General features: G+C 41.0%; 3 protein-coding genes across 7 annotated transcripts; 2 read left to right on the top strand and 1 right to left on the bottom strand.

The window, feature by feature from the left end:
• The first annotated feature begins 45,944 nt into the window (after positions 1-45,944).
• Positions 45,945-50,524, top strand: cnih4 (cornichon family AMPA receptor auxiliary protein 4). Of its 3 annotated transcripts, none has more exons than XM_047356129.1 (5): positions 45,945-46,098; positions 47,058-47,126; positions 47,351-47,463; positions 49,982-50,122; positions 50,242-50,524. In XM_047356129.1, exons 1-5 carry the CDS (start codon positions 46,030-46,032, stop codon positions 50,267-50,269), a joined length of 420 nt encoding a protein of 139 aa, XP_047212085.1. In that variant the 5' UTR covers positions 45,945-46,029; the 3' UTR covers positions 50,270-50,524. The 3 variants fall into 3 exon arrangements, with proteins under 3 accessions (XP_047212085.1, XP_047212094.1, XP_047212103.1); XM_047356147.1 differs by having other exon boundaries at positions 45,995-46,089; positions 47,080-47,126; XM_047356138.1 differs by lacking the exon at positions 47,058-47,126 and having other exon boundaries at positions 45,972-46,089.
• A 33,835-nt stretch (positions 50,525-84,359) lies between these two features.
• preb (prolactin regulatory element binding) lies at positions 84,360-141,782 on the top strand. 3 transcript variants are annotated; one of them, XM_047361314.1, is made up of 11 exons: positions 84,459-84,576; positions 84,675-84,773; positions 101,885-102,052; positions 126,753-126,948; positions 130,197-130,447; positions 134,568-134,648; positions 134,740-134,867; positions 134,943-135,116; positions 140,767-140,839; positions 140,921-141,080; positions 141,173-141,782. In XM_047361314.1, the coding sequence occupies exons 3-11, from the start codon at positions 101,918-101,920 to the stop codon at positions 141,259-141,261; spliced, it is 1,287 nt and encodes a 428-aa protein (XP_047217270.1). In that variant the 5' UTR covers positions 84,459-84,576; positions 84,675-84,773; positions 101,885-101,917; the 3' UTR covers positions 141,262-141,782. The 3 variants fall into 3 exon arrangements, with proteins under 3 accessions (XP_047217272.1, XP_047217271.1, XP_047217270.1); XM_047361316.1 differs by lacking the exons at positions 84,459-84,576; positions 84,675-84,773 and adding an exon at positions 84,360-84,445; XM_047361315.1 differs by lacking the exon at positions 84,675-84,773 and having other exon boundaries at positions 84,440-84,576.
• Positions 110,221-122,856, bottom strand: LOC124865841 (syncytin-B-like). The gene is made up of 2 exons (XM_047361317.1): positions 122,567-122,856; positions 110,221-113,249 (listed from the first exon to the last, which is right to left on the bottom strand). Exon 2 carries the CDS (start codon positions 111,985-111,987, stop codon positions 110,896-110,898), a length of 1,092 nt encoding a protein of 363 aa, XP_047217273.1. The 5' UTR covers positions 111,988-113,249; positions 122,567-122,856; the 3' UTR covers positions 110,221-110,895.
• Positions 141,783-144,179: the final 2,397 nt, after the last annotated feature.

The following is a 144,179-nucleotide window of genomic DNA, read 5'->3' as shown; positions in this document are numbered from 1 at the left end:
GCCAAGTTCGTTTGTACAAACAAGGAATTTGACTCTGGTACACTTTGCTCTCTGTTTTTTTTTTTTTTTTTCGCATTAAAGAATATACACACAGCTCCCGAGACACCTCCGCAAAACCGCAGACGCCTTAATTCAACAAACAGTGACGTGTCTCAGGTCTGATCACCTGTTCAATAAACAGTGGATGTAGATTGTCTGAGACAATGGTCGACACTTTGGGCAGGGAAGGAGCACCGTCGCTTTAATTACTTCACGAATACAGTTGGTGTGAAGACTGTCTGAGACAATACGCAAGAAACAGCTGTGGATGTCTGGCTTAATTCAATAAACAGTGACATGTCTGAGTACTTTTTAACTTTTTTTTTTTTTTCAGTTTCTTGTGACGTTTAACATAGACCACACCTACAGGATACAACCTCCGCCTCCTACGTGGTATGAGAAGAAGACTTTGAATCAGAAGGACGAGGCAGCAGTTACAGGATGACGGTTTTCTCTAAATATTCAATAACTATTGCTCTAAGATGAAAAAAGTAAAGCTTAAGGTAACTAAAATTATCATCCATTTTATCAAATGTAGTCTTTCATGATTCCAAACAAAGTCTTTTAGCTGTAGAATCCATTTCTAATTTGGAAACAGCATACTGAGCACTCATAACTTTTTTTTCAATTCATTGGTTTCTCTGTTTTAGATCATCTCTACAAGTTGCTGGAGCAGATTAGATTACTCAAACATTTGAGCAGAGGAAGAATGGTTTTGTATCTACTTTTTTTCTTCCTTGTTTTTTAGATGTAAAAACATCCATCTAAATAACCCGTGTTAAAACAAAATTAATTTACAATTCTGTCAGGTTCTCTCTTTTTATCCAAATTTTGTGTGACGTGCCTGCATTAACCTGAGTGACCTTTTAAAGTGGATAAACTACATGTTTTGTTTTTAGATGTAAAAAACACCTAAAAACATACAATTAGAAAGATTTGCTTCATTGTAATGACAACATCCGGCTAATGACAACATCCGGTTAATGACAACATCCGATTAATGATGATATCCGGTTACGTCACAGGAAGGCCCACCACCGGAAGTCCCACCCTAGGATGTCCCAGCCACCGGAAGTCCCGCCCACCTGTCAAAATTTTCACACCTCGTTTGATTGAAGGATGTACATTTAGTCTCTGGCACTATATAAATAAAACTGAATTGAATTGAATTGAATATATTCACTCCTCTTCAGTTGTTCTTCGCGAAAACATTATTCAGATATTGCTCTTGTCCTGTAGTCATGCCACGCTGGTCTCACCAGCCTGGCCAAGTCTGTTTTTTGCCTGTTCTGCCTGCCTGTTCGTTGTTTTGTTCCTGCCTCTTTTTAGAGTGAGTTTTTGTTTTTTATTGAATTGTTTTTTCACTTACCATCACGCTGCCTGCTCGTCTGCATTCTGGGGTTCTATCTCGCAAACCATAACAGAATGTTTCCGCGCCAAACATGGACCTCGCGGATGAGCATCAGGTTAACTCCATGGACATCTTTACCTTCCTGTCTCGGGAGGCGGAGAAGACGTTGCGCCGGTCTGCAGGGCTGTCTGTGCCACAGTCGGTTTTTTATGGATCCAGGTTGGCGATTCCATGTCCGTGGACAGGTCCCCTTTGTCGTCGTTCTTCTCTCCCCTTCATTCGGCAGTGAGGCCCACGTCCTCCTCCCGCCGCAAGAAACGCCAACGTGCAGGGGTTCCCATCTGGTCGGCTGGCGAGGAGGTGGTTTCCCTGTCAGCAGACGTGAGAGCTGCAGGAAGTAAGCCCGCATCTTCATCTGTCACAGCACTGTCTCCCAGGCTCGCTGCAGCAAGTAAGCCCGCATCTTCACCTGCCACAGCACTGTCTCCCAGGCTCGCTGCAGCTCCGCCCATACAGTCTTCGCTCGCTCCAGCCCGGTGTTCTGGGGCAACACCTGACGAGCTGGAGCAGCGGTTAACGTCTCCAGAGCGCTGCTGCAGAGCAGCCCACGTCAGGTGTCCAGAGCGCTGCTGCAGAGCTGCCCATGTCAGGTCCACAGCCAGACTCCAATCCTGACACACCACAGCCTGGGATGACGCCTGACCCTAAGTCAGCCTCAACCCCCTCCACACTGCGCAGAGGACGTCGTAAGAGGGACGCCCCGGCTCAAGTCATCGGGGGCCCCGGTGACGCCTCGGCTCACGCCACTGAGGGTCCGGCTGACGCCTCAGCCTCTGCTCACGCCACCGAGGGTCTCGCTGATGCCTCAGCTCCTATTCCTAGTCTGCAGGGGTTCAGTGAGGAACTGGTCGTCGTTCTGGCCCTGCGACGAGGGGTTTGAGGAGGGAGCGCCGCCGGACCCTGTCTCTGGGTGGTTCAAGGAGCAGTTTGTCCGCATTCTGGCTTCTGAACCCAGAGACAAGGGGTTTGAGGAGGGAGCGCTGCCGGACCCTGTCTCTGAGTGGTTCAAGGAGCAGTTTGTCCTCTCTCTGGCTTCTGAACCCAGAGACGAGGGGTTCAAGGAGGGAGCGCCGCCGGACCCTGTCTCTGAGTGGTTCAAGGAGCAGTTTGTCCTTGTTCTGGTCTGTGAACCCACCTCCGAGGGTTCGCCTGGCTCTGCTTCAGCCTCCGAGGGTTCGCCTGGCTCTGCTTCAGCCTCCGAGGGTTCCACAGAGTTTCTGGGGGGTCCTCTACTCTGCTCGGTCGGCCTCCACATCTTTGTCGCAGGTCTCCACGCCTTCGCCGTCGACTGCCCAGAACTCTGTGTTGCAGGTCCTGGTTGCCCGCCTGAACTTTGTTTTTGTTTTTGGCTGCCTTATCAACATGGTAAACCAATGTTGTCAAAACCCACTTTATTCATTCCCTTGGATGACTTTATTTATCTGGTAAACTGCTAGATCTGTAATAGTACTGTCCTACTGAGAACCACTTTTATCTAAGGAAAGACTTTTGTGAGTCTGTGGAATGAGAGACGACTGGAAAATAAATGCAGATGTCTGTAAAAGTCTAGAAATATGGGTTTCCCAAACTAAATAAGTAAGAAAGAATGGGAGCTATTTTAAAAAGTAGCTTTTTAGTTATAGTAGTATATGAAAAAAGCAGTGGAGATAAGACTTTATCTCTGCTGAACTCTTGTCTTTAACAGAAACTTTCTTAATGGCATCGTTTGGATTTCTAAGTGATCACACAAGTTCAAGCTGCAGGTAGGGAAACAGTTGTGTTTTTCTTCACAGGTTAAGTTCCAAAAAGTGGGCAGGATTTGGTTGTAAGTACATCTTTGGTTTTAGGTCTAAGAAAAACATGTTTTATTGCACCTGAGCAAACTTTAAGATTTAGGATTAGAGAGTTTTCTGTGTGGTTATTAACAGGTTGAATTTAACAAAAGTCATGCCTTCCACTTTTATAAATAATTAATCTACTAAATCAACCTTTCACCTAAACTGTTTAACCACCTTTTCATCCTAATACAGGAAACAACTGATGGACATAAACAATATGTGGTGTTATCAACTCTAAAGGAAGTTAATATAAAAGTGTTGTTGACTTGTTTAAGAAAAAAGATGTTAGACAAATGAAACTGATGGATGTTCACTTTTACCTTATTGTGAGAACTGTTGGGAGGTCTTTAATCTGTATAGACCAAAGGTCATGTTACAATTATTCAATTTGACCTTACTCAGAGCCCACACGATTTTTTAGAAGTTCTTGGATCATGACCAACCTTAACTTGTTTGACCAAGACTTGGACCTTTACAAAAGTTTCCACCCACCCCCATTGCAGACCTTTCTCCCTGTTGCCTTCTGAGAAAAGGTTCAGCCGCTGCACATGCAGAACAACCAGATTCAGCAATAGCTTCATCCCTGACATAAGACTGATAAATTCCCAATAATCCCTCCTCCCATTCATACACTAGTCACTTTACATGGTCACTGTGAACTCTTTTACAACTCATCCAGCTGCTACAGATACTTGCACTATTCATGTTGCCCTACATATACTTTTCTCTCAGTGAATTAATTTTCTTATATTATCTGCTGTTGTTGCATATGCTCATATTTATACAGCTGTTGTCAAAATAAGGTGAGATCTTTCCATGTAATCCATGCAACATTCATTAACTGCTCACAGTTAAATCCATAAAAATTACAATAAATATCCTTTTGTGTAATTCATGCAACAACTATTAAAATACACAGTTGAAGCAGTAGAGAGTGAAACAAGCATATTCTCATATTCTGGGACTGAGAGACTGGAGAAGTCTGTGTGGAGTCACATATTAACTGTCTTATCTTTTGCAGAAGTATAAACAACAAGTGTAACCAAGGAAATGATGTATGATGATTTTCCATTTTCTACAAGCATTAAATAAAATGAGTAATATTTGATTATCAAGTTAAAACACATATGATTGAAATATGATTGACAACTGATAATTAAAATAAAAAAAGATTAAGGTTTTGAAATTCTCAATCAGCTATATATGAAAGAGATATGATGTTGATCAGTTGTGATGTATGAATAAAAAGAACGAAGTGATGGTTTTATAACTGTGTTTTAAAGTAAGCGCAGAAAGCTGAGAGTGGAATGTGTAATACTGTGTAATATTTAAGACTGAGCATATTAGGGAGAAAACTGTAGGACGACTAGGAGTGACGAGAGCTGGCTAGGGGCTGACAGCGAACCTTTTGAAGGCCAACAAACAACACAAAGAAGGGAGGACCAGAGACACAGCCCAGCTGATCGACTGCATTAAAAAAAAGTATCAACTCGTGTGCCCTGGAAGGACTGCGGCTCAAAATTAAGAATCTGATTTCATCTACGGCCTTTTTATCCAGACAACAGAAGTGAACAGCTGATTGCTCTAAGGTTCAGGGTTCTGGAAGTCCTGAATCAACCTAATTTGTACCTGAAATGCAGAAGAGGTCCAATTACCAAATTACATATTCATTTTAACTGGTTCTTGTGGATTGTCCAAGATACCTAAAGAATTGAACTGAAGGTGGACATAACTCACTTAGCTCTGACATAGGAAGCTGTTTGTATAGACGTTACCGAAATCACAAAACAAGAATTTCCTTTTAGAAGCATGTTCTAGCAATGAGAAACCACCGACCTTTGACATACATCAGGCCCTGGGGATCTCACCTGTTCATGAACCTATGTATTGACACTTCTGGAGGGTTGAGAGAGTTCTAATTACTTTATTGCTGGTGTCACACACTTTGTCAGGAAGTTGAATCAGAAGGCTGAGGGTGAGGTTGACTGGGAGTTCAGTTACAGAATAACTGTTTCAGTAAGTCCCTCAATAACTAATGCTCTAAGATGAAAAAAAAAAATGCTTCGGAAAAGCTACAGGTAACTAAAATTATCATTCCTTTTCCAAAATGGAGTCTCTCATGATTCCAAACAAGCACATCATCGCTAGAGTCAATTTATAACTTGGAAACAGTATACTGAGGGTTCGTAAAGTTTCTGTTAATTTCCTATCTGTCTTACCGCTTTCTCCTGCTTTTCCCCAAGCCCTTTACAAGTGGTCGGTGCAGATTGTCTCTTACTCAAACATTTTAGCAGGGGAGGGCCTTGGAGTTGAATTCTTTCTGATGTTGCTGCAGAAGTGGAAGGTTGTGCTCATTCTACCGATGTAGGGAAGCACAATCTTTATTTACTTTTTTTACTTTTAGGTCTTTCTATTTTGAACTGATAAACTGGCTCACATATTCAGCGAATAGGTCCTGCTGTAAAGCAAAATGAACTTACAGTTCTGTCAGGTTACACAGTTCATTTTATTAGGATTTCCTGTGACAGGGCAGAATTAAGTTGAGTATACCTTTTAAAGTATAAAGGTTGCATGTATTTTTTTAGATGTATTAATGTCTTAAAAAGCATACAATTCATTAATAACACCCTTAAACACACCCCTGTATTTTAATTGGCTCAAATAAATTATCGCCCCTAAGGACGACATCCGATCAAAATGCACGGTTACGCCCTTAGTTACAGCCACCTGTTGCACCCACCTGTGCCCCCCCCACATGACCCCATGACGTCCCTCAAGGTCAAAAGGTCACCTGTCAAAAACTTTGATTAAAGGTTGTAGTATTATCTCTGACGCTTAAAGCACTGTGAAGCTGCGGGAATGAGTGAGAGGAAAGCCGCGCCGTTACCAGTGATAAGAAGCTGATTCTGAACAAAAGTTGAGCGCGTTGTAGTGCATATTTAGTCAATGATATGTACACACAACAGTATATATTTGATCACTTATTTTTTGACATTTTAGGGGAAGATTAGCTTCCCTTACAGTCTTAGAGCAATCGTAACTGGTAGTTCCTCAAATAGAAACAGGAATTTTGGCAAACCTTTGACTTTGACAACATTTATCCTTCCTATTAGGGTCAGGGGCAGATTTTTACATTTTAGGAAATTGGTGTTCAACTTGCTTACATTAACACCAAGGTATTTAACACCAATGGGCAAATCAAGCTGTTAAAATCGCAAAGCTGCTGGATTTGTAGGAAAACAATTTTGTTTGTAATTTTTTTTACCGAGAAAATGAACTAAGATAGACATAATGCCAGGGGCCCTAGATGTAGCTGGGATTTACTTACCAACTACAGGTCCTTCTCAAAATATTAGCATATTGTGATAAAGTTCATTATTTTTCATAATGTCATGATGAAAATTTAACATTCATATATTTTAGATTCATTGCACACTAACTGAAATATTTCAGGTCTTTTATTGTCTTAATACGGATGATTTTGGCATACAGCTCATGAAAACCCAAAATTCCTATCTCACAAAATTAGCATATTTCATCCGACCAATAAAAGAAAAGTGTTTTTAATACAAAAAACGTCAACCTTCAAAATAATCATGTACAGTTATGCACTCAATACTTGGTCGGGAATCCTTTTGCAGAAATGACTGCTTCAATGCGGCGTGGCATGGAGGCAATCAGCCTGTGGCACTGCTGAGGTCTTATGGAGGCCCAGGATGCTTCGATAGCGGCCTTTAGCTCATCCAGAGTGTTGGGTCTTGAATCTCTCAACGTTCTCTTCACAATATCCCACAGATTCTCTATGGGGTTCAGGTCAGGAGAGTTGGCAGGCCAATTGAGCACAGTGATACCATGGTCAGTGAACCATTTACCAGTGGTTTTGGCACAGTGAGCAGGTGCCAGGTCGTGCTGAAAAATGAAATCTTCATCTCCATAAAGCTTTTCAGCAGATGGAAGCATGAAGTGCTCCAAAATCTCCTGATAGCTAGCTGCATTGACCCTGCCCTTGATAAAACACAGTGGACCAACACCAGCAGCTGACACGGCACCCCAGACCATCACTGACTGTGGGTACTTGACACTGGACCTCTGGCATTTTGGCATTTCCTTCTCCCCAGTCTTCCTCCAGACTCTGGCACCTTGATTTCCGAATGACATGCAGAATTTGCTTTCATCCAAAAAAAGTACTTTGGACCACTGAGCAACAGTCCAGTGCTGCTTCTCTGTAGCCCAGGTCAGGCGCTTCTGCCACTGTTTCTGGTTCAAAAGTGGCTTGTCCTGGGGAATGCGGCACCTGTAGCCCATTTCTTGTGCACCCCTGTGCACGGTGGCTCTGGATGTTTCTACTCCAGACTCAGTCCACTGCTTCCGCAGGTCCCCCAAGGTCTGGAATCGGCCCTTCTCCACAATCTTCCTCAGGGTCCTGTCACCTCTTCTCGTTGTGCAGCGTTTTCTGCCACACTTTTTTCTTCCCACAGACTTCCCACTGAGGTGCCTTGATACAGCACTCTGGGAACAGCCTATTCGTTCAGAAATTTCTTTCTGTGTCTTACCCTCTTGCTTGAGGGTGTCAATAGTGGCCTTCTGGACAGCAGTCAGGTCGGCAGTCTTACCCATGATTGGGGTTTTGAGTGATGAACCAGGCTGGGAGTTTTAAAGTCCTCAGGAATCTTTTGCAGGTGTTTAGAGTTAACTCGTTGATTCAGATGATTAGGTTCATAGCTCGTTTAGAGACCCTTTTAATGATATGCTAATTTTGTGAGATAGGAATTTTGGGTTTTCATGAGCTGTATGCCAAAATCATCCGTATTAAGACAATAAAAGACCTGAAATATTTCAGTTAGTGTGCAATGAATCTAAAATATATGAATGTTAAATTTTCATCATGACATTATGAAAAATAATGAACTTTATCACAATATGCTAATATTTTGAGTAGGACCTGTATTTCCCACACTCACCTGTCTGTCCACCCTCCAACGTCATCACCTCACTTCTGTTGTCAGGTTTAAACAACCTAAAATACTTATAACATCACAAAAAGAAGAGAAAGACAAAGAATTAGTTACTTTACTCGCTGCGAGGAGAACAGACAGGGATGTGCTTTCAGTTACAAATCTCCTACCGCTCTGAAAACCATCTGTCCGTACCTCTCTTTTTATTATCTTTAGGGGTTCCCTATTTACAATGAATGTCGATCTCTAAGGATGGGAAAAACAGCTGCATCGTATACAGGTCATAAACACCATTATCTTATCAAATTGCAAAGCACTAAAACCACTTCTGTTTGTTGTTTTGTACTGTCCACCAGGCCCTTACTCTCAATTTTTAGATCAGTTTTCAAACTTTTTATCTGATTTAGTGTTAAATACAGATAAGGTTATTATAGTGATGGATGTTGATACTGAAAGTGATAGCCTAAATATAGCCTTTAATGCTATCTTAGACTCAATTGGCTTTGCTCAAAACATTAACAAACCTACCCACCTTTGTCTTCATTTTCTGGACCTTGTGCTGACATATGGCATTGAGTGTAAAGACATAACAATATGTTCTCATAACCCTGTCTTGTCTGACCATTTTTTAATAACCTTTGAGTTTGATTTAACCGAGTACTCCACACCTGAAAGAAAATTTCATTATAGTAGATCATTATCAGACAATGCTGTAAGAACCTTTAAAGAATCTGTTCCACATTTGATTTCCTCATTATCACAGAAAAGTACAGTGGAGGGCAATAATTTTGTTTCTTCCCCTTCACAAATTGATTCTCTTGTTCATAGTGTTACTTCATCATTGTGTGGTGTATTAGACAATGCAGCCCCCTTGAAAAAGAAGGTAATTATTCATATGAGGCTAGCTTCCTGATTTAAATCAGAGCTACATACTTTAAAGCACAATGTTAGACAATTGGAAATTCATAGCTACCTGAACCACAACATGTATTGTTTTTCTAAATCAGGCGCCCCAATGTGGCCTTGGCAACGTCTGCTAACTGGCTATCGACAAAATATCTCCTGGATGTTATATAAACACGACACTCTTCCCCAGCACTCCCCTACCAGCTGTGTGCTGATAGGACTATGCGGCCGATTGATAAAACTTCCACCTCTCTTCTCAAGGACAATGGCGCTTCTATCACCCTTGCTAAATCTTTACTTGTGTGTGTTGCTTTCCCCTGCTGAGATTTTTTGTACTATTTCAGACAGAGTCTGAAATATGATTTTTTTCCCCTCCTATCTTACTTTACCTAAATGTGTGATTTCATTACTTTTCATAGATTTTCAGATTTCTCAGAAGGATTACCAGCAGAGGCCAATTATTATTAGTATTTCATTACTTTTTCATTGATTTTTAGTTTTATCAGAAGTATTACCAGCAAAAACAAAATATTATTAGTAATTTGGACTTTAGCTGCTCTTACACCAATGACCCAACTTTCTTAATTAGACTACAATGGACTGTTATTACTTAGTTCAACTTCAGTACCAGTAAAAGCAATATATCATTAGCACCTGAAAACCCTGGCGCAAGAGATGAAAACTGCTGGTTCTGCAACCAGCCAGGACATTTTGCGAGAGAATGTAATGAAAAGCAGGTGCATAACCCCAACTCCACCCACAATTGACAATTAAAGTCACTGCCCCCACATCCACCCCCAAAAGAAGAGAAGAATAATGTTGACATGGAGGAAGTGGACGTACAAGCAACAATAGAACTGATAGCATTTCATAAAACACAAGACTTGCCATATAAAAACATTCTAAGAAACAACAAAATGTACAACTGTTTGTGTGACACAGGGGCGTGTAGAACAGTACTGACTGAACCACCACCTAAAATAAAATATTGAGACACCGCAGTGTATGTTAGATCAGCTGCAGGCACATCCGAGGTGCACTATCTGAGCACACCGGTAACAATAGTAAAACCTGAAGCTGGACTTACTTGTCAGGCCCCATTCCTAATAAGTCAAAAGTGCCCAGTAAACCTGTTGGGGAGAGATTTTATGCAAAGGCTGCACATAAATATTGTGTCCACAGAAACAGGAATGAAAGCCATAGTGGAAGAAAAAGCCTTAATCCTGCAGGGAACCTCAGAACCACAATATTACTGGTCCCTAGATTTAGGGCCCACACCAACGGCTCGAGAGCTGCTGAGAAAAACAAGAGAAAAGCAAACTTTCCAACAAACTCAGTACATGCCAGATCCTGAACTTCATGTAACTACGAGGTACAAAAACACTCCAGGACCAGATTATAAGTATGACACTTTTTCACAGAGAAAATAATCAGACTGTTACCATACAGCACCTGTATGTTGACCCCAAAACAGGGAAATCCTCCACCTCAATCATACTGTCAGGAAAACAACTCCAACAGTTTAAAGGCAGTACACCTCATCTGTCATTAACTAAACCCGTGGGGGGTCAGTGGAAAGAATCAGAAAACTTCATACAGTGTGCTGAAAGAGGGAGATACGAATCATCAATAAGCCCTGACTGGAAAGTAGATCGTAATACAGGAATCTGGAAGCTCACTCTAGGGTGGACAGTCAAAGTCCATCCAAGGACACATTTAGATGAGGCAGAGTGACAAATACAGGGCTTAGCTGAGAGCAAAGAGAGCAACATGCAACCTGCCCTAGCTGCTGTCCCACCTGAACTGTGGTCCCAATCATCGACAGATGTAGGGCTTATAAAGGGATTTCCACCATATAAGGTTAAACTAATATCTGAAAAACAACCACTGGTCCGCCAATACCCTTTAAAACCAGAAACTGAAGAAGGTATCAAGCCAGTAATACAAGATATGTTGAAGTCAGGAATATTAAGAGGAGCACCTGGCTACATCCAGCACACCTATTTTTCCTGTGCAGAAAGCTAGCACAGGAAAGAGGAGAATGGTCCAAGACCTCCGACAAATAAATGATATTGTAGAGCATGTAGCTCCTGATGTCCCAAAACCCCACACATTGTTGCATTCCTTAACTCCAGATAAGAAATGTTTTTCTGTAGTGGATCTCAGCAATGCTTTTTTCACCGTGTTATTACACGAGGAATCACAGCATCTATTTGGCTTCCAATTTAAAGGTAAAAAATATACCTACACCGATTACCTCAAGGTTTCAGTGATAGCCCTCATGTCTATACAAGCATTGAGATACTCAATGAGGACCTGCATAATACCTGAGCACAGTCAAATCCTGCTATATGTGGATGATATCCTTATAGCCTCTGATACCAAAGAACACTGTGAAGAAGCCACAGTAATGGTTTTAAAACACCTCCACCAGACAGGACACAAAGCTTCTAGAAACAAACTGCAGTTTTGTAAGGAGGAAGTGATTTATTTGGGACATATGCTATCACAGCACGGCCGCTCCCTCCTAAGCAGCAGAAAAACAGCCATACAGGAAGCCCCAAAACTGCGAACTAAGCAACAAATTATGTCCTTTTTGGCACTGTGTAACATTTGTAGAGAATGGCTACCAGACTATGCAGCCATTGTCCAACCTTTGCAATCTATGATCTATGGCAAAGACATGACATTAAAAGACAAAATCACATGGACTAAGGAGGGAGAAGCAGCATTCACAGAGCTAAAAAATCTGCTTCGAACAACAGTCACCTTAGCTCTGCCAGATTATAGTCAACCATTTGCACTTTGTGTAGACGCCAGCCAGGGTTATATGAAAGCAGTATTAACCCAACCATTCGGATCCAAAGACAGGCCTTTAGCATTTTATTCTAAAAAGTTGGATCCGGTTGCAGCTGGATTTCCAGTCTGTCTGCAGGCCTGCACAGCAGCAGCAGAAGCTGTGAAACAGACAGCTGAAATTGTGCTGTGCCACCCACTTACACTGAAAGTTCCTCATTCCGTTTCACTTGTCTTGCTCCAAACCTCACTTCCCTTTCTGACACATGCAAGACATATCACACTGACATCGCTATTATTATCACAGCCAAACATAACTCTACAAAGGAGCGGCCCCCTAAATCCAAGCACTTTAATACCTACTGCAGAAGATGTTAAACCACATCCTTGCAATGCAAAAGTTGAAGAAGACACAAAACAAGACAAGACATTTCTCAAACCCTTATACCAGATTCACGTCTTGTTTTTGTAGATGGGTCAACATCAAAAGATGACTATGGAAGAAATAGAGTAGGTTATGCAGTGACTACTACCACAAAGGTGATAGAATCGCAAGCATTACCCCACACATGCTCTGCACAAACTGCTGAATTATATGCCGTCATAAGAGCATGTGAATTGCATGAAGGAAAAAGTTTAACAGCTCTATAAATCGCAGAGAGACCATCCTGGATCCACAAGAGCCACTGTAAGCCAATATTACCGTTACAGGAGCCAAACCAACAGACGGGGTAACAGGGGGCTGGAGACCCATAGTGCTCAGCATCTCAAACCGGTGAAGAAAACAACTGACCTGTGCCCAACTTAGCATGGCTTTTTGTAACATGTGGACAGGACTGATAAGCCTGAGCCTAATTCTGGTAGCAGGACTCTTTCTCTGTTTAAGGCAGGATCCACAGGATGCAACATCACACAAGAAGAGATGGACACCGAACGGCTCTCATCTTAGACCTCTAAAGAAAGGAGGAGGACATCTGTTTCTGCAGAACTATTTGTATCGTTATGTGTAAAAAGCAGCTAAAGCACAAAATAAAACAGACTGTTATGTATGTTCTATCATGCCAGTTCATTCCCAAGGCCCTACAGTAAATGTGAGAAAAATGAATTTCACAGAAGCAGCCTGTGCCTTCTCAGTAGGACCCTATCTGAGGAACTAATGTCCCGGATGAATTTAAGCTTTGGCCAAAAGGAGATAAAGTGACGCTATCTCTCCTTCCCTGGCTAGGTGTGGGCGAACTAATGCTGCGTACAGCTTACTATCCAGTTGATCATTATTTTACAACATGGTATGATACAAATTGAGAGGAGGCAGAGGGTTAACACAAAAGCTATCATTGCTACAAAAAAGATTTTTATCCACCCCATCCATCCTCCCTGAAGCATCCAATCAAACCGTGACGTAGTAGGTGTTAGACGGTCTTTAGCCATGACATTTTGCAAATCTCTTAAAGATCTAAGGCTTTTGTCATGTTGGCAGAGTGGATGTTGTCTGGGATATAAGTGCAACAGGTGCTATTTAACAATATACAAACACCTCCAGATGAGGCTGTTAATATGTCCAAGCCATACAGTGTTTTTTATTATCATGCCCCTCATAGCATTAATCTGTTTGTTCTGGGCGTCTTCTATTATTATGGAATTATTAAGAAACAATCCTAAACAGTAATTTAGAGTTTCTAGGTGCAGCATGACTTTACCTACCCCGAGCCAGGGAAGAAGGGACAGGATTACCTTGTTATTTGTGGACCAATATTTAAATTTGTCTGGTACATTGGTTCCCCATACGTTGTCATGTGGTTTTACATTTAATTATCTTTTCTGTCTTCTGGAAGAAGTAGAGATCATCAATGCTTCCCTAGTAATTACTATGGTGTGATCTGATGTAAAAACTGGTGCACAGATACCGTACCAGCTGGGGGGCAGAACAAAGTAGGCATTGTTCCCACATAACCAAGCTACCCCCTGTACCCAGTATGTCCCATTGTGAAACAGGTCAGTGTTCTGAAATGTTGTTTTACAATTTGTACTCGTGCCTGGATAAATAGAGTTATTCCCTTTACTTTTGTTATAACACTGAGCGTGTTGTTTTATACCGTTTAAGTGTGCATTAAAAGGTGGGACCTTGTCCTCTTCAGTGATATTTAAAGCATTCCAAAACTCAGAGTCACAGGTGCAGTTATGAGGGTTACACGTATAATTTAGAGTCTGGTTTTCCTGTGGAAACTATCCTGGAATAATGAAATATTGGCGAGATGCATATCCTAATTTTCCGAAAGAAGTGGCACAATTTGCTTGTGAATCATTCATAGCTTTCACATATATACACAGTTCATTCATACACGGTTGATTGTGGCCAACTCTAACCTAGTTTATATTTTAAACCCTTTTTATATGTAACTAATACTTAATATTAAGTTTTTATCCTATTTCATTATGGTGAAATATTAACCTGACGTCTTCCTATTTCATTATGGCGAAATATTAACCTGACGTCTTCCTATTTCATTACGGCGAAATATAACCTGACGTCTCACCTCTGAGTTGACATCAAACGCTGTTGAGGGACCTCCCGGGCATCACCTGGCGTCAAGTGTAGCTTGTAAACTGCCGGCCTAGTGAGAATTTACTCACCAGGACTTTCACCGTTCAGCCTGGCGGGCAGTTGGAGCGGCAGTGCTCCTCTCGGTGTCAGGCGACGTCCTCCGGGGTCCCGACAACTGCAATAGATAGACTAATTAGATAATCCTAGTCCGGCTCGAAGGACCAAGTTTAAATGTTAGGTGGTTGGAGTGAGTGGCCAACCCAAACCAACAGTCAGACTCAGAGGAACGACACAGAGACTCTTTAACTTTCTCACAGCGAGGGCAGCCACACACCAGAGTGTTAGCTACAAGTGTGATTAACTCATCTCCATTTTATTTATACAGTAGAGTGTACAGACATATCAGATGGATGTGTGACATTTACAAGTTTCAGTTGGGGAGTAGAACAGGGACAGTTGGTGCTACCTTCGGTTATTGCAAGACCAGCTGCACACAGACTAAGATAACAATTGAGTACAGCTAGACACTGGGTCACTTTTACATGTGACGGTTAGAATAGGGACAGAATCTTCCAGACACTGAATTACATCTGCATGTGACTGTTCGAATAGGGAAGAAATGCATGAGAGTGATAATTAGTGAACATTAATGTATACTTTCAACCTAACACTGGGGGTCTATGGGGCAGCCTTGGCTGCAGCGAAATGAGACGAGTCATTGGATAAATGCTGGACTTTGTCCCGCCTATCGGACGCTCAGTGTCTCTGGGGGTCTATGGGGCAGTGGGCTGGCCTCGGCTGGCCCGGACGCTCAACTTCTGCATAAAGATTGGATGATCTGTCTGAGGCTGAATCCCTTTTTGATTGTGTAGAGGTGTGTTTGAATAGATTAAAAGTGTTATTGTGTTTACCATTATAAGATGAATTCTGTGAATTCTTTCTTCAGTGCATAAGGAAACAGATTACATTAGGGAAAAAATTATTGGCAAGAGGTAAAGACTGATGAGTTTGGAAATCTTGTGATATTCTGACTCTGCCAGACCAGTGTGACATGGAATAATAAGAGCTTGCATTGTGTTTCAGTTGGGAAGGTTTTGATATCCCTAAAAGTCCTGCCAGGTCAATTTGACCTGAGAGTTGCAATCCAGATAAAGTCATGAGAGTGTTATTATAAAATGTCACGTACGCCAATCTGATGTTTTCCAGATGTTGGGCCGGAGTGTATTCTCAGAAAGAGTAGAGATAACAGTGTGAATGTGCCAAGGAATGTTATGTAACGGAGAATAATTATTTCAATTGGTTAAGAAGGCCCCAATACACACCAATGCTTTGTATCTGTATAAAAACCGCCCTGCAAAGACTGGAGGCAGGGTGACTTCTGGAATTTTTGATGAATATGATACTTTGCGCTTTTTGAAGAATAAAAGTACCCTCTCGGGAATATTGTTTGAAGGGAGAATATTTCTGAGTACTGTTTTAATTATTTTGGCTCAGAGATCCGACTGCATCGCTCCGAAAACTGACAGCAAAATGAGCAAATCAGCGATATTGAAATTGAGCTTCCCCTCCTTGAAAGACCAGCATCCGCCACTGGGAACTACCTTTATTTTTGGAAAACGTTGGACAAAGTGGTTCTTTTATATGGGGTGCAGGGCCCATTTGGGTCAGAAAATCTTTAGACCAGATTTTTAAAAACATCATTGAAGACCTTCAGTGAGTTCAATTAAATATAAGCCCCTTGTTCAGAGACGACCTGTAATGAAGAGGACCCCTGAGAAAATGGTCACAGGAAGCTGAAGAAGCCCTGCGAGGTTGCTTTGAGGCTACAGACTGGGACGCACTGTGCCTGCCACATGGAGATGACATCAATGCCATGACTGAGTGTGTGACAGACTATATAAACATCTGTATGGATAAAATCATCCCCACCAGAACGATGAGATGCTTCCTCAATACCAAACCCTGAATCCCAAGTGACCTGAAGGACCTGCTTAACAAGAAAAAATAGGGTGTGGATAGTTGTGGAGTTGAAGATGCCATCATACACCTGCTTCAACAAACCCACTACTGTCACCTGGACAACAGACTGGAGTGGAGATGCAACTGTGAAGCCGTCTACAAGAACGGACAGAGCAGACTGTACTTCTTGAGGAAGCTTATGTCCTTCAGTGTTTGAAGCAAGATGCTGCATATCTTCTATAAGTCTGTTGTGGAGAGTGTGATCTCTTCTGCCATCATCTGCTGGGGAAGCAGCATCAGAGCCAAGGACTTAAAAAAGAAGGCTGGTTCTGTTCTGGCGACTCCTCTGGAACCTCTGGAGATCATTGCAGAAAGAAGGATTCTTCATAAAATGAGGAACATCATGGAGAACCCTGAGCATCCTCTTTATGAGTCTGTTGTACAAAAACAGAGTGTCTTCAGTCAGAGGCTTCTTCAGATCTGCTGTAAGACAGACCGCTACAGGAGATGCTTCCTGCCTACAGTCATCAGCATCTACAACGGCTCTTTGAAAAAACCTGCAAAATGAGCTGCAACAACATTTAATTTCCCTTTGGGATTAATAAAGTATTTTTAAAGTGAATTTAACTGAATTATCAGGCTTCAAAGAATCAGTTGTTTGTTTGATTCTCCCTCTTTTACTTGATGTTTATTGGAAGTTGAGGCATTTGGTATCAGCTTAAAGTGGCACTTTAAATTTATTGCCTCTTGTCTAGGCCCATTGTGTAGCAATCATTTGTTTATTCCTTGTTCGCATCTGCCTTAGTCTTCCGTCTGACCGCTCTGCATCCCACTCTGTGTGCGTCCTATGAAGCCCTTTATGAGTCTGCCTACCTAAATTCCAAATAAGCTGCCTGCAACCTGCATTATGAAAACATCCAGCAGAGGGCAGCTGAGAATAGTACTTTATCTTAGCAAAAATTGGGAAAAACCAAAAAAGAGCCTTGCCAGTAACAAGAATGATTCTTCTTAGATAAACAGTTAGGGTAGCCTACCACAACCAACAAATTGGCACTTATGAATATTAATATTTTCATTCATATTTAGATTTATACATATATTTTATTTTAACAATAATGAACAATTCGAGTAATTTAAACTTTTCTGATATGTATAAAATTTTATATATACTTAAAAGATCAAAATTCTGGTGAAGAATATATTAGGACAACAATTAAAACCTTTAAAGTTTGTGGATTACAAAGAAAAGGGGAGAGACAATGTCTGATACTGCAACAAAAGTTGTGAATGAAACATCACAGGGGGCGGTGTTTGACCAACAGTTTGTGCCCTTGTCTAAACGCTGTATTAGTCTCACAGGTAAAGGCATGATGTTTTTATACAAACTTGTCAAGAACAGAGATCTGTTAAATGTAAACAGGCCAAAAGGTACATGAATCGGTTGAGTGATTTGATGCAATCAATGGACAATATAAGTTCTATTAATTCTGCCCTGAGTAAACTAATAATGGGTTTTGAAGAAGCCACGCAAATGCACGAGTCATTTTTGTCCTTAGATTTGCCAGAGGGTGAAATAGATAGGCAGACTAAATATTCTGAACAAAACGTGAGTGTATTTTCCAACTTTATTGAGGAAGTAAAGAGCTGGTGGTCTAAATCTAGTTTCCCATATAAACCATCAAATGAAGACAATGCAGTTGAAATCGAAAATATTATTGATGATATAAGGCCTGAAGACAATGCGTCAAACATCTCTAGTTTCAGAGGGAGCTTTAAAGCCGTCTCTAAACTATCCAAAACATCTTCTATTAATTCGGCGAAAATAAAAGCACAAGTGGAAAGGGCAGCATTAAAAGAACGTTTGGCTGCATTACAAAGCAAACATCTTTTTGAGCCAAAAGAGGAAAAGATACATTCGGCAAAGGAGCAACTTAGGAGGGAACAGGAGCAACTGGCACTAGAAACGAAAATAAAAGAAACTAATGCAAAACTGGAAGTTTTGGAGTTAATTTTAAAGTGTGGCTCCAAAGTATCAAATGGCATGAACTCTTATGATGAAAAGGCCACACCAATGTTAAATATACTGAACCCCAATGCTGACCATTTTGTACCTAACCAAGGTGAATCTAACCCCCCTCTGAACTCTCTAGTTGTCACTCTCAGACCAAAACATGCTAGAATACCGCAGCCACCACCAGCTGCAATTATGCCTAGTTTGACTACATCAGCATAAGTGGCACATAATGTACAGAGAGAACTTGGGACACATTCCACTCAGGAGCTTTTAAACATCATGCAACACTAAAATGAGATCACTATGTTGTTAGCTCAACAGAATTTAGCCTCTGTTTTACCTATGAGCAATATATCTGTGTTCGATGGTGACCCCTTGCACTTTAAATTCTTCTTGAGAGCATTTGAAAATTGTGTTGAGGATAAAACAACAAATTTTAGTGATTGCTTGTATTTCCTAGAGCAGTACACCAGGGGGCAGCCAAGAGACCCTGTGAGAAGCTGCCAGCATCTTCCCTCTGAATGTGGGTACACAAAATTTCCTCTGTTTACATTGATAACTGGCCTTTAATTAAACATGAGGATGTTAGCGCACTGTTGCATTTGGAGAGGATCTCAGATTAAATAAACCTAGTTAGACCTTCGGTCCAGGTTAATTTTGTGTCTGCAGACTTTAGACTTTTTTTCTTTTTTGTATACATAAACAGCAAGATCCAAAACATTTTCAAAAGGTAGATTGTGGCAGAATGTTGACAAAACTGCTTATTGATTGACAAAATAACATTCAAGCTAATGGAGCTGTTCCCCAGAACTCCTGCGTGTTCATTTGTTTTGGAAAAACTAAGTCATATGCTATACTGTTTTAGTAAAACTAAACAATAAAAGAAACATAGAGACTGCGCAGTTTCTTTGCCCGGCCGGGGAGAGGTTCCAGCTGCGTCACCACGAAGACTTCTGAACTTTTTCTCCCCAGAACAGGGTTTTTATTCAGCAGCAAGGCATATACATTTGCAAAGAAAAAACACACTTTTTATCGAGTCTCAGTTGAACTCTTACACCTGGCATTCAGCTGGCTGTTTGTCCTTCACACTGTTCGACCTTAACAACGTTTCCTGTTATTCTACTTTTGGCTGTTATCTGCAGACTTGTACAGAAATCTGCAGACATATACAGAAATATCTTCACTGTTGCAAGGCAGATTATAGCTAAGTCAAACACACTCAAAACAGGCTTGTTTTGAGCAAGCCACTAAGTTACACAATACATTTTATTTCACACATTATTAAACATAACTTGAGCATAGCAATGCAGACCCTATTAAGTATTTTAAATGTTTTCCAACAAAGCACACAATCACCATATCAAAGGCTCTACTTCTAGAGAATCACATAAACTTCTGGGGGCCGGTTTTGGCCCGCTGACCTTGAATTTGACACATGTAGGGTAGAATTACAATCTTCATCACAGCTCTCAGCGGAGACAAGCTTCTGCTGTGTGCAGAAGTTTTATCTTTGTTTTCAGGCAGCGGCATTTCCTGTGTCAAGGTCGTTTCACAGAGCTGGAATTTGTCACCTCCTCTTTTCACTTGTCCTTTACCGTGTCCTCTAAAACCACCTCTTCCTCTAAAACCACCTCTTCCTCTGAATAATTTGGGGCTACCTTGGTGTTCTGAACTGGGATGGGAGGCGGTCTATCCACTTTTTGTTTTCAGTTTTCAGTTAAGCTGAAAGTTCTCCCCTGTGCTTTCAACAGGCTTCAGTATTATGGCTATGTTAGTTAAAGGCTGCTCTTGCTGTTTTTTAATTTATCTTTTTGTTTTAATTTGTTAACCAAATGTGTGCACGCAGAGACAGAGAGGTGAAATTATAATCTTTCTGCCATTTACCAAGGCTTCCGGATGCAGCTTCCCATCTTTGGAGAAGGTATATATACTTATTTTATATTTTAATTAATAGTTCCTAATCAATAACCTTTTACTTATTCATTTTTTTTTTTTTTTTACTTTGACTATTTATTATTATCTTATTTATATTTTTATTTAACTACTTATTATTATCTCATTTATTTTCTGATTTAACTTATTATTATTATGTCATTTATTTTCAGAACATGAAATATGTATGTGCTTCCACCAGCAAACAGAATTTCTCACCGGACCCTCAACTCCTCCCAGAAAACAGGCTTCTAGATGAAAAACCTAGTTTTCATCAGGTTTTCCACGTAGGGTTCTAATCCCAGAGGTAAAAGAGGTTTTAGACTGTTGCTAGTAAAATGCCTAAAAATACAAATCAGAATTCCCTACAGCACAAGTTCAGTGGAGAGCAACTTTATGTTCACACCGCGAAGGTTTCGGGTTGGCTCACTGGCTGTATGATTCTGCAGAAACACACACATGCACCAACACACAGTTACTTATAGGCCTCAATCACCTAGACTAGGTTTTCCGTATTTTGCGCAACACTTCTTTCTAGAGTAAGGATTTTTCTATGGAGTCGGCAGCTTTTGAATCTTCTTAAGGGAAATTACGAGAGCCATCTAAACTCAAGACCCCTATTCCTTGGTGGCAGTTTTTGTGCTCCTTAAGGGAGCAATCAGGAGCCATCAAAACCTAAGCCGACATATATTTATCCTTTTTACTCTTTTTACCACGGACGCCAGGCCTCTCTGCCTGTGATTTTCCTACACCATGCCCATCTGCCTGCGTTTTACCTAGGTTTAACTTTTTACCTCGTGCGTTCAATCACACCTTCTGTTCGGGATCACATTGGTCCACAGTCTGGAGACGCACGGCCCACGGAGCGGTTACCCACACAGAATTCACTGTGGAGGATTTTAGTCCTGGAGGCTGCATGCACACCTAACCCTCAGTCAGGCACCAGGCTCCTCTGAACCAGGGAACACCTGTGATCCAGTTCAAAAGGACCACAAGAAATGTCAGAGTTAGACACACTGATAAACTCAGAGAAGGTATGCAATGAAGACACAAGCGAAGTTATCTTTGGCTGGCCAGGGAGAGACAGACCATTCTCTCAGAGGAGCTGCCCTGTGTCACACCCTTTTATTAAAGACAGAAAAAACACTCATGTGTTGTATCAGATACTGATACAACACACATCCACATCTGGCACTCAAGGACACAGAGATTGGCTGGGGTGCGAATAGTACTCTTCCCAGAACTCCCCCGCACACACACATGTTCCTGCTCAGTCTGCATAGAAACCACCCAAATGCAAATCCAAGAAAAGATGAAAATTCTGTTAATAGTTCATAAAAGTACTTCGAAGATCAATGTGAAAAGTATTCAAACTACTTCTATCAAAGTTCATCAAACTAAATAAATGGAAATGTCTTTTAATGATAAATCATTTAGGATAAAAAACCTTTTTAAACTAAGCAATGATAATTTATGTACAAATCTTCAGTTCTACACAAACATGTCAACTTTCTGCGATTCTTTTGGTGGCCAAATGGAGATGCAAGCAATGAACCACAAGAATACAGGACGAGAGAGCACTTATTTGGAGCTGTATCTTCACCGAGGAGAGGCATCTTATCTGTGATGAGCTCCCTTTATGATTCGTTTGGGTTTTTGTCCCCTTTTGTTATCCCACTTAAGTTGTTGTTGCAGGAGCTGTGCAGGAGTAACTTAAAGTGGGACAAGCCAATACCATCAACGCTCTCTAAACACTGGTCCAAGTGGCTTTCTGATCTCCAGCTTCAGAGTGGATTCAAAGTGGAGCGATGCATGAAGCCTCAGAACTTTGGGACACCTGTAAAGGCAGCACTCCATCATTTCTCAGATGCCAGTCAAGTTGGTTGTGGCATGGTTTCCTACTTGAGACCTGAAAATGCTGACAGTGTGCATATCTCATTTTTTGTAGGAAAAGCCAGAGTCGCACCTCTGAAACAAGTTACTAAAGACAACCCTGCTGATGAAGCATCTCATGGGCTGACAGCCTAGGAGTTTACGACACATGGAAAATGGCTCAAGGGCCCCAAGGTTCTGTCTCTACCTGCAAGTGAGTGGCCAACATTTGACATAGACTCGTCTTTAATTCCTGCTGATGATCCAGAGGGGAAGGAGCCAAGAGTGAATGTTACTTTCAAACATAGGGACACTCCCACAGATTACCTCATTCATTATTTTTCATCTTGGAGGAAGCTCAGAACATCAGTGGCCTGGCTCTTGGAGTTAAAAACATGTCTTTTGCTTCTGAGCCGAAAAAGGAAAAGACTCGTGGCCAGTAAACGTGACAAAGTGGACCAAGAACTACAAAGGTTTAAGTCCACATTTGGAAGGAGAGGCTGCAGATGGTCATGGCTTTCTGTATGGTTGCCGACAATGGTAGACAAATTAACTGAAACGCATCCCTCAGTATGGACATTGATTATCTTGTTTGACCTGTGTAAAGCCTAACTCCTGATGGTGCCAGAATGGCTATTTGATTTGGTTGTTAAAGGCTCAGGACAAATATCCATTACAGACCTAACTTCCTCTCCTTGATTCTCTCCATGCCACTCCATTCCTCTTCGCTGTCCAAGGTCTTTCTTTCTGTACTTGTCTCCCACAATGTCATTATATTTAAGAATGAGGTCACTATTTCTGTTAGTTGCTATTATTTTAATAAAGTTTTGTTTACTTTAGGTTTCATTAGTTCTGAAAAAAACTCACTCCTCATCAGTTTAGAAGTATTAATAAAATTGATGAACACAAAAATGAAGAGCATATTATATTTTATAATCTTAGTTTGTCTTACCCAGTTTTATAAACACACCTGTACAGTTTCAGTCATCTATAGTTCTTCCCTTTTTAATTACAATTTGTATTTATTTCAAGTAACTAAAGTTTATTTCAATTAACTCAAGTTTTCTCCATTTCAGTCCAGTCCAGTAATTCTGTTAAGGTACATTTCATCTTGTGTTAAATTTTGAGTCTAATTTGATCATTCTGAACCTGATTGGAAAAAGTCCAAACATCCGTTAAAATCCTTTTGTTTTACCATAAAGAACTGACCTAATATTATTATGGTAATGTTGAGGATCAGACTTGCTCTTGTAATCTTTAATTATTATCATGCACATATACCCTAATTTTTACATAACATAAAACAGACAAACAAAATGGACAAACATTGGCCACATAAAAGTTTAATTACTCTGTTAGTAAAAGAATTTCGGAAAATTGAAACAGGTCTATAAGCTTTCTTATGTTTATCAGTATTTCAATACAGGTAGAACCTTTGCTATCTTTATATGATTTTGGAAAAATTCTGAAAAACTTATTGAGGTAATAGTTTGGCAATGATCATTAGAACATCAGACCTTTACTATCGCTTTTAAAGTCCCTAAAAGATGCTCTTTAATGATTTTTTTACTGTATCTGGATCTTTTGAGTGCATAAACTTTGCATTTCCTAATGGAGGCTGCTTCCGGACACAGTTTCCCATTTTAAGATTTCTTTTTTTTTTTTATCTATTAAAAACTATTGTTTAGAACTGAGTTCTACTTCTATTAGTTTATATTAGCGCTATTTATTTGATTCTCTTTGCTTTATTATATATGCTTTTATCCTATTTACTCTAGTTTATTATTATTCAGACTCCGCTCTTTTTTTTTATATACAGGGGTTGGACAATGAAACTGAAACACCTGGTTTTAGACCACAATAATTTATTAGTATATTGTAGGGCCTCTTTTTGCGGCCAATACAGCGTCAATTCGTCTTGGGAGTGACATATACAAGTCCTGCACAGTGGTCAGAGGGATTTTAAGCCATTCTTCTTGCAGGATAGTGGCCAGGTCACTACGTGATACTGGTGGAGGAAAACGTTTCCTAACTCACTCCTCCAAAACACCCCAAAGTGGCTCAATAATATTTAGATCTGGTGACTGTGCAGGCCATGGGAGATGTTCAACTTCACTTTCATGTTCATCAAACCAATCTTTCACCAGTCTTGCTGTGTGCATTGGTGCACCGCCTTCAGGATACACTGTTTGAACCATTGGGCGCACATGGTCCTCAAGAATGGTTCGGTAGTCCTTGGAAATGACATGCCGATCTAGCTCAAGTATTGGGCCAAGGGAATGCCATGATATGACAGCGCAAACCATCACTGATCCACCCCATGCTTCACTCTGGGCATGCAACAATCTGGGTGGTACGCTTCTTTGGGGCTTCTCCACACCATAACTCTCCCAGATGTGGGGAAAACAGCAAAGGTGGACTCATCAGAGAACAATACATGTTTCACATTGTCCACAGCCCAAGATTTGCGCTCCATGCACAATTGAAACCGACATTTGGCATTGGCATGAGTGACCAAAGGTTTGGCTATAGCAGCCCGGCGTGTATATTGACCCTGTGGAGCTCCCGACGGACAGTTCTGGTGGAAACAGGAGAGTTGAGGTGCACATTTAATTCTGCCGTGATTTGGGCAGCCCTGTTTTATGTTTTTTGGATACAATCCGGCTTAGCACCCGAACATCCCTTTCAGACAGCTTCCTCTTGCGTCCACAGTTAATCCTGTTGGATGTGGTTCGTCCTTCTTGGTGGTATGCTGACATTATCCTGGATACCGTGGCTCTTGATACATCACAAAGACTTGCTGTCTTGGTCACAGATGCGCCAGCAAGACGTGCACCAACAATTTGTCCTCTTTTGAACTCTGGTATGTCACCCATAATGTTGTGTGCATTTCAATATTTGGAGCAAAACTGTGCTCTTACCCTGCTAATTGAACCTTCACACTCTGCTCTTACTGGTGCAATGTGCAATCAATGAAGACTGGCTACCAGGCTGGTCCAATTTAGCCATGAAACCTCCCACACTAAAATGACAGCTGTTTCAGTTTCATTGTCCAACCCCTGTACATCAGAACATTTAGATGTGTTGTTCAGGCTTCACAGATAAGCTCAGATTTCCCTCTTATTCGACTGAAGACATGAGCCTTGTCACTTATGTACTTCAAATGGTCCTCTTACTCACAGATAAATGTTTTTTTTTTTTTTTTTTTTTTTATGTTAGATGCTGTTTTTAAATGAGAGGTGCATGTTTGAGATGACGCATCCCAGTCCTGCTATTTTGTTAATGTATCAGATTTCAGCTGATATTCTATAATTAACGTCATCCTGTTGCTGCAAGCTTTCAGATGAAGAAGTCAGTTTTCAGCATTCAAAGTTTTATTGTTTATTGACATTCTTTGTCCTTGTAAGTGTGACTTCTATGCCAAGTGTTTAGCCCTTATTTCTCTGTATTCCGGGTGCAAATACTTAATGGAGTCTGCAATCAATGAAGACTGGCTACCAGGCTGGTCCAATTTAGCCATGAAACCTCCCACACTAAAATGACAGGTGTTTCAGTTTCATTGTCCAATACCTGTATATATATATAACAGAGGTGCATTTATTATACATATCTTGTACCATCAAATCAAAACAGAATTTCTCAAACGGGCCCCCAACATCTCCTGGAAAACAGGGTTCTTGATCAAACACCTAGTTTTGATCCGGTTTTCCGCTTTGAGTTCTACTCTCGGAGAGTGCAGGGGTTTTAGACTGAGATTTGATGGCATCTAATATCCAAATCAGAATTCCTTACGACAGCTCTCAGCTGTCAACAACTTTATGTTAACACCAGCAAGGTTTTGGGTTGTCTCACTGAGAGTGCCGTATGCTGTATAGGCCTAAATCACCTAGACTAGGTTTTCTATTTTTTATGCACTATTTCTTTTTAAACTCAGTATTTTTCCATGGAGTTGGTTGCTTTTGAATCTCCTTAGAGGAAATTACGAGTACCTCTAAACTCAAAACTCCTATTTATTTATTTTTTTCTTTTTTAAACTGCAGTTATGTTACCGGGTTGCGTATCTGTCTTTATACACTTAGTTGGATCTGTCTCATCTGTGCATTCGTTCACACTATCTGTCGAAACGCGCTGATCCACCTCCCGGTGCCCCTCGATCGATTTGGCGGTTACCAACTGTGGAGATATATTATGTGTGTGCATCATTATTATTACTATGTTCATAACCAGTGTGGGAAATAAAATGTGTAACATGTGTTAGTATAAGACATTGTGTATTGTGTGGTCTGCAAAAGTATTTCTCACAGGAGAGGTGAAGTGGAAAATTATTGAAGAACTGCAGGAGTGTGTGAAAAGTAGAGAGTACAACTGACTGACTTACTCCCTTCTCATATCAGTAGAAAACAGGGTGCGTGTGTACGTGACTACATGTGAGAAAATATTGTAAACAAGGGCGCTGCAAGAGGGGGAAGAAAAGACCAGGATGAACTATGGAGAAGTCCAGTCCTACCCCCAGGGTTGACCACAGCAGCTCTGGAAGAAGCACATGGACCGGGACATGCAGGAACTGCACAAATGATGAAGAGTCTTGAGCACTGGTGGCATCCATACCTGAAACAGACGGTATGTCATTGGATAAGCACATGTAGCACCTGCCAACAATTCAATGTGAGACCCACTCTGAAGCCTGCACCAGGTAAGTTCCCTGTGGACCCGGTAGCAGGTAAGGAAATCATCATAGACTACACAGACATGACTGAGAGAGTGAATGGGTTCAGATATCTTTTGGTGTGTGTGGATGCGTTCACCGGTTGGCCAGAGGCCTGGCCAGCAAAAAAGGAAGACAGCAAAACAGTGGTGAAGTGTCTGATTAATCACTACATTCCCAGGCACAGTTTTCCTGCGAAAATCAGGTCAGATAACGGCACACACTTCAAAAATGAAGAACTTAGAGAGGTTGAAAAGTTCTTGGGACTGAGACATTCCTTTGGAACAGTGTACCACCCCCAATCCCAAGGGAAGGTGGAAAGGAACCAGACAATCAAAACCAAATTGGCTAAAATCTGTGCACAGACCAAAATGAATTGGGTGACAGTATTACCTTTAGCTTTGATGTCAGTAAGGAGCTCAGTGAGCCAGAGACATGGGTTGACGCCCCATGAACTACAGACTGGAAGACCTTTTCCAGGCCCAAAAACCAGGTTACCTTTTCTGACTGAATGTGAACAATCTATGTCTCACTGTGATTACTATAGATCTCTCCACAGCTTGGTTACAACATTCTCAAAACAGGTGGCCGCCAAACCATCCGAGGCTCGAGCCACCACCTCAGACGCGGAGTGGATCCTTCTGAAAGTCATCAAACGGAAGTGGTCAGAGCCCAGGTGGACGGGTCCATTCCAGGTCACAGAGAGAACCTCACATGCGGTGAGGGTCAAGGGCAAAGGAGACACGTGGTATCATTGGAGCCAGTGTGCAGCAGCAGAGGCACCACAGAGATCGCTGTCAGAGGTCCGACAGAACCTGAGGGACAACACCAGCACACCAAAAGACCCTTCTCACCCAATTCAAGGGGCAGAATGATCCCCTATGGTGAGAAAGTGTTCATTTACACCTAAAGGTTAGTCTACACCTTAGGTGCACCGTCAGATCAGTGGTCCCACCAATAGGGGCAGAATAATCCCCTGGTGAGACCACTTAGCTCCAGGTCAGTCTACACCTGTGAGTGAAGACCAGAACATCACACAGAAGAGGCGGATGTGATTGAGCTTTCCTCTCTTTCACTGGTGGTCGTAGCTGCTCTCCCACCGAAGAACTGAATTGAACACTCTGAACTTTTCAAAAAAAGAAAAAAGAGGTCTTTTGTGTTTCACCATATTGTTAATCCTTATCTTCCTTTGCAGATACCTTTGAAAAGAATGGGAGGTAAAAATCTAGGACCCAGGCCCCTTAAGGGTTGGGTCACGGGAGGTATAGGTGTTTTATCATTTTTCATTGTCACATTGATTCTAGGTTTGTATTGTGAACTTCCATTCCAGACATGCTTTGACAGCAAAAAAACTGCGCAAATGTTCAAACGCGCAACCAATAAGGGAAAAGCGGACCGGTGCCTGGCTAAATACGAGGGGGTGGAGCTCAATTATATTTGTGGGGCCACCACAAATATAATTGAGCTACATGTGAGAAAATATTGTAAACAAGGGTGCTGCCCGTTTTTCGTGTGTGTTTTAATAAAAGAAATGAGCCCAGTCAAGAGAGTCGGAAGAAGTCTCGGGGTAGCCTACCTACATGAGCTTCTCTCACTGGGCCCAGGTATTTGAATGACATACAGCTGTCTCCGTGTGATTTATTCTAATGTGTTGTGAATTCCTCCAGGTTACGGTGAATAAACGAACGCGCAGAAGGCCCCTTTAAAGGGGAACTTCAACACAACACAGAATTCACTGTGCAGAATTTTTGTTCTCCAGACGTTTTGGAGGCTGCGCAGACTGGAAACCCCACACGCACCGCTGGGCCCTGGGTGGCAGATTTCTAGCGATCCGGCTCGAAGAACCAAGAAATGTTAGAGTTATAAAGCTGATAAATACAGACAAGTGTAATTAAAGACACAAGTGAACCAAGTAAGTTTGACTTGCAAGGGTGAGACAGTCCTCTGTCAGCACAGTGATTTCCTTCTCACAAAGGGAAAATCCTTGGACCAGCCTTTTATTTACAACTCACATTCCAACAAACAAAAAGCGGAATTTGGTTCAGCCAATTCTTACAGAGATTTCAACTTAACAGAGTAGTCATTCCCATATATGGTATAAGCATGTCATGTCCAGGGATTGATCCACTCCAGAACACATTCCTTAACTTTCCACAGACCCTTTTACACACTACAAAACAATCACAGGAATCACTTAACTAGAGTAGAACTTCAAACATAAACGTGGTTTAAACTAAGCAATGATAACTTATATACATTTTTCCAAAAAATATACTGCTAAATACTCTCTACTGCAAAGTAGACAGTTCACATGTTTTCATGTTTATAATCAACTACTTCTGAAAATGGGATACTCATATAGATTCATTCTCAAAAAAACCTGAACTCACCTTAAGGCTGGCTTAATGCAGTCTTGCTATAGCAAATTAGCATCAACCAGGCACCAGAAGCCCCACGATACTGCAAGGATAACCGGGTTTAGACATGTGACGGATGGATGTCTCCACACCAAACAAGTAGCTGCTGCTGCTGCTTCTTCTCATTCTTTTTCTTCAGTTTAGTGGCAGTTTTCTACCTGCAGTGGACAATGCCGGAAAAGGAGATGTAACAGACGACTGTAGCCCTTCAAGAAGGAAAAACAAGTGCACCCTAACTAAGGCTGTGACCTACAGTTGCATACTGTCATTCTATTGGCTGGAGCAGTTTCTAGGTGATGGTACCTTTCCAATCCAAGAGAGAACAAAAAATATCCACAAGAAGGGAAGACAGGCAATTACCAGTACATTCATGAGGATAAATTATCTGTGCAAAAAGCATTAAATCTGAGTACAGAAACAGATTTAAGGGAGAACAGAATATATTTGAAAGACACCCAAGGTTTTCAGTGCAAGCATTATGAAATATGTGCTCTTGAATTTTAGCAGTACATTTCTCCCAAACAAGATGTCCACAAAATGCAATGAAAAGCAAATAGCTCACCAAAACACTGCAGCGAGAGTTCTGATGAAAATTGAAAAGAGAGATCGTATCTCTCCTATTTTAGCTTTCCTTTATTGGCCAGAATATAATTAAAAGCTCTAAAATCCTTCTCACATATAAAGCTTCACACTGAGCCTGGTTGGGAACCAGCTAGAGGTTTCTTCCTGTTAAAGGGGAGTTTTCCTGTCCACTGTTTTTACAAACATGCTCAGTATGAGTGATTGCCGCAAAGTCAACGACACAATGCAAGTCCATAACGGCTTTTGATTCCCCATCCTGTGTCCATTGTTAAGCTAAAGTAAGTTACTGTCTTACCTCTCAATTGTGAGGTTTAAATCTGCAAGTTTTATTCCATTCATGTTTATAATAATTTCTACAATCAAATGCGCCGGTTATGTTGCATTCTTTAGTCTATAAGAGCTAACATTTTAGGGTTAGCTCAGCTTCTTTCCTGTCTTGGGGCTACTGTTAACCTGACCACAGTTGTGTTCTTTAAATTTTTATGTTAATGTCTTCCTTTTGGAGACTTTTTGGTGTTTTTTTCTTTTATTGTTTTTGGGGTATGTATGATTGTGGGTTCTGTCATGGCCCTTTATACCTTTATCAGTGTTGTGACTTTTAGTTGTATTGTATTTACATGAGAGACTAAATGGACATCCTTCAATCAAACGAGGTTTGAAAATGTTGACAGGTGGACTTCGGGTGACGGGACATCCTAGGGCGGGACTTCCGGTAGCGGGACTTCCGGTGGAGTAACCGGATGTTGTCATTAACCAAATGTTGTCATCACAAAGGGGCGAATCTTTCTAATTGTATGTTTTTTAGATGTTTTTACCTTAAAGAAAAACATGTAGTTTATCCACTTTAAAGGTACACTCAGGTTAATGCAGGCACGTCACACGAAATTCTGATAAAAAGAGAGCCTTACAGAATTGTAAATTAATTTTGTTTTAGCGCAGGGGTTATTTAGATGGATGTTTTTACATCTAAAAAAACAAGGAAGACAAAAAGTAGATACAGAACCTTTCTTCCTCTGCTCAAATGTTTGAGTAATCTAATCTGCACCAGCAACTTGTAGAGATGTTGTAAAACAGAGAAACAAATGAACTGAAAAAAATTGTTAAAAGTAAGCCAAACATGGAATTATCTATAATTTTATGAGTGCTCAGCATCCTGTTTCCAAATTAGAAATGGATTCTACAGCTAAAAGACTTTGTTTGGAATCATGAGAGACTCCATTTGGTAAAATGGATGATAATTTTGTTTACGTTTAAGTTTTTCTTTTTTCATCTTAGAGCAATAGTTATTGAGGATTTAGAGAAAACAGTTATCCTGTAACTGTTGCCTAGTCCTTCTGATTCAAAGGCTTCTCCTCATCCCAAGTGGGAGCCGGAGGTTGTATCCTGTAGGTGTGGTCTATGTTACACGTCACAAGAAACTGAAAAATAGAAAAAAAACAACTTAAAAAGTCATCAGAGATGTCACTGTTTATTGTGGACTGCCTCAGACAAAGTCTTCACACCGACTGTAGTCAAAGTAATTACGACAACCGTGCTCCTTCCTGGCCCAAAGTGTCAAGCATTGTCTCAGACAATCCACAAGAAACAGCTGTGGATGTGGTCATTAGGGGGGCAAATCTAGAATCAATGAATTAAAAACAGAGGGGCAAGCTTCAGTGTTTGTTTTAAACACTAGCAGAAAACGTTGCAATTTACTTGCAACATTTGCTGGAAAAGAACACTCATTGAGTTAAGAGAGTTTTTCATCAAACCGGGGAGAAAAGCAAGGCGTGAACAACCATCTACATCATCTACTTCCTCATCTGAGATACCTATCAGAATTCCTATCGTAACATATTCTGCAGATGATGATCCAACTTCACCAACAACAATGGATGAAAAACAAGCCTCAGGTCAGCTAAGATGTACGTCTCTTCTGTGTGAAACCCCAGTAACCATCTACAGGCATACGCGCCGTGAATTGGATGCCCTGAAGAAATAAACGTATTACCTATTGTTGAGAATTAAAATCATGTGCTTTCATGCTATTAGTTTAGTTTGCATGTGGGAACATTAAATTGAGATTTAACATGAGTGAGCCTTGAGGAGGAATCACAGGGTCACAGCAGGAGTCAGGATGGAACAAGAGTGAAACAGAGGTTAGGAAGTTCTCTACAACTGCAAGCAGTAAATGCTGGTTGTAGGGACAATAAAGCAATAAATGTCAACTTTTGAGCATGGTATAGATACCACAAGGGAGCTTGGCTGATTTACAACACCAGACTGCATAAGGGGACGGCACAGTCAGTAAACTTTGAACTAGATGGTATACAAATGTTCTGGCAACTGTGATGAGTCAGACATCTGGGTAGAGACAGCCATGCTTTGCTTAAACCTGCGATCTCTCTGTAAGGCTTACATAATTTTCTTTCTTTGTGTTATTCTGTATGTTTTCATTTTGCATTGGAAATCATTGGACTTATTATCTTCCAAATTAAACTTGTGTTAATCTTAATTTCTTGCTCTTCATTTGTTCTTTCTCACGACATCCGGACTGGGTGAGGTTGAGGCCGCAAGGATATCAGTGATAGCATTATTTTACCTCAACACTATGCAAGGCACAAAAGCCTCTGTTCGACACTCTGCAGGAAGAGTGGTCTTTGGAACCATATGGCCTGAGTGGTAGCTGGGGGTATATTTTCATGTATGAAAAAGGAGAGCTCTGCCTGTATCAATTGGATCAAGACGAGGTATTTAATGGATCATTGGCTCTGTGTACTCTCACCCACAGCGACTGGGCTGTGTTACGGCTGGCAATCCCACACCTTAAAGATAACCCTGAATCAGTCTCAGTGTACGAGAGGGAGGATGAAGATGAAAGTTCTCCTCGACCAGCAAAAAGGATGAGAATGTGTCCTCATCCTTCCGATGTTGAAAGAGCTGCGAGAGAACTTCTCTTTAGTGCAGTGTGGGGATCAAAAACCACAGCAAATGGTCGCTGGTCTTTTCAGGCAAGCAAACGCAAGAACAACCAGACGATCCCCTCAGATCTGTTTGTGTTGGAGGCATTCAATCAGAACTGCGGTGTATTCAAGACAGTACTGGCTCTACCGTATGATGCTTGGGCTGAGAAGGTGAATGAAATTGGACAGCTTCTTTCCAACCTTTTCCGAACCTCACGCTGCTGGATTGATGTCATGTCAGTGAAAAGAATGCTGACGTTCCCTGCTTGGGATCTAAAGCCCACCCTCTTTTGAGGACCCACCCTCTTTTGACGACCAACCCCCCTTTTTGAGGACCTTCCCCCCTTCCTGCACTATATATCAGGGTCTAACTGTGAGCTCACAGACTCTTCTTCACAACGGAGGGCAGCAAACCTTGAGAATGTATGGAGCGTACAGGAATACACCATACTGGGACCTCTAAATTTAGACAAGACAGAAGTTGTTGTCTTTGGACCAAAGTTTTTGGAAAAAAAAAACTGCTTAGTCAATCACTTAACCTGGATGGCATTAAATTGACGTCCGGTAATAAAAAGAAAAACATTGGTTTTATTTTTGACCAGGACATGTCATTTAAATCCCATATTAAACAGGTTTCTAGGATTTCCTTCTTTCACCTTCGAAATAGACAAAATTAGAAATATCCTATCCAGGAGTGATGCTGAAAAACTATTCCATGCATTTGTTACTTCAAGGCTGGACTATTGTCATTTCTTACTATCAGGATGTCCACAAAATGCAGTTAAAAGCCTTCAGCTGATCCAAAATGCTGCAGCAAGAGTTCTGATGAAAATTAAAAAGAGAGATCATATTTCTCCTATTTTAGCTTCCCTTCATTGGGTTCCTGTCAAATCCAGAATAGAATTTAAAATTCTCCTTCTCACATATAAAGCCCTTAATGATCAAGCTCCATCATACATCAGAGATCTGATTGTTCCATAGAAATTTCTAACAGAGCATTTCGTTCTCAGACTGCATGTTTACTGGTGGTTCCTAGAGTCTCTAAAAGTAGAATGGGAGGCAGATCCTTTAGTTATCAGGCTCCTCTCCTGTGGAACCAGCTCCCAGTTTTAGTTCATGAGTCAGACGCCCTGTCTATATATATACAGGGGTTGGACAATGAAACTGAAACACCTGGTTTTAGACCACAATAATTTATTACTATGGTGTAGGGCCTCCTTTTGCGGCCAATACAGCGTCAATTCGTCTTGGGAGTGACATATACAAGTCCTGCACCGTGGTCAGAGGGATTTTAAGCCATTCTTCTTGCAGGATAGTGGCCAGGTCACTACGTGATACTGGTGGAGGAAAACGTTTCCTGACTCGCTCCTCCAAAACATCCCAAAGTGGCTCAATAATATTTAGATTTGGTGACTGTGCAGGCCATGGGAGATGTTCAACTTCACTTTCATGTTCATCAAACCAATCTTTCACCAGTCTTGCTGTGTGTATTGGTGCATTGTCATCCTAATACATGGCACCGCCTTCAGGATACATTGTTTTAACTATTGGATGCACATGGTCCTCAAGAATGGTTCGGTAGTCCTTGGCAGTGACGCACCCATCTAGCACAGGTATTGGGCCAAGGGAATACCATGATATGGCAGCCCAAACCGTTACTCTGGGCATGCAACAGTCTGGGTGGTACGCTTCTTTGGGGCTTCTCCACACCGTAACTCTCCCGGATGTGGGGAAAACAGTAAAGGTGGACTCATCAGAGAACAATACATGTTTCACATTGTCCACAGCCCGAGATTTGCGCTCCTTGCACCATTGAAACCGACGTTTGGCATTGGCATGAGTGACCAAAGGTTTGGCTATAGCAGCCCGGCCGTGTATATTGACCCTGTGGAGCTCCCGACAGACAGTTCTGGTGGAAACAGGAGAGTTGAGGTGCACATTTAATTCTGCTGTGATTTGGGCAGCCGTGGTTTTATGTTTTTTGGATACAATCCGGGTTAGCACCTGAACATCCCTTTCAGACAGCTTCATCTTGCGTCCACAGTTAATCCTGTTGGATGTGGTTCGTCCTTCTTGGTGGTACGCTGACATTACCCTGGATACCGTGGCTCTTGATACATCACAAAGACTTGCTGTCTTGGTCACAGATGCGCCAGCAAGACGTGCACCAACAATTTGTCCTCTTTTGAACTCTGGTATGTCACCCATAATGTTGTGTGCATTTCAATATTTGGAGCAAAACTGTGCTCTTACCCTGCTAATTGAGCCTTCACACTCTGCTCTTACTGTTGCAATGTGCAATCAATGAAGAATGGCTACCAGGCTGGTCCAATTTAGCCAAGAAACCACCCACACTAAAATGACAGGTGTTTCAGTTTCATTGTCCAACCCCTTCATATATACAGTAAAGACCAAACGTTTGGACACACCTTCTCATTCAAAGAGTTTTCTTTGTTTTCATGACTATGAATATTGTAGCTTCACACTGAAGGCATCAAAACTATGAATTAACACATGTGGAATTATATACTGAACAATAAAGTGTGAAACAACTGAAAATATGTCTTATATTCTAGGTTCTTCAAAGTAGCCACCTTTTGGTCTGATTACTGCTCTGCACACTCTTGGCATTCTGTTGATGAGTTTCAAGAGGTAGTCACCTGAAATGGTTTTCACTTCACAAGTGTGCCCTGTCAGGTTTAATAAGTGGGATTTCAAGCCTTATAAATGGGGTTGGGACCATCAGTTGTGTATTGCAGGAGGTGGATACAGTACACAGCTGATAGTCCTACTGAATAGACTGTTAGAATTTGTATTATGGCAAGAAAAAAGCAGCTAAGTAAAGAAAAACGAGTGGCCATTATTACTTTAAGAAATGAAGGTCAGTCAGTCCGAACAATTGGGAAAACTATGAAAGTGTCCCCAAGTGCAGGTGCAAAAACCATCAAGTGCTACAAAGAAACTGGCTCACATGAGGACCACCCCAGGAAAGGAAGATCAAGAGTCACCTCTGCTGCGGACGATAAGTTCATCCGAGTCACCAGCCTCAGAAATCGCAGGTTAACAGCAGCTCAGATTAGAGAACAGGTCAATGCCACACAGAGTTCTAGCAGCTGACACATCTCTAGAACAACTATTAAGAGGAGACTGTGTGAATCAGGCCTTCATGGTAAAATAGCTGCTAGGAAACCACTGCTGAGGACAGGCAACAAGCAGAAGAGACCTTTTTTGGGCTAAAAGCATTGCAGGCCCTCGTAGCTCAGCGCAGCTTGGCCTGTGCCTGGAGTCCGGGAGCCTGGCATCGGTGCCTACACGTCACAGACGAGGCTGCCATTCGATTCCACATGTGGCCACGAGGTGGCAAAGTGAGCGACATGTCGGCCTGCTCAGATGCTTCTCTGCCTGCTCAGACGCTTTTCTCCTAAGGCCCCTGCTTGCTTGCATTCTTTTACTCCTAACTTTTTATCACTTAGCCAAAATTACGGAAATATTGGACTAAAACAACTTCTTACCAGCGACTCCCAAGGATTATTTTTTTTTATTTTTTATTTTTTTTTAAAGGATTTTGATGTTTTTATAATCGAACTCGAGAGCAGGACAAGTTGATGCCAGCTAATCAGCACAAAATGCCTTTCACCACAGAGGACTTCGACAAACTTTTACAGAAATTGGCTGTTTTGGAGATGAAAATCCATGGACTAGAAGTGAATGTGGAGGTGAATATGGGGTACAGCGATGGTTCAACTCTGCCTGTGATCCCAAAGAGTGACAGCCAGCTCAACAACTCAGCCGGCAAACAGAACACTGAGAATGGACCTACCGCCAGACCCCCCTGGCATGTTTTAGGGGCATGCCCAAAAAATCAAGGTGGACGACTCACTGGAAGATCTCAGCAATTAAATAAATCAGAATTGCCAGAATTACAGACAAATGCCCCCGTTTCCCCTGGGAAAAGGAGACTTTGACAGTGAGCTGCTGTCACAACAACTGATAGAAGTGAGACAGCTGGAAATAATGGAATTCCACTCCAAAACACATTTGCCCCACTACAGAACGAAAACCAGGAAAATGATCCATCTTCTGAGAACAATAAAAGGTTTGAGAACAACTTTCATTCTAAACAGTCTTCTCCAAAATTGGCAGAGAAAAAGCACCCCACCGGACCAAGAACCCCAATAGTGGGCAACACAGCTGTGGATGGGGAAACTTCTGCAACAAGAAAAACACAGAAGTTATGATTGGTACCAGTAACGTGGTGTCCGATATCTCAGAGAATATTCTTGCAATCTATGAAAAGCGCCCGTCTCTAGAAAACGTTATTATACACTGTGGAGCCATGGATGACGTGGCTAAGAAAAAATCAGGAGGATTGAAGAATGATTTCACTCGTCTTCTGAAAATTGTTAGAGGTCTCAATATCAAGCGGACCCTTTGCACCAATTTTCTGTGGAGATGAGGTTTTTTCGAGACTTTAGATGATTAGTAAGTGTTTGAAAAAAACATGTGCCACCACACCTGTGAACTTCATTGACAACTATAATATTTTTTGGGAAAAAAGACAACTCTTCAAGCAAGATGGTTTCTGTTTGAACAAGCAAGGAACCACACGTCTCACATCTAATCTCTTCTATTCAGTAAATAAGCCAGCAGCTTCGACCTTCAGCACAGAACATGGATTATCAACAACAATGATAAAGCTGCCTCCAACAGCTTCAGCAGAAACAATTAGCCAGTTGACTGAGAAAGAGAGTTCATCACAGAAGGTCTCCCTGTCGAAATCCACAGGAGAGGTGGACCCCCCCCCCCCAATATAACCCCCTCCCCCAAAACCAAAACCCAGACCCAGACTGACACCCCCGGTAAAACCCCCTCACCCCAGACCCCGACACAGACCACACAGAGCTCTCCCATCTCCCCACTGAGCCCGCTTTTTGCCATACTGGATTCTGATAACATGAAAGGAGCTCTTAAAATCGGGACCCAAATGGCTCTGACATCTTCTCCATTCAACACCCCCCGTGGCCGAGGCCCTGCTACCGAACCAACATCTTCTAAATGCCACAGAGCCCCACCTCCTCCTAAACTATCTCCTCCTAATCAGGACCTTCCAATCACTTCTCTGTGATACAGTCTGGGCCCCAGTGGTAACGCTATCAGAAATGAGCATGTTCAGAAAAAACTTGGGCCCCTGATAGGAGATAGTTGTAAAATCTCTGTGCTTATACATGACATTAAGAACAAAGCCAAAAGAATAAGAGACAGTAATAAACAATCAAAAATAGCCATAAACTGTCAGGTACAATCAGACACAGATTTAATATCAGCAACTAAGTCCTATAAACTGGCTTTACTGAACATTAGATCTCTGTCAGGAAAATCATTTTTAATCAATGACTTCATTACTGACCACGATCTTGATGTTATGTTTTTAACAGAAACATGGTTACATGAATTTAATGAAGCTCCCATTCTGATAGAGGCGACGCCTCCGAACTACAATTTTCTTTGTGAGAGCAGACAACAAAGAAAAGGTGGAGGGGTGGCCACTTTGTTTAAAGATTTATTAGAGTGTAAAAAATTATTCCTTGGCAAATTTGACTCTTTTGAATATTTGGCCCTCCGCGTAAAGAGCCCAGTCCGAACCATGTTCTTGAATATTTACAGGCCTCCTAAGTCCAAAACAAACTTTATCAATGATTTTAATGAGCTTTTACCTCTGATATGTGTTGATTATGACTGTTTAATTATTGTGGGAGACTTCAACATTCACATGGACAATCCTGAAGAAAGAAGTGCAATAGAACTATGTGACACTCTTAGAAATTTTGGTTTGACTCAACATGTTAAACAGCAAACGTGCAAACAGAGACATATTTTGGACTTGATCATCACTAAGGGTCTAAACATTTCCAAGGTGTCTGTAACTGATGTTGCTCTATCTGACCACTTTTCTGTTATTTTTGAAAGCATCATCTGCAATGACTCAGTTTGCCAAAGAGACATGATAAGAAAACGCATCTTTAAGGACGGTGCTGCTGAAACCTTTAACCAGATTTACTCTTCTACCTCCACTTTGCCCTATAACACTGTAGATGAGCTGGTGGATAACTTTCATTTTAAAATCTCGGACATCATTGATTCAATTGCTCCAATTAAAGTGAAAGTCGTTTCTGGGAAGAAATTGTCTCCGTGGAGAAGTGCTCGACCAGTCAGAAGTGAAAAAGGAGTGTCGAAAAGCTGAACGCAGGTGGAGAAAGACTGGACTCCAGGTTCACTATATGATCTATAAAGAAAGACTATACAGATATAACCTACAACTGAAAAATGCAAGGGAATCTTTCTTTTCTGAGATTATCAGCAAAAACATTAACAATGCTCGTGCATTATTTGCCACGGTCAACAGGTTAACAAACCCTCCTGTAACTGTAGCATCTGAACTCCACTCTACCAGGACCTGCAATGAATTTGCTAAATTCTTTACTGAAAAAACCCAAAAGATCAGAGAGGCAGTCAGCAAATCCACATCAACTCCAGTACCAAAGCTGTCTCCAACTAGAACTGATTTTGAAAACATTTCCCAATTTCACCAAATAAACTACAAAAACTTATAAGAAATCGTACAGCAACTAAGCTCTTCTTCCTTCTGTCTCGATGTTTTACCCACAGCTTTCCTTAAGAAAGCTTTGCCTGTAATAACATCTGTGTCATATTGTTTTAACAGATTTGACCCACATGCAGAAAGCAATTCAGGAGACAGAGTTTTACCGTAAACTGTTTATTTACAGTGCAGTGACGTGGGCAGGAAAACTGGAACCAGGAAACCAACTGTAAAAATAAACAAGCTGGTAAGCAGGGAATACTCAGGGTCAAAACTAAAGAATAATAATTCAGCTTTACTGGGTTGAAGGAATGATCCGCCAGAAGGTGAGGAGCGGAGAGAACAAATAGTTGTTTACCCATGAGGCAGATGATGGTGGATAATGGAGTGCCAGGATGATAAGATGGTCCAGGGCTTTTCAGAAGTAGGTGCAGTGGAAGGAGGAGGGTGGACAGGGTTCTTGAATGATATCCAAGGAGCGAAGAATTCAGGAGGCTGCCAACCAGTGAGGTCCAAGAGGTTTGAGTCTTTGTTCATGGAGCTAGATAGCTTTTTTTCAGAAGTGGTAGATCCAGGCAGAGTTCCATACAAAAAGACAAGGTCAGATTCTGGTAATCCTGCAGGGTAACAAATACAAATTACTAAGAGTCAAGGCAAGGAACAAGACAAGGTAATGTGGCTTGAGCTGTACCACTAAGGGACAACACCCTTGCAGTGAGTTGCTGGCAGCCTCCTCCTAATATACTCCTCAGCAGATAATCAAGGGAATGATGAACACCTGTCACCTCTCCTCCAGGTTCCACGCCATCTAGGGGCTAAGCACAGTAAAAGCACCAAACAAACAGACAAAGCACAGATCCTGACATTACCCCCCCCTTAGCAGGATACAGTTTGAGATTGCAAAAAAACCTCAGCACAAAGAAGCAACAGTTGACAAAACAACATCATGCCGGGAACGGTGAAGGTGGTGTGAGGGGGTGCATATGTTTATCTTGAGCATGTGTGTGTGTGCGAGTGAGTGTGTGCAAGTAAGTCCATGAAGCACTGTCACAGAGGCCATTGTCCTTGATGGTTCGTTGGAATGTTCATCAACCGGCCACAAAGTTCTGAGCAGGTCCACAGATGTCCTCAGAGAAGGGAGGGGGGCAGAGGGAGCAGAGCGTCATGTTTACATAACTTCCAGGAGAAGTTGAAGATAACCAGCCATCAAGGCAGGGGAGCCAGATTCAGAAAAACAATAATCATTTGGGTTAGGCTGACTCTTAATTGTCCGTCAGCCTTGAGAGTCTTGCTGGTGCTTCACAAAGGCAAATCCAAATAGACAAATTCCTGGTCTTTCTGCCAGATCCGAGCGAACAACTTTCTCCAAGATTTATCCCATTTCACCCCTGAGTCCAGGAACCGCAACCTGCCTGCGATCCTAAGGATCACATCCAGTCTGCGATTCAGCTCACGTAACATCTCAGTCTGAGTGTTGATCGCCCTGAAGATCCCATCACACGTGCCAGGCAGCCTTACAATGGCCAGAACAGCTGCTGACACTCCAAATTTCTCGATATGCCAGGTAACCGCTGACTCCAAAAAGCAGAAATCCTGATATCAAACATCCAATTATATACACATCTCCCACATCCTCGACTGACATTATTGACAAACACACAATCCTCCACTTCCAGGAGTCCATTGTGTATCCAGAAAAAAACGTCCAGTCCGGACAAGTTGGGCTCTCCTTCACCCTGTCTTCTCCTCGAGAAAATGTGATCAATTGCATTGAGAGACCAGCTGACCATATCCATAACTCAGAATTTGGAAGATATGCAAAAGAGGCTCCAAAGACAAGACACAGAGCTGAAGCAGGGCAGATATGGGAGGGGGTGAGAGACAGAGAAAAAGCGTCCTCCTCCACCGAGAGCAGAAAAAGGTCTTGATAAGGTTTTGATAACTTTTAATCCCTCATACCTTAACTGCATATTGACCAAATATGAAGTGGATAGCTCAAAATCCCTAGGAGGAGTTTGTTAAAGCTCAAGGTGAGTAAAAGTGAAAAACGGCCAAAAAGTAGCCTTTGATCCAAAATGGCCGACTTCCTGTGCGTTTTAGGGCATACCCCCAAGAGACTTTTTTTCTTAGTTTGAAGAGATCTACCAGTGTGCCAAATAGCTGGCTCACTCCCCTCCCCACAGCACATGGGCACACCCTACAGGTGAGCTTCATATGCGCAAAGCCAACGAAGCAACACCCACACACCGCAAGCTCCACACATAGTCCCGCTCCATGCACCCCTGCCATGTCCCGCCCCCACCAAACAGCACGCCACGACAGCAAGGCAAGGTCCCCATGCAACGCCACCCTAGCCCCCGCCCACGGGCGCAATAGGGCAGACACGACCAAGCACCGAGCTCACCGCCCCCCAAACCAAGATGAGACAAACTTACCCGGCAACAGGTCCCCAGCCAGTAGCAAACACTTGGGGCCGGCGTCCCCCACCACGCCCCTGCAACCACACAGACACACCACATCAATGCTACTGCAACGATAGCCCAGGTAGAAACATTATCCAGCTCAGCTCTGCCATTGCCGCTCAGCCGATCCAGATGCCGACGACCCCATATCTAAAAAGGGGACACAACACCCCCACCCCCCACGCTGCCGCCCCCTACACCACCCTCTAGCCCGCTGCCTCGAACCCCCCCCCCTTCCAGACACAACAGCCAGCAGGGCAGCACACCTCCAAGCCCGCCCAACCGTTCTGCCAGCGCCAGCAGCCTCAGGCCATCAATTCGTGAGAGGGAACCATTCACCAGCCAGGTAACCAGGCCGGGCAGGCCAACCGCTCCAGGCCAAGCACATCCCAACAGCTGCCCCAGTGCAGGCACAAGACATGCTCCACCGTCCCACCCACCCGACCCCCAACCATAGGCATGCACCCGGCCAGGGGCCGGAGCAACAGAAGGAAGTATTGGAGTAAGGCCACCACAGCATGCCAAGGACCGCTGATATTAAGCAAGATGGTTTTTTTTGTTGTTTTTGTTGTTTACGGACAAAGGAGCAGAAGGGCCAGTTTATTAAGCTCAGGGGTGAGAATGACCACCTTTTTACTGGAGCTAAAAACTCAGCCATCGTGGCTTGGAGGTACGATAACAACATTCTTTGCAGTCAGTTTCTGTCCAGTTTCACATGGATGGGATGCTAAATGGACTGAACTTATATAGCGCTTTTCCAGTCATACAGACCTCTCAAAGCGCTTTACACTAGAGCCACATTCACACACACCCCCCTCCCCCCCGCCGGTAGGGCTGGAGAGGCAAGCAAGGAGTTAATACTTTTTTTATTTTACATTTGTCTTAATTTGCAGAACATATTAAAATATTTCTATGCAAATGCCTAAAATAAGTTATTTCAAACTTTTCATTTCTTTACTGAGATTTGCTTGCATTTAAAAGTGTATTTCTCTATATTCTAACACAAACTGTTAAAAATCACTTGGGTTTAACATTCACTGCGATGACTGGCAGCAGGAGCTCAGTGCCGATAGTCCGGCCGATAGTCCGGTCAGATCTCTACTGGGCTATAGGGGGGGGGGGGGGCGTTTGGTCAAACGCCATGGCTGCCCGTTTGACCAAACCGCTTCGACCCGCAATGAATCATGGGAAAAGATGGACCGCGAAGGATACTCACAACGCATCCTTCAAATCGGGCAAAAGAAGGACACATTTGTCTGCCGCATTTGACAGACCTTCTGCGCCGCGCTGTGATGTAATCGGCCCACAAGTACGGACTTGGAAGGATCCAGCCCCTGAATTGGGACACACCCTCGGCCTGCACATGGATCCTCCTCCTTCCTGTTTATTGACCAATAGTAGAGGAGCTGGAGAGAAGAAGGAAGCCCTCCTCATTTGCATAATGAAGGAGAAATGCATACGGTAAAGGAAAAAGAGAGACGAGGAAATGTAAAAATAAAGGCATGTGTAAGGAAAAGGAAAAAGAAAATATTTACATTTCTTGATGAAAATGCATGTCTAAGGAAAAGGAAAAACAAAATATATACATTTATTGATGAAAACGCATGTGTAAGGAAAAGGAAAAACAATATATATATATATATATATATATATATATATATATATATATATATACATTTCTTGATGAAAACGCATGTGTAAGGAAAAGGAAAAACAAAATATATATATATATATATATATATATTTCTGCTTTTATTTTTAATTTTGTCAGGATCGGTCCTCCATTCTCCGCTGCTTCTAATGTAAAAAGAAACGGGGCGGGACTGAGACAGTCTTTGGAACCGCGTCACCACCTTCAGCTTCTCTCCTATTGGCTGAGGTCAAGCCTTTAGGAAGTAGGTGTTGAGTCAATATGGCTACCTGGTTCTGAAAAAGAGCTAGCAGAAACGGCTAACTTCTGTCATGTTGCTAAAGAAGTCAGGAGCATTGTGGGTTTGGTGGCAGATAGCGTTGTTAGTCGGGATAGTTTAATGTATCCTGTTGACTTTAACTGAGAAAATACTCACGTTTGCTGAAGTAGTAAAAGGAAGTCACGTTTTCGGACGAGCTTTCAAAATAAAAGCAAGATAAAAAGATGGACTGTTGAATTTCACGTTAAATTAGTATCTTTAAAGATATACAAGGAAAGTTTCTGAATATTATTAAGATGTACAATTTTCAAAACTAAAGCCTTGTTAATATGCCCAATGTGATTCAACATAATGTAAACGGTCATTCAAGAATGATTTCTGTTCTGATTAAGAGTTCCGTTTATGTAAATGTCACTGTGTTTCATTTACATTTCATGTGGGATTCCTAAATTAAAGCCTCATAAACGTGGGAAAATTACCTAAATCAGCATTTTTTCTAATAAAACAAAACTGTCTTTTATTCCAGGAAGATTTTTGTCTCAGCTAAGAGTAAACAATTCACACATTACTCAAGTGTAGCTATTATTCATATAGGGTGTGGTATTTCACAATGAAATCCCCGGATGTGGACATTAACTATGAGTCACTATATTAATAATATTCTTTAAAGAAAATTGTTCATATCACAGGGAAATGTCTGTCCAGATTAAAAGTTTTACATAGATGTCACTCAATAAGTTTCATTCACATCTGATGTGGAATTTAAAAAGAAAGTCCCTAAACATGGGGAATTTATGTATACCTCACCGTATCTATAATCCTTTTAAAATAAATCCGTCTGATGTCTTGGGCTGATTCCTCTACGTATCAATAGTAAAAAGTGTTATCCACATCTAATGTGGGATTTCATAGTTAAAGCAATACTTATACGTTTCCTAATCTTTTAGTGTCTTCATAACGCCATTAAATGAAAATTGTACCTTTGTAGAATTAAGCTACATCATCTCTATATGTCACTTAATTCACAGCGATCCCTGCTAAGGTTAGGATTGAGCATCAATGTCACTAAAAATGCTTCATATCAGCTATCAGAATCTGAAGATATATATTTCAAAGTACAAATGTAACTCACGTTTGCAAATCTGAGTACCCTAGAGGTGTTACACCTCTGCACAAAATATTGCATGTATAGTGATAAATATGGCTTCAGATGGCTTAGATTCCTTGTATCTCCAATTACCCTTTCTACATGTAGGCCTACTCTGACTGAAACAAGCCCTGTTTTGGTATTTACCTTCCCAGGGGGCCAGGGCTGTAATCTTTGAATAATTTTATTATTAAACATCTTTATGAGGCTTTAATATTAGAAATCCCACATGAAATATAAATAAAACATAATGATGTTTATAGAAACTGAACTCCTAATCATGACAGAAATCATCCTTGAATGACAGTTTACTTTAAAAAGGTTATTAATATGTTGAATAATATTGGCCATATTTGCCAGGCTTTATTTTTGAAAAATGTACATCTTAATATTATTCAGGAAGTATCATTGTAAATGTTTAAAGAGGCTAATTTAACGTGAAATTCAACATATCATTGAGTCATGCTTTTATTTTTGAGAAAAAAAACATGTTTTAAAAATATTTAGGTGGTAATAAATATGAAATAAATGAATGGGGTAGAAAAAATGATACAAAGATCCACTTGTATTAAATAAACAAATGAGAAATATAAAAAATGATTTGAAAATTAGTGGATTAAATAAAAATTGTGCATTAAAATCGAAATATATATTTATATCTGGTTAATTGATCCATTATTGAATAAATATCTTATTTTTATTATTTTCTTGCATTTGATGGCGCACTCATTTATATTTCTAGCTACTTTTTGGCCCAGTAATTATTTTATTGAGTCATTTATTTATTTTTGTATAAATTCTTAATTATGGCAGGTTTTCCAAAAAGGTATGTATTTAACACTATATTAAGACTAAAATAGCTTGTTCTTCGAAATATGCACATTTTCAAAACCGGATCATTTCAACTGCTCTTTTGAACGGCTCTTCGAAGTGAACGGATCTTGAGCCAAGTCCCATCAGTAATGCTATCATACGTTGTTTCCGGTAAGCCGGAAACAGAAAAAAGATTAAGATAGAGCGACAATGGAGGCGGTTGTGTTTATTCTGTCACTTGTAGACTGCTGTGCGCTGATTTTTCTTTCGGTATACTTTGTATCCTTTTATTGTATGTGTTTTTGTATGTTGAAATAATTGCCTAAGGTAGCTCTTTATCTAAAAGATCATTGAAAGTCGTGTATTTGTTTTTCTACACTATATGTGGACTACATTATTAGCCGCCTACTTGTTAGCCTGGACGATAAAGCGTTTCATACTGCAGAATAATCGTGGCTCAGCTAAAATTGGTGGGGAAAAGGCATCATTTTGCGCCCTACACACTGCTGCTGCTGCTGATAGAGAACAGAAACCGACACTTGCATGCGACTGGAACTTTTTTTTGATTATTCAGGAAATGGTGAAACGTCTATAAACTGTTTTGGCAACTTTCCATAATCGACTAAAGCGGTTCAGTCTTCCCTTAGATTTAACAGATTTCATTTATTGCAGCTGCTAATGGTTAACAAACTTAACATTGATACCTGGAAAGTTTGCCGCAACAAAAATAATGATTAAGTTAAGAAATCTTTTGAATATTGCGATGAAACAGAACAAATGTTTTTTTAATAGTGTTCTACCATTTAATAGTTAGAATGTCAGTTAGTTTGCTTGTAAAAGTTACTTCATTTAGCAAAGCAAACTGTATGTTCCTATAGAGTAAAATATTTTTACCATTAATAACAAAAACAGAAGATGTCCTTTGAAACAACGTTGTAGTTAATCCTTAGAATCTAGATCTTGTGTGGGACAGCATTTCCTATCAGATCATTTACAATTGGTAAGAACAGAATTTCAGTAATGTGCCTCGAATAGTGTTAACAGGAATGGAAAAAATAGGACATTACATAAAATTTATGTTATCAACTGAAATCCTCAAAACTGCAACCTGCAGTAAAAATAAAACTCTGTAATAGTTGTTTAAGAAATAATGGATGTGTCAGATAGCAGGACAATATGGAAGGCGTGTTTCTATAGAGAGCTTTATTAGCATGTAACACCTTGACATCAATTTTAAGATTATCACTCTATCTGATCTAGAATGTGACTATATTAATGCTCGAGCATGCTGCTCCAAGCTTAACAAAGTAAGTACCCTCCCTGTGTTTTTGATTTCTAATATGAAAACATTTTTATTCCTTGTGTTTTCCTGTCACCAAATCCTATGTTTCCTTTCTAAATGCATATGCGTATTTATAATTGTTTCTTGTGTATTTGGTCTTCAGATTTTTTTGTCTCCTTTTCAGCTTAGACAAATGAGCAGTTAGCCTCTGCTTAGTGATTTAAACATTTTAATGGTTTATGTTTACAGTGGGTAATTCCAGAGATGGTTGGCCAGTGTCTCTCAATGATGCTTATGTTGGTCTCCATGCACTGGTTCATTTTCCTACTAAACATGCCTGTAGCAGCCTGGAACATTTACAGGTATGGTATGTTAATAAAACTACCGAATGGCTATCACATTTGTAATTGATATATCACAATAGAAAAGCAAAAAATAGTCATACCAGTGTAACATTATAAGAGCTGTGAATTTGTTTGGACTTATATTTTTATTTTACCCAAACAACAAGCAAATGACCATACTGCACAATTATTGGACCATCAGCACATCACCTTCCAAATGTTAAAATATCTAACCAATAAAAGATTTTAAACCTTGTTGAAATTAGGGATGCACCAATTGTAGTGTCCTGGCCGATTACCTATCTTTGAAAAACCTGACCTGCCGATACCGATTTTCTTAATAACTGACAATGTCAGGTGTTATAAGGTCACAGTACACCTTCAAAGTTCTGATCTTATTTTATTCAAAAACACTGAACAATACCCGTGAAACAGTACAAACTTGTTTTAACTGCACATAAGGCAGTGCTTTCAAATATAAATGAAATGTTTAGAGCATTGCAGTGTTTCATTTTTCACATTTAAAAAAGAAAACATACTTGCACAACAGGTTAGACTAGTAGATAGGATCGGTGCATAGAATCGGTTGAACATGTAAGTATCGGCCGAATCACTGATCTCCCAAAAAAAGGAAATCGGGGCTAATTAATCTGTGCACCCTTAGATGAAATACCAATGTTCTCCAGGTTCAACTTGCTCATACTTCAGTCTGCCAAGTAAAGCACTGAAAAAATCTCCAAAAAGATGTACTAAGTATCTCCATAGCCCTTTGTAGACCTGGCTTTCACTAATGTCTTGTATTTGGTAATTCTAATTGAACAGCTTTTAGCACATGGTGTTAACACTAGGTAATAAAATCAATGCGATTGATATATCTGATTTAAGCTGGGGACACACTACAGGACTTATAAGTCTCTAAAGATTGTGTCTGTCAGTTCACACTAACATATAGCTGATTTTTGTTTGACAATTGAATGACTGAGGATCACACACTTTACAAATGCACCTGCTGAGAGATTACAGACTAGGATTTTTCAAACCAACTCAACCCTGCCTGGGCAACTAGGTAAACAAACACACCAGTAGGTGGCAGTAATAGATAAAGCATGTTTCTCCTACTGGAAACAGTGTGTGCAGCAAGTATGCCACTCAGGCTCTTACTATTTAGCACTGCATACAGCATGCACTGTATATCTGTGAGTGTGGTTGAGAAGCTTTGTCTACTATAACACCATCCCTTGAGGCTCTTACCAGGAGCAAGAAACATCATCAGTTCTCCCAATTAATTTCAGCAGAGTTTAGGTTTATAGAATTCGTGTTACACCCATGGTTAACCTTAGTGCTACCTAACTTTTCTTGTATCACGGTATTTTTAACTTCTATTGGGTAGGGTGTCTCGTGGGGTTATGTGAAGAAGTAAAGAGGTGCAGGCACACAACTACATTTGAACATCAATATAGCAACAGAAACCCCGGTAAGAAGGATTTTTTACTTAATAGATTTTTCTTCTCTATCAGCACAATACTGGAGCAATACTGCCCCCAAAACAATCCGTTGCAAACGTATGACATTGTCTGCCCCGGGCTAAAAATCTCTGTGCAAAAGCAAACCACGCCACCTGAAGGTGTGAATTTTGCACTTTTATACCAGCAGTGTGAATGTGCCCAGATCTTCAAGCCTCTACACACCAATGTATGTAGGACTTGGACTACAACGTTTGCCATTCTTTTGTCATTCTTTTGCCAAACCACTCCTGAGTCTGAGTGAAGGAAGAGCAAACTTGTAAATTCTACATTCCTTCAGGTACATTGTGAAGTTCCCACAGTCAATGATGAGCCAGGGGAGCTTTCTCATCTGCTGTTAGTTCACTGTATTTTCTGAAGTCTAAAGTCAGCCTTCTGCTTTAGTGACCATGGTCTCACTCAAGGTCAAAGATACTATTATCAATGGAAAGATGTAACACCAGAGCGAACAATGCAGGAGAGCTAAAGGGCATTGTTATAGAAAGCTTGACTTTCTTGACACTCCAGAAGTACCATAGGCTGCTTGCCTCTATGCCACTCTGCACTACTGCAGTAATTCATGCACAAAGCAGCCCCGGTCAAGTGTTACACTTTACAGTCCATGGATATACATTTTTGTAGGCCCACATTTCAGTATAAACAATCTTTGTATTGGTCCTATCTCATACAAATATTTTCTGAGAAAGTGAATTATGAGTTTTCATTAGCTGGTATGCCATATTCATCAGAAGGATCAGAAAAAAAAGATGGAAATATAATCACTGTCTGGGATGAATTTATGAGTTTCACTTTTTGCATTAAATTGCTGAGATAAATTTGTTGAGTTGCTAACATTTTTTATGTCATAATTTACTGGCACCAGAACTTTACCTGTCATGTTGTTAGGTACGTAGAATGAAGTTCGCTAAATCATGAAGACCAAATGTCACACATCTGATCTGAGATAGAGGCAGGGTTACGTCATTTCTGTACATATTGCAATACAGTTTCTGGTTACTCTTATATTTACATAGGTATATGAGGATTCCTATGGGAAACATGGGTGTGTTTGACCCAACTGAGATCCACAACCGAGGTCTACTAAAGTCCTACATGAAAGAGGCCATGATTAAATTAGGATACCACCTGCTCTGCTTCTTCATTTATTTGTACAGGTAACAAAACCATCAATTTCTGTTTACACACATTCTCACTCTAAGAAAATAATGTCTCATTTATCATTATGTTGATGAGTTGCACACTTGTATTTTTTTATTTCTACGTGTATTTCCAGCATGATCCTGGCTCTGATCAATGAGTGAGGCCCTCAGCAGATTGACTACCTTCACATCTGTACTGTTTGGATGAAATATATGAGAACACAGTTAAAGAGTTTGCAATTTGATACAGTTATGTGGTTAATATTTAACCATTCAATGCTTAACATGTTCAAAATACCCCCAAAAAAGTCTGTTTTATGGTGAAGAAACCTATGTTATTTTTTAAAATCTTTGTTTGGCAACAAGGAACTTCACACTTGCTAGCTGCTGTCTAAAAATAAAGACATTTTCACTGTACGTGAGCGTATATTTTCTTTGTCTAATATCTTTAAACTAGTAGAAACAAAAAAAACTTAATAGGTAGTCATTTATGGAACATTACTAATACATTGTGCATAGGGCTGGTTCACATTGTTTAGTTTATGTGCTTTTATTCAGATAGTGTGTTCGAACATTAGCAAATTGCAAGAAACATGATCAACTTGACTGGGAAAGATCTTCAATGTTAAAATAGAAACTGCTCCATGTAAAAACTGTTGAATATATAAATTTGCTGAAGCCTCAATCCAATTTGTGCATAAATGTAGGAAAAAATTATTTTGGGAATCTGTTCATAGGCATGGACCAGGAATTTGTAGAATGGGATTAAGGTTGTTGTCATCTTCCGCTTCATCCAGGACCGGGTCGCGGGGGCAGCAGACTCAGTAGAGACACCCAGACTTGTCTCTCCCCAGACACCTCCTCCAGCTCCGCTGGGGTTAAGGTTTTTATCGTTTTTCTTTTTATGGAGGAATGACACAATTAACACAGTAATGACTGATTTTGCAAAGTAATGAAACTGCAGACAGTGGTGCCATGTAAAGTTTATTCGGTCTATAGAAGCCAATGATGATAAAACAACACAAGACAAAATGGTAATTTGATTTAAAATTTTTAATTGGAAATTATATATTATGCCTATGTATTATTTTTCCAATACAGCTCCATTTAAAAATAAAAATCACAGATTCTATCTGATTAAAATATGTGATTGAATATTGTTACGCAACATTTACACTGTTCTGTCACCATGCTACACATCAATTTGTTGTGAGATTAATAAACAATGCAGAACATCACATTGCAACTCAAAAAGAGGAGAGGGTGAAAAACAGTATGCACAATAGCTGTGATTGAAATATGCTTCCTGTCCCATTTGTGTAGTCAACCTGTTATGGGCTTGTTGTTTACACCCAGTTTACAGTAACACTTTGGTCAAAATATTAGTCTAGTGTATAAAAAGCCTGCTGATTATTGACAGTTTAGAAGACCTTGCCTTGGTAGTGACAGTGTTCCCCTTTCAATCTGAAGGTAGGTTAATTACAGCTTTCATTACCACTATTAGTCGTGCTGTCTTTATGGAAGAGAACGCCATTGTTAAAAGAAAACTAGAAGACGTCTTGTCTGCAATTTGCCAGAAAAGCAAAAGGTGATACCACACAGTATTGACTCAGGGGCGCTGAATACTTTTGCACACCACTTTTTTTGGTTTTTTATTTGTAAAAAAAAAAAAAAAAAAGACAGATCATGTATACATTTCTTACCATTTCACAATTGTATACCACTTTATGTTGGTCTTTCACATAAAATTCCAATAGAATATATTTGATGTTTGTGGATGTAATGTGACAATATGTGGAAAAGTTCAAGGGGTATGAATTTTGCCAGCCACTGTAAACTATGACGTGTTCTAAACGACGATAAACCTTAAAGAGTGCATACCACAAATGCACTTATTCCACTTGTTGAAGTAGCCCCTGGTTTGGCCTTGACAACAACCATGCCGTCCACTGGTCCAGGCTTTATTCCCTACAAAGTCAATTAAAAATGACTTATAATTACTTTAGAAAAAGAATACTGCTTAGTTTCAGTGCATGATAGGACAGGTGGCACAGCTGACATCCCACTTTGTGAATAAAGTGCAGTTTGGTACAAGAGGGCAACTAAATGGTTGCACATTGCCTTCCCAGGCTGCTAGGCCAGTTTATATACATTATTGGTACAGCTGTAAGCTGTATATGTTATGATTCTGGCACGTCTGCTCTACCCTGTCTCCCTGGCTGCAATCAGCAGATTAGATGCACCTGGTGGCTGCTGCAGTGTATTGCAATCTGTGGAATGCCATACACCTGTGTCGTCCCTGATATATACTGACTCTGACAAGCAGACGATGCCAGATTTTTGAAAACCATTGTGTGAGTAGATATCCAGCGTTCCTTCCTGTCTGATCATTGTTCTTGACCTTGCCTTGCCTTTTGGATGTATGCCTCTGCCTGCTCCCTGTCGGACTATTTGGATTTTGGTTGTCGACCTTGTTTTCTGCATCTGGTTTATGCCTCTGCCTGTCCCTTGCCTGACGCCTCTTGTTCCTATCGTTGACCCTGTTTCTGTCCTTGGATTATTGAGACAGCCTAGCCCTCGGATTATTCAGCCTGGAGTCACTTCTCACCTGTGCTGTGGAGATCACCGCCTGCCGCCCACTGAGGTTTCCCCTCTGGGTTTCAAGTTCCACGCAAGACAAAAGCAGGTCAGTGGCTTTTCTGATCCCTGCAAAATCTGGAGAGACTATAAGTCACTAATCCCTCTTTCTGCCTCAGTGATTCCTGGAAGCTGTGAGGAGTGTTACCTGTGTGACGTTTTCCTGTGGCTGAATAAACCTTTTAAACTTTCAGTACTGTGTCTGGCTGAATCTTGGGTCCGCCTTTTTCTGATTCGTAGCAGTATACAGATGTATACAAGATGTATTCCAGATGAAATAAAATTAAACATGCCATCATTAAATTCCAGAACATGTTCAACTGAACTTGGAACAACAGAACAAGTCCAACAGGACTGAACGTCACACTTAGATTGCTATCCCTACTCTCAGTTGGTGAGGAGCCTCTGATTTTTTTCATTGAGTGATACCACCGAGCTCTTACTGTCACCTCCTCTGTCAAACGGCTTTGACTAGCCACTGAAAATTACAAACACAACATGTATGAAACATTAGCCTGCAACAGTAATGTCTTAAAAGAGAATGCTTTCTATTTTTCTGTCAAGGAGTTGTGATGCTTGTTATGAGTTAGCATTAGAATTGGATTGCATTGGAATTGGCTGATTGGCACTGTGTAAGAGTGGTTAGAGTTTACTCTGTAATGAAATTTTGCAAAAACAGCAGTGCAGTGGGCCCTGGAAACCTCTTGGACAGCTCTTGAATGACAGTTAGATTCTGTATGATATAATGAAGGAAAATAGCAGAAGGAGAGGAAGTGGTGAAAAGAGAGATGGATTAAGGAAGAAAATGGAAGAGTTATTGGAAGAAGCGGGTGTTTCTGAAGAAGAGTTTAGATTGTTAGGAAGGTATTTGGGGGAAATGTGTTCCAAGCATGCAGGCAGAAAAAGATAAGGCAGTTTCCCAGAAAAAGGAAAGCAAGAAGGCAGATAAGAAGCAGACAGAATGGGAAGAAATTATGGTCATTTGGCAAGGCATTAGCCAATGTATTAAGTCAAGTCAAGTTTATTTATATAGCGTTTTCAGCAACAAGGCACTCAAAGTGCTGTACACGAGGATTTCTGCTTTTTGGAGTCAGCGGTTACCTGGCATATCGAGAAATTCGGAGAATGTCAGCAGCTGTTCTGGCCATTGTAAGGCTGCCTGGCGTGTGTGATGGGATCTTCAGAGCGATCAACACTCAGACTGAGATGTTACGTGAGCTGAATCGCAGACTGGATGTGATCCTTATACAGGATCGCAAGCAGGTTGCGGTTCCTGGATTCAGGGGTGAAATGGGATAAATCTTGGAGAAAGTTGTTCGCTTGGATCTGGCAGAAAGACCAGGAATTTGGCTGTTTGGATTCGCCTTTGAGAAGCACCAGCAAGACTCTCAAGGCTGACGGAAAATTAAGAGTCAGCCTAACCCAAATAATTATTGTTTTTCTGAATCTGGCTCCCCTGAAGGGCCTTGATGGCTGGCTATCTTCAACTTCTCCTGGAAGTTATGTAAACATGACGCTCTGCTCCCTCTGCCCCCTCCCTTCCCTGAGGACACCTGTGGACCTGCTCAGAACTTTGTGGCCGGTTGATGAACATTCCAACGAACCATTAAGGACAATGGCCTCTGTGACAGTACTCCATGGACTTACTTGCACACACTCACTCGCACACACACACATGCTCAAGATAAACATATGCACCCCTCACACCACCTTCACCGTTCCCGGCATGATGTTGTTTTGTAAACTTGTTGCTTCTTTGTGCTGAGGTTTTTTGCAATCTCAAACTGTATCCTGCTAAGGATAAAGTGTGAAATATGATTTTTTTTTTTTTTTCCCCTCTACTCACCTAATGTGGCCTCTTTTCTCATCTAACAAGGGCAGCGCCTGTGAGTGGGCAGCAAAGCCTCGGTGACCCGTCTCCCTTGTCCTGTGTCATGATGTATGTTTGGATGGGTTGTACTGGACTTCTAATTTCCCCTCGGGGATCAATAAAGTATCTTTGAATTGAATCTTTGAATTGAGGAAAAACATTACAATGATACAGAAAATCAAACACAGAAAAACAAATCAAATGACATTAATAATCCTTGGGAGTTTACTGGTAAGAGCTGGTTCTGATCTCACCTTTCTAATAGAGGTAATTAGCTCATTAAGTCCTCTGTGGTAAGGAATTCATCCTGTGCTAGAAGAAAAATGATATTAATCCTTGAGGTCGCTGGTATGAGACAGTTGTGGTCCCATCATTCAAATAAGCTGGGTATGATATAGTTGTTATACAATCCTTTTAAGAAATCTAAAATTCTCTGGTCATTGGTGTAAAAACAGCTTCACTCCAAATTGTCAAATACTAATAATAATAGTTGGCTTTTGCTGGTAATCCTTCTGAGAAATCTGAAAATCTATGAAATCACACATTTAGGTAGATGAGAAAAGAGACCACATTAGGTAAGAAGAGGGAAAAAAAATCATATTTCACATCCCTTGCAGGATACAGTTCGAGATTGCAAAAAAAAACCTCAGCACAAAGAAGCAACATACAGGGATTGGACAATGAAACTGAAACACCTGTCATTTTAGTGTGGGAGGTTTCATGGCTAAACTGGACCAGCCTGGTAGCCAGTCTTCTTTGATTGCACATTGCACCAGTAAGAGCAGAGTGTGAAGGTTCAATTAGCAGGGTAAGAGCACAGTTTTGCTCAAAATATTGAAATGCACACAACATTATGGGTGACATACCAGAGTTCAAAAGAGGACAAATTGTTGGTGCACGTCTTGCTGGCGCATCTGTGACCAAGACAGCAAGTCTTTGTGATGTATTAAGAGCCACGGTATCCAGGGTAATGTCAGCATACCACCAAGAAGCACGAACCACATCCAACAGGATTAACTGTGAACGTAAGAGGAAGCTGTCTGAAAGGGATGTTTGGGTGCTAACCCGGATTGTATCCAAAAAACATAAAACCACGGCTGCACAAATCACGGCAGAATTAAATGTGCACCTCAACTCTCCTGTTTCCACCAGAACTGTCCGTCGGGAGCTCCACAGGGTCAATATACACGGCCGGGCTGCTATAGCCAAATCTTTGGTCCCTCATGCCAATGCCAAACGTCGGTTTCAATGGTGCAAGGAGCGCAAATCTTGGGCTGTGGACAATGTGAAACATCTATTGTTCTCTGATGAGTCCACCTTTACTGTTTTCCCCACATCCGAGAGAGTAATGGTGTGGAGAAGCCCCAAAGAAGCGTACCACCCAGACTGTTGCATGCACAGAGTGAAGCATGGGGGTGGATCAGTGATGGTTTGGGCTGCCATATCATGGCATTCCCTTGGCCCAATACTTGTGCTAGATGGGCACGTCACTGCCAAGGACTACTGAACCATTCTTGAGGACCATGTGCATCCAATGGTTCAAACATTGTATCCTGAAGGTGGTGCTGTGTATCAGGATGACAATGCACCAATACACACAGCAAGACTGGTGAAAGATTGGTTTGATGAACATGAAAGTAAAGTTGAACGTCTCCCATGGCCTGTACAGTCACCAGATCTTGGTTATATCCAGTTTTGCAAATAGAACAGGGACAACTAGTGTTAAGTACCAACAATTCATTTGCATCTGCAGTGCCGCCGGCCTCAGCTCACATTATGCATACTCCACCAAAGTAGGAGGACCTTACAGCTATCCTCCACCCCAGATTCCTCCCATTCCTGGTGTGAAATACACAGGAGGGAAGGATTATTATAGCCCAGCTCCACCCTCAGGGACAGGCCAGCAGACAGTACAACCCCCACTAAAGGTAGAAGCAACCCTGAAGGTCCCTGACCAGGGGTCACACAGTCATTCAGGACCACCCCCAGGTGAATCGTATGCCCCTTCAGTGGAATCAGCAAGTGATAAATCAGAGAGGGATCCAGAGGAAGAAGGGTTGAGGAAAGAGACTGAACAATGTAGAAGGGAGAGGCAGCCTAGAGGAAGGGACTTAGGATAATTTGAAGGTGAGGTGACCCACTTAGCAAATGTAGTACATCAATGTCAGGGTGAATTACAGGAATTACAACATCCAATGGCTAAGGGACATGAAGACAGATTTATTACACTAGACAGAAGGCATGGAAGGAACGGGAAGCAGGTATACAGGGAGATCTGTTGCAGCTTCCTTTGTTGCACACACTCCAGGGAGATAAATATAAGCCTTTTCAGTTTGTAGATGTCCAAGCGATTGTAGATAAGCTGCCACCTATTGCATTAGGAGGCACCCTGTGGCTGGGAGAATTGGATGTGTTGACTAAGGGGCTGTCATTAGCTCAGGGAGATTTTAGAGCCATTTTGGGAAGATGTGTGACTCGAACCACAACAGCAGAAATTAAAACTGCAGCTGAAACAATCACACGCTCTGATGAAACCAGATTCACCTCTGTGCTTACTGCCCTCGGATAGGCAATAGGAGAAAAGTTTCCTCTTTCTATCCCAGCAGCAGCACCTAAATTCCAATGGGATACAGACCAGCAGCCCAAAGAGTTCTTGGACAGAGCAATAGAGGCACACCGGCAGTCACCCAGGTAAAGACACCTCTTAGAGAACTATTCAGAGAAGCTATTTTAAAGGGTGTACCACAAACTGTAAGTGACACCATGAGAGAAAATCCTGAAATGACTAGTTGTGAACATGCTAAATGGGAAAAACATTTTATTCACCATCTCACTAGTGCTCAGGATGCAAAGTGGGAAGAAAAAGAGGAGCGTGAGGAGCTGCAGCACCAATTGTTGAAAATGCAACTGTCAGAAGCCAGACAAAAAGTTAATGATAAGAAGAGAACTCAGAATAAACAGGAAGAAATTAAAGTTATGGTCACTGGTGCATCTGAACATCAACCTGACCTTTTTCCTGATCCTTATGCTTTAAGCAGGCAATCGGCAGGACCGTGGCATGGACGGGGGTCCTACAGTGGGGGTCATCTGCATGGGAGTGGTGGAAGGACAAGAGGGCATGGAGAAAGAGGAGCCACTAACAGGGGACAGCAGCGGGGCACTGTCACAATTGCAGTCAGTATGGACATTGGCTCAGAGACTGTTCACACACAGCAGGGGCACCCTGAGGCCGGGGGCATGGTTTTCCCCCTCCAATGACTCCACCAAATGCAGGGCTGGCGGCAGGCGGTCAATACCCACACTGTCAGTGGGATGACCCCAACCAATAGCAGCAGTGACACACCCCACAGAGAGGCCAAAACAACAGAGCAACGGCGGACCCCATGTTGTTGATAAAGGTCAGTGAAGAGACTCTGCCTTTTCTTGTAGATACAGGAGCTTTGTATTCCACTCTGAATGTGACTCCATCCTCTGAGATGTTGTGAGATTGAACAACTTCTGTGGTGGGCTTCTCTGGGGAAACACAGACTCTGCCGATGACCAAATTTATGATGACAAAGGTGGGAAGACAAACTGTTACACAACCCTACATATGCTCACCTACTGTGCCTGTTAATTTGATGGGTAGAGATCTGTTGATGAAACTTGGAGCATCCATTTTGTTCAGTCAAGATGGACTGATAGTTACCATGCCAGATGGAACATCTTTGGCTTGTGGATGTCAGGGAACACATGGACAATTTTTGCTTCAACCTGTGGGTGACTAATATGCCAATATTTATTGGGCAATGCTACAACCAGAAATCACAGCACATGCAGGTGTTCTCTCTGCCTACTGTGGAAATATAAATGCCTTATCATTAGTAGCTAAAGCTAAGATATATTTGGGATTTGCTGCTTATAGATTGATTATTATTAGGAGTTTTTAGTTATGCTTTTGAGAGTTAGAAAAATCCTTAAACAGTAGCTTCTAGTGTGGTCACACAATGAGTGTTTATTATTCAAGGTTAAAGCTTGCAGGTGTTTTCTGTCTGTATCGCGAGAAGCCAGCAGTGTATTAGGGAGGCATGGTACTCCTCTCCCTGAAGATTCCTGAAGATGTGTGAGAAACTGACCTTCAGCAAAAGAATGTGTGAGAAAACTGAGAAGGGCTGCACAACACATGTAAAATGTATATTTCCTGTAGTATGTGTGTGTTCAATAAAAGAACGGTGCAGAGGAGAGAAAAACAGATGTGTTCCTGACTACATAGATGCAGCACCTCTCTCCCCGGCCGGGTGAACAACTTTATTACTTAGTCCGTGTTTTTCTTTCTTAGAGATTCAAGTCTAGTTTCTTGTACAGAATTAAGATGCTTTGACCAAATAAATGAACGCGCAGGAGTTTAGAAGGACAACTCCAACAACTTGGTGACCCCCGACGTGATTTGGGAAAAGCGAGGACTTTCGGCTAAATCAGAACTTCACCAAAAGACACGTCTTACAAGGTAAGCAGAAACCTGCTTAAAATGAACTCTGCGCTTTTGGCATTGTCGATAGGCCTAAATTCTTGGTGTCAGATGTCTGAGTAAGTGAAATGTTCTGCTAAATTTAAAATGTGTAGTCCAGTGTGTTAGAATAATATAAAAGAGGTCAAGTAAAGTAAAGTGAGAAGTGTGTTTCCTGAGTTTGAGGGTTAGAGTCCCTCTGAATAAGGGTCCGAGGCCCGTGTGTTTCCTGAGTTTGGCAACTCCACATGTTTTCTGACGAGAATTCATGACTTTGCTGGGTTGAAGTCCCGGAGTGTGGGGACCTCCGAAGTGTAAACAGTTTTCTTGAGGTTTGAAAGAAGGTTGTTCATTGTATTCTGGAGTCAGAAAGCTAAGACTGGGCAAAAACACACAAAGGTTTGAATGCTGTGTTTTATTCAAGTTCTGTCTCAATAAAACCAGATTACAGATGTGGTAATTCATAAAACACATAGTCTGAAGTCTCGTAAAGCTATACGTTACTGTGAACAGTTTATATGAATCTGTAGGACCAGTAACAGTGAGTGCATGACTGTGAGTTATAAATGACATTTGTAACAAGACCAGCATGATAAAACTATGAGCTGGAATAGGATAATTCAGCAAGAATAGAAATCAGAATCAGAATCAGAAAAGCTTTATTGCCAAGTACGTTTTTGGACATACAAGGAATTTGTTTTGGCGTAGTCGGTGCAATACAGTACAAATTAAACAGTATAAACATATCTACAATATAATATAAATATATGTGCACAGTTTTAAGTGAGTGAGAGTAAATATAGAGCAGTATAAGATGCAAGAGCAATACAACAGTGCAGGTGATCATTGTGCAAGTAAGTAAGAATAGTTAGACTTGGAGGACATCTAGTGGACTCCAGAGAAAAGTACATAATACACAAACACATAAAATCGATGAGCAGAAGGGATAATCTGTGAGACAGACTTGTTAGGAGGAGTGTGTGAAAAATACGGTGTGACTGGAGAGAGGCGCAGCGGTTCGCCAGACTCTCATTGCAGGTGAATGAATGCAGCATTCCTGTATGGAAACCTAACTGGTGTCAACAATGACAGAGTGCTGAGAAGCTGCTTGGTTTGGGGGAAAATTGAGGTGTCTTGAGACGTGTGTATGTCACTCTCAAAATAGTCCAGATACCAGGGACACAGAGTGCCATATTTTCTGGACGGCCTCAGTTGACCAGTGAATGAACAGAGTGTAGTGAAGAAAGGTGTGAATACTTTTCAGGGTGCTAATACTTTTTTGAGTGCTAATACTTTTCACAGTGCCAATACGTTTCAGAGTGCTAATACTTGTGAAAAGTTTTTAGGGTGCCTAATACTTTTGGTGAAGAATTTATACAGGCTAGCAGGATGGATGGTGAATTTGACCGGGACACAGATGACTCAGGTTGGGGTGAAGAGGCACCAGTGTGGAAAACATTTAAGGAACAGGTGTATGTGGTGAGGCAGTTGGTGCAGCAGACGCAGGAAGAAAAACAGGCAGAAAAGTTGATTAAGAAGATGAATTGTAAAATACAGGAGGAGGTCGAAAAAGATGGAACTGATGAAAAAAGCAGAAAAAACGTGGGAAGGTGGTTTTGGCTGAAAATGAAGAAGGCTAAGAAAGAAAGAGAATTGGCTGAGGAAAAATGCAAAAATAGTGGACGGTTTAAAGGGAAGTTTAAAGAAACAAGAGATAAAGCGGCAAAGAATGAGACGTTCTGGTCGCAAATGGTGCTGATATGGCTGGGAGGTAAACATGACAAACCCCACACAACACCCACCAACACACACACTGGAGATAAACCACCACCATATGGTCTTCCTCCTCCAAAATCCGCCACTAAGGAATCTCCTTCTCCCCCTCCATTGGGGCTTTACCCCACATTGGACATTTCTGGGGGCAGACTGAGGATTACTGGTTTGCCTGAACAAAACTCTCCAGCAGGCGGAGCTTCAGCTCCCCCACCGCAACCACCCCCCACAGCATCTTTCTCTACTGTGTCTTCCGGACCTCTGTCCGGTCATATATCTCCCAGAAATCCTTTCTCTTCATCCGATTGTACCTCTAAATCATCCACAGATGAAGAACCCTCTCTTGACACATACAGAGGGTTGCCTCTTGACAATTGGAACGTGCGTCAGATGAGAGAACGTCTCCAACAGATTGTTGACTCTGCAGGTCCTCTTGACTCATCTCTACCCCCACAGCCGCATACCAATTACTGCGAGCTTAACCAAACTCCCACCCAACCCACTCCTCAACACACTCCACAAACCCCACAGCCAACACAGGGCTCAGTAGTCATGGCCCTTAACGGCCAGTGGTACCCAGGCCCCCAACCCTTGCCTACTCCTATTTTCGTTCCACGGACCGTCAATGCTTCCACCCCGGCGGATCCAGCCCCCCCAGTCAATGAACCAACCCACTAGTCTAGCGGAAGAAAATGAGGAAGGGGTCCTCATCCGTGCATAGTGGGCCCATACCTAACAGGTATCTTTTGCGTGAGGTGGCATCTAGGGAGCCAGGACATACGTACAATTTACCGCTTCTTGAACAGCCGGGGTCCAGAGGTTAAAGAAAATACAAACCTTTCTCCTTAGGAGATCTCACCACTCTGTGCGACAAATTACCCCCTATTACAGAGGGTGCATCTATTTGGTTGCAAACATTGGATTCTTTAACTGCAGGAACCACTTTCGCTCTACGGGACTACCGCGCAATTGCAGCACGTTGCATGAAACCACACAGCTGTAGAGAAGTTGAAGCGAATGCTCGCTCCCTTCTCTTCCCAGACACAGCTCCTTTCTCTCTCCATGCCCAAGACATAGGGGACGCGTTGAGGGAGTTATACACTGTAACCAGGGGGCGCACTATCCCTAAATTTGAATGGAATCCAAATACCAATCCAAGAGAATATTTGGACCAGTGTAAATCCATGTGGCAAACACAAACCGGTACTAATCCAGCCAATGAGGGCTCACAGAGGGATTGGTTCAGAGATGCTGTGTTAAGAGGCTTACCAACACAGGTTAAAACCAACATGGAGGACAATCCTGATTTGGCAGGGGCTGATACTGGAATATGGGACTGCCATTTAATTCACCATTTATCTAAAATAAGAGAGGAAAATAAGAAAGATGAGGAAGAACTTAAAACATTACAAACTCAGCTACTGAAAATGCAGTTAGCTGAAGCAAAACAAAAAGCTGGAGAAAAGAAGAAAGAAGGTAAAACCCCTAAAATAATGTATGAAAGTGCTGTGTCCCAACCTCCACAAGCTCCTCCTTTTCCTGGCCACCAGGACACGTTTGCACAGGGACCTATGGCCTCTGGTCCTTATCAGGCACATGCTGGTCGCTTCAGGGGATGGGGTGGGCCCAGGGGAAGGGGATTCCAGCGAGGTCCGCCAAGGAGGGGGGAGAATGCTGATGTGTGCTATTACTGCGAAGAGCCTGGTCATTGGAGCAGGAATTGTCCGTACAAACGTGGTCCATATGTGGGTTATCGATAGCATGGACCTATGGGAGGGCCTGCGACACGCCCACAAAGGGGACGAGGTGGGCCATCACGCGGAGGCCAACAGCAGCAACCTTCACTCCAACTGCCAGCCTGGGATGAGCCCAGTCACTGGCCAGACCACCACTGAGGGTCCCCACAGAACCCCCCGGACAGATGGACTGAGGACCCCTTACTGTCCGTGATGGTGTATGGACAAAGTCTTCCTTTTCTAGTGGACACTGGGGCTACATGCTCAACCATCCAACAAGCCCCTCCTAACACTCTCTCCACAAGGACTACCACTGTCATGGGGTTTTCTGGGGCTAAACAGGTCCTACCTTACACCATGCCCCTAAGAACTGAAATAGGAGGGTAAATGTTGAACCACAGCTACTTAGTGTCCGCAGACACACCAGTAAATTTACTGGGCAGAGACATGTTGATCAAAATGGGCGCAACCATTTTGTGTGGTTTAGACGGACTGCAGGTGCATCTTCCTAATGGCACCCAACTCTCATGTGGCAGCAACACATTTTTTTCACATGGACAGTATTTAATCCAGCCCTTGCCCGATCCTATGGCTGACATTTACTGGGTCTTGCTACACCCAGAAACCACGGCATGCAGAGGTAAGCCACAAAACTGAAATACAAATATTTACTACAAAACCCTGAAGGAACAAATAACTTAATGAATGAACCGTTTACAAAAGCAATGTCTTTGTCTTCCTTCCTTCTGTGGAAATCCTGGATCTCCACTCTGGCACCCTATGTTCCTCCCCCTGACCCACCACATGTCACACTGTTTTATGACAGAAATAACTGTGAATGCTACCAGGAAAGCTTTGCTGAAGAGCTGGAGAGTACGACATGGGACATTGTCACCACTGATATTTATGTAGCTCCAGAGGGAGTTGTCGCCTCTGTACAGTGATCAAAAGAACAGGAAGAGTGGTTTAAAATGTGGTCTGATGGTGTTCCCCACGTTTCTTTAGCCCTCCATCCAGGACATGAAGCACGTGAGTTAGGGGGTGTGTTAAAACGCTCCCTCTCCCTATAGGATTGGCATCTCTCTTCAACTCCTAACCTCTCCTATTCACCTTCAGGGAACACTTATCGCATTCTGAATCATTCCACAGATGTAGGCACCCTGGAACATGTACAGTTAGACAGACATCATGGCAGAGAAAAATCAGATCACCCACTGGCAGCTGCAGTTGTACAGAGCATGCCCTCCACACTTTGGGCTGAAGGTCCTACGGACGTAGGTCTCATACACTGTACTCCTATTACCTTTCAGCTTACTTCTGATCAACCAATCTGGAGATCTCAATACCCTCATAAACCCGCTGCTGAACTGGGCATTGAGAGCACAATAGAGGGGCTGTGGAATGCAGGTGTGTTGGAGTCGGCTGACTCCTCCTCGTGGAATACACCTATCTTGCCAGTAGAGAAAAAAGGGACAGGAAAATGGAGGATGGCACATGATTTGAGAGCTATTAATGCAGCGCTGTCCATTCCCACTGTCCCAGTTCCAAATCCTTATGTCGCTCTCACTAACCTTAATCCGGAACATGCATGGTTCACATGCATTGACCTGGCCAATGCTTTCTATTGCCTGCCTTTAGCTGAGGAATGCAGGAACGTTTTTGCTTTTACCTATAGATCACATAGGTATCGATACACTCGTTTGCCACAGGGTTTTGCTCTGTCTCCAGGAATCTTTAACCAAGTTTTTAAAGACTCTCTACAGGACTGCCCCCTTCCACCACACACCACATTGATTCAATATGTGGATGACATTATTTTGGCATCGCCAACTGTTTCAGAATGCTTGGAGGCCACGGCTGTGGTCCTCTCACACCTTGCTAAAGCCAGGTACAAGGTCAGCAAAGCCAAACTGCAAACTTGCAGAAAACAGGTTGACTTTTTAGGTAGAGTTATCTCCCAACCGGGCACTGGGATGTCCCCTACTCATCAGTCAGCTGTTCTTTCCCATCCCAAACCCATTTTTGTGAAAGACATGCTTTCCTTCTTGGGTCTCAATGGATACAGTAGATCTTTTGTTCCAGGATACACTGATCTCACTGCTCCACTTAGAGACCTGGTCAAAGAGCAGGGCATGAGAAATCTCACTGCCCCACTGGAATGGACTCGAGAAGCTGAGGAAGCTTTTATAGCTTTGAAAACCAGCCTATCCCAAGCTGCACACTTGGCACACCCCGGCTACACATTGCCGTTCTATTTAGATGTTTCTGTAACAGCACACACAGCCAATGGTGTGCTGTTTCAGAAAAAAGGGGGAATAAGAACAGTGCTAATGTACATAAGTGTTATGTTGGACAACATGGAACAAAGACATCATGAATGCACCAGACATGCAGCAGGGATGGCCAAAATAATCCAGAAAACAGCCCATGTAGTTATGGGACACTCCCTCCGCATTCTCACATCACATGGAGTAGTGGCTTTTGTGAACTCAAAGACATTCACACTATCACCACTGAGACAACAGAGACTGAGCAGGGTGCTGGAAGCTCCAAACATCACATACACACATGAAGGCATAAACATGGCAGACAGAATGACATCAGGAGAACCACATGTCTGTGCAGAAAAAGTGGAGTTTAATGAAAAACTCAGACCAGATTTACAAAGCACATCCTTAACAGAGGCAAAAAACCTGTATACAGATGGTTGCTGTTTCAGACATGACACAGAAGGACTGAAAGCAGCGTATGCAGTTGTGGAGGACACAGGGACAGACTTTGTAACAGTGAAAGCGGAAAGGCTGACAGACACACAATCAGCACAGAAAGCAGAAGTTTTGGCAGTGATCGTGGCCCTAGAATTAGGAGAAGGACAAAAAATAAACATTTACACAGACTCAGCATATGCCACAGGCGCAGTGCATTTTGAACTGAAGCAATGGTTAAGAACAGGGTTTAGGACAGCAGGACAGAAACCCATCAAGCATGAACAGGAAATGAGAAGGTTGGCTGAAGCATTGCTCTTACCACAGGAGGTGGCAGTTATAAAGTGTAAAGGACATGACAGCAGTGATACCAGAGTAGCACTGGGGAATCAGGTGGCAGATCAAGCAGCAAAGCAGTGTGCTGGGTATCAACCAAAAAATATATTGTTGTGCTCAGAGTTAGGGTGGACACCAGAGCCCACTCTGGAGGAAGTAGTGAAACTACAAAAGGGGGCCTCACCAGAAGACAAGTCGATGTGGAAGGCGAGAGGAGGCAGTAAGGACCAAAATGGACTTTGGAGGAGTCCAGATGGACGTCCAATCCTGCCACCAGGGCTCTCTACAGCAGCCCTGGAGGAAGCCCATGGCATGGGGCATGTAGGAACCACACAGATGCTGAAAAATCTCGAACATTGGTGGCATCCTTATTTAAAACCAATGGCAGTGCATTGGATAAACTCTTGTGAAATTTGCAGACAGTTCAATGTCAAACCTACCTTGAAGCCAGCGCCAGGGAAATTCCCAGTGGATCCTATTGCAGGGAAAGAAATCATCATTGACTATACAGATATGACTGAGAGAGTGAATGGGTTCACATATCTGTTGGTATGTGTGGATGCATTCACAGGATGGCCTGAGGCCTGACCAGCAAAAAAGGAAGACAGCAAAACAGTGGTAAGGGTCGAGCAAGGGTCATGGGCTCGAAGAAGAATCCAGTGTGGGAGGATTTTGAGGAGATAAGGAAAGCGTTGGATTTTCTTTCTGGAGAAACCGACTCTAGCAAAAGTACATCCTGGACTTGGTTGAAGAGGTGAAAACTTTGCGATTTCTTAATGAACAAAAGGATAAGCGGATCGCCGTTCTGGAGAATCGCATGGCAGATTTGGAACAGTACACCAGGATGAACGAAGTGATCATCACCGGACTGCATGTCAGGCCCCACTCTTACGACGGCGCGGTGGCAGGGCCCTGTCCGGCTGGTGAGCCGTCACCTCGCGTGACGGAGTCCACGGAGGAACAGGTGGCCTCTTTCCTCTTGTCCAAGGGAATAAAGCTGGACTGTGACTCCGTGGAAGCATGCCACCCTCTCCCGAGACGAGGTAACAACGACAGACCAGCAATCATCATGAGGTTCAGCAACCGGAAACACAAATCTGCTCTGCTGAAACAGGGCAGGTTGCTGAAGGGGTCAGACGTGTTCATTAACAAGCACCTGACCAAGAAAAACGCCGACATCGCAAGGAAGGCCCGGTTCCTGAGGAGACAGAAGAAGATCCAGTCCACGTGGACCACGAACTGTAAAGTCTTCATTAAGCTGATCGGAACACCGGAGGAGGCGAGGGTTCTGGTCGTTTGGGACATCACGGAGTTGGATAAATATGACTGAACTATCTGAGGATCGTTTGAGCACAGGTGATATCACGCACGACTCACTTCACAATGTCACAAGTTACAGGAACTCTTTCTTCTTCACTTATGAACACAACACTAACACCTACAACTGTTAGTGTCGATAACCTGGAGCTGAAGACATTCAGCTATACGGATTATAAAAGTCAGGACATGGAAGTGGATGTGGATCCAGATAACAACTTCTTTAATGATATGGTTGATAACTGCTGATACTACACAACGGATCAATACAACATGGAAGTTCATGTAGATAATAAGCTTTCAATCATACATTTCAATAGCAGAAGTTTATATGCAAACTTTAACAGCATCAAAGACTGTCTGAGTCAGTTTAAACAGCCATTCAGCATCATAGCGATCTCTGAAACCTGGATCAGTCATGAGAAGGAGGCTGACTTTGAGCTGGAAGGTTATGAGTTCAATTATATCAGCAGAGAAGGAAAACCTGGAGGAGGAGTAGCTGTGTATGTGGATAAAAACTTAAAGTATAAAATAGTAGAAAACGTGACCAGAGTGACTAAAGATGTATTTGAGTGTATAACCGTTGAAATATATATGGAAAAGTCAAAAAATGTCATTGTCAGTTGTGTTTACAGAGCTCCCGGTTCCAATATGGAAATATATAGAGAATGGTTTGAGCAAAAATACACAGCTACATCTCATAAGGTCTTTTTCATCTGTGGGTACTTTAATATTGATCTACTTAACTCAAATAATCATAAACCTACTGAAGAGTTAATTAACACCATGTACAGTTTGAGCCTTTTTCCCAAAATCACTAGACCCAGCAGGATCACACTGAACAGTGCCACATTAATAGATAATATATTTACTAATATCTTAGATAATAATACAATAAGTGGATTAATTATTCAGCATATTAGTGATCATCTTCCAGTCTTTGTTGTTAGCGACAATTTCTATATAAAAAATAAGAATAAAAGTAATCCACACTTTAAAAGAGTAAGAACAGAGGAATCACTCATATCTTTCAAAAATGATATACTGAAACACAACTGGGAGTCTGTTTTGCAACAAGATAATGTTGATATAGCATATGAAAATTTTCTAAGTACCTTTAAAGTATTATATGATAAAAACTGTCCATCAATAATGTACTCTCACAAAAACAAATACTCAGAAGCTCCATGGATGACAAAGGGTTTACAAAATGCCTGCAAAAAAAAGAACAAACTTTATAGAGATTTCATAAAGTATAGTTCCTTAGAGGTGAAGAATAAATATAGAAGAAATATAAGAATAAGTTAACTGCTATTCTACGAATAGCTAAACAGGATTACTACAGTAAAATATTAGATAGAAATAAGATAAACATCAAAGGGATTCGGAATGTATTAAATAATATTATCAAGAACAACTCGGGAAAAATTAATTTTCCGCAGTTTTTTATAGATAATGATGGCAAATTGGAGGAGAGTAATGACGTTGTTCATAATTTCAATAAATTTTTTGTGACTGTGGGACCCAAACTGGCAGAAAAAATCCCTGATCCTACAACAACTGGAGCTCTGAATGAAACATTAATCAATAGATATCCTTTTTCTATGTTTCTCACTGCGGTGGAAGGAAAATAAATTATAGATATTGTCAATAAATGTAAAAGCAAAAGGTCAACTGATTGTGATGGTATTGATATGACAATAATCAAGAAGGTAATTGAGGAAATTATCCAGCCTCTGACTTATATCTGTAATCTGTCACTTCAATCGGGTAAATTTCCAGAAAAGATTAAAATTGCCAAAGTTATTCCACTCTATAAAAATGGGGACAGACACCATTTCACAAATTATAGGCCTGTTTCTCTACTTCCACCATTTTCCAAAATGTTGGAGAAATTATTTGTGAGTAGATTAGATACATTCATTAATAAACATAATCTGCTTTCTGAAAGTCAGTATGGATTCAGATCACAAAGATCTACAGCAATGGCAGTCATGGAATTGATAGAGGAAGTCACTGGCGCCTTAGATAATAAGAAATAGGCAGTTGGTGTATTTATTGATCTCAAAAAAGCTTTTGACACAATAAATCATGAAATATTAATTAAGAAATTGGAGCGCTATGGCATCCGGGGAGTAGTCCTGCAGTGGATGGAAAGTTATCTAAGCAACAGGCAACAATTTGTGCAAATGGGTGACTGCCAGTCACCATGCTTGGACATTGTTTGTGGTGTCCCCCAGGGGTCAGTACTGGGGCCAAAATTGTTTATAATTTACATTAATGACATCTGTAAAGTTTCTAAAATACTTAAATTTGTTTTGTTTGCAGATGATACTAATATCTTTTGTACAGGTGATCATTTGGATCAGCTTATGGCTGAAATCAACTTAGAGTTAAGTCAACTTAAGATATGGTTTGATATTAACAAATTATCATTAAATTTGGATAAAACCAAGTTTATGTTGTTTGGAAACTGCAGAAGAAGAACAGATGTTCAGATCCTAATAGATAATATAGCAGTAGAGAGAGTTAAGGAAATTAAGTTTTTGGGAGTAATGATAGACAATAAGATTTGCTGGAGACCTCATATAAAATACATTCAAACAAAAATATCCAGAAGTATTGCTGTTCTCAGCAAAGCTAAATATTTTCTAAATCATGATGCTCTTCATATTTTGTATTGTTCACTTATATTACCTTACTTGAGCTATTGTGTGGAAATATGGGGCAACACCTATAAAACCTCACTGCGACTGTTATGCACATTACAAAAAAGGGCCATCAGAATGGTTCATAAGGCAGGATTCCACGACCATACTAACATACTATTTATAGAGTCCTGCCTCCTCAAACTCCCAGATCTGGTAGAATTTCAAACAGCTCAGCTGATGTATAAAGCTAGAAATAAACAACTACCAGAAAATATTCAAAAGCTGTTCACTGATAGAGTGGGGGGTTATGACTATAGGGAAAATCTCAATTTCAGAACCTTGAGGGTTCAAACCACCATGAAGAGAATGTGCATTTCAGTCAGTGGTGTGAAGGTCTGGAATAAACTCCAAAAAGAGCTGAAGCAATGTCCAAGCATGAGTCTGTTTAAAAAAAGACTAAAACTGATGTTTTTCAACATGTACTGGGATGAAGAGGTGAGGTGAATGGTATCTCATCTGAGCACTGTATGTATGTATGTGTGTGTGTGTGTGTGTGTGCGTGCGTGTCTGTGTTTCTGCTGTGTGTCTGCATGGGGTGCATGGGGGTGCTGGGCCCTTTTCTCTGCTTCTGGTCCTCTATGGCTGCAGCCTGACGCTGCAGTTGTTGCAGCCTGGCTTCTCTCGCTGCTCCTCGCTCTGTGCCTCGTGGTGGTGGGGGGCAGGTCGGGGTTCAGGGGACTCTTGTGGACGGCTTGGTAGTTCAGGGGGGTCCTGGGGATCTTGTTCCACCTCTTTACGCTGTGGGGTGGGTGGTTGGGATTGGTGTGGGGAGCTGGTGGTGGTGGAGCTGCGGTGTTGGATTGTGGCTCTGATGATTTGGGGGGGGGGGTCTCTAAGTGCCGACATACAAGAATGTGAATGTGGATCTATGTATATATATAAATAATTGTGTATATATATTTATTTATTAGTTTTTGGTTTGTGAATTCTGGATCAAAAACATAGATGTTAATTAGGAAGGTTACTCAAAGTTAATTTAAGTGCAATTAGAGGGAGAAGGGGTATGAAAAATAAGTTTTACTTCTTCATACCCCTTTTCAGACAATTTATATTAATTAATAATCAATGTCAGATCTCAGGTTAAATATACTGACAAGTTTGCTTGTTGGAAAATGTTTATTTTACTGGTTTCTATTTGTGTTTACGTTAATTTAATTTATTTGGATCTGGAAATTTAATTTAATGTTTACCAAACACTTCTTTGTATGGTATTTGGATATTTGTTTGTTTGTTATAAGCATTTCTGAAATTGATTTATTTATTTACTGTTGTTTGTCATTGTCTGAAATCATTGTCTGAAATAAATAAATAAATAAAGTGTCTGATTAATCACTACATCCCCAGGCACTGTTTTCGTGCGAAAATCAGGTCAGATAACGGCACACACTTCAAAAATGAAGAACTTAGAGAGGTTGAAAAGTTCTTGGACTGAGACATTCCTTTGGAACAGTGTACCACCCCCAATCCCAAGGGAAGGTGGAAAGGATGAACCAGACAATCAAAACGAAATCGGCTAAAATCTGTGCACAGACCAAAATGAATTGGGTCACTGCTTTGCCACTAGCCCTAATGTCTGTGAGAAGTTCTGTAAACCAGAAGCACGGACTGACCCCCCATGAACTACAGACTGGAAGACCTTTTCCAGGCCCACATACCAGGTTGCCATTTCTAACTGAATGTGATTAATCTATGTCTCACCGTGTTTACTATAGATCACTCCACAGCATGGTTGCAGCATTCTCAAAACAGGTGGCCGCCCAACCATCCGAGGCTCGAGCCACCACCTCAGACGTGGAGTGGATCCTTCTGAAAGTCATCAAACGGAAGTGGTCAGAGCCCAGGTGGACGGGTCCATTCCAGGTCACAGAGAGAACCTCACATGCGATGAGGCTCAAGGGCAAAGGAGACACGTGGTATCATTGGAGCCAGTGTGCAGTAGCAGAGGCACCACAGAGATTGCTGCCAGAGGTCCAACAGAACCTGAGGGACAACACCAGCACACCAGAAGACCCTTCTCACCCAATTCAAGGGGCAGAATAATCCCTTAGGGTGAGAAAGCGTTCATTTACACCTAAGGTTAGTCTACACCTTAGGTGCACCGTCAGATCAGTGGTCCCACCAATAGGGGTGGAATAATTTCCTGGTGAGACCACTTAGCTCCAGGTCAGTCTACACCTGTGAGTGAAGACCAGGACATCACACAGAAGAGGCGGATGTGATTGAGCTTTTCTCTCTTTCACTGGTGGTTGTAGCTGCTCTCCCACCAAAGAACTGAACTGAACATTCTGAACTTTAAAAAAAAAAAGAATTATTTTTGTGTTTCACCATATTGTTGATCCTTATCTTCCTTTACAGGTACCTTTGAAAAGAATGGGAGATCAAAAGTTAGGACCCAGGCCCCTTAAGGGTTGGGTCATGGGAGGTATAGGTGCTGTATCATTTTTCACTGTTACATTGATTCCAGGATTGTTGTGTGAACTTCCTTTCCAGACACGCTCCAGTCATCCCAGGATCAATAAAAGACAATCCAAACCCCAGGGTCCAGATAAATGCCTCCAGGCGTTTGGGGGAATAGAATTAAATTACACTCTCGGTGCGACCACAACTTTTCAATTTGATCTCTGCGACGTTATCAATTGTAGCTCTTACCAAATCTTAGGCAGCACATGGTTGACGAGGCTCCACTATTACCTATGCGCTAATGTTGAACTCTCCACACACTGTGAGTCCACAAGTGCAGACACACCCACCCCTTTGTGCGGTAGGGGGTGGGGAAATACTATATATTACACCAGACCATGGAATACCAATATTTTTAACCCTGACCCGACACCTAAACTTGAAACGCTAAACATATCCCTGATACGCGGTAGTTTACCGAATACCGCCTCAAACGGGCAACAGCCATTCCTTTTAACCCTTAAAGCCTTGACACACAACCCCCTAGGAACACACAACGCCCATTTCATGTTTGGTCTTCGACGAGGATGGAACACACAGAATCCGGAACGCATCATCAAGATAAATTTTGGAAACCACTCCAATCAGGCAGAGTCAGACAAGGGGAGGATAAAGATAGACTACAACACCTTAAAACCCATAGAAATTATCCAGATGGCCACGGGATATACTGAAGATAACCTCTGGCTCCAATGGATAGCTCAGACTGCCAAAGAACAAAGTAAATCAGATTGTGTGGCATGCGCGGCTGCAAGATCACATTTAACTACTGACCCTGCTCCCCTGTACCCAGAGGACAATTGGGGTTACAATTGCATGATTCAACTGACCAACGAGGCGTCTCCTGCTAACTGTACAACTTTGGCCAGCATTTTCCCTCCCATTCCTAACAATACTAAAACAGGACCGTTCACACCTACTAAAGCCAATGGCACGTATACTTGCTTTAACTTCACATCATCCACCCCCAAAGTGAATGTGGGGCAAATCCCATCAGATTGGTGTAATATTACTACACCGGGTAACGTTATTGGTCCTTGGGCCAGATCTGGACTCTATTATTACTGTGGTGGACATAGATTACTTACCAACATACCTAAGAAAACCATAGGGGTGTGTGCAATGGTGAGATTACAGGCTCCCCTTATTCTTTTGGGTAAGGACCTTAAACGTCTACCCACTAAACATGACCAACAAACAGCTCTCACCCGCAGAAGGCGACGGCATATTATGAAACGAAACACTGCTGGATTTGATTTAAGTCAGGGCTCCCCCACCTATATAGATGCTATAGGTGTCCCTAGGGGAGTACCAAATGAATATAAATTGGCTGACCAAATTTCTGCAGGATTTGAGAATATACCAATCATTGCTGCCCTTTTCCCTGTGACCCCTAACAAGAATGTCGACCACATCAATTATATTCATTACAATATCCTACACCTCGCGAACGTAACTCGAGATGCAGTTGAAGGACTCGCTGATCAAACAGGACCTACTTCCCTTATGACAGTACAAAATAGAATGACGCTGGATATGCTTTTAGCAGAAAAGGGGGGCGTATGTGCAATGTTTGGTGATATGTGTTGCACATTTATTCCAAACAATACAGCACCAGACGGATCGGTGTCGAAAGCCTTAGCAGGCCTCAAAACGCTATCTGAAACCATGCATGAACATTCAGGTATTGATAACCCATTTGAGGATTGGATGATTGGTATGTTTGGACATTGGTCAGGTTTAATCATGTCTTTGTTTATTTCCATAGCAGTATTTGTGGCTATTATGGTGATGTGTGGATGTTGTTGTGTACCATGTATTACATCTTTGATTGTGCGCTTTATTACTGTAACTATTGAAGGCAAGGCAACCACACTCCCTCATATGATGCCTTTGTTGGCTATCCCTGATGACGACGAGGAGCCTGAAGGGGTGTTGAGAATTTGATTCAAGTCCGCTGTGCTTAGGCTTCTGGTATAGGCTTCTGGTATAGACGTTTACTTTGTGTATTCTTTTAGTGAAGGAAATATAAATGCCTTATCATTAGTAGCTAAAGCTAAGATATATTTGGGATTTGCTGCTTATAGATTGATTATTATTAGGAGTTTTTAGTTATGCTTTTGAGAGTTAGAAAAATCCTTAAACAGTAGCTTCTAGTGTGGTCACACAATGAGTGTTTATTATTCAAGGTTAAAGCTTGCAGGTGTTTTCTGTCTGTATCGTGAGAAGCCGGCAGTGTATTAGGGAGGCATGGTACTCCTCTCCCTGAAGATTCCTGAAGATGTGTGAGAAACTGACCTTCAGCAAAAGAATGTGTGAGAAACTGAGAAGGGCTGCACAACAAATGTAAAATGTATATTTCCTGTAGCATGTGTGTGTTCAATAAAAGAACGGTGCAGGGGAGAAAAAAACAGATGTGTTCTGGACTACATAGATGCAGCACCTCTCTCCCCGGCCGGGTGAACAACTTTACTACTTAGTCTGTGTTTTTCTTTCTTAGAGATTCAAGTCTAGTTTCTCGTACAGAATTAAGATGCTTTGACCAAATAAACGAACGCGCAGGAGTTTAGAAGGACAACTCCAACACTACCTACAGTGGAAACCTTGTATCCAGCATCTTGCTCCATACACCTCCCCACCTGACCCTCCCCACATCACCCTCTTCTACGAATGGCAGCAGACCGATTGGTACCAGGAAAAGTTCCAATGCAAACCTGAAGGTAATGTATGGTCCATTTCTTCTCAAAATATTTATATTTCTCCACAAGGTGTTGCAGCAGCAATTAGCCTCATATCTGACCAGGAGGTAAGGTAGAAGATGTCTGATGAAGCTGTGCCACATATTTCTCTCACTCTGCATCCTGACCATCAAGCCAAAGAATTGGGAGGAGTTGTAAAAAGCTCCCTACAGCTAACAGACTGGAGACAGACAACAATTCCGAATCTGTCTTATTCATCTTCAGGTAAAACATACTGTATTTCCACCATTAACACAGACTCTGCCATGCTTCAACATGACCATTTAACCAGACTTCACGGCAGGGAAAAATCAGATCATCCTTTGGCAGTAACCAGGTGCTCAAAAATGTTCTCTAATCTTGCTTTCTGCCACAGAATGTCACCTTGATCCAATATGTAGATGACCTTTTTCCTAGTTGCATCCACAGCTCAGGTTTGTCTGGAGGCCACACACCTAGTTCTGCAGCATCTGGCAAATAACAGCTTTAAGATCAGTAAGGCTAAGCTCCAAGTAGCAAGAAAACAAGTTTGTTTTCTGGGTAGATTGATTTCCCCCGCAGGTGCCATCATGTCCAAAGCCCATACATCCAACATCTTGCAGCATTCTAAGCCAGCTCGTGTGAAGGACATGTTATCATTTCTGGGCCTCATGGATTATAGTAGAACCTACGTTCCCAACTATACAGGTTTGACTCACCCTTTGAGAGCCATGGTGAAAGAACAGGGAATGTGAAATTCTAACAGCACCCTAGTTTGGAACACAGAAGCCGAGGAAGCGTTCATCTCCTTGAAATGCCTCTTGGCAGCCTCAACTTAACTAGCATTGCCTGACTACACTTTGCCATTTTTTCTTGATGTTTCTTCAACAGAACACACAGGTAATGGTGTTCAGACTTGCAAGGAACACCAATCCCAGAGGCCAGATACCTGTACACAGATTACTGTTGTTTTAAACATGATCAGGATGGACTGAGAGCAGCTTATGCAGTGGTAGGAGACAAAGGCAGACAATTTACCACACTAAAAGCAGACAGACTTAAAGGACCACAGTCAGCCCAGCAAGCAGAAGTTATGGCAGTGATAAAAGCCCTCAAGCAAGGAAAGGTCAGAAGGTCAAATTTATACAGATTCAGCTTATGCAGCTGGAGCAGTGCATGTGGAGCTGGGTCAGTGGCTGAGAGAATGTTTTTAAACAGTATCACACAAACCCATTATACATGAGGCAGAAATGAGAGAGCTGGCAGAAGCATTATTACTCCCAGAACAGGTGGAAGTGATAAAATGCAAGGGACGTGATTCCAGCAATACCAGAACAGCAAAAGGTAATCATGCCGCAGACCAAGCTGCGTAAATTACAGCTGACTAAACAGAAAATCTAGTGATGCTTTGTGCACAACAGGAAATTGAACCAGATTTGAACTCAGAGAGGATCAAAGAATCACAAAAGGGGGTGTCTCCACATTAAAAGACACTATGGCTGGCCAGAGGAGCAACAGAAGCAGAAGGTTTGTGAAGAGGGCCAGATGGATGTCTTATTTTACCTCCAGCAATGAGACAGACAGCAATTCAGGAGGCTCATGGTGTAGGCCAATTGGGTCCAGCCCAGATGTTAAAAAACCTGGAACATTGATGGCATCCATATTTGAAGGACATGGTGAAAGATTATGTGAAAACCTGTGTAGTATGTACACAGTTTAATGTAAAACCTACAGTTCGACCAGAAGTTGGTGTCAGGGCTGGTAAGGCAGAGGACCCCAGAATGCAGACGTGCAGGAAGCAGCGTAGCGTGGAGACAAAAGATTTAATAAATAAAACTTACTTCAGTAGAAAAACAGATATGGGCAGGCTGGCAAGACAGGCTTGGCATGAGCAACGGACATGACATGAATAGAGATGACGTGATCCAAAATTTCTCCATGAGGAATGAAAAGAACAGATGTGTATATATGGAGCAAGACCCAGGTGAAACGAGTAGACTGATTTGCTTAGTGCAGGTGAACCCAATAAAGTTAATTGACAGATAGGAGAGAACACAACGTGACTGGAGCAACACAGAAATTCAAACATACAAACTAATAGAAACATAACTAGAAAAACAAGAAGCTAAAGCATAACCAGATCCAAAAACCTAACTTTACAAAACATGAACTAGAAGACAAAAACTGACGCATGACCAGGAAAATAATAAGGAAAATTATTAGGAATGCAAAAAGAGAATATTGGAGGAATTTTTGTAGAACGGTAGGGAGAGAAACACAAATTGATCAAATATGGAAAACAATTAAAAGAATGAATGGTATTAAGAAAGAATATGGATATCCAATATTAAAAGTAGAAAACACAACTATAATAAAAGATGAAGAAAAAGCTGAAATATTAACTAAAACATTTGATAAAATTCATATTTCAAGTAACATTAGTTATGAGGGAAGGAAAGGGAGGGAAGCCACAAAACTGAAATACAAATATTTACTACAAAACCCTGAAGGAACAAATAACTTAATGAATGAACTGTTTACAAAAGCAAAACTGAACTCTGTGCTTAGAAAATTAAAGAATACGGCACCTGGTAAAGATCAGATTTGGTACACAATGATACAGCATCTCAGTGAAACTGGATGGAGTCAATCATCATACCATTAGCTAAACCTGGAAAAGACAACACAAAACCAGAAAATTATAGACTCATTGCTTTAACATCAAATATATACAAAATAATGGAAACAAATAATTAATAATAGATTAACATATTATTTGAATAGCAACGGGTACATAACTAAAGTGCAAAGTGGTTTTAGAAAAGGGAGAAATATAATGATCCAATGTTGCGTTTAGAACATGAAATCCGAAGAGCGCAAGTTAATAAAGAAAGTGTAGTAGCTGCATTTTTTGACATAGAGAAAGCTTATGACATGATGTGGGTTGAAGGATTACTGATTAAATTAAATAAAATGAAAATTACTGGGAAAATGTTTAACTGGATTGAAAACGTTTTAACAAATAGAACTCTTCAAGTTAAAATAGATCAAGAAATATCAAGAAAATATGTCAGACAATGGAACACCTCAAGGTAGTATTATAAGTCCAATATTCTTCACTATAAACAACTTCACTTTAAACAACGTAAATTGGAAAAGAAATAGGATGTTCTCTTTTTGCTGATGATGAAGCCATATGGAAACAGGGGAAAAATGTAAAGATAACTGGAAAGAAAATACAGGCGGAGATAAGATGGATAGAGGAGTGGGCTTTTCAATGGGCATTCAAGTTCTCAGTCGAGAAAACAAAAGTTATGGTATTTACACGGAAAAAAACAAGAGAGGAAATAAAATAAAAATTACATAATCAAGAATTAGAACAAGTTAAATGTATAAAGTTTCTAGGAATATGGTTTGATGAGAAAATCCTATGGAATATACATATTCAGAAAATGATAGATAAATGTAAGAGAGTATTAAATATTATGAGATATTTGGCTGGCAGTGACGGGGGAGTAGACAGTAGACATCCTGAAGCCATGCTGGGAAAAAATGAAAAAAGAGACAAGAACTTTTTGATGGATCATTAAAAAAATAACAGAAGAGTTTCATATACAAAATACAGTAATAAGTCCGATACTGCCACTAGCTGTTGTACCACCCTGGATCTTTCCAGAAGCACAGGTAGATATGTCATTAATGGAAAAAAAGAAAAGAACATGTATATTAGATTTAAATACAGTACAGGAATATGTTAACAATTATTACCAATACCTTCAGATTTATACAGATGCATCGAAAACAAATGATAAAATACGAATAGCATTCATAGTACCGGAATTTTAAAGAAAAATAGAAAAATGAATCACAAATGGTGTATCAGTATACACAGGAGAAATATTAGCAATACTTCTAACAGTACTATGGGTGGAAGACATGAAACCTTTAAAAACAATAATTTGTTCAGATTCAAGTTCAGTATAATTGAGTTTAAAACATAACCATTCAGACAGCAGGCCAGACATTCTACTAGAAATACAGTATACTTTATTCAGACTACAAATGATGGGTTTATCAATAGTATTTTTATGGGTTCCAGTACAAATTGGAGTTAAAGGAAATGAGATGGCCAGCGCCGTAGAAAGAGAGAGTTACAACACTCCCATTGACTTCTATAGAAAGAATGGAATGCGGAAGTCACGTGGTTCATGGAGCTGCTAATAGTTCCAAACACCAGCAGCTCCAGCATCGGATGTAGTTCATTCTCTGTGCTTTGTAAGGATTTTTTACAGTAAGTTGATGAAAATACAACATTATATTGATATTGTGAGGCTTTAGTTTACTGTTCTGTATCGCAGTTTAGCAATAATATTTTATATTGCCAGTTTTAGTTAATTAATCATGTTAACTCGCTTGTTGTATTTTAACTGCAACCAGCTCATTGCAAGCATGGCGGGTTTAGACGGGTCTATCTCATTGTGTCTGATTCAGCATTTTAAAATGTCCATTACAGCTTACATTTTTAGGGTTGATAATTTTCTAATTTGTATTGTAATTCCAGTTACTGAACTAGCACATCTTGAAAAATACTGTGATATTGGCATGGTTAATTTTGTTAAAGTTTTAGATTGTTAACGATGGCCACATAAATAGGGACATTATCATTAAACGTGATTGTGAAGATGAGTCATTTTTATTATTCTTTTCCAGGTAAACCACACGAAAATGGCTTAAGTGAACTGCTGAACCATGTTGCATCCAAAGCACCACAAAGGTAACAAAATTTCTGTCCTTAAAAATAATAGGAGCTGAATCAAGATGTCTGAACAAAATGATTTTAACATTTTAAGACCTTCACAAAGTTGGTATTTACAGTCATGGGAGAAGTTGAAGTAGATATTAGAATCTATCTCAAGACAGAAAAAGAAATTAAGAATTATTATTGGAACATATCAGCATCAATACACAGTAGAACAGTAACAAAAAATACCTTTAAACAATCAAAGGTCTGTGGTAACAGTCAAGGTGTTTGTTTGCTTAGGGCTTGTTTGTTGGTGAGGTTTGACATTGTTTTTTCTTTGTGTTTTTCGCCTGGCTTTTACTTCCAAGATGTCCAGCATTGGCCAGAATTTGTTTTCTTTCATTAAAGATATGTTTTGCTGCTTTTCTTAGTCTCAGCCGGATGAATCTGATGGTTATTTTTCTTTGCACATCGTGACATGAAGGAAGCATGCTTCTAATAGATTTGCTTCTCTCTCTAGAGTATCCATGGCATTTGGGAGCTCCATGACAGATTTATTGGACCTTGTTCTGAAAAGTTTTTCAACTTTCTGGACCAGACTGAAGGCTTCATGTGATGGCCGACACAGCACCCCTGGTTTGAATTCCTTCAGTATCAATAGGGTACTGTGCTCTCCTTCCAAAGTGTCATCATTTTGCTTAATTGAACTTGAGCATCCATCACAGATGTTGGAATGTTTGATGACTTTATTTACAATGTATCCTGTAAGATGGTACAGAATACATGTTTCGCTGTTGGTGAGGTCAGGAGTATCTGTGTTTCCAATCAGCTGCTCCACACGAAGGCCAGGACTGGGAAATGTCTCCTGAATGTCAAGGAACTCTGCCAGAAGACTGCCGCCATCCTCCTGATAGCTTCCCAATTTTACAGTTGTAAGGAACTGCCCAACTGAGATTGATCTCAGTGCCTGGTGAAACTCCACTGGTGTTGGGACTGGATTCCTTTGCCTTATGCAGCTGAACAAGTTTTCAAGGCAGTCCTGAGTAAACCTGCTTGTCAACACAAACATGTGTCCATGGTCAAGCATGTCTTTCTGAATACCTAAAATTGTAGATGTTGCCATCACAATTCCTGTTTGCACTGGTTTCCAGCTTCCTGTAGGACCTATTCTAAGTCCACTGAAGAGTGCTAACATGTCTTGGAGGAATTTAATAGCTTTGTTGTACTCTTCCATCTTGTGCCTGCTGAGTCCCATCACAGGGTGGCGAGAGGACATGAGATCAAACCAGTGGTTCACCTGCTCCAGAAACCAGGCTGTTGTCAGATTAGAGGTGGGTCGCTGCTCCTACTCCACCATGTATTTCAGACCTGCACTTGCTGACTTACTAAAGACATTCAATGCAGGCCCCACCTTCATTTTGTCAAAATGACTGGGCTGAAGGGTTTTTTGTGAAAGATTTGGAGCAATTTTCAAAGGCATTTGTTCCTGAAAATCTACCAAATCTTTCAAATGAAACCTCATTGTGTGGCAGACTCTCTTTTTGTACAATCTCTGGTAGAATTGTGAATGTCTGACCACTAACCAGGGCACTCTTCAAATTCTTCACCAGATGAGGGACATCTGGCATGAAGTACAGCCTTTTGTCTGGTCTTACTGGGTGTTGGACAAATGTTTTCTTGTGACCCACTCCAAAAGCCCACCACATCGCTCGGTTAGCACTGCCCATGTCAGTGGTGATGTTTACCACAAAAAGACCTATGGAAGCTGCTCTCTTAATGATGTCTAGGATGACTGGCTTGTAATTAGCTCCATTAGTGGAATTGCCACTAAAATGGTAAGTCACAACTTGCTTCCATCTTGTTGTACTTCCGGCCAACATAAAAACACATGCATGTGTTGCAGCTCCTGTGTAACCAGGCAGCTCCACACTAGGGGTGATTGCCATTTCATCTAGAGTAAGTATACATTCTCTTTCCATCTCTGTTAAACTGTCAACCTTTAGTTGCGGCATGTTTAAAATTTCTCCTAGCACACCTGGTTCCAGCTTAATGTGTTGCAATCTTCTTTGCTGGGTTCTGATGTCAGGGAGAGGGAGACTCATGTCCTGAAGAAGCCTGTAGCCTGTTGAGCCCACAGAAAAGCGAAGTTGTATGGCTTTTTTTAATGTGTTTTTGCTCCATCTAATGCCTCTTTTACTCTTCATACCAATAGCTTTCATTTGATCTTTTGTGAAAATGCTGCCAAAGTTCTTTTCCATTGTTAAATTTTTCTTTCGTAGGACTGCATTAATTTTCTTCTGTCTGGGAAGTTCTCCTTCTATTGTTCTTATGTGAATTTTTTGGTTTTCTAATTCCTCCCTCAGCTTTTTCACCTCGGTTTCCTGATTGTATTCCCTGTTGATGCATACTCTTTGCCCTGTTGACCCTGGCTCATCAGTTCCTGGCATGTCCCTGTCCTCTGAGGCTACAATTTCATCTTCTTTTTCCGCTTCACTTTCCCTCATCTCACTTGCCTCATTTCTGTTTCTTCCTTCCTTCATCTCTGAAATTATAATGGCACTGTTAGCATAAAGATTAGGTAAAAAATTTGAAACGTATTATTTAACACGGTTCGTACCAAAGTTTACTTTAGAACTATATGTGTGATCACTAGTCAGTGGCTCAACATGCAGTGCAAGTTCTGCTGGACTTCTCATTGCAGGATCCTTCCTCCTCTTTGGTTCTGGGCGATGAAGAAAAAGGGTTGGAACAGCATCAGCCCTCAGTCTCACTTGGCCTGACTGTGTCCTCACAAACTGTCCTTTTTCAAAGTGTGCCTGTAAAGTAATTTATTTATTTTCTTGCACATTTCATTAGGCCCTTGTGCATTTTCCAGTGCAGTGTGCAGATTGAACGTACAGCACATAGTTTCTTGTTGTTGTGACCTCTGGTGATGGTGAGGTTGCTTCTACTGACTTGAACCAACCATTTTTTCCTTCTTTCAGGATCTTTTGGTAAGCCATACAAACGGATTCCTTTCTCTGACCGATTGGAGCATCCAAATGCAGCACACCCAACCATGGTAGCCTGCTGAACCTACAGAGGAACACATTTACTTTTTTTTGCCTTCTAGCTATGATATTGATTGTTTCTCTATTGTTTTCTGGGAGGTCAGCAGATGTGGTGACTGACTTCAAAAGGAGCTGCTGCCAATGATGCCAAGGAGGATGAACCCTCATTCGGACTTGGGCACATTTCTACCTTGTCCAGATTTGATCAGATACAGTTTATTGGTGCAGATGTAATTAATAAACTGTATAAATGCTAGTGCAAGTATTTATTTATTAAAGCTAGTTTTGCAATTTACATATCTTACAATAAATTGTTTGGTCATTTATTTTTGCACAATTCAGTTGTTTTGTCATCTAATACGATTTTAACTACATTTTCAATTAAATGAACATTTTAGTCAATGAATTACAATTTTACAACAGTTGTCGGACTACAGTCACAATCAACTCTGTTATAGATACAAGTACTCAGTTCACATGACAGCAAAAAATAGTATGATTATGTCTTCTACAAAAATTAAGAATTTATCCCAGGTCTTCAGTCATATTTTCATACAGCTACATATTTTCCTCATTCATTTAAAAATTATTTAATTTTTAAATAAAATTTTAATTCTGCTCATTTTCCATCTGTAATATTTGGATTTTTTTTTTAAATACATAGGCAATAGATCTTTCCACATAGTATAGGATGTAGATCCGAAGGTAAGTTTGATCAGAGCTCTTAACTGCTGGCACAGAATACAGTTATAGCATCCCATGCTAGCATGTGCTAGCATGCGGAGAAGATCAGAAAGAGCATTTATAATAGGTATTGTTACTTCTATTTGGATTTTCAAATTATGATTTAGTAGCCAATAATCAGTTCATTATTATTTAATTACCAAAAGTCACAGGAAAGAGTGAAAAAATTAGCTTTTTGCGTTATGTCGCGCCTGAAGCCGTTCAACTTGACTGACACCGCTGAGATGTTTGGAACTATTGAGAGCTACATGAACCACGTGACCGCCTATAGGCGAGTTGAAAGAGTGTCGTAACTCTCTCTTTTTCTATGGCGCTGGAAATGGCAGATAAGATGGCTAAGAAGGCAACACAAAATTATATCAATTTTACAGTACATTTAAGTAAATCAGAAACAAAGAGCATCATCAAACAAAAGTTGAAGGAAGAATGGCAGAAAAGGTGGGATGGAGAAAGAAAAGGAAGATAGTTTTATAGGATTAAAAAGGCAGTTGGTGAAAAAAGAACAGGAAGAAGGAGCAGAAAGGAGGAAAGGGTAATAACAAGACTAAGATTAGGACATACAGGACTTAATTATTAATTATTGTAAGATATGTAAATTGCAAAACTAGCTTTAGTAAATAAGTACTTGCACTAGCATTTATACAGTTTATTAATTAATTAATTATACATACAAAAATACATAAACATAATACAGGACAATGTGACCACTGTGGGATGGATGAAACAATTGAACATATTTTTATAGAGTGTCAGAAATATGAGCTGGACAGAAGAGGTATGAAGTGAGAATTTGAAAGGATTAAAGAAAAGTTTAGTATAATAGATTCATTACAAAAGAACATAGGGAGCAAACATATACAAATTATTTTAAGATTCCTAAAAAGAACAAAATTATTTAATAGAATTTGATTATATAAGAAAGATATTAATCCATAATGAACAACACTCCATACCAGTGGTGGCGGTAAGGCGCACCTACAGATTTTTGCCAACCGCCATTAAACACCGGAAGAAGAAGAAGAAGAAGAAGAAGAACTGGAACTAGTTGTTGACGTGTAGGTAGGAAGGTGCATAAGTCAAATTGCACCCTTTTATTGTTGAATATACAACATGAATGAATTCGTCGGATTTATTGCTTAGCGTTTTGACAAAACACCACTCAAGATAAACTGAACAAAGTGCCAAGGTAGGGGTCTTAAGATACAATGACAAGATAGCTACCGGAATGAAAGTTGTGATTGTGATATGCTACTGTTATGACAGACAGGCTTGCCTGTGTTACAGTTTGACGTGTCTTTGTTTTGGATAAACTGTAGCGTTGATGATTGCCGGCATAAACATAAAGGAGAGACGCCACATCAAGGCTCTGACTGGGAACCATTGGTAAATTTAGTTTTAATTATAATTACTGAAGTTTTTCTTGTGGGATTTTCATGGCGTTTGTGGTGAGTTCGGTCACCAGCAGCTGCTAAGTGTTGGACTCGAGGAGAAGCGCACAGCATCATGTGTTATATTTACTGAAACATAATTATTTAACTTCCTTTACACATTTGTTAATATTCTCCTGACACGGGTATAAAAGAAAAATTTAAATTGAAACATGAATATAACAAAATGTGGTTCTTATGTCCTTCTATGGAGGACCAATCCTGCAATAATTATGAATATATACAGAAATAAATAAATGACTATAAAAAAATTACTTGGCCAAAAAGTAGCTAGAACTAGAAAATTGCTGTTTCTGTGAAACAGCACGTGAGAATGCATTCTGTAGAATGAACAAAGCAGAAGATGCTGAAAAAATGTGAAAATGTAATAAGCGATTATTAGCTGAAGAACACATGAAACAGAAAGAGGAAGAAAGGTGAGAAAGAAACAGAAAATGTAAATGCTGAATAAATGCAGCAGAAGATGCTGAAGGAATTTGACATAGTAAAAATGATCAACACTCTGTTAAAGAACACAAGAAAGAGAACAAGCCAGAAAGAAGAGAAAAGCAGAAAGGAGAGCGAAGAGAAAGACACAGAAAAGTAGAAAGAGAAAAAGGAAAAAGGGTGGAAAGCAAAACGGATAGAAAGAGAGAAGAAAAAAGCAGAAAGGAGAAAAACAGACAAGAAAAGGGAGGGACAGAAGCAGAAATGATAGAAAGAGAAGCTAAAATGCCAACATTAGCATATTGGCTATCACTACAATGAAGGCTGACATTGATTTACCCTTTCTACTGTGCAAAAAGCGGTGTAAAAGCTTAAATTAGCTAAAATGCTAAGGCTAGCTAAATGTTAATGTAGTAGGACTAGCATGTTGGCTAATATTAACTCAGCCTATCTATAATGCTTTGTACAGCCCATATGCAAAAGTCTATGAAATTGCCCTTTAAAATGATTAATTCTTGTTCAGGTATTTGAACAGCAGTAGAAGCTTTTTAAGCACCTGACATCAAGTGGCTGCTGTTTTGTTGCTCCCCTGGGACCTATGAAGATGGTCTTACCATCATAAATCACAGAGTAGTGCTTTTTCACTGGTTCTGATAAATTTGGACCTGGTTCTGTTAGAGTGATCCTAACTGGTTCTCATGGATATTTCTACCAGGTTCTGATGGGGATTTCCTCTTGGTTCTGACGGAGTTTGGTTCTGGTTCTGACAGAGGTTTCTTCCTGGTTCTGACAGAGTTTGGACCTGGTTCTAATGGACAGTTCCTAACTGGTTCTGATGGATATTTCTACCAAGTTCTGATGGGGATTTCCTCTTGGTTCTGGTGGACCTGGTTCTGGTGGAGGATCCCTAACAGGTTCTGACGGAGTTTGGGTCCGATTCTGATGGAGATTTGTTCCAGGTTCTGATCGAGTTTGGATCTGGTTCTGATAGAAGGGTCCTCCTGGTTCTGAAGAAAATTTGGACCTGGTTCAGATGGGGGTTTGTATATGGTTCTGATGAAGATTTATACAAGGTTCTGATGGAGATTTGCTCCTGGTTCTGATTGAGTTTGGGTCTGATTCTAATATAGATTTGCTACTGGTTCTGATGGAGTTTGGTTCTGGTTCTGATAGAGGTTTCTTCCTGGTTCTGACAGAGTTTGGACCTGGTTTTGGTGGAAGGTTCCTAACTGGTTCTGATGGAGATTTCTTCTTGGTTCTGATGGAGTTTGGTTCTGGTTCTGATAGAGGTGTCTTCCTGGTTCTGACGGAGTTTGGACCTGGTTTTGGTGGAAGGTTCCTAACTGGTTCTGATGGAGATTTCTTCTTGGTTCTGATGGAGTTTGGTTCTGGTTCTGATAGAGGTTTCTTCCTGGTTCTGACAGAGTTTGGACCTGGTTCTAATGGACAGTTCCTAACTGGTTCTGATGGATATTTCTACCAAGTTCTGATGGGGATTTCCTCTTGGTTGTGGTGGACCTGGTTCTGGTGAAGGGTCCCTAACTGGTTCTGATGGAGTTTGGGTCCGGTTCTGATGAAGATTTGTTCCAGGTTCTGATGGAGTTTGGATCTGGTTCTGATAGAAGGGTCCTCCTGGTTCTGAAGGAAATTTGGACCTGGTTCAGATGGGGGTTTGTATATGGTTCTGATGAAGAGTTCTACCAGGTTCTGAAAGAGATTTATTCCTGGTTCAAATAGATGTTTCTTCCTGGTTCTAATAGAGTTTCCATCTGGTTCTGATAGAGTTTGGACATGGTTCTGATGGAGATTTATACAAGGTTCTAATGGAGATTTGCTCCTGGTTCTGATTGAGTTTGGGTCTGATTCTAATATAGATACTGGTTCTGATGGAGTTTGAGTCCGGTTCTGATAGAGGTTTCTTCCTGGTTCTGACAGAGTTTGGACCTGGGTCTGGTGGAATGTTCCTAACTGGTTCTGATAGAGATTTCCTCTTGATTCTGATGGAGTTTGGTTCTGGTTCTGATAGAGGTTTCTTCCTGGTTCTGACAGAGTTTGGACCTGGTTTTGGTGGAAGGTTCCTAACTGGTTCTGATGGAGATTTCTTCTTGGTTCTGATGGAGTTTGGTTCTGGTTCTGATAGAGGTTTCTTCCTGGTTCTGACAGAGTTTGGACCTGGTTTTGGTGGAAGGTTCCTAACTGGTTCTGATGGAGATTTCTTCTTGGTTCTGATGGAGTTTGGTTCTGGTTCTGATAGAGGTTTCTTCCTGGTTCTGACAGAGTTTGGACCTGGTTCTAATGGACAGTTCCTAACTGGTTCTGATGGATATTTCTACCAAGTTCTGATGGGGATTTCCTCCTGGTTCTGGTGGACCTGGTTCTGGTGAAGGGTCCCTAACTGGTTCTGACGGAGTTGGGGTCCGGTTCTGATGAAGATTTGTTCCAGGTTCTGATGGAGTTTGGATCTGGTTCTGATAGAAGGGTCCTCCTGGTTCTGAAGGAAATTTGGACCTGGTTCAGATGGGGGTTTGTATATGGTTCTGATGAAGAGTTCTACCAGGTTCTGAAAGAGATTTCTTCCTGGTTCTAATAGAGTTTCCATCTGGTTCAGATAGAGTTTGGACATGGTTCTGATGGGTGTTTGTATATGGTTCTGATGGAGATTTATACAAGGTTCTAATGGAGATTGAGTTTGGGTCTGATTCTAATATAGATTTGCTACTGGTTCTGATGGAGTTTGAGTCCGGTTCTGATAGAGGTTTCTTCCTGGTTCTGACAGAGTTTGGACCTGGTTCTGGTGGAAGGTTCCTAACTGGTTCTAATAGAGATTTCCTCTTGGTTCTGATGGAGTTTGGTTCTGGTTCTGATAGAAATTCGTTCTAGGTTCTGATGTGCTAACAGCCTATATGCCAAAGTCTATGAAATTGCCTTTTAAATTTAATCACTGTTGTCTAGTTGTTGGAACATCAGTACATGTTTAAGTGCCACACACAAAATGGCCACCATGTAGTTTCCTCCAATGAAGATGGTCAAAGGGTTAGGAATCAGATCAGATTTAGGCCATTGAAATGAATGAAAATGAATGAAAGTCAATGGAAAGTCCTCACAAAGATAGTAATCCATGAATGTGTGTGTTTCTGAGTGTGTGTGTCTGTGTGTGTACCCACTGGCAAAGTGAATGCATTCTCACTGACTAGAAAAATTGCTGTTTCTGTGAAACAGCACATGAGAATGCATTCTGCAGAATGAACGAAGCAGAAGATGCTGAAAAAATTTGAAAAAGTAATAAGCGATAATTAGCAGAAGAACACATGAAATAGAAGGAGGCAGAAAGAAGAGAAAGAAGATGAAAAGAAGCAGAAAATATGAATGCTAAATTAAGGAAGCAAAACATGCCAAAGAAATTTGAAAAAGTAAAAATGAGCAAAAATGACCAACAATTAGCTGAAGAACACATGAAACAGAAAGAGGCAGAACGGTGAAAAAGAAGCAGAAAATGTAAATGCTGAATGAACAAAGCAGAAGATGCTGAAAAAATGTGACAGTAAAAATGATCAACACTCTGTTGAAGAACACAAGAAATAGAACAAGCCAGAAAGAAGAGAAAAGCAGAAAAGAGAGAAAAGAGAAAGAAACATATAGGATAGAAGAAGAAAAAGGAAAAAGGGGGGAAAGAAGAAAAACGAATAGAAAGAGAAGAAAGAGGCAGACAGGAGAAAAAGAGACAAGAAAGGGAATTGAGAGAAGTAGAGGGATAGAAAGAGAGAAGTTAAAATGCTAACATTAGCATATCGGCTATCACTACAATGACGGCTGACATTGATTTACTCCTTCTAGTATACAAAAGCGGTGTAAAAGTTAAAATGCTAAGGCTAATTAAATGTTAATGTATTGAGCCTAGCATGTTCGCTAATATTAACTCAGTCCATCTATAATGCTTAGTACAGCCCATATGCAAAAGTTTTTGAAATTGCTCTTTAAAATGATTCGTTCTTGTTCAGGTATTTGAACAGCAGTAGAAGCTGTTTAAACACCTGACATCAAGTGGTCACTGTTTTGTTGCTCCCCTGGGACCTTTGAAGATGGTCTTACCATCGTAAGTTCTGATGAATATTGTAACCAGGTTCTGATGGAGATTTGTATCTGGTTCTGATAGTTTGGCTCTGATTCTAATGGAGATTTGTTCCAGGTTCTGATGGATTTTGGATGTGGTTCTGGTAGTTTTCTTCCTGGTTCTGATGGAGTTTGAAACTGGTTCTGATGGAGCTGGTTCTGATGGAGATTTGTACCAGGTTCTGATTGAGAGTTCTTCCTGGTTCTGATGAAGTTCTGGTCTGGTTCTGAAGGAGATTTGTTCCATTTTCTGATTAATTTTGGACCTGGTTCTGATAGAGGTTTCTTCCTTGTTCTGATTGAGTTTGGACCTGGAGCTGAAGGGGACTCCTCCTGAAGGGGAGATTTGTTCCAGGTTTTGAGGGATGTTTGACCTGGTTCTGGTGGAGGGTCCCTATTTGGTTTTGATGGAGTTTGGATCCGGTTCTGATGGAGATTTGTTCCAGGTTCTGATGGATATTGGATCTGGTTCTGATAAGAGGTTTCTTCCTGGTTCCAACAGAGTTTGGACCTGGTTCTGGTGTAAGACTCCTAACTGGTTCTGATGGAGATTTCCTTTTGGTTCTAATGGAGTTCGGTTCTGGTTCTGATAGAGATTTGTTACAGGTTCTGATGTGCTAACAGCCTATATGCAAAATTCTATGAAATTGCCTTTTAAATTTTATCGCTGTTGTCAAGGTGTTATAACAGCAGTACATGCCGATTAAGTACCCCACACAAAATAGCCGCCATGTAGTTGCCTCCTATGAAGATGCTGAAAGGGTTAGGGGTCGGATCAAGTTTAGGCCGTAGAAATGAATGAAAATGAATGGAAGTCAATCTAAAGTCCTCAAAAACATAGTTATCCACGGATGTGTGTGTGTGTGTCTATGTGTTTGTGTGTGTGTGTGTGTGTGTGTGTGTGTGTGTGTGTGTGTGTGTGTGTGTGTGTGTGTGTGTGTGTGTGTGTGTGTCGGATGTGTGTGTGTGTTGGGGGTGTGTGTGTGCGTGTGTATACCATTAACACAATACCAAAGGGTTAATGGTATGGTCAGATTTGGGCCATAGAAATGAAGACAATGAAGGGAAGTCAGTGGAAAGTCCTCACAAAGATATTAATCCATGAATGTGTATGTGTATGTGTGCATGTGTGTGTGCGTGTGTGTGTCTGAGTGTGAGACACAGAGAGAATAGATGCAGAAACAAAGACAGAATCACAGAGACCTGAAACCTTCTAAGATTGATCTGCCTCTGGCCCTGAACAATATTCACTGATCAGATGCTGACATCATCGAAGACCCGCCAACTGAGAACAGGCAGTGTCATGTTTTCCTTTAAAGACTCAAATTTTGATGTTCTTCACTAATCAATGTGAAACTGTTCCAACTAACAGATAACATGATGGTCTAAAGCAGTCGCCAGTTCTGACTGCTTTAGCTTGAGGGTGTGGCTGTGGCAGCGTGGCGAATTCTGATGTCACGGCATGGCCATACGTTTGCCTCTAAATTACACATGCATGGTCCGATTCACTCCAAAATAAATATGGTTGATCTTTGTCAGCCCCCAAACACCTCTGTTGGATTACATTGGAATTTGGATCAACAGCGCCCCTAGGACATTACAAGTGCTCTATCTCCCTCATACATCTTCAGATCCACTTCAAATGTAGTATACATTATCAGGGATCAATGCTGAACATGTTGCCACAGTCAGTTTATGACATAATTTCAGCCCCACCCACTAATAAACAAGTGAGTGCAGCTTCCATCTGGAAGGTCAGATTTCCCCCACCTTTTCGATACTTCTCGTGAGACCACAATTCTGCATGAGTGAAGATCATGACATGACGCTCACTGCGCCACCTAGAGGCGACATTTGGAATCGAACAGCGGGCTCGTTGGTAGCTTAAACCGCGAGATGCCAGGCTCTCGCGGTCACTGCACAGGCCGAGTTGCGCTGAGGTGCGAGGGCCTTCAAGGCTGCATGCAGCTTATTTTTTTTTTTAAACTGCAGTTATGTTTCCGGCTTGCGTATTTTATTTTTTTTTTAATATACTTAGTTGGTTCTGTCTTACCTGTGCGTTCGTTCACACTGTCTGTCAGAACGTGTTGATCCACCTTCTCCCGGTGCCCCTCGGTCGATTTGGCGGTTACCAATACAGAATTCACTGTGCAGGATTTTCGTTCTCCAGACATTCTGGAGGCTGCGCAGACTGAAACCCCACACGCACCGCAGGGCCCCGGGCGGCAGATTTCTAGCACTCCGGCTCAAAGGACCAAGAAATGTTAGAGTTAGAAAGCTGATAAATACAGACAAGTGTAAAATAAGGCACAAGTGAACCAAGTAAGTTTGACTTGCAAGGGTGAGACAGTCCTCTGTCAGCACAGCGACTTCCTTCTCACAAAGGGAGAAGTCCTCGCACCAGCCTTTGATTTACAACTCACATTCCAAAAAGCGGGAATTGGTTCAGCCAATTTCAACTTAGAAGAGTGGTCATTCCCATAAATGGTATAAGCTTGTCATGTCCAGGGTTTGATCCACTCCAGACCACATTCCTTAACCTTCCACAAACCCTTTTACACACTACAAAACAATCACAGGAATAATCTTAACTAGAATAGAACTTCAAACATAAACATGGTTTAAACTAAGCAATGATAACTTATATACATTCTTCCAACAGTCAAAAAGTCTGTATACGTTCCAACCCTCATTTCATGGTAATGAGATATGGATCATGACCGAAACAACAAGACCCTGGACACAAATGAACAAAAATAAGCTTCCTATGTAGGGTGGCTGAACTCAGACTTGGAGTTTATATGAGGAGCTCTGTCATCTGAAGTAGAGCTGCTGTTTCTCTGCATTGAAAGGAGTCAGTAGAGTTGGTTCAGGGATCTGATCAGGATGCCTCATGATGCCACATTTTGTGGTTTTTTGCGCACGTCCCACAGGGAGGAGATCCTGGGGGACACCCAGAATTTGCTTGAGTACCAGTCATGTTTACATTCAGATTGACCTTATTTTAGGTGAGTAAGTCACTTAAGTGCAGAGCAAGGTACACTCGTTTTTATTGTTAAAATGCATACGCTAAGGTTTAGTTCTTCCATTGTAGCTGCATGAGAAACCTTACTGTTACCGAATAGGAGAGTTTGGTGATTGAATCCTCATTGTTGTGTTTTGTTGCCACTTAATAAACTTGTGCTACAGAACATTGCATTGCATTAAGGTTGCCATGTTACAAACATTTCAGACTCAATACCATTACAAAGAAAAACAAGGTTCTTTCTTGTTAAGTGTACAACTTATGATTACATACAATATGACAATACTTTAACTAACTTAATTAGGGCTAAACCAATAAGTAGGAAAAAATTCAGCCCTAAGTTTTAAAAATATATAATGTAAATATCTTTTTTGGAAGTGTGTACCTTTGGTTCAGTCATGCATTTATCTTAGCATATAATTGCTTATCTTTTGTGTGCCACTATGTGCTTCCATTAGTCTGTCAATTTGATATTGATACAAATACATTCCACCACTGCCAACATTTTCTCTACTCAGTAGTTTTAGTGCTGAAGGTAGTGAAAATGTTGCCTAGGGTGTTCTGGTGCCAAGTGGACTGATGAACACCCCCCTATGTTTGAACATGATGTTCGTTATGGACCTATGGACAATCCATGACTAGCACAGAAGACCAATAACGAAACACCACTCGGGTTCAGATCGGGGAGGCCATCGCTCCCAATCACACCCCTCCAGGTGTCACTGTTGTTTCCCCCGTGGTTGATAAAGTTCCCCAGCAGAATGACGGAGTGCCCAAGAGGGCACTCCACATAAGGTTCTCTTTCTCTGTCGTCTATCATTGTACCTATGCCTTTTTAAAAATTATTATTATTATTTTTTTTTAAGGACTGAAACCTCTGGATATGGGTAGCGCACTATACCTCTAAGCTGCGCCCTATGCCTTTTTCTCTCCATAGTGGCCGCAGACATTTTTGCTTGTCAGCTTGCACCCGCCTTTCAAATGTGCTAAATATAGACACAGAAACTGCACCCGCAATTTGTTTCAAGTTTGATAAATCGCATTGTGAGTGGTGACTAATTTGATTTGCATATTCTCCTCCCAGTTTTTTGCATGTTCTGATGATCAGCTTATAGGCATAAAAGGTGAACACACTAATTGGATTGCACTTGCTATTTTGCTCAATTGACAAATGAATCCTCATTGCACCTGGTTGGTAGATCAGCTTTGTAGTGCTATCAAGTTTGTGCTAACCTTTAGTAAATCAGGCCCTGTTTGTACTATGTTTTTGGATGATATTGTTCCTTTTAAATTTAAACATTTTAAAGCAGTTACAGAGCCATGGCTCAGTGTTCACACATGAGCACTTAGATGCACCTTTTGGTGCACTGAGAGGAGGTGTTAGACATGTAAGCTTTACATATCTTTAAAATTCAGTGAAACTCTTAAGCTGAACGTCAAGCGGCTATTAAAAGTGCCAAAACTTCGCTTATTTCTTAATTTGTCTCTAATAAAAGCGACAAGCATCAATCTATTTTTAACTCACTGAAGTCTCTCCTGAATCCTTATGATTCATCTTACATGGTTTTTTTCTGTAATACTTTGTCATGAGGGAGATAGGTTTCCTAGGTTAAATCCACTAGAGTTGTTTGGGGGTTGACGAAGATCAACCATATTCAGTGTAAGGATTATGATTATTGATTAATTAATATTTATTAAAATTGTAATTAAAAATCATATTTCAGAAAAATTATTTTCTTAACAAAAAATCATTGCTTACGAATAAAAGTCGGAGATGTCCTGTGGTGTTATGATTATGGGTTCAAAGCGCTTAATAATTATGATCAGTTAATTATCATTAATAATTGATAATTATCAATCAAACCTCGCTAAATGTCACTGATTAATCAGCCGCTTCCCCGAAGGTAGGGGACCTTTGACCTTATTTTGACAGATAAATCACTCTTGCACAAAATAAACACAAACACTTCTGTTTTATATATATATTTATTTATAAATACAGTACAGACCAAAAGTTTGAACACACCTTCTCATTCAAAGAGTTTTTTTTATTTTCATGACTGAATATTGTAGTTTCACACACTGAAGGCATCAAAATTATGAATTAACACATGTGGAATTATATGCTGAACAAAAAAGTGTGAAACAACTGAAAATATGTTTTATATTCTAGGTTCTTCAAAGTAGCCACCTTTTGCTTTTATTACTGCTATGCACACTCTTGGCATTCTATTGATGAGCTTCAAGAGGTAGTCACCTGAAATGGTTTTCCAACAGTCTTGAAGGAGTTCCCAGAGATGCTTAGCACTTGTTGGCCCTTTTGCCTTCAGTCTGCAGTCCAGCTCACCCCAAATCGTCTCAATTGGGTTCAGGTCCACTGACTGTGGAGGCCACGTCATCTGGCGCAGCACCCATCACTATCCTTCTTGGTCAAATAGTCCTTACACAGCCTGGAGGTTTGTTTGGGGTCATTGTCCTGTTGAAAAATAAATGATGGTCCAACTAAACGCAAACCGGATGGAATAGCATGCCGCTGCAAGATGCTGTGGTAGCCATGCTGGTTCAGTATGCCTTCAATTTTGAATAAATCCCCAACAGTGTCACCAGCAAACCACCCCCACACCATCACACTTCCTCCTCCATGCTTCACGGTGGGAACCAGGCATGTAGAGTCCATCCGTACACCTCTTCTGCGCCGCACAAAGACACGGTGGTTGGAACCAAAGATCTCAAACTTGGACTCATCAGACCAAAGCACAGATTTCCACTGGTCTAATGTCCATTCCTTGTGTTCTTTAGCCCAAACAAGTCTCTTTTGCTTGTTGCCTGTCCTCAGCAGTGGTTTCCCAGCAGCTATTTTACCATGAAGGCCTGATTCACACAGTCTCCTCTTAACAGTTGTTCTAGAGATGTGTCTGCTGCTAGAACTCTGTGTGGCATTGACCTGTTCTCTAATCTGAGCTGCATTTAACCTGCGATTTCTGAGGCTGGTGACTCGGATGAACTTATCGTCCGCAGCAGAGGTGACTCTTGGTCTTCCTTTCCTGGGGTGGTCCTCATGTGAGCCAGTTTCTTTGTAGTGCTTGATGGTTTTTGCGACTGCACTTGGGGACACTTTCAAAGTTTTTCCAATTGTTCGGACTGACTGACCTTCATTTCTTAAAGTAATGATGGCCACCCGTTTTTCTTTACTTAGCTGCTTTTTTCTTGCCATAATACAAATTCTAACAGTCTATTCAGTAGGACTATCAGCTGTGTACTGTATCCACCTTCTGTACAACACAACTGATGTCCCAACCACATTTATAAGGCTTGAAATCCCACTTATTAAACCTGACAGGGCACACCTGTGAAGTGAAAACCATTTCAGGTGACTACCTCTTGAAGCTCATCAACAGAATGCCAAGAGTGTATGTAGCAGTAATCAAAGCAAAAGGTGGCTGCTTTGAAGAACCTAGAATATAAGAAATCTTTTCAGTTGTTTCACTCTTTTTTGTTCAGTATATAATTCCACATGTGTTAATTCATAGATTTGATGCCTTCAGTGTGAAGCTACAATATTCATAGTCATGAAAAGAAAGACAACTCTTTGAATGAGAAGGTGTGTCCAAACGTTTGGTCTGTACTGTATGTATATATATATATATATATATATGTATAGACACACATACACACATTGGGTGGAACAACTATTTGATACGGAATCTAAAACAAAAATCCAAAAAATCACATTGTAATTTTTAAGTAATTTATTTTCATTTTATTGTATGACATAAGTATTTGATCACCTAATGACCAGTAAGAATTCCATCTCTTACAGGTCTGTTAGTTCTTCTTTAAGAAGCCCTCCTGTTAACCAATCGTTACGTGTATTAACTACACCTGTTTAAACTGGTTATCTGTATAAAAGACACCTGTCTTTTATCACTCAATCAAAAAACCTCCAACCTTTCCACAATGGCCAAGACCAGAGAGCCGTGTAAAGACATCATTGATAAAATAGTAGACCTGCACAAGGCTGGAATGGGCTACACGAAAGTAGCCATCAGCTTGTTGAGAAGGCAACAACTGTTGGCGCAATTATAAGAATATGGAAGAAGTTCAAGATGACGGTCAATCTCCCGTGGTTGGGCCTCCATGCAAGATCCCACCTCGTGGGGAAGGTTTGCTATTAGCCCAGAACTACAAGGCAGGACCTAGTCAATAACCTGAAGAGATCTGGGACTACTGTGTCAAAGAAGACCATTAGTAACACACTACGCCGCCATGGATTAAAATCCTGCAGCGCACGCAAGGCCCCCCTGCTCAAGCCAGCGCATGTGCAGGTCCATCTGACTGCACTGTTTGATAGTTAGGAATAATTGGAATGCATGTACCTGACTTGAAATCTGTAGCATTCGCTTGAATTGACTCAACCCATTTTAAAGTTACCCACCTTTCACACAATGCAACATGAAACAACACTTGCCAATTATTTTTACCTCTGCCTTCCTCCCTCCCTGTTGGATGGAGTAAGGGGGATTCAGGTTTAGCCTAAACCGGCTCAGTTATGGTTGAGGTGCAAACACACCCTCCATTTCTGCTACTTGTGCAACCCCTTCTCTTTTCCAATTGTTATAATCAGTCTGACAGAGACAGCTACCCCCAATCCATGTGGTTTTTAGTATAACAATGGCTACCAGTGGGCTCTAGATGGACAAACTTTATCAGTTTATCATTGTACTTAGTACCCCTAAACATAGCCCATTCTAAAATGGCCAAAGTCTAACACTCAGTAGTTTATTCTAACCTCCCCAACAACCCCGCACCATTCCAAACCCTTTGTCAAGTGCCTTGAGACAACGTGTTGTGAATTGGTGCTATATAAATAAAACTGGATTGAATTGAATTGAATCCAGAGGATGGAATTGGATCCAGAGGAGGACTGGGAGAAGGTTATGTGGTGTGATGAGACAAAAATAGAGGTTTTTGATCGAACTCCACTCGCTGTGTTTGGAGGAAGCAGAAGGATGAGTACAACCCCAAGAACACCATCCCTACCATGAGGCATGGAGGTGGAAAGTCCGTATTGCCTAGTGACAGCCCCGAAAAACTGAAGGATCTGGAGGAGATCTGTATGGAGGAGTGGTCTAAAATCCCTGCTGCAGTGTGTGCAAACCTCGTCAAGAACTACAGGAAAGGATTGATATCTGTCATTGCAAGTAAAGGTTTCTTTGCCAAATATTACACAATTGACTTTATAAAATAATGTAATGTGAGCTCAATCCAAGTATCCATTGTATTGTTCTGGACTGTCAAGTGTTCATCAGAGAAACAGCCTGGGGGAAGAAACTGTCTCTGTGGCGGCTGTTTTTGCAGACAGTGCTCTGTAGCTCCGACCTGAAGGTAAAAGCCTAAACAGTTTGTGTGCAGGGTGTGTGGGGGTCTGCAGAGATTTTAGCTGCCCTTTTCTTTAACCTAGACCTATAGAAGTCCTGGATAGAGGGATGGTCAGCCCTGATGATTCTCTCTGCAGACCCGATTGTTTGTTGCAGCCTGTACCTGTTCTGTTTTGTGGATGAGCCAAATCACATGGAGATGGACAAAGACAGGACAGACTGAATGATAGCAATGTAGAAGATGACCAGCAGCTCCTGTGGAAGGTTGTACTTCTTGAGTTGCCTCAGAAAGTAGTCTGCTGCGCCTTCTTCTGAACATTGTCTGTGTGTGAGGACCATCTCAGGTTTCGAGAAATGGTGCTTCCTAGGAACCTGAAGTGGTCCACAGTAGTTACAGTGTTGTTGAGGATGGTAAGGGGGTTGTGTGGGGGTGGTGTTCCTCGAAAGTCCACCATCATCTCCACAGTCTTGAGTGTGTTAGGTTCCAGGTGGTTCTGACCACACCATTGTACCAGCCGATCCACCTCCTGTCTGTTTGCAGACTTATCACAGTCCTGGATCGGTCCAATAACAGTGGTGTCATCTGCAAACTTCAGGAGTTTCACGGATGAGGTGCAGTCATTTGTGTAGAGGAAGAAGAGGAGTGGGGAGAGAACACACCCCTGCGAGGCGCCGGTGCTGATAGTTCTTGTGTGGGAGAAGATGCTCCCCAGCCTCACCTGCTGCTGCCACCTTCTGGTGGAGGATATCTGGGTTGATAGTGTTGAAGGCTGAGCCAAAGTCCACATACAGTTCCTTGCGAAAGTATTCGGCGCCCTTGAACTTTTCAACCTCTTGCCACATTTCAGGCTTCAAACATAAAGATATAAAATTCAACTTTTTTGTGAAGAATCAACAAGTGGGACACAATTGTGAAGTGGAATGAAATTTATTGGATGTGTCAAACTTTTTTAACAAATAAAAAACTGAAAAGTGGGGCGTGCAATATTATTTGGCCCCTTTACTTTCAATGCAGCAAACTCACTCCAGAAGTTCAGTGAGGATCTCTGAATGATCCATTGTTGTCCCAAATGACTGATGATGATAAATAGAATCCACCTGTGTGTAATCAAGTTTCTGTATAAATGCACCTGCTCTGTGATAATCTCAGGGTTCTGTTCAAAGTGCACAGAGCATCATGAAGCCCAAGGAACACACCAGGAAGGTCCGAGATACTGTTGTGGAGAAATTTAAAGCCGGATTTGTATACAAAAAGATTTCCCAAGCTTTAAACATCCCAAAGAGGACTGTGCAAGCAATCATATTGAAATGGAAGGAGTATCAGACCACTGCAAATCTACCAAGACCCGGCCGTCCCTCTAAACTCTCATCTCGAACAAGGAGAAGACTGATCAGAGATGCAGCCAAGAGGCCTATGATCACTCTGGATGAACTGCAGAGATCTACAGCCGAGGTGGGAGTCTGTCCATAGGACAACAATCAGTCAGACACTGCACAAATCTGGCCTATATGGAAGAATGGCAAGAAGAAACCCATTTCTCAAAGATATCCATAAAAAGTCTTGTTTAAAGTTTGCCACAAGCCACCTGGGAGACACACCAAACATGTGGAAGAAGGTGCTCTGGTCAGATGAAACCAAAATCGAACTGTTTAGCCACAATGCAAAATGATATGTTTGGCATAAAAGCAACACAGCTCATTACCCTGAACACACCATCCCCACTGTCAAACATGGTGGTGGCGGCATCATGGTTTGGGCCTGCTTTTCGTCAGCTGGGACAGTGAAGATGGTCAAAATTGATGGGAAGATGGATGGGGCCAAATACAAGACCATTCTGGAAGACAACCTGTTGGAGTCTGCAAGAGACCTGAGACTGGGACTGGGATTTATCTTCCAACAAGACAATGATCCAAAACATAAAGCCAAATCTACAATGGAATGGTTCACAAATAAACATATCCAGGTGTTGGAATGGCCAAGTCAAAGTCCAGACCTGAATCCTAGAAAGAGCTGAAGACTGCTGTTCACGTACGCTCTCCATCCAACCTCACTGAGCTCGAGCTGTTTTGCAAGGAAGAATGGGCAAGAATTCCAGTCTCTCAATGTGCAAAACTGATAGAGACATACCCCCAAGGGACTTGCAGCTGTAATTGCAGCAAAGGGTGGCGCTACAAAGTATTAACGCAAGGGGTCCGAATAATATTGCACGCCCCAGTTTTCAGTTTTTTATTTGTTAAACAAGTTTGACACATCCAATAAATTTCATTCCACTTCACGATTGTGTCCCACTTGTTGTTGATTCTTCACAAAAAATTTGAATTTTATATCTTTATGTTTGAAGCCTGAAATGTGGCAAGAGGTTGACCAGTTCAAGGGGGCCGAATACTTTCGCAAGGCACTGTACAGGATTGGCTTACATCCTTGGGTGGTCGAGGTGTTGCAGGATTAAGTGTAGTCCGAAGTTGGCTGCATCCTCTGCTGAACTGTTTGCCCGGTAGGCAAACTCCGGTGATCCAGCAGTGGCCCTGTGATGTCCTTCAGGTGCTTCAACACCAGTCGCTCAAAAAATTTCATGATCACAGACATTAGGGCGACTGGCCTGTAGTCATTTCATCCTGTGATGGTGGGTTTCTTGGGTACTGGGATGATGGTGGATCGTTTGAAGCAGGAAGGAATCTCACACAGCTCCAGTGAATTGTTGAAGATCTCAGTGAAGATCGGTGCCAGTTGGTCGGCACAGGCTCTCAGGCATGATGGGGAGACATTATCAAGTCCTGAGACCTTACTTGTTTTCAGGCGGCGAATGAGCCTTTTTACATCTTCCTCTGAGAACCTTAGTGCAAGCAGGGGGTCTAAGGGTAGGGGGGTGGTTGGTGTACGACAAGAATGTGTCTGAATGGGATGTGGAGGAGCTGGGTTGAGGTGTGAACGGCTGCTTTTCATACCTGCAATAGAAGGTATTCAACTGATTTGCCAGGTGAGGATTCTGCTCAGGGTTTCGGGAATGGCTCCTGTAGGCAGTCAGGTTTTTCAAAGCATTCCGAACAGCAAAAGCGTCTTCATGTGAGAAGGTTTTCTTTAGCTTCTCACTGTAGCTTCTCTTCACTGCTTTGATCTCATTGGTCAGTTTGTCCTGGCCTGCTTAGACAGGGCCTGGTCCCCACTTCTCTGAGCCTCTTCCTTATCCCTGTGCAGGTGCCTTAGATGAGAAGTAAACCATGGTTTATTGTTATTGTAGGTACAGAAGGTCTTGGTCTGTACACACATGTCCTTAGAGAAACTGATGTATGGCTCTCTTCCCTCTCCGCTGTCCCCGGCTGTATAGACCATAGAGAGCCGCTGCTCTGCTTGCCAGGATCTCCGTGAAGCTGGCATCATTGAATAATTCCCAGAGAGAATGCCCAGAGAGAACTTTCTGATGTTTAGAAGTTCCTCTCTGCTGAAAGAGACCACCAACTAGTGGCAGAATGTACCACGAAAACAATTATTTTTGTTTAGAATGTATTACTTCTGAATTATGATTTGTAATTATAATTTTGATAAATATTTATAATTAATAATTGTAAACTCTTACACCATGCAACAAAGGAGTGACTTTAACAGAATTGTGTGGTCGGCTGTGTCAAAACAGATGACAGATCCAATAAAACCATTATGCTGCACTGACCAGAGTCTATAGCCATCAACATATCATTAGAGACTGTAAGGCTTCAAGGGACTCTCAGTAGCATGTATCTTGCCAAAACCAGATAGAAACTTATCTTGGATATTAGCGCTTTCCAAAAAAGCCACTAGTTTCTCCACAACTTTAGCAAGAAAAAGCTATTTTAATATTGGCCTGTCATTGCTTGGCTCATATTGATCCAAACTTGACTTTTTGAAAATAAGACTTGAAACTGCTAGTTTTAAATACCATGGAACTGACCCAGTAGAAAGAGAAATGTTATTCAGTTTGACAACATGTGGGCAAACAATATCAAACACCTGTAGAAACAGTGATGTGGGTATGACATCTAGGTTAGAGGAGCAAGGTTTAATCTTTTTTATGGTATAAAAATGTCTCTCTGTCTGCATAGCAACAAAGACTAACACTTTGTTCTCAACAGGTGTCGTTGAATACAGAGGTTTTATGAAGCACTATGGGGAAGAGGAAGGTGCAGGACTTATATAGAGCCCCATTTCCATTGTACACCATCAAAGTGGATGCAGCTACAGGGCTTGTAATAACAGCCGGAGGAGGGGGTCCCTCAAAGACAGGAATACAAAATGCTATGGTAAGTATTTCAGATCAATATATAAAGATGGCTTTAGATAAAGACTAAAGTACCTTAACAACCTTTCAGCTTTCGAAACTCAGATAGAACAGTAGGCTGGCTTTATGGATTCTTGATTTGTATTTAAAATGTTTTTTTAAATTGTAATATGAGATCAAAGTACCTACTTATTTTCAGGTTTTTACCTTTTCCACAAATTACATTTAATTCTCATTAAGGTTCCCATTTACTTATTGTGACTATGATTGTGATGTGTGTGTTTCTCCAGCCCACCATTTCTGTTTCACCTTCAAACAGACAGGAAGAAGATACTTAGTAAAATGAACTCAGTATGATTTCTCATTTGGAATGTATCTGGAATTGGAAATAATATTAAAAAGCATAAGCACAAGGACAAATTAACCCCAGTGGCAATTTCTCTATTGATTGGAATAAATCACAGGCCCATCCTATCTCCTCTAATATTCATCTCTCTCCAACCATTCTTTTGAAAACATCAGGTACCCGGGCAATAATATTTTTAACAGGTTGAATGAGCTAACACAATTGAATTATAACCCATTACTCAAATTATTAAAGACGTACTCACACGATGGAAAACTCCCTTTGTCACTTGTGGAAAGAGTCTCTGCAATTAAAATGATGGTCGCCTAAAAAATTCATCTTCTCTATGACCTCAGTTAAACCCTCCTGCAGTCCTGGCTAAGCGCCTAGTACAAAGCGAGGCAGATTTCACGGGAGGCGCCAGAAAGAACTGCATGGGGGTTGCTCTGACCCCCTCAGGACGAAAAATGTAGGGCAATGGTCGGAAATGTTATGTGGAGGGTTCCCTGCAGCCCAGCGCGTGGGAATACCACGAAAGAGACAGGGAAAACTTGAATAGCACACACAGGGTCTGTGCGACACCCTCTAGAACTGCAGGAGTGTTAAACCACCCCAGACCTGCTTCAAAAACTTAGATTCTATCATATCAAAATTTCTTAACTTCAACGCAAAAATTAAAAAACTTCTCAAAACGCTAGAAGTTTAGGAGGATTAGAACTGCAATTGTTTAATAAATATTATCCGGCACATAGTTCACAATATATCTTAAGATGGATTTGTCAAAGGATAGAAATTAAACAAATGCTATGTAAGGAAATCTTTATCTCAGATATCCAATTCATCAGCCCTTTAATTAAGCAGCACAGCTGTTTTAAAAGCATCAATATCAGTACCTCTTTGACAGCCTGGTGGGAATATCTCAAAATGCAGAAGGCTTCAATTCTCCCTTGCAGACACCCAGTGGAACAATCTAGACATCCTGCAAAATAAGTGTTCCTAACATTTCCACATGGAACAGTAAAGGAATAAGTCATTCAGAGGGCCTATTTGATGGAAAAGATTTAGATAGATATAGATAGATATAGATTTGGAGTTTATTGTCCAAAGGAAATTTGTCTTGATACAAATAGTGACTGCTGCAATATGCAAAAATTTATAAACATCACATAACATTCACACATATCCACTTTCCACTTAACATATTGCACAAGGCCAATAGTGAATGTATAAGATCAAAATGAAACAAATATATAATAACCAGACAGGCCCAGAAAAGTATCTCAGACCTCACTCACATCCTTCACTCAATCTCTCAGCTCCTTCCCTCGGGTCGGTGCCTCAGAGTTCCTGTATGCAGACTGAACTGCTACAAGAACTAATTTGTTCCACTCTCAATCAAAGCCTTAAACAGCAATAAAAACACTGAATTGTGATTATAGAATGTACAGGTAATGCTCAATAGTACTTTTAATTATTTAATGTGTTTTTATTGTGTTTCATCAAAAATGTTCTGAAGTGAGGAAAGCTGCTTGACTCCCATCAGCTTCATAGCGCTTTGTGGGAGCTGGGTGAGCTGGGCCTTCTTTTGGTCAGACAGGTTACTGAACCAGGCTGAGATGCTGTATCTGACGATGCTCTCTATTATGGCATGGTAAAAGTCAAGTTTATTTATATAGCGCTTTTCAGCGACAAGGCACTCAAAGCGCTGTACATGAGGAAAAACATTACAATGATACAGAAAATCAAACAGAAAAACAAATCAAATGACACTGATAATCCTTGGGAGTTTACTGGTAAGAGCTGGTTCTAATCTCACCTTTCTAATAGAGGTAATTAGCTCATTAAGTCCTCTGTGGTAAGGAATTCATCCTGTGCTAGAAGAAAAATTATAATATTAATCCTTGAGGTCGCAGGTATGAGGCAGCTGTGGTCCCATCATTCAAATAAGCTGGGTCACTGGTATAAAACAGTTCTAGTCCAAACTTTTTAAATACTAATAATGTTTGGCTGTCACTGGTATGATATAGTTGTAATACAATCCTTTTAAGAAATCTAAAATTCTCAGCTCATTGGTGTAAAAACAGCTTTAGTCCACATTTTCAAATACTAATAATATTTGGCTTTCGCTGGTAATCCTTCTGAGAAATCTGAAAATCTACGAAAGTAATGAAATCACACATTTAGGTAGATGAGAAAAGAGACCACATTAGGTAAGAAGAGGGAAAAAAATCATATTTCACACTTTATTCTTAGCAGGATACAGTTTGAGATTGCAAAAAAAAAACTCAAGCACACAGAAGCAACATATATAGGAAACAACATCATGCAGGGGATCCGGTGAAGGCGGTGTGAAGGGGTGCATATGTTTATCTTGAGCATTTGTGTGTGTGCATGTGAGTGTGTGCAAAGTAAGTCCGTGAAGCACTGTCACAGAGACCATTATCCTTGATGGTACAATGGAAGGTCCATCAACCGGCCACACAGTTCTGGGCAGGTCCACAGATGTCCTCAGGGAAGGGAGGGAGCAGAGCATCATGTTTATATGACTTCCAGGAGAAGTTGAAGATAGCCAGCCATCAAGGCCGTGTAGGGGAGCCAGATTCAGAAAAACAACAATTATTTGGGTTAGGCTGACTCTTAATTTTCCGTCAGCCTTGAGAGTCTCGCTGGTGCTTCTCCGTGGCAAATCCAAACAACCAAATTCCTGGTCTGTCGCCAGATTCGAGCGAACAACTTTCTCCAAGATTTATCCCATTTCACCCCTGAGTCCAGGAACCGCAACCTGTCTGCGATTGTGTAAGGATCACATCCAGTCTCCGATTCAGCTCAGGTTACATCTCAGTCTGAATGTCGATTGCTCTGAAGATCCCATCACACATGCCAGGCAGCCTTACAATGGCCAGATCAGCTGCCGACGTTTTTCAAATTTCTCGATATGCCAGGTAACCGCCAACTCCAAAAAGCAGAAATCCTGTTATCAAACATCCAATTGTGTACACATCTTCAACATCCTCGACTGAAAATATTGACAGACACACAATCCTCCACTTCTGCCAGGAGTCCATCGTGTATCCAGAGAAAAATGTCCCGTCTGGACAAGAGGGTCCCCTTCAGCATGTCTTCTCATTGAGAAAATTTGATCAATTACATTGATCAGCTGACCAAATCCATAACTCCGAATTTTGGACGATATGCAAAAAGAGGCTCCAAAAAGAAAGACTGAGACACAGAGCTGAAGCAGGGCAGATATGGGAGGGGGTGGGAGACAGAGAAAAGCGTCCTCCTCCACTGAGAGCAGAAAGAAAAGAAGAGAAGCATCACCTTATAACTGACACCCAAGGCCCTCAGCCTGCAGAGGAAGTATAGTCGCTGCTGGACCCTGGTGCAGACATAATCAACCTGAGCATGCCATGTGAGTTTATTGTCTATTTGTATTCCCAGGTATTTATAAGAATCCACCTGGGTAATACTGTGATGATGGACGGCCACTGGTGAGTGGTCTCCAACAGACTTGGGTCAAAGATCATTTCCTGTGTTTTTTGGACATTTTAAGAGTCAGGGAGTGTTCATTGCACCACTGAACAAAACTTTGGATCTGCTGTTTGTATGTAAAAGAATGTCACACAAACTAGCAACAGCAGAGCATGTATCCGTGTCACCGGCAGAGCAGTGCCATTCTTCTTGCTTTAAATGCCTTTAATATTTTAGAAGAGTCAAATGACATTGATAAGCATAAATTCTTTGAATATCAGCTAAAATCTATTATCCAGTCCAAATTTAATTTGGAATTGTTATGGACATGGAGACGGAAACGAAAGGAAAATATAAGGAAAAGAAACAGAGGTGGGGCAAAAAGGAAAAAGGGAGAGAAGGAGAAAAGAATGGAGGAGAGAAAGAAGAATGAAAAGAGCATCTGAATAGCTGATTTTATGTGTGATCAGCTGGTTTAGAATGTTATTAAAAACACCTGATGTGTCCTTTCTTTCATTCTTCAGGCATGGTTTCTAATTTATAAATAGTACAATTATATTTCGGTTTGACCTGCTCTGACCATTGTGTTCCTTAATATTACTCTAGTCGCTCTCAAGTTTTATTAACTTTTCCCTGCATTACCTCAGTGAAAACCTTCTCATTTCTCCTGGTCCCATGACCAATCAGTGAACAGCAGTCTTTTCACGTTACATGGAGTCCCTACTTAGCCACAGTTATACCTGAAAGTTCAGGTCGGAGTCCATCACTACACCCAGGTTTCGAGCCTGATTGGTGGTTTCTAGCTGTATTAACTGAAGCTGTGTGCTAACTTTCAACCGCTCTTTTTTTGGTCAAAAGATTATTACTTCAGGTTTGTTTTGATTCAGCTTACAAAAATGTTGGCACATCCATGCATTGATTTCTTCTAAGCATTTACCCAGCGCTTGAATGGGTTCATAGTCACCTGGTTACATCGTAACATATAGCTGTGTGTCATCTGCATAGTTTTGATAACTTACATTGTTGTTTATTAAAATCTGAGATGGGGGAGCATGTAGATATTGAATAGGAGGGGCCCTAAGATGGACCCTTGGGGACACACACCATGCACGTAAACTGTTTAGAATTTTACCTTCAGGCCGCCGCTACAGAGCACTGTTTACTAAAACCAGCCGCCACAGAGACATTTTCTTCCCTCAGGCTGTTTCTCTGATGAACATTCAATAGAGTACAGAACAACAGCATACAGATGTTGCAAATGCAACTTTTTTATTAGATATGTGTATATTGTACATTGTAAATTGTAAATTTGTATATTCTGTAATGCAGAATATTGCATTGTACATTGTATATTGTACATTGTAAATTGTAAAATTGTATATTCTGTGATGCAAAAACAGAACAAAAGAGCAAAGTGTACCGGAGGCAAATTCCTTGTTTGTATGTACGAACTTGGCAATAAAGCTGATTCTGATTCTGATGATATGGCAGCCCAAACCATCACTGATCCACCCCCATGTATCACTCTGGGTATGCAACAGTCTGGGTGGTACGCTTCTTTGGGGCTTCTCCACACCGTAACTCTCCCGGATGTGGGGAAAACAGTAAAGGTGGACACATCAGAGAACAATACATGTTTCACATTGTCCATAGCCCAAGATTTGCGCTCCTTGCACCATTGAAACCGATGTTTGGCATTGGCATGAGTGACCAAAGGTTTGGCTAAAGCAGCCCGGCTGTGTATATTGACCCTGTGGAGCACCTGACGGGCAGTTCTGGTGGAAACAAGAGAATTGAGGTGCACATTTAATTCTGCCGTGATTTGGGCAGCCGTTGTTTTATGTTTTTTGGATACAATCTGGGTTAGCACCCGTACATCCCTTTCAGACAGCTTCCTCTTGCGTCCACGGTTAATCCTGTTGGATGTGGTTCGTCCTTCTTGGTGGTATGCTGACATTACCCTGGATATCTTGGCTCTTGATACATCACAAAGACTTGCTGTTTTGGTCACAGAGACGTGCACCAACAATTTGTCCTCTCTTGAACTCTGGTATGTCACCCATAATGTTGTGTGCATTTCAATATTTTGAGCAAAACGGTGCTCTTACCCTGCTAATTGAACCTTCACACTCTGTTCTTACTGGTGCAATGTGCAATCAATGAAGACTGGCTACCAGGCTGGTCCAGTTTAGCCATGAAACCTCCCACACTAAAATGACAGGTGTTTCAGTTTCATTATCCAATCCCTGTACAATGTGTCTCTCGCAATGTTACCAAGTCCTTACTGGAGATGTGAGCTACCCATTTTTCCATGAGTGCTAAAACTTTTGTAACCCCATGTTACTTTATTACTAACATTCCACCCTTCTGACGCAGGTTCCAACCCATGCAACAATCCAGCAAAATGTTTGATAAAAACTGTTCTAGTAACCAGGATCACATTATATAGAACCAAAGAAATGAATTCTGACATAACTATGTGCCACTATGAAATTACCAAAAGCAACATAAAGAAAATCCAGTTGTTTTTAACTGCAATTCAATCTGGGATTTGGAAGCATTATTCTAAACATGGATTATTATGTCATGCAACACATAAACAAACATTAATTCCAACAAAACAAAAACAAAACAACAAAGACAGACAAATTGCCAAAGTTGAAGCTTCTGGAATTCAAAGACATTTTTAACAATCTCTTTTCAAAATATGTTTTCTCAGCCATATCTCTTAATGCTGTAATTGATCAATTTTGTTATGACAATCTTCAGAATTCTGTTTAAGATGAATGCACATAGTCTGTATTCAAGAATTTCTCTGCTCAGGTTAAATGCAGAGAAGTATTTTAAACCGGCGTTGACATTTTTATGGTATACCAAAACAAAACTGCAGTGTTAGACTTAACCAGAAGTTAAGCTAAGAAGCTTTATTCCAAATTGGACTTTGTTCCCACATAGTGTTTCAAAAGGAGAACAGACATTATTAGGCCAGAGCAGCTAAGCGTTGCGAAGGCCTATTGTAATGCAAATGTTTATTATTTTTCTCCGGGCAAATTAATTGCCTTTTTGGGGGCCTAAACATGTCCAAAAACTCACCAAACTTTACCCAAAATTGTCCCCCTAGTGAAATTTAAGGTTTTTAATGGAATTAATAATGGGCGTGGCCAAATGGCTCTACAGCGCCCCATAAAGCGAGATAGGTCAACTGGTAAGTCCTAGAGAGTTGAAATTTGGTACATAGCTAGATCTCCCCAAATCATGAAAAAAAGCCTCTTGGGGGTATGCCTTAAAACCAACAGGAAGTCGGCCATTTTGGGTCAAAGGGTCATTTTTGGACGTTTTTCACTTTTCATACATGTCGAACTTTAACAAACTCATCCTAGGGATTTTGAGCTACCGGCTTCATATTTGGTCAGTATGTAGTTAAGGCATTGGGGATTAAAAGTGATCAAAATTGTGAGTTTTTGAGCATGTTGAAGGGGCGGGACCAGGCCTCAAAGTTAGCATTCTCGCCGCACATTTCCAACAGCAACAACTTTCACATAAATTGGCTGAAATACACCAAACCTGGTATTATTGATCCGTCTCAGGTCACCAATAATCCTATCTGGTCAAATGATAACATCATCAAAGCCACGTCCCCTGAGAAGAGGAAGTCACTTTTTTCACTTTGAAAGGTGCCTCTCTGACCCTCTTGACCCAATCAACTTGAAACTGTGTCAGAAGACAGATAACTAGTGGGTCTAACTTCATTTGAAGCACAGTGACTTTTCATAAAAGGGCGTGGCCATGGCGGCGCGGCGAAGTCAGACGTCACGCCATGGTCATACGTTTGGCTCTAATTTCCACATATATCATCTGATCTGCACCAAAATCAATGTGATTGATCCTTGTCCAGTCCCCAAAAGAAATCTGATAACATGGTGGGCGTGGCCTAATTTCTTCACAGTGTCCCCCTACAAAACTTTAAAAAATCATCCCCAAGCCATGCTTTGACCGAGGATTGTGAAATTTGGTAGACATATGTATCTTCTCAGGACCTACAAAAAAGTCTCTTGGAGCATTGATCCTAAGCCTCAAAATCTGACTTCTCGCCATGAAACACGAAACTGTTATAGTTTGTTGTAGAACAATTCGCATCCAGAGACTGATGTATGTCACTCAGAATCAGCTTTATTTTAATCTTGCAAGAGAGAAGGATTTTACAGCATTGGAGATGTGCTCAGTAGTGCTGCCAAATCATTCTGACCAAACAAAGTAAAAGTTCTCCTATAAGCTACAACAGTTTTCAAGGTGACTCTCATGAGACCTGTTGTCCTAGACATAATCTAAACAGTGTGGCATACATATTATCTCACACAGCTGCAAGTAGAAGGCTGAGAAACCATTATTCTAAGACTAAATAAGAGAAGAATGGAACAACACAGAGGGGATCTAATAATTTTGTCAGTTCCTGTAGAGTATCAAGGAGCAAATCAAGCAAGGCACTAACATTTCCAAAACAATCCACCCTCTTCGATTATAATGAAACTAGTTTCATATGTTATCGAACACCTGAGAAAATTTTACTGAATGACAAAGAAGGAAAGTACAAGAAAATGATTTTCAAAAATGTAAACTGATTAGTAATAAAATGAATAATAAAAACGAATAAAAAATTGATTATATGAAATAAGTAGTCATAAAAATTGACTAAAGAATGTAAAATGAATAATGAAACATCACAAAGCTAAATACTACAACAAATCTATTATTACTGTTATCCTCTTTGTTGGCAACAATTTGTCATTCTGATGGAAACAAAAACATCTCTTCGATCAACAACCTTTTAAGGAATGATTAGATAAAATGAATACACCTATAATATAAAGAATTCAAACACTCAAAAAAAATTTTATGAAGAAAATGTAGTAGAATATATTAGTACACCAATATACTAGCAAAATTAAATCATGAGTTATCATCTACCCTGTGTGTGTTTGGTACACATCTATGTGAGTAGAATTTGGAGGATTATATGAATAGATGTAAATTGAATATCGGTAAATTTATTAGAAAGCATCATCATCATGAGAGTCGCTGTCAGACTCATCAGAGCAATCCATGGGTTCCTGTACACCTGTGCGGAGAGGCTTCTGATATGACCTAGAGGAGTCCTCCTTTGACAGAGCTGTAGTGATCAATCTGTTAATTAGAGTGCGCAGACAGGGAATGGCACAACATCCACAGCAAATGAGAATACCTGCGAAGATGGCAAAGGAAGTCATACCTGTAATAATAAAATCCTTCCATTTACCAATAGTGTCAGCAAACCAATCAGGTAAAGAATCTACACCAGAGTCTTCTGTCATGTGATGAGCCAGGGTGCGCAATTCATCTAGGGCCTTGGCTACTGAACCATCAGGGGCTGTATTATTTGGAATAAAAGTACAGCATAAAGAACCAAACATGGCAAAAATACCACCCTTTTCAGCTAACAACATGTCTAAGGCCATTCTGTTTTGCCAAGACATAAGAGAACTAGAGGATAATTGGTCAGTTACACCTACTATTACATCTCTGGTAATGTTTACTAAGCGCTGTATATTATAGTGAACATAATTAATGCGATCAACATTTTTCTTAGGAGTAATCCAAAGAAATATTGATTCAAACCCATTGGCTATAGGACTGGCTAACTTATATTCATACGGAACACCACATGGAACCCCAATAGCATCGAAATAAGTGGGATCGTTATGTCTGAAAGAAAAATCCACTGCACGTTTGTGACGGAGAATCGATGATGGAGAAGTTGGCAAATGTCCAAGCAAAACCACTGGTAGAGCTAATCTAACTAAAGTACATGTTCCTGACCAAGAAGAAGGCAAATAATTGAACAGTGTCTTTCCACCACAAAACCAGAAGAGGTCAGCACATGCATGGAGGAGTGAACTAGCATTATCCCAGGTTGTAACATTTATGGTATCTGGACACCAAGACTTAGACATGTGACCCACAAAGCTGTAATTCCTCCTGGTAAGCCATGTGTAATTTCCTGTTCTAGGTGTGAAAACCGGAGGGATGGTGTGATTGTTAGCAGGTGGGAAAAGGTCACTCAAAGTGGAACAATGTTTAGGTGAAGTCATGTGTAGAGCTAACATGCAGTCAAACCCAGGGCGGTCTATGTTGTATAAGAAGCAGGAGTAGTGAAAAGTTGTGGTGTGGCTGATGGACAGGCAATACACTCTGTCATGTTATTGGTTTTTGAAGTAAATGTAATCCATTCTGACCAGATGTTTTTTATCAGAAAATCCAGTTTCAACTTGTAACATTACCTCAGGTGATGAAACATGTAAGTAAGTCACCAGTGCTTGAGGAGGTGTGGTTGGGCTTGGAGAAGTGCTAACATCAGAAATATCTAAAATTTCATCAGGAGGTTTAGGCTGATCCACAAACTGAATTCGAAACAATCCCTGTGGGTCTTTTCCAGAAACATCAGCTCCTAAAATCAAAACAAGTTCATTAAGATCTGCATGTTTAACAGTAGGCCAGGGATTCTTCCACATTCCCCTGACTGTTATTACCAGTGGATTATATCTAGTGTTGTCAGTTCGCTGAGTAGATTTGTCTCTAATCAAACTGATGAGACCCCACTTTCCAAATGCTAGGGCACAAATGTACACGTCTGCATTCTGAAAATAACTGTCACGACCTTCACAGGGGACCACATCACAGAGGTCAATCTTCGCTGCCACTGTGGTATTCCCAGGAACCTGTATGGTTACCAGCCATGAGTTCCTTTCTACAATGGCCATCAGGACTGCTCTGCCTGTCCTGATGTGCTTTTGAGCAACAAACACATGCAAATAAAAAAGACAATATAACATAACAATGATGAATACAAAGAGTAACGCATATGCAATAGTCTTTCCCCATCTCTTGTAATCCTTAATTTTGGAAGATTCGGGGCTGAAAGGAGGCATCCTCTTCTCGTCCAAGTACTCCTTTTAACAAACGTTGCACTGCCCAAGGGATTATTGTGCCCTTGTCAGAACAGTGTTCTTCACCCACCTTTTCAATCACTCTACAGTGATTAGCTTACAGTTCGTAGCCTTGTGGTGGGCCGCTGTCCTCACACGTTAAGCAGTAGATGATCCAGGTAAAAGATTATTTGGATCCTGGGGACCAGGAGATTCCAGAGGAGCTGGAATCTGCTTGCAATGCAATGCGTGTATCCATGTGATTCACTCTGCCACCTTCACAGCCGTGTGGGTGACCAGCAGGATCTGAAATGGTCCTCTCCAGCGCCTGGACTTCCAGTGTTTCCTCCTAAACTCTCTGACCAGGACCCAGTCACCTGGCACCAATGAATGGAGGGGAGATGTGGCTGTCTCAGGTAGTGTCGCTTTCACCGTCTGTGAAACTTGAGAAAGCACAGTCGACAGGTTTCGACAGTAAGACAACATCTTATCTTCACACAAAGATGTGGAGGGCAATGGTCTTGGCAATGTTCCCATGCCCAAATTTGGAGGTCAGCCAAACAGCACCTCAAAAAGACTGAGGTTTACCCGTGCTCTTTGACTCATTCTCATATAAGTGAGTACAATAGGCAGGGCCTTTGTCCAAGGTAAGCCAGTTTCTTCACAACACTTGGCTAATTTTAATTTCAAAGTCCCATTTTCACGTTCCACTGCGCCACCACTCTGTGGATGGTATGCATAGGTCAAACCCCAGGAACGTACTCACCTCCTTCATTGCTGCATTCACAAAATGAGTGCCATTGTCGCTAGAAATCTTTGAAGAAATGCCCCATCGGGGAATTATTTCTGTTAAAAGGGCTTTGGTGACTGTGTGGCTGTCTGCGCTTTTGCTTGGAAACGTTTGAATCAATTTGCTAAACATGTCAACAACAACCAACACATACATTTTCCCTTCAAATGGAGTGAGTTCAATGAAGTCCATCATAAGATGTTCAAATGGCCTATCTGGCTGTGGATGTGCAGCTTGAGTCATCTGTGGTGATTTGCCTGCATTGTATGCTGCACAGATCATACAAGATTGACAGAACTTATGAGCATAAATACAGAAACCTTTTGTGAACCACTGAGATGTTAAAGCAGCTATCATTCCCTCTTTTGAACAATGATCCAAACCATGTGTGAGCTTTGCATAATGTGGAAAGAAGTGTTCGGGAAGACATGGTTTATCGGTCGGGCCCATCCAAACACCATCAGTGCATTTTGCTCCTGCTGAAGCCCACACGCACCTCTCTCCCACAGAAGCAAAGCTCTGTAATGCTTTCAAGTCATACAGGGGTGGAGAGGGAGGGGTATCCTTGTGTGTGTACAAAGCAGTAAAAAGAGGTGCAGAAGAAGCCGCTAGTTTCGCTGCTAAATCCGCTCTGCTGTTCCCTTGTGAAACAACATCTGTCGAAGATGTGTGTGCTGCGCATTTACACACAGAGATAGCTTTTGGTAAAAGAATTGCTCCGCGCAGGTTAGAAACCTGAACATGGTTAAAAATGGGTTTTCCATCGCTTTTAAGAAACTTTCTGTGTTTCCACAATGCCCCGAAATCATGGACTATACCAAATCCGTATCTCGAGTCTGTGTAAATGTTTACAGTTTGATTTTCAGCTAATCTGCAAGTTTCAGTCAGGGCCACAAGCTCAGCAGCCTGGGCAGAAAAGTGTTTTGGCAGTGAGCATGAAACAAGAGTTTCATGGGAAGAACACACTGCAAAACCCACCTGATTCCAACCAGTATCAGGGTTTCGAGTAGCCGAACCATCAACAAATAAAATCATCTCTGGATTCTTCAGAGGTATCTCAGAAAGGTCATGCCGGGGTGTGCAAACTTCCTCCAACACTGAAACACAGTTATGAGGTTCCCCATCTTCTGGCGTGGGGAGAAATGTTGCTGGATTGAGCACAGTACACCTTTTAACAGTTATATTTGGCATGTCCAAAAGAATCAATGTGTATCTCAGCCAGCGAGCAGCAGAAAGGTGTGATGTTTTTTGTTCAAGCAGAATAAGAGCAACAGAGTGTGGAACCAAAACTGTGAGGTCTGCAAATCCAACAATGTCTCTAGAAGCCAACACAGCTTTTTCTGCAGCTGCCACAGCACGAAGGCAGTTAGGGAGTCCTATAGCCACAGGGTCCAATTTTCCAGAAAAATAAGCAACGGCTCGCCGTGTACCTCCATGATCTTGGAGGAGAACTAATGTCATGCACCCATGTTTTTCATCAACAACCTCAAAAAAGGTTTGTTAGGATTTGGTAATCCTAAAGTAGGATCCTTCTGTAAAGCCAGCTTAAGTTGTATGAAAGCTGCTTCTGCTTCAGGTGTCCAAACAATATTGTCCTGAGATTGAAGACCTTTACCATGCATGAGAGCACCCAACGGGGCTTCCATACAGGAATAATTATAAATAAAATTCCTGCAATAGGAAGTCATGCCCAAAAATGACATCAACTGTTTTTTTGTAACAGGTTTTGGAATGTTTTGCACTGCATTCACACGCTTTGAGAAAAGAGTTTTACCTTCAGCAGAAATAACATGACCTAAAAAGGTTACTTGTTGCTGGACAAGCTGAAGTTTAGAAAGAGAGTCCTTGTGCCCTCTGAATGCAAATGTTTCAACAGTGTGACAGTGTCCTTCTCACATTGCTCCTTAAAAGAACAACAAAGCAGAAGATCATCAACATACTGCAATAAAACAGAGCCTGAGGTCAACTATGACTCAAGACTAGCTTTCAATGCAGCATTACAGTGCCTTGCGAAAGTATTCGGCCCCCTTGAACTTTTCAACCTTTTGTCACATTTCAGGCTTCAAACATAAAGATATAAAATTAGACTTTTTTGTGAAGAATCAACAAGTGGGACACAATCGTGAAGTGGAATAAAATTTATTGGATGTGTCGAACATTTTTAACAAATAAAAAACTGAAAAGTGGGGCGTGCAATATTATTCGGCCCCTTTACTTTCAGTGCAGCAAACTCACTCCAGACGTTCAGGGAGGATCTCTGAATGATCCAATGTTGTCCCAAATGACTGACGATAATAAATAGAATCCACCTGTGTGTGATCAAGTCTCCGTATAAATGCACCTGCTCTGTGATAGTCACAAGGTTCTGTTCAAAGTGCAGAGAGCATCATGAAGACCAAGGAACACACCAGGCAGGTCCGAGATACTGTTGTGGAGAAGTTTAAAGCCGGATTTGGATACAAAAAGATTTCCCGAGTTTTAAACATCCCAAGGAGCATTGTACAAGCAATCATATTGAAATGGAAGGAGTATCAGACCACTGCAAATCTACCAAGACCCGGCCGTCCCTCTAAACTTTCATCTCGAACAAGGAGAAGACTGATCAGAGATGCAGCCAAAAGGCCCATGATCACTCTGGATGAACTGCAGAGATGTACAGCTGAGGTGGGAGAGTCTGTCCATAGGACAGCAATCAGTCGTACACTGCACAAATCTGGCCTTTATGGAAGAGTGGCAAGAAGAAAGCCATTTCTCAAAGATATTGTTGAGGTAAAATAATGCTATCACTGATATTCTTGCGGCCTCAACCTCTCCCAGTCCTGATGTCGTGAGAAAGAACAGATGAAGAGCAGGAAATTAAGATTAACGCAAGTTTAATTTGGAAGATAAATCCAATGATTTCTAATGCAAAATGAATATACAAAATAACGCAATGAAAGAAAATTACATAAAGAAGAGAGAATTTACATAAGGGCCCTTACGGAGAGAGATGGATTTTCAGCAAAGCATGGCTGTCTTTACCCAGATGTCTCTGTCATTTCAAGTTCCAGGTACATCTTTATACTGTGGACTTCAAAGCTTACTGACTGTGCCTTCCATCAGGTGTTGTAAATCAGCCAAGCTCCCTTGTGGCATCTATACCACGGCCAAAAGTTGACATTTATTGCTTTATTGTCCCTACAGCCAGCTTTTACGGCTTGCAGCTGCCGAGACCCTTCTAACCCCTGTTTCACCCTGACCCCTGCTGTACTCTCTCCCCAAGGCTCACTCATGTTAAATTTCAGTTCCATGTTCTCACATTCAAACTAAACTAATAGCATGAAATTACATGATTTTAATTCTCAACAATATCCATAAAAAGTCTAGTTTAAAGTTTGCCACAAGCCACCTGGGAGACACACCAAACATGTGGAAGAAGGTGCTCTGGTCTGATAAAACCAAAATTGAACTGACCACAATACGAACGCAAAACGAAATGTTTGGCGTAAAAGCAACACAGCTCATCACCCTGAACACACCATCACCACTGTCAAACATGGTGGTGGCAGCATCATGGTTTGGGCCTGCTTTTCGTCAGCAGGGACAGGGAAGATGGTCAAAATATATGGGAACATGGATGGGGCCAAATACAGGACCATTCTGGAAGAAAACCTGTTTGAGTCTGTAAGAGACCTGAGACTGGGACGAAGATTTATCTTCCAACAAGACAATGATACAAAACATAAAGCCAAATCTACAATGGAATGGTTCACAAATAAACATATCCAGGTGTTGAAATGGCCAAGTCAAAGTCCAGACCTGAATCCTAGAAAGAGCTGAAGACTGCTGTTCACGTACGCTCTCCATCCAACCTCACTGAGCTCGAGCTGTTTTGCAAGGAAGAATGGGCAAGAATTCCAGTCTCTCAATGTGCAAAACTGATAGAGACATACCCCCAAGGGACTTGCAGCTGCAATTGCAGCAAAGGGTGGCGCTACAAAGTATTAACGCAAGGGGGCCGAATAATATTGCACGCCCCAGTTTTCAGTTTTTTATTTGTTAAACAAGTTTGACACATCCAATAAATTTCATTCCACTTCACGATTGTGTCCCACTTGTTGTTGATTCTTCACAAAAAATTCGAATTTTATATCTTTATGTTTGAAGCCTGAAATGTGGCAAGAGGTTGACCAGTTCAAGGGGGCCGAATACTCCAGTGAATTGTTGAAGATCTCAGTGAAGATCGGTGCCAGTTGGTCGGCACAGGCTCTCAGGCATGATGGGGAGACATTATCAAGTCCTGAGACCTTACTTGTTTTCAGGCGCCGAATGAGCCTTTTTACATCTTCCTCTGAGAATCTTAGTGCAAGCAGGGGGTCTAAGGGTAGGGGGGTGGTTGGTGTACGACAAGAATTTGTGTCTGAATGGTATGTGGAGGAGCTGGGTTGAGGTGTGAACTGCTGCTTTTCATACCTGCAATAGAAGGTATTCAACTGATTTGCCAGGTGAGGATTCTGCTCAGGGTTTCGGGAATGGCTCCTGTAGGCAGTCAGGTTTTTCAAAGCATTCCGAACAGCAGAAGCGTCTTCATGTGAGAAGGTTTTCTTTAGCTTCTCACTGTAGCTTCTCTTCACTGCATTGATCTCATTGGTCAGTTTGTCCTGGCCTGCTTAGACAGAATGGCCAAGTCAAAGTCCAGACCTGAATCCAAACAAGAATCTGTGAAAAGAGCTGAAGACTGCTGTTCACGAACACTCTCCATCCAACCTCACTGAGCTCGAGCTGTTTTGCAAGGAAGAATGGGCAAGAATTTCAGTCTCTCGATGTGCAAAACTGATAGAGACATCCCCCAAGCGACTTGCAGCTGTAATTGCAGCAAAGGGTGGTGCTACAAAGTATTAAGGCAAAGGGGCCAAATAATATTGCAAGCCCCACTTTTCAGTTTTTTATTTGTTAAAGAAGTTTGACACATCCAATACATTTCATTCCACTTCACAATTGTGTCCCACTTGTTGATTCTTCACAAAAAATTGAATTTTATATCTTTATGTTTGAAGCCTGAAATGTGGCAAGAGGTTAAAAAGTTCAAAGGGGCCGAATACTTTCGCAAGGCACTGTATATATATTCGCACTTTCACAATAACCTTGACACAGACGAGTGAAAGTATAAAGTTTTCCTTCAAACTCAAAAGCAAACCAAAATTGGCTCTGCTTATCAACAGGTACACTAAAAAACGCATTTGAAAGATCAACAACAGAAAAAAACTTTTCATTTGGAGGAACTTGTGACAAAATAGTGTGTGGGTTTGGAACTGTAGGAGCTCTGGCTTGTACTGAAGCATTTACAGCTTGTAAATCTTGCACAAACCTCCATTCAACAGGTTCTCCTTTACTCCTGATCTTTTTAACAGGAAAAAGAGGAGTTCTTACAGGAGAGCTTTCACAAGGAACAATAATACCTTCTTTCAGAAGCAATTAAAAAACAGGTTTGATTCCTGCAATGGCTTCTGGTTTGAGTGGGTATTGTTTCACACATGGTCTGTAGTTTGACTGTGGAGTCACAACAACAGGTTCACAACCTTTTATGAGTCACATATTATATTTACTTTTCGCCCACAGGCCAGGAGGCACCTGGACCAACAATGGATGTGAAGTGGCATCAATTTCAACAAATGAGCCATTTTGGGAAAACAGATCATTTTCTGGGATCAACTGAACAGTTCTTTGGCAGTGCGGTGTGCTAAGAAAAGGTCTTTTAAATGCAGAAAGTCTCTTAGAAAACATAAGATTAGAATTTGTTGGTACCACAGTCCAATCAGATACTTTTTCACACTGCAACACAAAATAGTTTATGTGTCCACTTTCGTGTTACAGATTTTGCGATGTGTGGGACAGCGTCTCTTGTTTTGAAAAGCTGCAGCTGGTGTGAGTTCAGACAAACAGCAAGCGCAAAAGTATTAGCATTCCAATACAGCAGAGACGTGGTTAGTTTTTCACAAGAAATGCGAAACCGAGCTTTCTCATATTCTTTGTCAGAACCCAACGACATATGAGCAATACAGTTTAAATCAACAGCTTGCATAAAATCACAGGAGGGATTAACAACTGATCTAACCTCCTTCAGAAACTGCTGTGAACACAATGAATTTTGCACTTTCCACTCATAAGCATAGTTTAATGCTTGTGGACTGAACTGTACTGCAGTGAACATTGTGTTAGCCTGAGTAGAGACCCTTATCCCCTCTGGGGTGGACATTAGAATGATCCCTAGCTTGCACATCAAATCTCTACCCATCAAATTTACAGGACACAATGATGATAAGAGGAAACAATGTTTGAAAGTAAACCCCTCAGGTGTTACACATACGATGGGCTTTGTAACATGTTCCCTTGTCGTCTGCCCTGATGCTGACATAGAAAAAACATGATTTCCACTGAGTTTTGGGGGTGTTGAAAATTCCTCTGCCTTAACAACAGAAGAAGTTGCTCCTGAGTCTACCATAAATGATATTTTCTTTCCTGAGACTATAAGATCAAACATTGGGAAAGCTTTATATGTCTCTGAAGTAAAATGAGCATAAGTTGGTATATATTTTCTCTCACATTTCTTTTCCAAAACAGCAATAGCATGTTGCACTTTAGTCAAGTCATAACAGTCATTGCAAAGCAGCTTTTCATTGGGTGAAATAGGAAGAGAAGGAAAAGTGGATTGAGCATCTGTATGCATATTTGTATGTGTGTGTGTGTCTAACTGAGAAATAGGATTGCTAGGAAAAGAGTGTGGAGCTGTTGGATGTGTGTTAAAGAGGTGTGGTGTGGTACCGCTTTGACGAGACGGCTGACACTGTGGTGGGTTGCGCTTGCCCTCCTCTGCCTCGGTTAGTCAATCAGCCTGGTAAGATGCGGCCTCAGCTGGGTAGGGACATTGATCCCTCCAATGTCCCTTTCTGCCACACTTGAAACAGGCGTCTGGATCACAAAAACGTCTTCCCGGACCTCTCTGTGGGCCTCGCTTTTGTCGATATCCTCCCTCCCTATTCCTTCCAACATTTTAATACATCGTAATCGTGGCTAGATGCAGTTCTTTATCAGATGCTTCTTTTTTACTCCGCTACCGTTCTTCAAACATGAGTTGAACATGTTTGGCATGTCTGCGAACATTGGCAAGACGAGGATGATCCGCCCAGCCCACATATGCCCCCTTAAGATGTTGTGCTAAAAGCGGAAGCATTCCTTTAATGACCGCATCACAAACAAGGGTTTCCCAGACCCCTGCTTCTGTACCCACTTCTGTGGGCATTTCTATCCCACTGTACTTGGTCACTGCTTCGATCACTCTGGTGATGAAATCGTTAGTGTCTTCATCACCTTTCTTCTTGCAGGCATAGATGTTAGTCATATTGATCTTTCGGGGGAACTCTTCCTTTATGGCAACCGCCAGGTGATCAACGGCATTCCTGTATTCCATATTTGAAACATGATCCCAATCCTCATCAGACGTAGGTTTGGAACAGGGAGCTTGTTATGGCTTTTTGCAATGTCAGACGCAGTTATTTTACGTGCCAGGATTCTGCGTATTTCAGCACCAGTAGGACGATATTCCTTGCAAAAATCAGAGAAGCTGGTGGAAAAAACTTCACCTGAGATAGGTCAGGGAGAAGTTTTGCGCACTCCTCGATGTCATGAGAAGTGCATGACTGGAAAACCAAGTTAGGTCCATTTGGACCCAATACTTCCACCATGGGTGCAGTGAGAGTGTGTCCCTGAGCCTGTCCCTTCTGTCTGGTATGAGAAGACGGAGGGCTGGAGCTCAGACTTGGCAGTGAATCAGAAGGATCTGAGGAGCTGTGCAGATGTGGTGTTAGAGCTGTCTTCCACCTTCAGTGACTGCTGTTGCTCCGAGGCTGCAGAGGAGGAGCTGTCAGGCTGCTGTTCGTTTCTGATGGGTCGGTAAACATATGAGTCCAGATCGTGGTCCACCACAGCCGCCAGAGTCGTCAAAGCTCGTAGAACGGGTTGTAGAGAGTGAGAAATAAGAGAAGAATTAACAGAAGTGCCAGACTTTAAAGCTGGATTATAAGGGGGTGTGGTTATTTTGTGTATTTTTGCATCAGTATTAGGACCAAAGCTGGTAAGAACAGGTACAGAGACAGCTTTTATTTTGTCGCCCACCCATGTCTTTACTGTCATCCTGATTCCCTGGCATCATATTAGAGGTTTTTTTATTTTGGCGTCGCTCAGCTTCATCTTTCCAACATTTTAAGCATGCTTTATCTTTTTTCATAGCCTGGTAATCTTTTTGATCTATTTCTTTTTTTGTCCCTCTAATTTTTCCTCCTTTTCTTTTATAGCTTCTTCAATCCTTTGTAAAACTGTAAGATTGTATGAACCCCCTGCAGGAAAGTTAAATTCTTTAACCCATTTGTTTATGCACTCAGTGCTTTGTGGACCATATTTTTTTTTACCATAAAATCAAATGTTTCTCCCTGGGGAGGAGGAGGTGATCCCTTAGAACTGAACCGCTGTCCCATACTGACAGCCTTGCCACACCCTTTACTTCCTGGTAAATGGGGGAATATTCCTTTAAAACCTGCAGACGTCTCCGCAAGCGTTTAGAGCTTTATGGCACCCTAATCGCCTTCCCCCTAACTTACTCATTAGGGGACCCTCGCTCAACCGTACAGGGAGGGGTCTCTATTGGTGATTTACTGTTCACCCGCGCGCAGCGTGGCGTCAACCGCGCCAGCGAGGTTCGTACACCTCGCTCCTGTTCCAAGGAGGGAAAAATCCCAGATCCCCTTTGTCCCCAGTAGAAAACGGTTACTTTTAAACTTTTAGTTAAAATTTAACAAGTCCTTATTATTATTAAGCCTATTATTATTTTCACTATTTTTGCAATTTAATTTATAGGCCCTTGTTTTAATTTGTTTTTGTATTTCTAATATAACCTAATGATAATAATTATTAAATTGTGCTGTTTCAAGATCTCACCATCTCTGGGAAGAAATCTGGTTCTTTCTGGATTCCAGTGCTGAGTCTCCCAGGAACCTTGACGCAGAAGTCCTCTGTCCCTGTAACACTAAGCGGGGTAAAGGCAAGGAATCTCTTCCAAGGCTGGCGCCTGGCACTTCTTCATCAATGTCCCCAGAGTAAATTTGTCAAGGAATCCTGTTCGCGACGCCAAATTGTTGTAGAAAAATTTGCATCCAGAGACTGATGTATGTCACTCAGAATCATCTTTATTTTAATCTTGCAAGAGAGAAGGATTTTACAGCATTGGAGATGTGCTCAGTAGTGCTGCCAAATCATTCTGACCAAACAAAGTAAAAGTTCTCCTATAAGCTACAACAGTTTTCAAGGTGACTCTCATGAGACCTGTTGTCCTAGACATAATCTTAACAGTGTGGCATACATATTATCTCTCACAGCTACAAGCAGAAGGCTGAGAAACAATTACTCTAAGACTAAGCAAAGAAGAATGGAACAACACAGAGGGGTTCTAATACTTATGTCAGTTCCTGTTGAGTATCAAGGAGCAAATCAAACAAGGCACTAAAATTTCCATAACAAGTTTCTACAAGGAAAGTCACAGAGACATGAAACCTTCTGGGATTTATCCATATGATGACTGGAACAATATTCAATGGTCAACTGCTGACATCATTGAAGTCCTGCCCCCTGAGAACAAGAAGTGTAATGTTTCACTTAGTGTGGCCCATATTTGATCTCTTTCACCTAATCAACATGAAACTGTCTCCAATGACAGATAACACAACAGTCTAACTTGGTCTCCAGTACTGACAGGTTTGGCTAGAGGGTGTGGCCGTGGCGGCATTGCACCCCCTAGAAGATTTTAAAAATCAGCCCCAAGTCATGCTTTGACTAAGGAGTCTGAAATTTTGTACACATATATAACTTCTCAGGACCTACAAAAAAGTCTCTTGGAACATTGGTCCAAACCCCACAGGAAGTTGGCCATTTTGGATTGAAGTTGCCATTTTGACCCCAGTTTTGCCCTTTCTAGCCCGCATATCTGAGCGAACTCCTTCTACAGCTTTTGACTTAGAGACTTTAAAATCACTCAGTATACTCTTAAGGCACTGGGGATCAAAAGTTATCAAAAGCTTTTGATACATGAAGGCGTGTGGGCGTGGCCACGCCTCAAAATATGACTTCTCACCATAAAAGACGAAGTTGATATACAGGTCCTTCTCAAAGAATTAGCATATTGTGATAAAGTTCATTATTTTCCATGATGTCATGATGAAAATTTAACATTCATATATTTTAGATTCATTGCACACTAACTGAAATATTTCAGGTCTTTTATTGTCTTAATACGAATGATTTTGGCATACAGCTCATGAAAACCCAAAATTCCTATCTCACAAAATTAGCATATCATTAAAAGGGTCTCTAAACGAGCTATGAACCTAATCATCTGAATCAACGAGTTAACTCTAAACACCTGCAAAAGATTCCTGAGGCCTTTAAAACTCCCAGCCTGGTTCATCACTCAAAACCCCAATCATGGGTAAGACTGCCGACCTGACTGCTGTCCAGAAGGCCACTATTGACACCCTCAAGCAAGAGGGTAAGACACAGAAAAAAATTTCTGAACGAATAGGTTGTTCCCAGAGTGCTGTATCAAGGCACCTCAGTGGGAAGTCTGTGGGAAGGAAAAAGTGTGGCAGAAAACGTTGCACAACGAGAAGAGGTGACCGGACCCTGAGGAAGATTGTGGAGAAGGGTCGATTCCAGACCTTGGGGGACCTGCGGAAGCAGTGGACTGAGTCTGGAGTAGAAACATCCAGAGCCACCGTGCACAGGCGTGTGCAGGAAATGGGCTACAGGTGCCGCATTCCCCAGGTCAAGCCACTTTTGAACCAGAAACAGCGGCAGAAGCGCCTGACCTGGGCTACAGAGAAGCAGCACTGGACTGTTGCTCAGTGGTCCAAAGTACTTTTTTCGGATGAAAGCAAATTCTGCATGTCATTCGGAAATCAAGGTGCCAGAGTCTGGAGGAAGACTGGGGAGAAGGAAATGCCAAAATGCCAGAAGTCCAGTGTCAAGTACCCACAGTCAGTGATGGTCTGGGGTGCCGTGTCAGCTGCTGGTGTTGGTCCACTGTGTTTTATCAAGGGCTTGCCAACTCTCCTGACCTGAACCCCATAGAGAATCTGTGGGATATTGTGAAGAGAACGTTGACAGACTCAAGACCCAACACTCTGGATGAGCTAAAGGCCGCTATCGAAACATCCTGGGCCTCCATAAGAACTCAGCAGTGCCACAGGCTGATTGCCTCCATGCCACGCCGCATTGAAGCAGTCATTTCTGCCAAAGGATTCCCGACCAAGTATTGAGTGCATAACTGTACATGATTATTTGAAGGTTGATGTTTTTTGTATTAAAAACACTTTTCTTTTATTGGTCGGATGAAATATGCTAATTTTGTGAGATAGGAATTTTGGGTTTTCATGAGCTGTATGCCACAATCATCTGTATTAAGACAATAAAAGACCTAAAATGTTTCAGTTAGTGTGCAATGAATCTAAAATATATAAATGTTAAATTTTCATCATTACATTATGGAAAATAATGAACTTTATCACAATATGCTAATATTTTGAGAAGGACCTGTAGCTCCTACAAGGAAATTCACAGAAACCTGAAACCTTCTAAGATTGATCTGCCTCTGGTTCTGAACAATATTCACTGATCAGATGCTGACATCATCAAAGCCCCGCTCCCTGAGAACAACGGGTGTCATGTATTCCTTTGGAGAGTCAATTTTTGATGTTCTTCACCTAATCAATGTGAAACTGTCCCAAGTAACAAATAACATGATGGTCTAACACAGTTGCCAGTACTTACTGCTTTAGCTGGAGGGTGTGGCTATGATGGCGTAGCGAATTCGGATGTCACGAAACGGCCATACGTTTGGCCCTAAATTACACGTGCATTCACTCCAAAATAAATATGTTTGATCTTTGTCAGCCCCTAAAAAGCTATATTGGATTACATTGAAGCTTCCATCTGGAACGTCGGATTTCCCCCAAATTTTGAATGCTTCTCGCCAGACCAGAATTCTGCATGAGTGAAGATCATGACATGATGCTCATAGCGCCACCTAGAGGTGATATTTGGAATTGAACGACGGCCTCGTTGGTGGTGTGCCGCCAGCGATGCCAGGTTCTCGCGGTCGCTGCACAGGCCGAGTTGCGCTGAGGTGGGAGGACCTTCAATGCTGCTTGCAGCTTTAATTTTCTTTAAATTCAGCCTTTTTAATTTTGAGAGTTGGGGAGAAAATTATTACTAAAACCCCTCTTTTACAATCTAAATGCTGATAAATGTTTTGAGTGGGCCATAAACACTCATGTCAAGGGGTCGGAGCTTTTGACCCCAGTGAGAAATGTGAGCATCACAGTTTCATTGCAATTCAAAGGAAATCTAAAAACACAAGTTAAAGTAATCGTGGGCTAAGTTGTAAAATTTCAATGGCTGCTACAACTCCCTGAGACTTACAACTGACCCAGACTAGCTTACATAACAGCTTACATTACAGCTAACAGCTAAAACATTAGCATCAAAGACATGCATAGAATACATCCCCATAGACATACAAAAAAATGCGATTTAGGTGTCAGAAGTTTAACTACATAGCTGGTAGTGCTATTTGAAAATGAAATAAAGCAAAAACGTTCTTTTTGTCTACAAATAATTTTTTCTTCTTAAATTGCCCATGTTTGCCATTACGTGCAACTTAATTTTTTTCAAGTGATTTAAGAACTATATTGGGCATGTGAACAACAAATCAAATAATTTGTAACTTAATCCTTATTTAAGAAATTGGAAGTGTTACAAGTGACCCGGTACGTTACAGCTATCCCCATTCTACCCTAATATATTGACATTAATCTGTGTGTAAATGTGTTGATTGTGTGGGAAGTGCTTTGAGTGGCTGACCAGGTCAGAAAACTACAATGTAAATTTAGTCAATTCTATCTGTACAATTTACTCCTATGTATCAGAGCTTGTACTTCTAATAATAAATATGTGAATTCTGAACAATAATTATTAATTTCCAATATTTTGGTGACATTTTCATGAAAACTTATTGACAGAAATAGGGAGACTGATAATCTACTTTTATCAGTAGCAAACTTTTGTCTTTCAGCATTTCCTGGATCTGCAGATGGTTGGAAAAAATCAGTACAGCATCAGTCTTCTGCACTCTCATGATACGGACAAACGTGCCACTATGAACATGGCTGTGGGTGATGGTGTTATTGCTGCTGGGCAGGACGGGACATGTAGTCTCGTGACTTTTAAACTCTGCTTGCAGAAAGAAAAAAAGGCTGTTCATAAAGATGGTAAGGTTTACTACAATTAGCATAAGATTATCAGTTGTTTTGAAAATTATTTTTTTGTTTTTCCTTAGCAAAATTATTTACATATTCTCATTTCCATTTGGAGTCGGAACTGTGATTAACATTTAAACCTGTGATTTTGATCCAGAATTTTCTCTCTTACTTTACTTTTTTAATTATTTGATGCAGAGTTGGCCTCCAACAGTTTTTAGTGTTGGTTAATTAAACCTGACATATCTTAACCCAAACTTAAATATAGTTAATTAAAAACTAAGACAAAGAACTTTAAGGAACAGTTTAAACACACAGTGTTAGTGCACATGTTTCAGTCATAACAGGGAGAGAGGGTGTACTCATTTTCAAAGATCTTTTTATAGCGTAGCTAAAGTTGGTTTCCTATTGTAGCTTGTGATTTCGCAAATAGCTAAAGAGCATTTCCACCTAATTATTTACTACCTTGAGCATTTCTAATGTGCTGTAGTTCAATAAAGGGTGACTTCAGTGCTTTTCTTGCATTGTTAATTATTTTATCTGTTTAAACTAGAGCAGATTAAAAAATGTTCAAGGTAGTGAAAAATGAGGTGGAATTGCTCTTTAGCCATTTGTCAAATCAAAAGCTACTGTAGGAAGCCATCTTTAAAATACTTTATTTAGGACGCTTCAGAAAGAACAAACAACCAGTCTGTGAAACAACATGCAGAAGTAGCAAAGAGCATAGATAAAAAACTCGACATCCTCTCTGCCCATTATGTTTCAGATCCTTCATCTTTTTATATGTGTTTAACTTTGTAGTTGTGAATCATTCTTTCTCTAACTAGTTAGGGTCTATACTGAACTTCATTTATAACAAATAAATAATTAAATAAATAAAATAAAATAAATAATTTATGAAGATAGTCTAAGTATTTCTTTTTTTGTGTCTTGCTGTACTGGACTGTACATCGTTCTTTGTTCCACCTCCCTCTAATTGGAACAACCCATCTTTTGTATAACTTGTAGTGTTGATCTTTTTTTAAAGATCAACACTACAAGAGGATGGATTTGTTTTAAGAGTTTGTAAATTGTCAATAGTTTTAAAGAGAGCAGCATGTTAACAAAATTCATGTTTAATTTAATTAATTCTGTATTGCAAAAATAGGATCAGGATTCCTGTTTTCGTTAAGAACATTGATCCATCCACAGAAAATGCAAACATATATACAAATGTAATGGTCATGGAATGTATTCTGAAATTAATCCAAATAGGTTAAAGTAAATATAATATTATTAGTAAATACTTAAAGCTCCAAACAGCGTTGGCAGCTCTGCTAGCTCAGTGCGGCTCCAGCTTGGATTGCGACTGGGTAATGGGTAATAAGTCGCTGCCTCTACACTCCCAGTAAGCCCGCTGCACGACTTTACTGAAATACACTACAAAAATATGCCACATTAGTCTTTTAATGGCAAGAAGTCAGAGGTTGAGGGTTGGCCACACCCACATGATTTGTTGCAGCCTTATCTTATTGAGCTGTTTGTAGGTTGACAAAGATCATTCATATCCAATTCAGAGCACATAGGATGATGCATCTAAAATTTAGAGCCAACCGTATGAATGGCGAGACATTGAAATTTGACTGTTCTAAGTGGACAGGGTTAAAGTGATAAGCAAAATGTACCTGTGAATGTGCTTAGAGCTACTCTGTGATGAGACACAGAAAGTTTGGTGCCACCGTGACCTTGTTTGTAGATGTCATCATCTTTTAATGCGAGAAGTCAGATATTGAGGCTTGGTCACATCCTTTGGTGCAACAAAACCCTTCCTATTGAGCTGTTTGTAGGTTGAAAAAAATCTTTCACATCCAGTTTGGTGAAAATTGGATTATGCATGTGTGATTTACAGCCAACCGTATGCAACTGGCAAGATACTGAGTTTTGCCACGGTGCCATCCCAACACACTTGCTTGCAGGAAAAAAAGCTTTTGATAAATTTTGATCCCCAATGCCTTGAGAGTATACTAAGTAATTTTGTAGTCTGTAAGTCAAAAGCTGTAGGAGGAGTTCGCTCATACAGCATGTGTTGACAAGAGATAGTGGTGGCTTTGATCCAAATTCGCAGACTGTTTGAGGATCCTGAGAAGTTACATATGTGTACCAGATTTTATAATCCTCTGTCAAAGCCTGGCTTGGGGGTAGTATTTTTCAAGTGTTAGTAGAGAAGCCCAGACTTCCCTCTCCCCAGACACCTCCTCCAGCTCCTCTAGGGGGAGTCCAAGGCATTTCCAGGCCAGTCGAGAGACATGCTGTAGTCCCTCCAGCGTGTCCTGGGCCGTCTCCTGGGCCTTCTCCCGGTGGGAAGTGCCTGGAACACCTCCTGGGCGAGGTGTTCCAGGAGGGAGATGCCCTGGAGGCATCCGAAACAGATGCCAGAGCCACCTCAACTCTTCTCAATGTGGAGAAGCAGCGGCTCTGCTCTGAGCTCCTGGATGGCTGAGCTCCTCACCCTATTTCTAAGGGAGTGCCCAGCCACCCTGCGGAGGAAGCTCATTTCAGCCGCTTGTATCCGGTTCACGCCCGTTGGTGAGGCTAGGAACGTAGACCGACTGGTAAATGGAGAGCTTCGCTCATCAACTCAGCTCTCTCTTCTCCACAAAGGACCGACACAACGTCCACATTAATGCGGTGGCAGCACCGATCCATCTGTTGATCTCCCACTCAATTTTCTCGTCACTTGTGAGCAAAACCCTGAGATACTTGAACTCCTCCACTTGAGGCAGGAGCTCCTATCCAACCTGAAGAGGGCAAGCCACCCTTTTCCAATCGAGAACCATGGGGTTGGACTTGGAGGAGTTGATCCTCATCCAACGCTTTAGATAGCTCAGGTCACGATCTAGAAAGGCCAGGTTTCGATACAAATTTGCCCTGGTAATTTTACTTTCCCGGGGCTTTACTTTCACGGGTAAAGGGTCCTACTCTGGAGATGGTCTTTTCAGGTTTCCCTAGGATTTGTTAAAGGGGCAGGGTTGTGTGCAGCGAGGCTTGGCAACAGCAGCTTTAGTAATGGCAGAGGTTACTTTGCAAATTAATCGTTTTATACCATTGATTTGTCACAAAAGTAGTTTTAGAATTTTTAAATGACAAAGTAGACCGTGATGATGATTTTTTTTTAGGTTTGTTTGGCATTTGATGTTTATTTAGGTCCATAAAGAAAATTTTATGTTTAATTCCTATTTCATTATTTGTATCATTGTGTCATTTCTGCTATTCTGCTATAGGTAACACCTTTGAACAAAGTAATGCCAGACGGAGATCTGGGAAACCTGATAAAGGTAACCTTAATAAACGTGCTGCAACTGGTGACATGTCGGATACAAGGGATGAGACAGCTCATATAACAGTGACCAATTTAGCTGAAGTGCTGTCAGACCTTAACCCACATGACCCTCTTCAGAAAGTTGTCAGGTTCAGTCCTGACATGAACCTTCTGATGACCGGAGGCACTGATGGATACATCAGAGTTTGGGAGGTAAGCTTTGGTAACTTTTTAGGGTTAAAAATATTCCCACATTAGCCATTAAATGCAATAAAATACTTTTTCATTAGGGTTCCAAGCCTGCGGCAGCGAGCATAGACCATGCAAGGCATGGCCGTTCGTCTGCTCCCAGTGGACCACGGAACCCTATTGTTTTTGCTTTGTTTTTGCATTATTATTATTAGGGTTTAAAGCCCGCGGGAGTGAGCGAAGGCCATGGCAAGCATGGCCGTTAGCCTGCTCCTAGCGAAGCAGGGAACTCTATTGTTTTTGCTTAGTTTTTTCAATATTATTATTATTTTTGTTATTATTATTATTATTCTCCACTAAAAGTTGTCGGGCGCAAGAACCAGAAAATGCTGGGAAATAACTGACATAGCAGCCTAGTAGGGAACCGCAACCGCTACTCAGAAACAAAAATTCAGACCCCCTTATAACTAACGGGCGCTATTATGTATGACAACACGTTTGGGCATATAACTTCCAAACCGTAAGTCCCACACGCCGAAGCTTTATATCCCCTTGTTCCTTGAATGATTCAATCACTTTGTAATTGGCCACGCCCACTTCCGCCTCAATAGATTTTTTGCTACATCATGACAAAGGCAAAATATTTTTGATAACTCCTCCTACATTTAGAGCTCAATCAAGATGAATCTCTGTACATATCATCTACAGAGTTAGCGGGACAAAATGGTATAAAATCATTCTCAAATGTTTGAATGTTGTTAAAGCTACGTGCGGAGAAACTTTAATCGCAAGCTAGCACAAAAGTTAAATGACAATACCTCTACCATATTTCATCATTTCCAAACAAAATTAGAGATCCTGATAGAGGATGAGTTATTGTGTCTATACATTTAGTTTGATGCATATTCAATCATAGGGGGCGCTATAGGCACCAAAGTTTATATATGCATAACCGTTGATGGATTGACACGCAACTTGGTACATGTTCAAGACCTTGGCCTGAGGAAGTGCTTTTAATTTCATTAAGTAGTGGGCATGGTATATATGCTATCTCACATTTGACCTTTGAACTCAGTGAATTTAAAAGACTTTGTCGGGGAAATCACAGATCGTATGCAGAACTGTGCTACCTAGTTACATAAAAAAATTCAGAGTTTAACCACTAGATGATGCTGTTATAATGTAAAATGCATTTTGGTGGTTATCTCTGAAACTGCTACTTGCAGATAAAAAATCTCAATTCCTTGATGTTCTTTGAGTCATTATAAATCATGTGATTTTTGAAAAAAAAAATCATAGAGTTATGCTAATTAGCAACAATGTTGCATAATATGCACGAAACCTATTTTTGTAAACTCCTTAGGGCCAAGGCAAATCGAAGCAAAACAAAAAAAACTTTTTTGAAGCAAAAAAAAAAAAGTTTTTTTGGCCCAACTTGAAAATAGATTAAGATCTAGAAATATTTTCATACCAGTAGTGCATAAGAACAAACTGAAGGTACATACTCATTTTCAAAGGGATCCAAGCCTAGGGGGTGCTATAGTCAAGAGAAATTTATATAGCCAAAATGGCTGAATGGATTTTCATAAGATTTGGTACATTCCTTCAGAATACCACCTAGAGACTATGTTATCAATATGGTAATTATTGGCCAAAGTGGGCATGCCTCATGGGCAAAAATGTACCTCCGAACTTTCGCTCATAAAAAAATTCCCCAAAAATCACTCGTGGTACCTAGAGAGCTTAAACCTTCGGCATGTCTTTTGTGCACAATCCTGAAAAGTACCTACTCTAGCTAAAATTCTATCTCAAAGCACGTCACTACAACGTACGAACACTGTGGAATTTTGCACACTACTTAAGTAGACAATGCCTGTAATCCCCCATAAACATTGTTCAATTTGGACTGACTGCTTGTTGTATAATAATAATGTATAAAGATATATGCTAATCAATAATGACGATTACAAATGTTCTTGTTCGGCACGGCGCTGGTGGTGTAGGGGGCAGCGCGCGACCACATATAGAGGCTATAGTCCTTGAAGCGGCCGTCCCGGGTTCGAGTCCCGGACCCGGCGACCTTTGCCAAATGTCTCCCCCTCTCTTTGCCCCTCCTTCCTGTTTGCCTACTATCAAACAGAAAGGCCTCTAGTGCTGAAAACATTCTTGGTGAATTTTTGGAGATTTATCTGACAGACTATGGATTTTAAGTGAATTTCTTAATTCTGGTCATTGTCACTAATGTTGTGATTATGAATATGAATTTATTATTTAATATTAATACTTTAATTTTTTATTAAATAATATTTCGGTCTGTTAAGGGCTGTCCTGTGAATACCAGCCCAAAAGGGCGGTGGTATTAGGACTGTTGGGATTATGATTATTGATTAATTAATATTTATCAAGAATTATAATTAAAAATCATAATTTTGAGAAAATTAATTTCTTAACCAAAAATCCTCATTTATGAATCGAAACCAGAGATGTCCTCTGGTGTTGTAATTGTGGCTCAAAGCCTTTGATAATTATAATTATTAAATTCTCGGTAATAGTTGGTAACTATTATTAGATGTCACTGTTTAATCAACCGTTTCTGCCAAAACGTGGGAACCTTATTTTGACTGACAAATCACTCTCGCACAAAATAAACACAAACGCCTTCTTTTTATCTATATTATATTTATTAAATTAACAGTCCTGATACAATTCGCTCTTCAATTCAATAATCTTCACCTAATCAAACATGCAAAGTTCTACACAAAAGGGGTAAAATATCTAACTAAACAAAATAAAACAAAACAGCAGTGGGTGTGTATGGAATCAAACCAGCAATTATGGCAGTTATGGAAAAATCACAAAAGGAATATGGTGTTGAACGGAGTCTTAGTTAGTGTGCAATGAATCTAAAATATATGAATGTTAAATTTTCATCATGACATTATGGAAAATAATGAACTTTATCACAATATGCTAATATTTTGAGAAGGACCTGTATATAAACTGAATTGAATTGAATTGAAAATTCAGTAACAGCTCTCCCTTCTCAAAATCTTCCAATGTTGCAAACATTTCCACCGAGCTCTGATTAACATGACAACACCATAAGTCCAACTATTTTCTCAATGTAGAGACTCGATCATGTGCCAAAGATATTTGGCTTTCTTTGCCCAGCAGAGAGGTGTTCAGTGATATTATTTGGTCAAAGATATCTGAAAGATTTGCCAACATTGCAACCCATTTCATCTCTTCCATACACTTTACCAGTGGAGAACAGATTTCAGAAAGGAATAGGAGTACTTCGTCATGCAAATCACACAAGTGGGTGTGACAAGATATTTATTGTGAATATTGATAAGTGTAATTGTGTTTTTTGGTTTTGTTTTGCAAATATTCTCCTATTTTGAATTTGAGGCTTGCAACACATTTCAAAAGAGTTGGGACGGGGTCAACAAAACACTAGGAAAGCTGAGGAATGCTGAAAAAACACACATTTGGAATATTCCACATGTGAACAGCTTTACTGGAAACAGGTGAGGTCAAAGTCATGGAAGAAAATTTTAAAACTATGGGCCTGACTCCATAGTACCTATGAGGGTAGTTGGTGAGTTTTTTTTAAACTAACCTCACAGCAAAGTTGTAAGGATTTTAATTAATTAAAAGACAGACAATAATGGATAGTAATTGCCTTATTTCAGCTATTATTGTACATTCTGTCAGGGAGCCTCACGGCAAAAAAATGGTTTGGGAACAACTAGCATTATACAGTTATATCTGATACTCCATTAATCTAACAGTTTTTGAGTATTCAATTACTTGAATATTTGATAGCTGAAGGCGAAGTATACTGTCTGCGCTTTTCTAACATATTCACACACCACTTTATGACAACCATATGCATTTTTTCGGGGGAAGGCTTTCAAAACACTGACAGTATTTTGTTGCTGCTTTTCATGAGCCTAATACTTACAAAATGCCCCATTGTTTAACAAAAAATGACAGTGGAACTCTGTATTGGCAAATCATTTTTGGGGGCAAAAAAGAAATCCAAATTGGGACACCCTTAATAGGTAATAGGTTTGTTTGGATCTAGATGTCTGAGTTGTGTGTTTTTGTTTTGACATAGTTGTTTTGTTGTTTTTTTAAGTTTCCATCTCTCAAGAAAAAGTTTGATTTTAAAGCACATGAAGAGGAAATTGAAGACCTGGATATGAGTATTGGAAGCAAGGTGAGCTATTGACAGCTCTTAATGTGGATGTTATGAATGTTCTAAGAGCTCAGTTCATTAGACATTTTAAATATCATGTTTCCTCTTTCAGAAACTTGTTACTGTAGGGCGGGACTTTACCTGCAGTGTATGGAGTGGCAACCAGCTGGTTACAGGTCTAAACTGGCATGAAACCCTGCCTCAAATAGCTGAAAAATCATATCGATATATGGCTTGCAGGTACATTAGAAAAGGAAATAGGAGGAGGTTTCTCATCTTGATAAGTCCATCTGAATTGTTTTCATCTATTTTCAGGTTTGGAAATTGTGAAGATGAGAATGATGCACGAAGGCTTTACACAGTGCAAATCCCTCATAAAAGAGACAAAAAACCTCCTCCTTGCTATATTACCAAGTGGGATGGCAAGATCTTCCTTCCCATGCTAACATCTCCCTGTGGTACTGAAGTTATCTCCAGTCTGGCTCTCAGGTAACTGATTCAGGAGATCTGGATGATAAAAACTGTATTTTGTTGTGTTAAAGTGCCTGTGACATTCTTTTTCCATAAATGCAGAAATTGAAAGAAAACATCTTTAAATTGAAGACATTTGGCAGTAATTGACATTATATTAGGATTAAATACAAAAGTACTGTATTCATCCCAAAGGGAAATTATAAATAAAGACGTGATAAAAGACAATTGTGACACAGAATGGGCATATTTCGTTGTCAAATTTTCAAGTCCAAAGTAGCCTAAATATGACATAAAACCAGGGACCTCTTACCGGGTGAATTTGTCCCATCTTGATGCGGGGTAGAGGGTTACATTCTGAACATGGTGCTCTGTGGTGTCTACTCTATTGCGCCTGTGGGCGGAGGCTGGGGTGGCGTTGTGTGGGGGTTGAGATTGGAATTCATTGGGGGGTTGGGACTGTTTCATCCTGGGACAGCTCTGGTTGGTGGGCTTGTTTGGACCAGGTAGACCCCTCTTTTGTCAATGGCCCCCTCTACGGTTGGGGAAGGGGCTCATTGGGGGCTGTGCTTGGGTTCGGGCGGTGCCAGCACTAGTGCGGTCTGCCTGTCTCCACCCCGGAAGGAAGGGCACCACTTCCTGGGTCTGGGGGCTGGTTGCCCCTCTGGGGTATCGGCACCTGTACCTGGCAGTATAGAGTATGTATGGGGACTGCGAGTGAATATATGACGTCCATTGTTGTGGGTCTCGGGTCTCTGGGTCCATGGCTGGATCTGCTCCGGCGTAGAAAGTTTATTCAGCAAAACAGGAATCAGAGAACAGGAGACCAGCAGTCAGTTTCCACGAATCACCGAGGACAGAGAGGCGAGTTAGTGGCTGAATAAAACTCAGGACTAGAACAGAGTTAAGTAAAGCCACTAACCTTCTCAGTCTGGGAAAGAGGAGCGGAACCCAGAAGAAGATGTAATCCAGAACCTCAGGGGAATCAGCTGAAGCTGAGGCTGGAACACAGAGAGCTGTGATTGTCCTCTTGACAATGAATCCAAGCAGGCTTGAAAGCCGGACAGGCTCAGGTTGAATAAACCAGGGGCTTGGCTGGGCCGTAAATCTGTGGACAGAAACATGGTCGAGATCCAGGGCTAGGGACGTCAGACAAGGAGCAGGCAGAGGCATGAAACCAGAGGCAGAAAACAGAGTCGAAATTGCATGATGACAGAGCAGGCAGATGGACCAGAATCATAACAAGGGGGCCTTTGGATGTCTGTGGATTGGATGTCCTCCGTGTGTGTCTCGGGTCCAGGGGGGGAGGTCTGTGGCTCCTCATACCCGTTATTCCATATTTTCATGAAGAAACCTAGTATACACAAGGTCGCTCACACTCAGACCCACAGGTGTTTCCATCCGGGTATTAACAGATATACAGATGTTCTACACTGAGCCACATCTAAATACATCTTGCATTCATTAGTACCTTGCACTTTTTGGTAACAATGCTGTTGTTATATATTTTCTTCAGGTGTAGAAGCAATCTTCTTGGACGTTATCTTGTAATCTCTTCATCCTTCTTTCTCTCCTCCATTCTTTTCTCCCTGTTTCCTTTTGTGTCCCACCTCTCTCTCTTTCTTGCTTCTTATTTAAGCAAAACAGTTTCTAATAAAGTTTATTTTATAAATATCAAGCAGAGCATTAAAGCATTAGCCGTAATGCTCCACTTGTGAAAGTAAATCTGTTGGGCTTCTTCTTGGCACTCAGACAACAATTCTGAGTGCCACTCTGCCTGACAGAACACAGAAAAGAAAAAACAAACCCAAAAAAAAGATAAATAAACTTGAATGTTGCCCTATAGTTAGTTATTTGGGCAGAGTTTTTTTATGTTTTGTACATGAGATTGTATTATTTGCATCTTTTAACACCTTAAAGAATGTTTTCTGTGGAGAAATCTCTAGATCGTATGTGGTACAGCATTGACTATTAGCTATTCAGTCAATTACAAAGTCAAAGTCAGTTACATACATTCATTCTTGCTTATTAAACAATTCAATCAAGTTTATTATTCTGTTAAAAAAAAGTTTTCTATCTAAGCTGATTGCTTCAAGTTACTGACTTTTAAATTTTAAACAGGAAGAAAGCTCCAGCAAAATATGGCTGGATGTGAGCACTGCCACTACCAACTGTGGGTTTGAGAAGGCAGAGCAGACGCATAAACCAGAGACTCCAATTCGAGTACTTCTTAAGTCTCAAAAATAAAAGACTTCAGACTTGACTTAAGACTTGTGCCCTAAAGACATGAGACCCAACTTGGACTCCTGGTCTAAGACCCGAGTTTTAGTAACAGTTTGTTTTTTTTTTGTCAAGAATTTTTTTGCGGCACTAGTGGCCTTTATTTTTCCGAGTATTTTTTTGACAGTAGTAAGACAGGAAATGGGGTTGGAGAAAGAGCGGAAGACATGCGGCAAATGCCCCCGGGGCCAGGACTCAAATACGGGATGGCCACGTCAAGGACTAAAGCCTCCGTTCATGGGTCATGCGCTTAACCCCCTACACCACCAGCGCTGCGCCCCTTATTAACTGTTTTTATTTTACATGGTTGCATGAATTTAATGAAGCTCCAATTCTGATAGAGGCGACGCCTCCGAACTACAATTTCCTTTGCGAGAGCAGACAACAAAGAAAAGGTGGAGGGGTGGCCACTTTGTTTAAAGATTTACTAAAATGTAAAAAGGTATTTCTGGGCAAATTTGACTCTTTTGAATATTAGGCTCTCCAGGTAAAGAGCCCGGTCCGAACCATGTTCGAACCATATTTACAGGCCTCCTAAGTCCAAAACAAACTTTTTCAGTGATTTTAATTAGCTTTTATCTGTGATATGTGTTGATTATGACCATTTAATTATTCTGGGAGACTTCAACATTCACATGGACAATCTTGAAGACAAAAGTGCAATAGATCTATGTGACACTCTCAGAAATTTTGGTTTGACTCAACATGTTAAACAGCAAACATACAAACAGGGACATATTTTGGACTTGATCATCACTAAAGGTCTAAACATTTCCAAGGTGTCTGTAACTGATGTTGCTCTATCTGACCACTTTTCTATTATTTGCCATTATTGCCTATGTAGATTTTGGTGACTGTAAAGTAGTGTTGTACAGGTCCTTCTCAAAATATTAGCATATTGTGATAAAGTTCATTATTTTCCATAATGTCATGATGAAAATTTAACATTCATATATTTTAGATTCATTGCACACTAACTGAAATATTTCAGGTTTTTTATTTTCTTAATACGGATGATTTTGGCATACAGCTCATGAAAACCCAAGATTCCTATCTCACAATATTAGCATATTTCATCTGACCAATAAAAGAAAAGTGTTTTTAATACAAAAAACGTCAACCTTCAAATAATCATGTACAGTTATGCACTCAATACTTGGTCGGGAATCCTTTGGCAGAAATGACTGCTTCAATGCGGCGTGGCATGGAGGCAATCAGCCTGTGGCACTGCTGAGGTCTTATGGAGGCCCAGGATGCTTCGATAGCGGCCTTTAGCTCATCCAGAGTGTTGGGTCTTGAGTCTCTCAACGTTCTCTTCACAATATCCCACAGATTCTCTATGGGGTTCAGGTCAGGAGAGTTGGCAAGCCAATTGAGCACAGTGATACCATGGTCAGTAAACCATTTACCAGTGGTTTTGGCACTGTGAGCAGGTGCCAGGTCGTGCGGAAAAATGAAATCTTCATCTCCATAAAGCTTTTCAGCAGATGGAAGCATGAAGTGCTCCAAAAGATCCTGATAGCTAGCTGCATTGACCCTGCCCTTGATAAAACACAGTGGACCAACACCAGCAGCTGACACGGCACCCCAGACCATCACTGACTGTGGGTACTTGACACCGGACTTCTGGCATTTTGGCATTTCCTTCTCCCCAGTCTTCCTCCAGACTCTGGCACCTTGATTTCCGAATGACATGCAGAATTTGCTTTCATCCGAAAAAAGTACTTTGGACCACTGAGCAACAGTCCAGTGCTGCTTCTCTGTAGCCCAGGTCAGGCGCTTCTGCCGCTGTTTCTGGTTCAAAAGTGGCTTGACCTGGGGAATGCGGCACCTGTAGCCCATTTCCTGCACACGCCTGTGCACGGTGGCTCTGGATGTTTCTACTCCAGACTCAGTCCACTGCTTCCGCAGGTCCCCCAGGGTCTGGAATCGGCCCTTCTCCACAATCTTCCTCAGGGTCCGGTCACCTCTTCTCGTTGTGCAGCGTTTTCTGCCACACTTTTTCCTTTCCACAGACTTCCCACTGAGGTGCCTTGATACAGCACTCAGGGAACAGCCTATTCATTCAGAAATTTCTTTCTGTGTCTTACCCTCTTGCTTGAGGGTGTCAATAGTGGCCTTCTGGACAGCAGTCAGGTCAGCAGTCTTACCCATGATTGGGGTTTTGAGTGATGAACCAGGCTGGGAGTTTTAAAGGCCTCAGGAATCTTTTGCAGGTGTTAGAGTTAACTCGTTGATTCAGATGATTAGGTTCATAGCTCGTTTAGAGACCCTTTTAATGATATGCTAATTTTGTGAGATAGGAATTTTGGGTTTTCATGAGCTGTATGCCAAAATCATCCGTATTAAGACAATAAAAGACCTGAAATATTTCAGTTAGTGTGCAATGAATCTAAAATACATGAATGTTATATTTTCATCATGACATTATGGAAAATAATGAACTTTATCACAATATGCTAATATTTTGAGAAGGACCTGTAGGTTCCTAACTGGGTCATAGCCTTAATGCCCAGACCAAGAAGGTATCAAGGAAAATTTCATGTTTTAAAGCAAATCAGATTTTCACGTGCAATAGATTTGTGAATTATTTCTTGTATTAAGTCTGTGTTTTGGAGAAAGGACAGACATCGCCTCTATAAACTGCAAATAAAACCTGTTTACATATCAGTTGGGCTTGTCAAAGTAATTCATATTTTCAGAGAGGGGCCCTACTGGTTTTTAATAATTGCCTTGACAGTTACCTGTAACTGTAGCTCATGTGACATTCCCTCTCCTCCCTGTCCCTCAGCATAACCAGCAAGTTAAAGCTGGATACGTCAGGGTAAATTTCCACCTGGTATTTTGCTGGGTGAATCAGTTTGGATGCCCTCTAGTTCCACAATAATGTTGCAACCAGAAGTTACACTGCAGCCAAAAAGGCTCCTTAAGATGTTTACTTGTGTAATCTATCATTTTGAAAGAATTTATTTTCTTTTAGCTCCTTCTTTTAGCTCCCCCCAACCTTCCCCTTTATTTTACCATATATATTTTACCATATATATTTGACTGCTAATGGTTCCATCTCCCATTTTTTCATCCTTCAGTTTCTACATTATAGTTAACACGAGAAGTCTTAATCTGACAGCAAAGGAGTTATGCATTATATGACTGACTTAAATTTAAGAAATAGTGTCGAAATGTATTTTTGCAAGGTCTAGTGTTTTAGGACCAATGTATTTTGCAGTAAAACAAGTTACCGGATTTGCTAAATAAGTGAATGGTTTTCAAGTCTTAAGGATTCAAATGAGTTTATTTTCCATAATTTTTTAGTGAAATTAGTTCAAAGGTCAATTACAATTTTAAGGGTAACAGATGGAAGCATTAATGTCTGACTTATCTTTAACAGTGATTCTGGAAAGTTTCTTGGCCTTGGGACTGTGACAGGATCAGTAGCAGTTTACACATCTGTTTCTTTACAGGTAACACAAACATCATACTAACCTGAATCTGGACAGATAAAGCAGATGTATCAAAGTTTATTTTTCTGTTCATTTGTGCAGAAGCTGTACTATGTTCATGAGTCACATGGTATCGTTGTGACCGATGTAGTCTTTCTGCCTGACCTGCTGAAAGGCCAAAATATCAAAAGAAGTAACAAAACAGCATTGCTGAGTGTATCTGTGGATAGTCGCTGTCAAGTACATACTGTCACCAAAGAAAGTAAGTCTGGTATTCTCATTTATTGTTTACTTTAAAAGCATATCTCTGAACTTCATTTATTGTTCATGTATTCATTTTTCTATTTACCTTAGGACCCATTCCTGTCTGGCTGTTCTTCTGTGGGCTCATGTTCGTGGGAGTGCTCTTAATTTTACAGTACCTCTTTCCGATATTGCTGTAAAGGATGCATATTATAAGTGATTAATAAACCTCTGACAAATCTTTTGTCAGCATCAGCAGCGCTTGGTTTTACACAATAACAAAATCTAAATGAACAAAACCATAAAACAGGATTTTAAATAATTTTTCATTAATTGTTATTAATATGCTTTGGATTCACGATACTCTTTGAGAAGTAGGGGTTATGACTAGGTTCATGACATTAAATTTAACATTTGCATACCCAATTTTGGAGTTTTTTTTTTTTTTTCAGCATAGGCAGAGATTTCTTTTTTGAGAAGGGAGAAATATCGTCATCGAATAGGCCAAATACGAAATAGTGACTCTAAGGTTTGTTTGCCAATGTACATTGTTTTGAACAGTTTAGTATTAATAGAAATTATTGAATATTTGAACTAAGTTGCTTTGATTCATTTTAGTAAAAACATTACTGGTTGTCATATTTGTTTCAGTCATTCCCATATTGATGTTTTTTTTTTTTTTTGGAAAAAGAAGAAATAAAAGAAACAAAGATAAAAATAATTTCTGTAGCATGATTCGTCATGCCTCCAGAGTGTTGTTCATAGTATTTTTAACACCTATAGTAATAAGTTTGACTGACTAGAAGAGGTAAGTGGACAATCCGACCACTAAGATTGGGAAAATTAAAAGAGAAAGAACCTTGAAACCTGGACTGGGCAAAATGACCTATAAATTGTATCTCAACATATTTGGGCTTTAACTTGACATACAATAGATTAGAAAATATTTAAAAGATAAAATTATTGACTAATCAGAAAAATAATAAGGTGATCAAGCACAAGGTGAGCACTGAAAGATCAGACCAATGTTCACAAGTGCTTATTACAGGGTGCTGTTTTAGCTAAATTCAAAACTAATACAATGTGACTGAGGAATTTACTGAACAGTTAATATTGAAAGCATTATGGGTTTTTTACCCACTGTACTACATAAAATCAAACAGACACAGCTGTGCGAATATCAGAATAAAAGCTCTTTTATAAAGCAATCAAATCAGTTAATGCATTAATCATAAAGTCTGTCATCTGACCCCTTTGTCTGGTAATAATTTATTTCTCCATATATACCATATGGAGAAGCTGGTTGACCGGGGGAGTTTTGCTCTACAAAAAAGATTATCAAACATGAAACTAAGGCTAGGCTTAAAACTTTATTTTCTTTTTTCTAACATGTCCTGTCTGGCAATTTAGGCATTCAGTATAATATGACTGTAACCCTTCCCATTGCTTTAACAGATTTTGCTCTGCAAATGAGGAGTCCAAAATATTCCTTCTGTTGAAATCTTAATTTTTATGGATTTAGTTGGGACCTGAAAACGCAGGCTGAGGAGAGAGAAAGGAAGGACAATGGGGTGCGGGGAAAACAAAGCAACAAAAGTACATCACACCAAGAACAACAAAGATGACTAAACAGAACAAAAAAAACAAAAAACTATAAGCAACAAGTTGATGGTCCAATATTAATCCACATAAGACAGCAACAATAACAGGTCAAAATGAAAACAACTATCAAAAATTAAAACATTTTGTATGATAGTTAAATGTCATAATAGGATGTACACAAGCAGTACATGTATATCTGCCTTCATGAGTAAACAAGTGTTCATATGGTATGAGCATCATCATCCATGGGTAGTTATTTGTGTGCAATTGGACCCATGCACATGAAAGGGAAAGAAAATGAGGTTCATCCAGTGGCTACAATGAACAGTAGGTCTGTGGGGACACCACAACACCCCATCAACTCTGAGCAAGTGGAGAACGCCTGTGATCTAATGCTCTTTTCCCACTTATTACTACTTGGCGTGGTTCGTTACAGCTCTACTCGCTTCTTAGATTCTTCAATTAGTAATGGTTATGTGGAACAGTTACTATTTTTAGTACCTGGTTAGATGTGTTTCCAACTGTGCAGAGTAGTGCTGAAAACACAAAGTTACAAGACTGGTGGTCACTGATTGGGTAGGGGGTGGCGTCACTAGTCACAGCATAAATATTACAATAACTAACTAGAATCTTCAATTGTTAAATTGTTTACCTCCAGCTTATTGTGTATATGACAATTTTAGCAATGTAGCATTACCTTATCATCACATGTCCTTTAGCTTCCACTGCTCCAAGGCTTTGCTGTCTCTCCTTTACTTATCCAGAGTCTGACAAAAGCTGCAGACCAATGGCGATCCCACCCACATTGAGATATTACTCAATTGTAATGGAAAACAAACCAAACCGTGTGGAGTAGAATTGACCCAAGACCAACCGTGCTGAGTAGGTACTAATGGAAAAGTGGCATTTCTTTTCCTCTGTCTGCTAGAACAAGTAAATTTAAAAACCAAGAAGTTCAATAACACTGTCCAATATGTTGTTACAAAGCCACATCTCAGTGAAGCAGATCAAACTACAGTCTATGTAAGCAGGCTGGGTGTTATTCAGACCTGATAGTTCATCCATCTTGTCACCCAGTGACCTCACTTTTCCCTGATGAGTGTTTGAAGAGTTAAACCTCCTGTGTTTCTCAGTCCTCTCTTAACTCCCAGCTCTTTTCCTGTGGTGAGTGCTCTTACCTATATCCAATGAAATCTACACTTACCAGCACCATGGCTTGTATTGCAGCAAAATCCTCTCAAGAATGAGTGAGTGTATCTGAAAAAAGCATATGTTAGAAGTTCTTTATAAACAAACATCTCATTGCAAGTGTGCCATTTGTCATACATTTGAATAGGAGAAAATGAGTGAATGGCCAAATGGCCCATTTTCATTTCTCCCATTATAATGTATAAGTAGTGTCCCAAACACCGTTGTAAGTTCCTAGTTGATGAAGCCATATCTTGACCAAGGCTGGCTAAGCAGGGGCAAGAGGGGGCAACGCCTTCTTAAAAAAATGTCTTGCCCCCTCAAACCA

This window comes from Girardinichthys multiradiatus, chromosome 3 (assembly GCF_021462225.1).
Source record: "Girardinichthys multiradiatus isolate DD_20200921_A chromosome 3, DD_fGirMul_XY1, whole genome shotgun sequence".
Lineage (NCBI taxonomy): Eukaryota > Metazoa > Chordata > Actinopteri > Cyprinodontiformes > Goodeidae > Girardinichthys > Girardinichthys multiradiatus.
This window is presented reverse-complemented; position numbering and strand designations above follow the sequence as displayed.

Coding starts and splice junctions, on each gene's coding strand:
- cnih4 (XM_047356129.1), top strand. CDS start 46,030: ATGGAGGCGGTTGTGTTTATTCTGTCACTTGTAGACTGCTGTGCGCTG. Junction 46,099..47,057: donor TTTTTCTTTCGGTATACTTT/GTATCCTTTTAT, acceptor ATCAATTTTAAG/ATTATCACTCTATCTGATCT. Junction 50,123..50,241: donor TTCTTCATTTATTTGTACAG/GTAACAAAACCA, acceptor GTGTATTTCCAG/CATGATCCTGGCTCTGATCA.
- preb (XM_047361316.1), top strand. CDS start 101,918: ATGGGGAAGAGGAAGGTGCAGGACTTATATAGAGCCCCATTTCCATTG. Junction 102,053..126,752: donor CAGGAATACAAAATGCTATG/GTAAGTATTTCA, acceptor TTTGTCTTTCAG/CATTTCCTGGATCTGCAGAT. Junction 140,840..140,920: donor ACACATCTGTTTCTTTACAG/GTAACACAAACA, acceptor TCATTTGTGCAG/AAGCTGTACTATGTTCATGA.
- LOC124865841 (XM_047361317.1), bottom strand. CDS start 111,987: ATGTTAGCTCTACACATGACTTCACCTAAACATTGTTCCACTTTGAGT.